Source organism: Microtus oregoni, unplaced genomic scaffold (assembly GCF_018167655.1).
Source record: "Microtus oregoni isolate MIOR12 unplaced genomic scaffold, Mior012 000004F_ref0000308, whole genome shotgun sequence".
Classification (NCBI taxonomy): domain Eukaryota; kingdom Metazoa; phylum Chordata; class Mammalia; order Rodentia; family Cricetidae; genus Microtus; species Microtus oregoni.
Genome location: NW_024543063.1, coordinates 45,680,120 through 45,809,148, shown reverse-complemented (window position 1 = coordinate 45,809,148; position 129,029 = coordinate 45,680,120). Strand labels below are relative to the sequence as shown.

Sequence of the window (129,029 nt, the reverse complement as noted above, 5' to 3'; positions counted from 1 at the left end):
AAACAAACACAAACCCAGCCACATACAGAAAAGCTACATCCTGGTTGGCAGTTGCGGGGAGGGGAGGGGGAGTAAGCAAGCTGTTGTAATTTTAAAAAGCAGCATGAGAGATAGACACCATGCGAAGGGACTCATGTGAAGGGTTGTTTGTTTTTTTTTTAATTGGGGAAAAGGGAATGGAAAAAGGGGGAAGGGGAGGGAGAGACTGGCTTCTGGGGACAGGAGTAGAAAAGGAGAGAGAGAGAAAGGAAGGGAGGGAGGGAGGGAGGGAGGGAGGGAGGGAGGGAGGGAGAAACAGGTAGAGAAGCAGAGAGAGAGGAAAAGGGAGAGAGAGAGATGGGAGGTGGGCAGGGCTCCTTAAAAGGGAACATAGCAACAGGAGGTGTTCTTAGTGGCTGCAGCTGAGGTCGGGATCCTGTCAGGACCCCAAGGTCAAGCCAGTACAGATGCCTGAAGACTACCACAGGTAATTAAACAACAGCCAAGAGAATATGCAGTTAGCTGGGGGCATTCTGACCACCAAGTTCGATATTTTCCCACGGGACTCTTCAAGGAAGGGGGCAGAAACCAAAAATGGCTTCAGCTGAGATAAGATGGAGAAACCTTTGTTCTGCTACACTGTTTCCACCTCCTGAATGCTGGGATTAAGGACTTTATCCATCCGCATGTGTTTTATATCATACTGGGATTGAACCTAGGGTTTCAGACATTCTGGGCAAGCATGCTACCAATGGAGGTCTACATTCCCCTTCATCTCTCAAGCTTTAGTAGCTTCAAGCTATGTTAAAAACCTGTTTCTCCCGCTGCTGGCAAGGTGAGCATGATACTTAAAGCCCTAATTTTATTTATTTACTTATTTGTTTTCGAGATTGCATCTCTCTGGCTGTCTATATAGACCAGGTTGGCTTCAAACTCGGAGAGATCTGCCAGCCTTTGCTTCCTGGAGCGCCGGGATTACAGACAGGCTAAAGCCTAATTTTATTGACGGGCAGCTCAGAAAGTGACTAATGTAACACAAATGCCTTAGCTTCTGTGTGCCACTCTTCTCCTAGCTGTTGAGAGAGAGCAACTCAGCAGGGAAGGAACCAGGGCTGCAGAGATGGCCGGATTTCAGTGGTGTCATTTCATTTTGACAGACCACGGCAGAGCAGAGCAATTCACATCATGGTGGCTTGGAAACAAACAGAAGAGGGACACACGAATGGGCCAGAGCAAGAAACAGTCCCAGGGCATGCCCCTGGTGATAGGCTTCTTCCAGCTAGCTCCTACTTTTGACCGCCTTCCGATAATTCCATCATGTTGGGCATCGTTCAAGTCATTCACCCATTCATTCGGCCAGAACTGTCATGGTCTAATGGCCTCAGATAAAGCCCCCACAGACACACCCAGAGGTGTGCTTTACTAATCCCTTAGGTAATTCTCAGTCTAGTCAAGTTGACCATGAAGGTCCATCAGCACACATTGTGTAATTTATAAACCATAGGTGAGGTGTTGGCATTGTCTAAAGACTAGCTCTTCCATAAAAAGCACCTCTAGTTCTGTGGTCACACCACGGAAAAGGACAGGGCAGCTCTCTCGGGCCTATTTGTTTTTTCAGACCGGGGCTTGTTATGTATTAGAATAACACCCAAGGTAGCCTGGAATTTACTATGTAGCTAAGTAGCCCAGGATGGCCTCAAGCTTGAGACATGTGTCTCCCAAGTGCTGGTACTACAAGCCTGCGCCACCGTCCCAGCCTCAGGCTTGCTTTGGAAGGGGACCCATCCCATTGTGAAGCTTTCAGCCTTTGAGTCTATCCAGTCGTCACAAACGGTGCACCTCCTACCGCCAGCACCTGGGAAGTTAGGATTTATTCTTTCCAGCTCTCTTTCCTTCTCCAGTAGCTCACTGTGTTGTCTGAGCTGGCCTCAAACTCAATCCTCCTGCCGCCACTCCCTGAGCTCTGGGATTAGAGGTGCATGCCACCACACCCAATACAAGTACAAACGCAACATACGCATTTGGGGGTACACAGCAGAAAGACTCGGTCCATATAGCTCAGTATATGAGCTGGGATTCAAATTCACCGCTTTGCCAGGTGGAGATGTTGCATGGTTTTAATCCCAGCACTCAAGAGGCAGAGGCAAGTGGTTCTCTGAGTTCAAGGCCAGCCTGGTCTACAGAGTGAGTTCCAGGACAGCCAGGTCTTATAGAGAAACCCTGTCTCAACCCCCCACCCCCACCCCAAAAACCCCAAAGAACAATAACAACAAAACCTCACAGGTTTGACTTCAACATTAATGATCCCAGCCGGTGTAGGAGGTCCTTCTGTTTATGTGTTGTTTTTATTGGTTAATGAATAAAGAAACTGTCTTGGACTTTTGATGGGGCAGAACTTAGGTAGGCGGGGGTTGGGGGAGAGACAGAGCTGAATGCTGAGGGAAAGAAAGCAGAGTGAGAGAGAGCTGCCATGGAGCCACCAGAGTCAGACATGCTGACTCTTTCCCAGTAGGCCACTGCCATTTGGCAATATACAGATGAATAGAAATGGGTTAAATCAAGATGTGAGAGTTAGCCAATAAGAGGCTAGAGCAAATGGGTCAAGCAGTGATTTAATTAATACAATTTCTGTGTGGTTATTTCAGGGCTAAGCTAGTCGGGCGGCCGGGACAAACAAGAAGCCTCTCCCTGCAACACCCAGCTAGTAAAAAACCACACACTAGGGATAAAAGCAGACCACAGCAAAGGACCACACCCCAGACTCAGAAAGCGATATAATTTGACCTTGACTATGACATAGTCCCTTGAAGTTAGAAAGTCACCCAAGCACTTTTCTTTTTTTTTTTCTCTGTAGCTTTGGAGGCTGTCCTGAAACTAATTCTTTTTTTAATATTTATTTATTATGTATACAATGTTCTGTCTGTGTGTATGCCTGCAGGCCAGAAGAGGGCACCAGATCTCATTTCAGATGGTTGTGAGCCACCATGTGGTTGCTGGGAATTGAACTCAGGACCTTTGGAAGAGCAGGCTATGCTCTTAACCGCTGAGCCATCTCTCCAGCCCCCCAAGCACTTTTCTAAAAATATCTCAAAAACCAAAACTACTGAGCAGTATGGTGGGCAGTTACGGTCCCTCTGCCTGATCTCTTTCCAGCCTGCATATTCTTCCCCAACATGCCTTCCAGCTTTATGCTGGTCTCTGCGGATAAAATAACCAGCTGCAACCTTTCCTAAAGAAGTCCACTGTCAGCCAGGCCGTGGTGGCGCATGCCTTTAATCCCAAATCTCAGCACTCGGGAAGCAGAGGCAGGCAGCTCTCTGTGAGTTCAAGGCCACCTGGTCTACAAGAGCTAGTTCCAGGACAGCTAGGACTGTTACACAGGGAAATCCTATCTCAAAAAATCAAAAAGAAAAAAGAAAGAAAAGAAGTCCATTGTCAAATGAGAGAGTCAGTCTAGGAACAGCCCAGCCCAGTTATTACGGCATGTGCAGGCATAGTAAGATGAAGCATCTGCTTAGGATGCCAGAGCTAAGAACAAAAAGATTCTGGTGTATGGGTTCAGCCCTGAAACAGCAACTCATGAGTTTCCTTTGCTATGCCTCAAGTCACAGGTTTTGGTGTCGGCATGATGAATAGCATCTGCATTCTATGCTTTGCTATATGACTCATTCATTTTTTTTTCTCAGATTCTGGAGGTGTCGGGGCACCCTGACACACATGCCCAACAGTGGCTTAGCCTTCTGCACATAGAGCACCATAGGAAGCCTTGGGGTGAATGCTAGACTGAGTGCACACTGGGCACTCAGAGTGAGTCTCCTGGCACAGCAGGTTCCAAACAAACCTCAGAATCAACCCAGATGGGGTTCAGGACAAAGACAGGAGGTGGCCTGGCTGACTGGGGACAGAAAAAAAAAACAAATCTGGAGACCCAGAAGAGAGATTTGTGTTGCTGGGTACATATGTCTTGTCGCTCTGCCAAAGTGCAATCATCACTGAAGACTGCCCAGCCTTGATTGGCTGTGCCCTGTGAGATGGTTAAGGATACCATAAGCAAGAATCATCATTGACTCTAGTCACACTGCAGCACGACTATAGCTCTTGCTACAAAGCAGACTTGGCTTTCTCCCTCTACCCTACCCTGCCACTCACACCCCAAATCTGAGCTATTGCTTCGGCTTGCTTTGGCTGGTAGAGTATAGCATCAAGGTAAGCATACCAGTTCCCAGGCTAGCCCTTGTAGAGAAGGTATCCCCGGTTTTTCAGTTGGGGACTCTGTAGTAAAAAGATAGATTAAGTGGAGTGTGGTGACGCATGCCTGCAACTCCAGCACTTGGGAGGTGAGCTAGGAGGGTTGTCTCAAGTTCGACGCCAGTCTGGACTGCACAGTGAGTTTAAATCTAGCCTGGGCTACATAGCAAGACCTGTCTAGCAAAGAAACAAAAAGACAGATTAACATGAAGGAAAAAGTTTGTTGACAATTGCCTGGAAAAGCCACACAGGAGAAAAGGAGCCAGTTTCTTGACTTGTAACCCCTAGCTCATTTAAAAAGAATAGCTAGGGGGCTGGAGAGATGGCTCAGAGGTTAAGAGCATTGTCTGCTCTTCCAAAGGTCCTGAGTTCAATTCCCAGCAACCATATGGTGGCTCACAACCATCTGTAATGGGGTCTGGTGCCCTCTTCTGGCCTGCAGGCATACATGGAAGGAATGCTCTGTATACATAATAAATAAATAAATAAATAAATAAATAAATAAATAAATAAATAATTTTTAAAAAAAAGAATAGCTAGGGCTGGGAGGTGGCTTAGTGGTGGAACACTTTCATAGTCTACACAAGGCCCTAGGGTCTCTGCCCAGCATCTCCTCCCCACTTCCCTACCTTCCCCAAAGGAATACATTGGTAGGGCCAGCAAGGTGGGCTCAGCAGGTAAGAGGATGTGCCACCAAAGCCTGATGACCTAAGTCCCATCCCTGGATCCTACAGTGGAAGGGGAAAACCAACTCTGGAAGGTTGTCCTCTGACCTCCACACGCTCCCTGTGGTATGTGGACACCTTCACGCATACACACTGCCACTAGTGATAAATAAAATAGAAATTAGAAACAACAAAGGCATTTGTAGAGAAAGGACAGAACTAAGAAAAACGGTTGCGGCTTACAAGGGTGAGGATCTGTGGAAGACAAACTTGAGAGGAAATTCATGGGGTAGGACTTGCCTGCAGAGTCCCATGGTTCCATTGTGGCTTGTGCCTGTAACCCCAGGATGCTCAAAGCTGAGGCTGGAGGATTGCTACAAGTTCAAGACCTAATAAGGTGTAGGCCAGCCTGAGCTCTGGAGTGAGACCTTGTCTAGAGGCAGAAAAGGGAGAGGGTAAGGAAAGTTTTTCTGGCATTTACTAATTTTTTATTACCACATGTATGTATGTATGTATGTATGTATGTGTGTGTGTGTGTATGCATTTCTGGGGCAGAGAGTGTTTTTTGGGGGGGGCTGCAGAGAGTGTTGAGTAGACAGTTCTTGGGGTACGTTCTCTCCTTTCACCGTGTGGATCCCAGGCCCAGGATTGAACTCAGGTTCTCACACGTGCACAAACGGGCATCTTTATCCACTGAGCCATCTCACTGGCCCAGTGGCAATTACCATTTCTTTTCATTGTTGATTCATTTGTTTGTTTGAAGCAGGGTCTTACCATGTAGCCCTGGATATCCTGGAACTCCCTAAGCAGACCAAGAAGGTGGCCTTGAGCTCACAGAGATTCATCTGCCTTTACCTCCTAAATTCCGAATTACAGGCCTGTGCCACACACTTGGTGGTGTCTGCTATTTCTTATTTGCCTTCAGCTCAAATTTAATTTTTACATAAGAAATGTGTTTATTGTATTTTATGTGCATATGTGTGTATCACCTGTGTGCCTGGTGTGGAAAATCCATTTATTCAGACCACATTTTATGGTAGACCAATTTGCAGACGGGTTACGATTGCTAATGTCCCCAAATCAACGAGCTTCACTCTGCTCCCAGAGTCCCATGTCCAAAGGCTGTCTTGCTTCAGCTGAGGCCATGCTAATTTGGTACTTATTCTGTAGCATGTGTCTAAGAGTTTGACTAGTGGAAGGCTTTAAATTACCTACTAGAGGGCTAGAGAGAGCACTGGCCACTGTAGCCAAGGACCTGGGTTCAGTTCCCAGCACCCCCACGGCAGCTCACAACCGTCTATCACTCCAGTTTCAGGTGATCCGATGCCCTCTGGCCTCCACAGTGACTGCATACACATGGTACACTATACAAGCAAAACACACACAGGTAGAGTAAAAATAAGTACATCTTCAGGAAAAAAAACCAAAAACCACAGGTCAGATGGCTCAGTGGATAAAATTACTTGCTGCCAGGCTGGGTGACCTGAGTTTACTTTTTAGCCCTCACCTTGTGGAAGGGGAAAACTAATCACTGAAAGTTGTCCTCTGACCTTTGACCTAATGCTTGTAGCGTGTGTGTGTGTGTGTGTGTGTGTGTGTGTGTGTGTGTGTGGTGTGTGTGCACACACGCTACAAACAGTAAATAAGTAAATTGCCAGGAGCTGGTGATAGACACCTTTAATCACAGCACTCGGGAGGAAGAGGCAGGTGGATCTCTGTGAGTTTGAGGCCAGCCTGGTTTATAGTGTGAGTTCCAGGACAGCCAGAGCTGTTACAAGTGAATTCTTTCCTTATGGCTTCTGAATTTTGTGTTTTTCTCTGAAATCTTTATCCTGTTCAAGATTGCAAGCATGTATTTATACCTTCTTCCAGTAGTTTTAAATTTAGCATTTTCCATCAGCAGCAATCAGTTATAAGGAAGTGTGAGGCAGGGTGACTTGCATTAACTTTTTCAGGAAGGCCTTTGTCACACTGCCCTCTACTGACCAATCCGTTCCTTACGCTTGGCTTGAACTGGGATCTTCCTAGCCTGCACATTTACTCCATTGAAGTGGATTAACAGAACAATTTGAAGGCAAAAAACTAAAAATAAATTAATACAGAGTATCACTGTATTATCACTGGCTATTCTGGAACTCACCATGTAGACCAAGTTAATTTTGAACTCACAAAGATCTTCCTTCCTTGACCTCCCAAGTGCTAGGATTAAAGGCAAGTGCCACCAAGCCCCACAACATGTATAGCACAGGCTGACATAGAACTTGTGGTCCTCCTGCTTCTGTTTCTTCAGCATAGTGTGTGTCACTGCAACCGGCCCTTTGTGATCTGTATGCCTGAATGAGATGGGCTGTCCTTTCCCTTAGGGGTTATCTGATTTAGCTTTAAGTACTACTTTCTCCCAGTGGACTCTTCCTTCCTTTTTTTTTTTTTTTTTTAAAATTTTGTTTAATTTTGGTTTTTGCTTTTTTTCTGGACAAGGTTTCTCTGTGTAGCCCTGGCTGTCCTGGAACTCCCTCAGTAGATCTGCTTCTGCCTCCTGACTGCTGGGAATAAAGAAATGTATCACCATTCCTGGCTCTCTCTCTCTCTCTCTCTCTCTCTCTCTCTCTCTCTCCTTCCTCTCTTCCTTCCCTCAGCTTTATTTGTAGGATGGAGAGATAACTCAGTGGTTAAGAGCAGGCTGCTCTTCCAGAAGAATGCAGCACCCACATATCAGCTCATAGCTGTCTGTAACTCCAATTCCAAGGGATCTGACATCCTCTTCTGGCTTCCAGGGCATCAGATATACAGACATACAAGCAAAATATTCATATACATTAAATAAAACTATTATTAGCCAGGTGATGGAGACTCGCGCCTGTAATCCCAGGCCACAGGGTAACTTTGCATGGGTCCTAGAAATCAAACCCAGTTGACCGGGCTTATGTGGCAAGAGTCTTTATCCACGGACACATCTCACTGGCACTTCTCTTTAATTTTTGAGACAGTGGCTCACTGATGTAGACCAGGCTAGCCTGGAACTCCCTGTGGAGCCCAGGCTGACCTAGACCTCTTGACTGGCCTCCCTGCCTCAGCCTCCTAAGTTCTATGTGCTTACAGAAGTGAACACCAACAATCAGCTCCCACACATCCCCTTTCTTTCTCTTCCCTTCCTTACTTTCCCGGTCATTAGAGTTTTAGTAATCATGTTGCAGATGGATGGAAACTGACTTCGTGATTCTTCCCAAGGACACTTCTTTCTGGCTGAATCTAGACAGGTGGCTGCTGGGACTTTGACACAGAGGGGGTGGTGACATTCTGGCCGATTCCCCTATTTCTTGCATTGTACCCCTCTCTTCTCTGCTCACTATTCTTTACCTTTGCCCTAGTTCACACAACACTTATTCAAAAAAAAAAACCATAAGAGTACACACTTTCTTTTTTTAAGTTCAAGATAAGGTTTCTCTGTGTAAAAGACCCAGATGTCCTGGAACTCACTTTGTAGACCAAGCTGGCCTTGAACTCAGAGAGATCCACCTGTCTCCACCTCCCAAGTGCTGAGATTAAAGGTGTGTGCATTTGCTGAATCCTTTGGATCTAATATCTTTCTTTGAATCTCTCAGTTCAGGGACTGGAGAGATGGCTCAGCAGTTAAGAGCATTTGTTGCTCTTCCAAAGGACCCCAGTGCAGTTCCAAGCAGCTCACAATCACTTGTAACTCTAGTTCCAGGGGATTTGACACAGTGGTAGACTTACACACATAGACATATGCATACATATACGTGTGTGTGTGTGTGTGTGTGTTAATCTTAAAAGTAAGTTTCCAGTCATAATTTGGTGATAGGATTCTAAATTCAAAATGACTTTTTCTGATTTGATACAGTCAACTGTCATATAACCACAAAATAATGGGTTCTTCCACTTGAAATGGACTCTGGTAATTTTGACAATACACTGAAAAGACGATTCTAGTAAATATTTCATGACTTTTAACACATTTAGTATTTTCGCTTTGGATAAGATTCTTGACGCCGGGCGGTGGTGGCGCACGCCTTTAATCCCAGCACTTGGGAGGCAGAGGCAGGCGGATCTTTGTGAGTTCGAGACCAGCCTGGTCTACAAGAGCTACTTCCAGGACAGGCTCCAAAACCACAGAGAAACCCTGTCTCGAAAAACCAAAAAAAAAAAAAAAAAAAAAAAGATTCTTGGTAGACCAAAACAAAAAACAAACAAACAAACAAAAAAACAATCCAGAGGCCTTGTTAGGGAGCAGGCATTAGAAGCATTCTAAAATTTGGCTTCAGGAGGAATCAAGATGCGAAATCAGCCATCTTTAAGAACATCCCTGGCAGGGCAATGCTGTGCATTTTGCACATGATATGTTCTGATTTAAAGTAAGTTCGGCTTTCACCGCCTACTTACTGATCTGGTATATGATTTTACTATGTCATGAGGAACCACACATTGTTTTGTTCTGCTTGTAGCCCTGGCTGAATTTGAACTCACAGAGATCACTGCCTTCCAGTGCTGTGATTAAAGGCATGGACTACCATGCCCAGCTAGGAACCACGGATTTTCTACAGTGTAACTTCTAAAGTAATTTTACCTATTTGTTTAGGGGGGTTGGATCTGTTTGTTTGTTTTTCGAGCCAGGGTTTCTCCGTGTAACAGTTCTGGCTGTCCTGGAACTCACTGGTCTTGAACTCACAGAGATCTGCCTGCTTCTACCTCTTGACTGCTGGGATTAAAGGCATGTGTCACCACTACTGGCTCATCTATTTCTTTTTGTCTACACTAAGCTCTTGTTTCTTAACTTGATTCATAGTTGATGCGCCATTTTAAAAATCTACTTGTAGCCGGGCGATGGTGGCGCACGCCTTTAATCCCAGCACTCGGGAGGCAGAGGCAGGCGGATCTCTGTGAGTTCGAGACCAGCCTGGTCTACAGAGCTAGTTCCAGGACAGGCTCCAAAGCCACAGAGAAACCCTGTCTCGAAAAACCAAAAAAAAAAAAAAAAATCTACTTGTGTGTGTGGCACAGGCACTCTCAGAGGCCAGGAGAGGGCGCTGGGTCTGCTGGAACAGGAGTTACAGGCTATTGTGAACCCCCTGGCAGGTCTTCTGTCAGAGCAGAAAGCACTCTTAACCTCCACGTCATCTCTCCAGGCCTCTGCACACTCCCACCTCTTGAGACAAAGTCTATGTAGTCCAGGCTGGCTTTGCACTTAAAATAATCTTCTCGTCTCTTCCAAGACCTGGAATTACAGCATGTGCTACCATACCTGGAATTACAGCATGTGCTACCATACCTGGAATTACAGCATGTGCTACCATACCTGGAATTACAGCATGTGCTACCATACCTGGAATTGCAGGCATGTGCTACCTACCATACCTGGAATTACAGCATGTGCTACCATACCTGGAATCACAGGCATGTGCTACCATACCGGAATCGCAGGCATGTGCTACCGTACCTGGAATCGCAGGCATGTGCTACCGTACCTGGAATCGCAGGCATGTGCTACCGTACCTGGAATCGCAGGCATGTGCTACCGTATCTGGAATCGCAGGCATGTGCTACCGTACCTGGAATCGCAGGCATGTGCTACCATACCTGGCCCTCTTATGCTTTCAGAGAGCAGTTTGTCTTCCTTTAAACTCTTTTTCATGCTAATAAGAATATGACCAGGCCGTGGTGGCACACATCTTTAATCCCAGTACTCGGGAGGCAGAGGCGGGTGGATCTCTGTGAGTTCAAGGCCAGACTGGTCTACAAAGGGAGTTCCAGGACAGGCTCCAAAGCTACAGAGAACACTGTCTCAGAAAGAAAAGAAAAAGCAATAGCTAGACATATTCTATACAGTGAGTGAGTTCCAAGTCATCCAAGATAATATAGCAAGACCTTGTCTCAAAAACAAACAAAGAAAGAAAGAAAAAATGGTAGTAGAAATGGAGGCAATTTATTAAGAATGAGGAAGGAGACAGATGGTGGGAAAAGGCATACACTCTGTACAAAACACCATGACCAAAAAGCAAGTTGGGGCCGGGCGGTGGTGGCGCATGCCTTTAATCCCAGCACTTGGGAGGCAGAGGCAGGTGGATCTCTGTGAGTTCGAGACCAGCCTGGTCTACAAGAGCTAGTTCCAGGACAGGCTCCAAAACCACAGAGAAACCCTGTCTCGAAAAAAAAAAAACACACACACACACAACAACAACAACAAAAAAAGCAAGCTGGGGAGGAAAGGGTTTATTTGGTTTACACTTCCAGATCATAATCCATCACTGGAGGAAGTCACAACAAGGAACTGAAGCAGGTCTGGAACCTGGAGGCAGGAGCTGATGCAGAAGCCATGGAGGGGAGGTGCTTCCTGGCTCACTTCCTCAGGCTTGCTCAGTTCACCTCTAGCCCAGGGATGGTGCCATCCACCATGGGTCCTACCCATTGATCACCAATTGAGAAAACTCCTTACGGCTGGATTTCACAGAGGCATTTCCTCAAATGAGACTACTTCTTTTCAGGTGACTCTAACTTGTGTTGAGTTGACACACAAAGCCAGTACACACTCAAAATCCAAAACACATTTCTCTTTATTGGTTTGGGAGGTTCAAGGCAGAGTTTCTTATGTATTCCTGCCTGTCCTGGGACTTGCTCTGTAAACCACAGAGCCTCGAACTCACAGAGATCTGACTGTACTACCATTGCCCTGCTAACATCTTATTTTCATTTATTGGTTGTTTGGGAATTGAACCTACAGCCTTTTACATGCTAAGCAACTGGGGTTGGATCCAGGATATTGTGTAGCTAGGCTGGTTCTCGGCCAATACAGACCCAGCCCTACACAGAAATCTGAGGACACTATCGGTCATTTCATTTATTTTCACCTATGTATTTATTTTTGGTTCTGTATTTTTAAAAATGATTTATTTATTTTTATTTTATGTGTAGTGGTGTTTTGCCTGCAAGTATCTGTGTGAAGGTGTGGGATCCCTGGAGGTAGTTACAGGCAGTTAATGTAGGCTGCCATGTGGGTGCTGGGAATTGAACCCAGGTCCTCTGAAAGTTGCCAGTGCGCTTAACCACTGAATCATCTCTCCAGCCCAACATGGGAGGTGGCTCTCACCTTCCACCGTGTGAGTCCTAGGGGTGGAATTCAGATTTTTCACTCTTGGAGGTAAGAGCTTTTAGAGGCTGAGCAATCTCAGGGACTTTATAGACTTTTTAGACAACACTAAAGCCAAGGGCAGAACCTAACGCACACAGACAGAGTAGGAGCGACTTGACCGCTAGGGAGCGCAGCACACCAGGGGCCTTCAATCGAACGCGGCGCCGGGGGCGGGGACAATCGAAGCCCCGCCCCTCCGTCTGCGGTGCCCTGTGATTGGAAGAGGAAGCCATTATTTAGTAGCGCCGTTTGGGTGGGCGGGAGAAGAGGGCCGGCCGAATGTGACGCGGTGTTGGCGGAGGTGCGGGGCTCCGCGGCACTCCGGGCGGTGGATGGCGGTGGGATGGAGCCCGAGGGGAGCGGCGGCGGCGGGTCGGCCGGGCTCATGCAGCAGATCCTCAGCCTGAAGCTCGTGCCACGAGTGGGCAATGGGACCCTGTGCCCCAACTCCACTTCGCTCTGCTCCTTCCCAGGTACGCCCCGCCCCGCGCCTGCGCATTGCGCACCTGTCGCCGGCCGTCCTCTGGGCGAGGCCGAGGCAGCCTCGGAACCGCCACCCGGGTCCCTTGGGGCGACGCCTCTCCTGTTCTAGGGACTACCCCTAAACTGCCTTCCCGAGCCTGTCTGCTGACCCTGTCCTTTGACTCTGTCCTACCCCCATCTCCGCTCCTGCTTGTCTTTGCAGGAATCACTTGCTCAAACCTGTTGCGGGTTCTCCCACCCACATCTTGAAGAACTTAGACACAACTTCTGAATTGCTCTTACCTCCCACTTCGCCGCCTCCTGACCGGAGAGCTGTCAAAGTTACTTTTACACGGTGGAACTGCCAGAGTTCAGAAAGTTGTAGGGAGGAGAATCACCTCCCCGGGGATCAATAATAAAGGCCTTCAGGGGACGGTATGATTATTTGCTTTGGATTTTTTTTTCGGGGGTACAACAGAGGGGGGATTTGGGCGCCCCAGCAAAGCTGAAACTTGGGTTTTGTAAACCGTGAAGCTGGGCCAGAGACATCGTAAAGAAGACGGGCGGGATTGCATGGCAAGCCAGGCAGGCACCTGTGATTTCTCATCCACTGGGCAGCGACTGCCAGGCGCCTCTCGGAGGACACCTGGGACCTGCCTGTGTAGTAACTGACAGAGTGGTTATCTGTTTTCGCGACAGTTGAAGATGTTAGCTTGTGATCCTGCCTAAAATGAGAGTCCGGAAGCTCAGATTGTTTCCAAAAGTATTAATATCACACCTGACAGTGATTAAAAATAAATAAACAAAATTGCACACGAATCCCTTTCTGGAGACGCTTTCCAAAAGATGTAGAGTTCATACTCCCTGAGGATTAAATCAGTCTGTTTTTTATTCATTTTCTTATTTCTCTTCAACTATTTAGGAATTTTCCAAACCTGAGAAATTGGAACACAATATAACAAATACCCATAAGTTTATGTTCATTGGTAAAAGTCACACATTGCTCATTAGGCAGTTGTGAGACCCATGTAGTTGGGCAAACCTACATGGCAGGCTACTGTAGATTATGGGGCCACAGTTGAATAGTTGGCTTGTGTTGATGAAAACTTCATTATGCAAAGCATGACTATTTTGGTTCTTGCTCTTTCTCTGTCACGCCTATGTCCATGTGTATACACATCACATTTTAACTTCCTGAACTGCAGAAGTCATGACACTTTATAATTCGTCAGCTCAGAACTTCCGAAGCAGACGTGTGTTCTTTCATAGCCCCCAAATCACATTGCTTCTAAAATACTTACCACTGATAAAGGAATGTTAAATAGGCCTTATTTAATTTCTCTTTGGGTGTGTGGTCATGAGGGCAAGTCGTCCCCCCCCCCCAGGTGAGAGGCAGGGTTACAGGTGAACTGGTTGTGTGCTGTCTGACCTGGGAATCGAACTTGGGTCCTCTGGAAGAATGGCAATCACTCTGAACCCCTGAGCCATCTCTCCTTTGTTGTTGTTCATTTTGTTTTTGTTTTCATTTGGTGGGAGAAAGAGGCAATCCTTTCAGAAAGAAAAAGATAAATGGCCTAGTTGGCTGAGCAAAGGGCTATTAAAAGCTTTGCTAAGCCCAGGAGCTAATCTCTGCTGAGTGTGGTGGCTCAGTACTCTAACCCCAGCACTCGAGTCAGGAGCATCAGATGTTTGTGAGTTCAAAGTCAGCCTGGTCTACATAGCATGTTCTAGGCCAGCCAGGGCTACATAGACTTTGTCTTAAAAATAAATAAAAAAGAATCCCACATTGCATTTGATTGTCCCAACTCTTTAGTATTGTTTACACCAGTGTTTATTTCAGCTTTTCGTTTGTTTTTTGTTTTGATACTAACCTGGAACTCCCTGGGAAAAGCAGCAACTGCTCTTTTTTCTTTTCTTTTCTTTCTTTTTTTTCTTTTTTTTTTTTTTTTCCGAGACAGGGTTTCTCTGTGTAACAGCCCTGGCCTTTCTAGAACTTGCTCTGTAGACCAGGCTGGCCGTAAACTCCTCTGCCTGTGCTGGGATTCAAGGCGTGTGCCGCAGCCACCATCTGGAATAGCCACAACTGCTCTTTACTGCTGAGCCGTCCCTCCAGACTCCCTTCTAAAAATGTTAATCTGCAGTATGTATTTGAATTCCCTTCTGTTCTTCAGTGGATATGACACTGGAGAGTAAGTCCACCGAGACTCACTCCTGCATCAGGTGTCCAGTGTGGGCTCCAGGCTGGAGGCAAAAATATGTGTGAGGGTAAAGCCCTCAGTGATCACCATGTGCTGATCCCAGGGGCAATGCAGTACCCGCAGCCCTTGGCCTCAGGTTGGCCAGAGCTCAGCAGTAAACGTATCCGCTCCCTGCGGTGTCTCATTTTTATCTGGAATTCTGGTTATAATGGGCACTTGAAGCTGAACCCTAGTTTGAGACTCAAAAGACCTCACTAGGAATCTTACTCAGGGTCCCGAGGCTGCTTTCCTCTATTTTGGTCACACAGAAGAAAAGATTTCTCGTCATTTATGCCAACTCATGGCAGATCATGCCCTAAAATATCCTGTGGTTTCCCTGTACTAAAAAGCTTTGAATTGATTTTTTTTCTTTTTTAAAAACCCGGCCTTTGCAACTTAGCCATTTAGGATTCTGCCCAATTCTCATCCTGACTTGCTTAAATTTCTTTTGTTGTCTCTTTGTGCTTGTTTGTTTGAGACAAGGTCTCATCATGCAGCTGGGGTTGCCAAGAGAACCTGAGCCTTCCTAGAGCTGAGGTGAGGGCCTGCACCACCATGTCAGCCTTCCTAGAGCTGAGGTGAGGGGCTGCACCACCATGTCAGCCTTCCTAGAGCTGAGGTGAGGGCTGCTCCACCATGTCAGCCTTCCTAGAGCTGAGGTGAGGGGCCGCACCACCATGTCAGCCTTCCTAGAGCTGAGGTGAGGGCTGCTCCACCATGTCAGCCTTCCTAGAGCTGAGGTGAGGGGCCGCACCACCATGTCAGCCTTCCTAGAGCTGAGGTGAGGGGCTGCACCACCATGTCAGCCTTCCTAGAGCTGAGGTGAGGGGCCGCACCACCATGTCAGCCTTCCTAGAGCTGAGGTGAGGGCCTGCTCCACATGTCAGCCTTCCTAGAGCTGAGGTGAGGGGCCGCACCACCATGTCAGCCTTCCTAGAGCTGAGGTGAAGGCCTGCACCACCATGTCAGCCTTCCTAGAGCTGAGGTGAGGGGCTGCACCACCATGTCAGCCTTCCTAGAGCTGAGGTGAAGGCCTGCTCCACCATGTCAGCCTTCCTAGAGCTGAGGTGAAGGCCTGCTCCACCATGTCTGGCTTTTAGTTGTCGTTTGTCCCAATCAGGAATGACATTCGTTCTCTGAGGACAGGGAATTCACTAAAGTGATGTCAAATGGAGCAACACTGTTGTCACAGTTAAGAGTAGAGTCAGCTTGGAAGTCAGTTATTCATTCCCTGAACAAATATTTACTGATTGTTGTGTACCTGTTTATTTTTATTTTTAAGGTTTACTTTTACTTATGTGATTGAAAATATGTGTATGGGGGGGCTGGAGAGATGGCTCAGTGGTTAAGAGCATCGCCTGCTCTTCCAAAGGTCCTGAGTTCAATTCCCAGCAACCACATGGTGGCTCACAACCATCTGTAATGAGGTCTGGTACCCTCTTCTGGCCTGGAGACATACACGCAAACAGAATATTGTATACATATTAAAATAAAATAAATATTAAAAAAAAAAGAAAATATGTGTATGGATATATATATGTGGTCTGTGGGGGCCAGAAGAGGGCACTGAATCTCTGGGAGCTGGAGTTACAGGTGGTTGGTTGCCCAGTGTGGGTTTTGGAATATGAACTCTGGTTCTCTGCAAGAATAGCTATAGGTCATAACCGCTGAGTCATCTCCAGCCTTCCTGTTGTACTGGGGTATCTGTAAGAAAAGGCCTGGACAGACAAAAGCCCCTCCCGTATGGGTCATTGGTTCCAGTGGAGAGACAGAGAAAAATAAGGACACCATACCTGGTGATGAGGATGAGGCAGGATAAGGGGCAGAGTAAGTGGCTGAAGTGTGTCAAGGGATGGAGTGCTTTTTACATAAGGTGATCAGGGCCTGGTATGGTGGCACACACCTGTAAACATAGCTCTTGGATGGCTCGGTAGGACTGTTGTGCATTTGAGGCCAACCGTCCTGAGCTACATCCTAAATTCAAAGCTCTCCATGAGACTCTACTCTTCCATTGTCTGAAAGTGCTGTGTGTATGTATGTATGTAATTATGTACGAATGTATGTATTTTGCTCAAGATTGAACCCAGGGCTTTGATACCACCAGGAGCAGAGTAAATGCGGTGTGGGCATGGTGTCCTACTTGTAAACTTGGCGTCTGGGAGGTGAAGAAGGGGATCTCCAGAACAAGTTGGCTAGCTAGACTATCGGAATTGGTGAGCTTTGCATTCAAGTGAGAGACTCTGCCTCAAAGTATAAGGAGGGAGAGCAATCAAAGACATCCAATGGTAATCTCTGCCTCCACACATGTGCAGACACATGTACACGCACATGCCCCCACGTCCACACAGACAGAGGAACATATAAGGAGAAGGCCCTCCCCGATGTGACCCATCAGTCCTGGAGTCGCCAGCTTACAGAACTTGAGCCAAACAGCTTGTGTTCCAGCAGCAGAAAGCCAGCAATAGAGCTGCCAAGGAAAACACAGCTGATAATGCGCTGGCCTTGAAGTAAAGAAGAAGATGTTCTAAGACAGGGCACCATGTGTTGAGCCAGGGAATGAGAAGGACTCCACATCGATCAATAAATAGCTATTAAACAGTTGGTAAATCGAGGTGCAGTAGATTAAAAAGAAATCACTTAGTTTTTTTTAAGTGTTTTATAGATCTAAGTTTGCTATAGCTTTTAAAATCATGTAATCATCCCATCTGAGAGTGTTTTTATAAACTTCTCATTTAATGCCATAAAGCCTTCCTTCCTCCTCAAAGTGTTTTAAGTAGTAGTATACATGGCCCTACAGCAGCTAACACATAGTCTCAGGCTGTGACGGTTCCACAGACTAGACATTTAAACAGCCAGTTGTTTACTTGGTTCTGGAGGCTGCAGGTCAGATCTGGGTGCCAACCAGTGTCAGGTAAAGGTGAGAACTTCCTTTTTGCCTTTCAGAGAGCTGCCTTGTTACTGTGCCTTGGGGCTGGGGGCGGGAAAGTTGATCTTCTTCTCACAAGACAGTTAAAGGTAATGAACACTTTAATCCCAGGAGTCAGTAGGTAGAGGCTGGCGGATCTGTGGCTTCTATGCCAGCTTGGGCGACATAGTGGGACCCTGTCTCAAGCAGCAAACCATAGTGCTGTCAGAGTTTAGTGTGAATTTGGGGTATTCTCACCTTGCTGGTGTTGGGCTTTCCCCGGGTGGTTCCTTCTGTGTGTTCCTGGAGGCACATCCATGTCCATCCATTTGTCCACCGTGGGGCAGCAGCTGTCCTGCAGCCACCTCCTGCAGGCCCCGTGTTTCAGTGGTTATAGTTTCAGAGTGATGGGAGTCTAGCAGGAAAAAAAAAGCCCCAAAATGGTTTGACCTTTTTTTGTTTTATTTTGCTCTGCTTTGTTTTGGGACAGTATCTGTGGCCCAGGCTGACCTCGGACTCATAGTGATCCTTCTGCCTCGGCTGCCCAAGTGCTGGGGACTACGGGATGAGTTACTGTAAAAGCTTTGACACCCTTTTTAGCTGCAGATGGTCCCCAGACCAAACACTGTCAATTATTAGTTATCGTCAGCGGGCTCTGAACTCAGATGGGGCATTTGTGAGGTTTTCTGAAGAATTATCCAGGGGGCTGGAGAAATGGCTCAGCTGTTAAAAACATTGACTGCTCTTCCAGAGGACCCAAGATCAATTCCCAATACCCAACATGGTAGTTCACAACCATCTGTAATTCCTGTTCCAAGGACTTCTGGCCCCCTTGGGTACCAGGCATGTCAAAGACATACATGTAGGCAAAGCACCCATACACATTAAAGAAATATTTAAAAAAAATCACCTAGCCCCTAAAGTCGCAGGTTCAAGGTTTCAGAGACCACAGTCTGTGGTATGCTGGATGCAGTGTTTGGAGGCCTGTGGTGAGGCACCATGTCCTGATGGAGCAGAGCTGCTCACCCAGTGGCAGCCAAGAAGCAGAAGGAGGAAGGAGTCAGGACAAGGGATAGTCAAGGACCCACCCCTGGTGACCTACCTAGGACCTACCCCCTGCTTTCCACCATCTCCTGGACCAAGCCCTCAGTGTGTGAGCCTGAGGGGGCACTTCATATGCAGGCCTCAGTTCCTCATGAAGTAGTCCCGCCCACCTGAGTTTTTAATACCCTAATTAATAGGACATGGTAAAATTGCTATTTATTAACTTATTTTAAAGCAGTTTCAGTTTGTAGATATTTATTGGCTTGTGCTGACATAGTCAAAATATCATTTAGGACCTAATGGACTAGCTTGCCCTGCTTTCTTTCCCCTCTATTTTGCGAGTAGATGCAGCTTGTTGGGTTGGTCGCCTTTTTCTGTGAAGGGCCTACAGATTTCTCTCTTCTAAGCTCTGTAGACTATCGGTGTCTACCACTGATAACAGCCTTGTTTATGTTGTTGGAGAACTTTCATTGACTGCTCTTAGTGAGCAAGCTTGGCTTCAAAGAGGTCTGTGTCTATTAGCCCTACAGATGAGTTTAAACTAGCCCTCAGTAGAAACAGGAGATGCTGCAAGTGTAGCTTGTGAACCCTTCAAACCCCATCCGTGAAGCCTGGCCTGTAATACCTTCAGAGTTCAAGGCCAGCCTGAAATCCTGTCTCACTAAACCAAGGAACTGGAGAGGTGGCTCAGAGGTTAAGAGCAATTGTTGCTCTTGCAGAGGACCTAGGTTCAACTCCCAGCATCTATATGGTGGCTCACAACCACTCCAGTTCTAGGAGATACAATGCCCTCTTGTGGTCTCCATGGACACAAGCATGTACATGGTGCACATACAGACACATATGGTGGCGCACGCCTTTAATCCCAGCACTCTGGAGGCAGAGGCAGGCAGATCTCTGTGAGTTCAAAGCCAGCCTGGTCTACAAGAGCTGGTTCCAGGATACGCTCCAAAGCTTCAGAGAAAACCTGTCTTGAAAAACAAAAAACAAACACCAACAGCAAAACCACTAGAGAACAACTAAGTGCTGATGAGAATGGGAACAGAGGGCTCGGTGGCGTGGCTGGGCCTCACTGGGACAGTAGGTGACTCAGCTTCGCCTTTCTCTACCCTCACAGAGATGTGGTATGGTGTGTTCCTGTGGGCACTTGTGTCTTCTGTCTTCTTTCATGTCCCTGCTGGATTACTGGCCCTCTTCACCCTCAGACATCACAAATATGGTAGGTTCATGTCTGTAAGCATCCTGTTGATGGGCATCGTGGGACCAATTACTGCTGGAATCTTGACAAGTATGTTAGACATTAAAATACCAGTCAAAAATTTGTAGTGTGTTTGGTCACCTCATTTTAGAAATATGGGAGGGGGCGAGGAGGGGGTGAGAATTTAGCTCAGTGGTAGAATGCTTGCCTACTGAGCACAAAGCCCTGGGTTTGGTCTTTAGCACTGGGAGGGAAAAAGTGTGTGCTATGTGTGTGTTGCATGTGTGCACACACACAGTGAATTCTAGAGAGTTATGTTAGCTTATTAATTATTCCTTTTTGGGTTTTGCTTTGTTTTTTGTTTTGTTTTGTTTTGGTTTTTTTTTTGACTCTCAAGCCCCTTACCTGGCTCTTTGGCTTTTCAGGTCAGATTTGAAACTTTGTGAGGCAGGCCACTAGCAAAATAGAAATATCTGCAGAAGCAAAATATGCAGAAGCTTCAGCATCTTTTTCTTTCAATTTGACTTGACTCTTGCAAAAATGGTTCCCTAATTGCTACACTCTTTTGGGTGTGGTTCCTTTAGGGATGGAGAATAAGTCTATTGATAAGAATTCTTGATTAGAAAGATAAGTTGAGGGCTAGGGATGCAAAGCTGAGTGGCAGAGGTGACTCAGTGTCTGAGGCCCTGGGTTTGGCCCCAGCACCACACACCAAGGAAGGTCTGATTTGTGGTTTTCAATCCTCTATGCTCCCCCATGTGGCAAACTTTTCTTGCTGGACTATCTTTGGGTTTCCAGCCCCCAAATATCGACACATAGGCTTATTATTAATTATGAAAGCTTGGCCATTAGCTTAGGCTTGTCCCACTAGCTCTTATAACTTAAATTAACCTGCTTTTATTAATCTACATTCTGCCACATGGCTTGGTTACCTCTGCTCTGTACCAAATGTCTGACCTCTTCAGTGTCTTCCTGGCTTCTCACTGGCGTCATCAGGTGTGCCTAGGTTCCACCTCCTCTCTTTCCCTGGAAGTCCCACCTATCCTCTCCTGCCTAGCTATTGGCCATTTAGCTATTTATTAAACCAATCAGAAGCCGGGCGGTGGTGGCGCACGCCTTTAATCCCAGCACTCAGGAGGCAGAGGCAGGCGGATCTCTGTGAGTTTGAGGCCAGCCTGGTCTACAAGAGCTAGTTCCAGGACAGGCTCCAAAACCACAGAGAAACCCTGTCTCGAAAAAAAAAAAAAATCAGAAAGCACCTTGACAAAGACATATCTTCACAGTGAACAAAAGGATTATCCCACAACATCCCCCACCCCCAGACTTCCTAATTAGAGACTGGAGTAACATGGAAATTACAATTATTTTTAAACCTTCTTTTTTTGTCTTTATTTTGTCTCATGTCACTAACACAATTAGATAAGCTTAAATCATTTTTAAATTCATACTTACATAGAAACATATAAATTAAACATCATGAATCTAAAAATTATATATTAATAGCCACATGGTGTGGAATATATATATAATCATTTTTTTAAATATTTATTTATTTATTATGTATACAATATTCTGTCTGTGTGTATGCCTGCAGGCCAGAAGAGGGCACCAGACCCCATTACAGATGGTTGTGAGCCACCATGTGGTTGCTGGGAATTGAACTCAGGACCTTTGGAAGAGCAGGCAATGCTCTCAACCTCTGAGCCATCTCTCCAGCCCCTATAATCATAAATGTATTTATAAAACATAGATTTCTAATTGGTCACCTTATTTTATTTTCCCTGTGAATTTAAACGCTGAGCTTTGAGAAGAAATACCTGTTTCTTTCTTTCTTTCCTTTTCTTTTCTTTCCTTCCTCCCATCCATCCATCCATCCTTCCTTTTCTTTCAGGTACCACAGCCGAGTTTCTCTGTGTTCTAACTGTTCACTTAATGCTGCAGTATCCACACCGAATTTCTGGTCCCTAGACGAGTCTCCTATCAGTAAAGCAGGGATGCACTCCCCACCCCACATCCTTGAATGCTGATTAGATGAGATGTCTCCATGCGTAGTCGATAGAGTACCTGGCACAATAGTTGGCACATAGTAACTGAATATGTGCTCATTTCCCTTTTTAGGATTTGGGGTAGTTTTCTTGTTTTTCTTTCCTATCCTCTGTAGTCTTTTCCTTTCTTCCCTCATCATCCATGTCTCCTGTGAAGACCCAGATCAAGTTCCTCAGGCTTCTCTTTTCCTCTTCAAGGAAGCTCAGTAACAGAGGCCCCATGAAAGTTGCGCTCTGAGACATTAGTGGCATTGATTGCCACTGGAGGCAGAGTTAAATATCTCGCCCTGTTTGCTTGTTAAAACACATTTCTAATATCTCATGTCACAGTCTAAGAATGTATAGTCTTCCTTTCTTTTTGGGATGCTGAGAACGGAAGCCATGGCCTTGTGCATGCTAAGCATATGCTTTATCATTGACCCACGCCCCCATCCTACCTGTAGACACTTGACTGAGTCAACTGTGTTCTGTGAGTTCCTGTGAGTCTCAGGTGGATAGCTGGGTCGACACCCGTGTTTGTGCAGAATGTTAGATGGTGGGGGTGTCTGGGTCTACACAGGTGTTTATGCAGAATGTTAGATGGAGGGGGGGGGTCTGGTCTACACAGGTGTTTCTGTGCTCTCACTCTCCAGGACCTTGTAGTGACTGTAATAAGGAAAACAGTGCCCCGGGAGACAGAAGGGACCCTGAGGTCTCTGCCCTGGTGCCCTTTGAATAGCTTTATGGCTCAGAGCCCTATTGCTTTCTCTCTCCTTTCTTTCTTCCTTGAATGGTGGAACCCTCAATATAATAGCAAGTGGAGCTGGGGTTCCCTGTAGCCTGGAAACATTTCTTTTTAAAAAAAATATTTATTTATTTATTATGTATACAATATTCTGTTTGTGTGTATGCCTGTAGGCCAGAAGAGGACACCAGACCTCATTACAGATGGGTGTGAGCCACCATGTGGTTGCTGGGAATTGAACTCAGGACCTTTGGAAGAGCAGGCAATGCTCTTAACCTCTGAGCCATCTCTCCAGCCCTGGAAACATTTCTTGATCTGTCTCAGTAGATTGCTATTTATTGCCAAGAACATAGTTGGTGCCCATTCAGTGATAGGCATGGTGTTAGTTGGCACAGGAATGAAGAGAAATGTTGGCCCACAAGGAAATTGCTGCCTTGTCTTTCCCTCGACTGTCACTTCCAATCACTCAGTAAATATGACAGCCTCAGTCTTAGGGAGTACAAATGTAAATGCTGACTGCAAACCACATAAAGAAAGTTAGTGTGTTCACCAGAAAGGATGGGGAACACAAACTTCTTCCTTAATTAAATGTAAAAAGTTTGTCTCCCAATAGTGAAATTTTAAGTGTTATAGTTTTGTGATGTCATTAATCTCAGGTTTTGTTTTACTAATTAATTTTTTTCTCTTTTTAACACAATTCCATTTGAACTAGGTGCAGCAATTGCTGGGGTTTACCGAGCTGCGGGAAAGGAGATGATCCCCTTCGAAGCCCTCACCCTGGGCACTGGACAGACATTCTGTGTAGTGGTGGTCTCTTTTTTACGGGTTTTAGCCACTCTATAGCATATAGCCTTTCGCTGTGATGGCACAGCTGCCTTTTATAGACTCCTTCAAAGGCAGAGACAGTGTCGTGGTCTCTTCATTCCTCAAGTGGAAACAACTTGGAGGCGCCAGAAGGTAAAGAACACCGCAGCTGTTTCCTCAGTGTGAAGCTCCAGCCACTGAAGACCCCTGTGGACGGACTCCTCTCTTTCTCAGCCAAACCAAGCTCCTTGGCTTTCTCTTCTTGTGGCTGTTTAGGTTTTACATGCACACCTTTACCTAAGCCAACAATGCCTCAAGTTTGCATCTTTTGAACAGGAATTTGCATCATTATTTGCAAATATGCAACATTGCTGTTTCATAGAAACAGTGGACAATGCTGTTTAATTTTAAGGGAGTAGGCTGCACTCTACTAAAAGCGTATCGTCATGACAGTAGGCCGAGTTTCCTGGGCTGAGTATCGCTCTGGGAATGAACTGGCTGAGTGTAACAGGAAGAAGACCTGAAGTCCAGTTCAAAGTAATGGCTTTGCTTCCACTGTCAAAAGTAGGTGACCACTGAGAATGTGACATTTTATGGATAACTATTTTTGACCTCTGATTATTTAATATATTTTAAGAGATGTGAATTTATCATTTGATCAAAATAAGCTAGCTAATTGAGATTTCTTATTTTTTTTAAAGATACAAGGTCTTGCTTTGTTACCCAGGCTGGCCCAAACTCCTGGGCTCAAGTGATCCTCCTGAGTAGCAGGGACAATAGCATCACTGTCACACCTAATTGAAGCTCTTTTTCCAAAGAACTGCCATGATGCCTTTACCTGTCACATTTAATGCTATCCATTTTATTTACTTTCTCTGGAAACATGTTCTTAAGTGGCTTGAGTTGGACTTGAGAACCAGGTTAAGATACTATTTGGACATTCAGGCAAAATAAGACACTTACAGGATTTTGTTACAGTTTTCTTCCTGACTTTAGTTTATTTGATGACTCCAAAACTTGCAGCCGAAATGAGTTAGGGGCCATTGGTTCCTTTCATGTTTACCTAGCACTGGTCCCTCAGCCCACTTTTGCAGTATTGGAGTATCAACTCCCAGAAAGTGCCTAAAACTTCCTCTTCATATACATCCCATCTGGTCTTTTTATTTTTATTCAAGAGAATTTTTATCCTTAAAGAGACATAGTTTTAAACCTAATTTTAGCTGTTTAGTTTTTAACTCTACTGCCTATCCTTGTTTTTCATTAAAAAGGCCTATAAACTGTGACCTTCAGAAGGGAAAGGGGTATAAATGTGTGCACCTTCCATCATTGTAACGGTTTTGTACAAAGTACAATGTTCTTGTTGTTACCCGTTTTCAAAGTAGCTTCTGGTAATTAACTCTGACATTTTTAAAGGCAAATTTTCATTGAGAGATAAAGGCTGTCATCCTATGAGAACATAAATGTATCTTAAAGCAATATGCTTTTGGCTTCTGGTTAAAAATAGCCAGGAGAAGGCTAGCAAGATGGTTCAGCAGGTCAAGGTACTTACCTCTAACCTAAGTTTGATTCTCAGGACCCACATGGTGGAAAGAGAGAACCAACTCCTGCAAGTTGTCCTCTGATCTCTATATGTTGTTCACACACATAAATTGATACATGTAATTTAAAAGAATTTTTTTAATAACTAAGAGGACGTCTGTGGGTACCTGCACTTATGTGCACACTCCCTGTCCCCCACGTGCACAGCATTTTAAAATGAGATAAAGTAGCCAAGAGGGTCAGTTTACCCAGGAATGGCAAGGGGAAAGATGCAGGGATGGCCGCAAAAATAACCGGTTCTTTCCACTTGTTAAAACTGTAGTGACAGATCAGCTTTGGCAGACAATTAAAGTGCAGATAAATGGCTCTTAATATTCCCCAGAAATAAGAGCAAATTTTTCTTCCCAAAAAAGGTTTTCATTTTTGGTCTCAGGGGCTGTGAATTTGGAAAGCGTTCTTTCAGTTGGAGAAACTGAAGCGTGGTACCCTGCATTCTGGGAAATGACAGCATCGTCTATGGAAGGACACCTTAGAGTCCTCACTAAACATTCTTGGGGATATAATTTCACACCCTAAGCACATAGATGAATCAGTGCTGAGCTGTTCCCCCTAAATAAATAATAACTTCTGAGCATATTCACCCATGATTAAAATGTTAGGTTATTTGTATTTACAACCAAGACACAAAAATTAGGGGGTTTTGAAGGGTGTTTTTGCTTCCATCTGTTTCTTGTGTATATTTTATCTGCTCTCTAAAAAAGAAAACCAAAAACTTGAGCTGTAAAATGTATCTTCAAATAACCGAGTGTGTCCTCTAGCCCAGTGTGTATGAAGCACTCTTTGTGAATAAATGCATATAAACTATAGACTGAGCTTTGTGAAGGCTTGAAATGTTCTCAGGAAAGAACCGTTTGGATGATAAAGAATGCTTTCCACTTTGATCCCTTTTTGTCTTCTTCCTCTTGTCTCAAATGCAGATTTATTTGCATGGTTGTGTTAAACACATCTCCTTCTACAGTTTCTTCAGGTCTTGTCTCCCGGTCAGGGCTTTCTCAGACCCTGATTCCTGCAGTTAAATCTCCACTTCTCACCTTCTCCTTTTCAGTCCTGAGATAGCGAGGCAACCCCCAACCAAAAAGCTCATCTTTTGGGGCTAAAAATTAAGTTCATGAACAAAAGTGTATTGATTGTAATGTGAGCAAGATGTACCTCTGAACTGTTAACTTCCTCTGGCGCAGGATGCTCCTCAGGAAATGCCGGGACTAGTGAGAAGCAGTTCGTGCAGATAAAGGCATCCTTCCTGTGTCCTTAAGGTTTTTAAATTGTATGTTGGCTTTTGATTCCAGTGCCCTTCTGACTGCCCTAGTTTTTGTTAAGTTCTTGTGACACCGCAGGACACGCTAACCTTCCTTAAGGAACTGACTGTTTCCTGGAATGTGAAGCCCTGGTGCCGTTAGTGTTCCATGTGCAGAAGGTTTCGGGACCTCGTGTTTCTCTCTTGTACACTATGTAAGGCTGGTTATGACCAAAATCAGCTCAACTTTTTATATTAGGTGATTGCACTTAACTGTTATAGTCCAAGTGATCAAATCTTTGTACATTAGAAACTTATTTAAATTTTATTTTTCTACTGACATTTCTAATGCTAGCATAAATGTTTATCAATAAAGAATTACTTTAAATTCTTTGAGTTGGGATTGTATTTTTTGTTTGTTTTTAGATTTTATCTGAGGCAATGTCTTCCCACATCCAACTCTTCACTATAGGCTAGGCTGGCCTTGAACTTTTGGCAGTCTTCCCCCCACATGCTGGTATTACAGCTGCAACTACCACACTCGCTCTGGAGTTGCCTTTTTCTTTTCTTTTCTTTTTTTTTTAACCTCTTCCCCCACCCCACTTATTTATTTTTGGGCAGGGTCTCACTATGCAGCCATGACTGACCTGAAACTTGTTTAAGGCTATCCTAAAACTCAGATCTGTTTACCTCAGCCTCCCAAGTTCTGGGATTAAAGGCATGTGCCATTGTGACTGGATTCCATCCCCACCCCACCTCCCATTTTAAATTTGTTTATTAGTGGGAGCAAGGGCAGATGCTTGTCGTGGCGTTATTATCAGTAGAGGTTGAGGACAGTGTTCAGAAATCAGGTCTCTCCTTCATCCACGTGGGTCCTTGGGATCAAACTCCAGTCAGACTTGGTCATGGACCATTTTGCCAGCTCCTGGAATTACATTTCTACTGTAATCTTTTATAATAAAATTATGTATGTTTTAACTGTATTTTTCTTATGTTCAACTTTATTTTTTTGATTTTTGGTTTTGTTTGTTTCTCTATGTAGCCCTTGCTGTCCTGGAACTTACTTTGTAAACCAGGCTGGCCTCAAACTCACAGAGATCTGCCTGCCTCTGCTTCTCTAGTGGTGGGATTAAAAGCGTGCGCCACCACACTCAGCTACGATTTTTAAAGCATACAGTAAGTACACAGATCTTGACTGTACAATGCATATGTATGTATGTGTGTATATGTGCATATGTGTGTACTTATGTGACCACTAGTCAGATCAAGAGACATGTTTCTGGATGGGCAGTGGTGGCGCATGCCTTTAATCACAGCACTCGGGAGGCAGAGGCAGGCGGATCTCTCTGAGTTTGAGGTCAGCCTGGTCTTCAAAAGCTAGTTCCAGGACAGGCTCCAAAAGCTACAGAGAAACCCTGTCTCGAAAAACAAAACCAAACAAAAAAACAAAAAGAGAGAGAGAGACATGTTTCTGCCATTCTGGAAGGATACAGAATATCAGGTATGGACAGTCAGGGTTCAACCGGAAGTCCCCATGACTATATGGACCTGAGACATAATGAAAGGAACTTTCAGGGGAGCTAGAGAGATGGCTCAGAGGTTGAAAGCACTGACTGCTCTTCCAGAGGTCCTGAGTTCAGTTCTTGGAAACCGCATGGTGTCTCTCAACCATCTGTAATGAGATCTGGTGCCCTCTTCTGGCAGGCAGGGATACATGCAGACTGAACACTATACATAATAAATAAATAACATCTTTTTTTTTTTTTTAAAGGAAGTTTCAGTTTCCATAAAAGTGACAACCAAGCTTGAATGTGGAAACTGGAAGATGAAGAGCAAAAGGTGCTGAAATTGGCAGGGATGATCCCTTAAATCATTGCCAATCTAAAATAAGGCAGAGTGTGATTGAGGAAAACATCCAGTACCAACCTATAGTTCCACATATGCATGAGCACAGTCACACACACACACAAACACGCATGCACTTCTGTGCACCGGTGAGTATGCGTATACCACACACAGGTATACCTCCTCAGATAGGTATGCGACTCAGGCCAGTGATCTCAGTGCGCAGATGTAAATGGATACTGCCTGTTCGTTTCCGGGCTGCCAAGAACCCAATAATCACACAGAAAACTATATTAATTACAACATTGTTTGGCCTATTAGCTCAAGCTTCTTATTAACTAACGTTTATATCTTAAATTAACCAATTTCTATTAATCTATGTATCACCACAAGGCTGTGGCCTACTGGTAGGTTCCGGTGTTTTTTTTCTCTTGACAGCTACATGGTACCTCTGACTCTGCGCTCCCCTCTCTCTCTCTCTCTCTCTCTCTCTCTCTCTCTCTCTCTCATTCTGTTCTGATTTCCCACCCGGCTTTGCTCTGCTAAGCCATTGGTCAAAACAGCTTTATTCATCAATCAATAAAAGCAACACATACACAGAAGGACACCCCACATCACTCAGAGTCTGAGGCAAGAGTACTGTCACAAGTTTGAGGGTGAGTTTAGGCCATTTTGGGCTACAGAGGCTCTTTCTTTTTTCTTTTTTTCTTTTTTCTTTTTTTTAATATTTATTTATTTATTATGTATACAATATTCTGTCTGTGTGTATGTCTGCAGTCCAGAAGAGGGCACCAGACCTCATTCCAGATGGTTGTGAGCCACCATGTGGTTGCCGGGAATTGAACTCAGGACCTTTGGAAGAGCAGGCAATGCTCTTAACCACAGAGCCATCCCTCCAGCCCCCCAGAGGCTCTTTCTTAAAGAATGGAAAATGAGAATCTCATAACTACTTGACACTATGCAATAGTCTCATACTGGTTGGGAATTTTAGGTGGGAATCAGACCTTCATTCAGTGTTAGGAGAGATGAGGGAGCATTGCTGGTGAACTTTTTTGGAGCCTCCCCTCCATGATAGGCTACACGATTGGTCACAGGGGTGTTTATAATATCCAAGGATAATAAGGCCAAGAATAGTGAAATTCAAAAGACTATGTTTAAGGCTTTCTATTATCCTATTATTTTCAGATACGTCTGTTTTAGGGCCAGCAAGATGTCTCAGTGCATAAAGACACTTGCCACCAAGCCTGACGATTTGAGTTCAATCCCTGGGACCCACAAAGCAGAAGGAAAGAGCAGAGCCCTGTAGATTGACCTCTGATCCCTGCATGTTCATGATGCAAGCACCTGCAAGAGGGCACACACACCAAACAGAAAGTTTTAAAACAAAAGCCTGTTTCAAGGAATCTTAGCCCTAAATGTAAGAACTAAAACTCTCCAGCCTTAGAAGGAATCCAACATAAGAGCCATGATCATGGCTTAGGCAGTTTTCTTAGAATACTCAGAACATTCAAGGAAGACACAATAATAGATAGACTAGACTTCATCAAAACTAAAAATTCATGTTCAAAAGGAATTAGCTGTGGGTTTTTTGCTCCCTCTCACCAGCGGCTGGGTTGGGGAGGGGAGGAGGGAGTCGTGATGAGTTTCCCAGGAAGCAGACTCCAGAGACCAGACGGAGCTGCAGATCTGGTTCAATGTGCATGTTCACTGGTATATATGCAAACATTACCAATCAGTTCAGGTCATATCAAATCGCTGTTCAATCAGTCCAAATAACATGCAATCCGTGGTGTGTGTTGGGGGGCAGTAAGTCCAGGCAGTGTGTCTGCAGACAAAGGGCAGGAAGCAGGCAACGCCCTGAGTTTTGGCGCCAAATTAGAGGGTCTGCAGTTAGTTGGGACTCCATCATGAGTCATCTGGTGTTCCAGACTCAGGTCCTGCTCAAACAGCCGCAGGAGGTGTTGGCGCGGCTCACACCATCTGTCCTTTAATGACACCATCTGAAAAGAGACTGACCCCTCAATTACCAAGAAGTGCAAAGAGGCCTCAGGAAGATTGGAGGAACTGTTCTCTAAACAGAGATATGGAAGACATACCCAGGATACTAAAAGTACTTATGCTGTCACTAAAACCAGTTGTAAAATGGGAGAAAATTCTGAGGAGACTTGGCGTGTGTGTGTGTGTGTGTGAGAGAGAGAGAGAGAGAGAGAGAGGGTTTCACTGTGTATCCCTGGCTGGCCTGTAACTCACTGTGGGAGCCAGGACTGGCTTTCAACTCACAGAAATCTGTCTACCTCTGCTAGGGTTAAAGGCATGTACTACCACACCTGACTGAAAAGGCATTTTTTTTTTCAAAAAACATATACAATGACCAATAAGGACATGATATTTAACATCTTTTGTCATCAAGGAAATATAAATCAAGACTCTAACAAGATGCCATTTCATAGTCTATAAAAAAGACAACATAGGGTGTTGGCAAGGATGTAGACAGAGAAATGAGTTCTCATATGCTGCTGTTGCTGCTGATACAGACAGGGCATCCCCTTGGAAAACAGTCTGGTAGTTCCCCAAAAGGAAAAACATTACATGAGGACCCAATTCCGTTGAAAACACCCTGCTAAGGCAACCACTGTATATTCTGTTTATGTGAAATGTCCAGAAAGGCAAATCCACAGATACTGGGGATTGGGTGGAAAATGGGTGTAAGTACCTGAGTTCAAGGACAGCCAGAGCTACGCGGTGAGACCCTGTCTCAAAAAACAAACAAACAACAAAAAAGCTCCCTTGAATGATGTGCCTTGAAAGCTTTAATTATACCTTGACCAAGGGGCTGGTTGAGAAAGGCTGTGTTTGAGGCATGAAAACGAAGATATCTGTGGCTTTCAGGTTCACATTATGGTTTTCTTTCTTTCTTTCCTTTTTTTCTTTTTTCCTTTTGAGACAGGGTTTCTCTGTGTAGTCCTTGCTGTCCTGGAACTCACTGTAGCCTCCTAGTCTCAGATCAGCTTGCTTTTGTTTCCTCCGGAGTGCTGAGATTAAAGGCGTGCGCCACTGCGGGCACATTACGGTTTTCTGACCGGCACCTCACGAATCTACGAATTTTTCAAATTTTTATTCTTATGTGTACATACCTGCATGTGTGTATGTGTGTCTACCATGTGCCTGGTGCCCACTGAGGTCAGAACTCCAGCGTGGTTGCGAACCATCAGTGTAGTACTGAGAACAGAGCCCAGGTCCTCTGCAAAAGCAGCAAATACTTTCTTAATCTTTGGGCCATCTCTCTAGACCCCACAAATCCACACATTTAATTGCCCTTCCAACTTTCCCATTGCTTCATCATGTACTATAGGTGTCAATTTAGCACTTTGTGCAGTGGCTTCACTCACAGACGAGCAGATTTCTTTTCTCTTTAGTTATTACCCGATTGTTGATTCATTAACAAAGAACTCGCGGCCAACAACACTTATAACACAGGCCAGAACGCAACTAACTTAGGCAGATTTCCTCAGTAAGACACATCGCAGCCTTCTTGCGCTTAGAAAATTAGACAGCGTTTCAGTAGTATTCTTGGGAGCCATTTTAGGCTGTAAGCAAAATCATCCAGAAAAACCCAAAACGAAGAGGAGGCTGAGACGGCATTAAAACTACTAAAAGTCTCTCGCGGGAGAGTTGAACCAAGAAGGCGGAGCCTCAGTCTTGCTCAGAAGTCGCTGGGAACTTAGCACATTGTCGACTCTTAGTTTTTACTTGCTGCGCATGTACGGGAGTAACATTTTAATCACTGATTTGAGAGTTACAAAAAAAATTTACCGAGTAAGTGAATTTGAAAATAAATAGACACGTATAAAGTGAGACAACTGTATTTCCGCAAATAGGTCATGCTCCAGCAAGGATGCAGGGTAGAGCTGAAGACTACAAGCCCCAGCATGCATCGCTCCCGGGAGGGTCCGGAATCCCATAAGGGCCCGTAGAGTTTAGGCCGGCCGACTGCACCAGCCGGAAGTGTCGTATGTGACCACGTGGCACTGTCTGCGCCTGTGCGCACGCCTTTAGGGCTGCCTTAGCTGCTGGTCCAACGCCTCCATGGTCTCGCCCTAGAGCTTTGCTATTTGGGGGCAGTGGCCGCAATCGTGTGGGTAGCAGGCCCCAAGTGACAGCAGCATGGAGGAATTCGACTCCGAAGACTTCTCCACGTCGGACGAGGATGAGGACTACGTGCCGTCGGGTGAGCCATTCGGGTTGAAGCATGAGGAGGGTTGTTCCCACGCTTCACGCCTCACTCGAGGCTCTCCAGGTTCCCCAGGGCGTGGGCCTCGTGGCCTCGAGTTCCCCGGGGTGCGTGAGTCCGGCGTCCCCGTCTCCCAGGACCCTGGCCCACAGGCGACCTGGAACGCGCGTAGGTCGGTTCTGCACAGCTGCTCTCCTGGGCCGCCGCCCCCTCGGAGCGCGGGAACTGGCGCGTGAAGCTGGCAGGCTGTGCGCGTCGTCGCTCTGAAGCGTTCTGGAAGCGGACCCCGACATTGGAGGCTGTTTTTAGGGGGTTGCCAGCTCCCTCCTCGTCCGAGGCTGGGCTGTCTGCTTCTGGGCTCCCACGGGATCGGCTTGTCAGAAACTTCATGTGATAATGGATCTTATCTCTTTGCAGTGATTAATCATTGCACTCTTTTAAGAACTTTTCAAAAGTTTTCTTTTTTTAAGATGAATCGTATATCATGTATACCATGTTTTTCGTGCATGTCTGTTTGTGCACCCTGTGCATGCCTAGGGCTTTTAAAGGTCAGAAGAGGGCGTCCGGATCCTCTGGAAAGCATCAGGAATTACAGGTGGTTGTGAGCTGCCATGTGTGTGCTGGCAACCGCGTACCCTGGCCCCTCTTAGCCGTTGAGCCATCTCGCCAGCCCCTTATTATTATTTTTTGTGTATGTATGTCAGTGTGTTCAGGTGCCAGAGAGGCCAGAAGGCGATGTGGGCGTCCCTGGGGCTGGAATAATCTCAGTTGTAAGCCACTCAACATGGATGCTAGGAACCAAAGTCAGGTCCTCCGGAAATGTAGCACACACTTTTTTGGAGGTGGGGGTGGGGCACGTTAAGAATCTCAACTCGCGCGAGGTCAAGACACATCTTTTTAATTTATTCATTTATTTATGTATATAAGTGTTTTGCCTCCATGGACATCTATCTGTGCTCCACGTGTCTTCAGAGGCTAGAAGAGGGCATTGGATCCCCTGGAAGTAGGGAGATGGACGATTGTGATCCATTGAACAGGTGATAGGACTCGAACTTAGATTCTTTTGAAAAGCAGCCCGTACTTTTAACCACTAAGCCATCTTCCCAGTCCAAGGTATCTTAATACGAAAACATACCCCTTACTGATCTTGTACCTTGTCCTGGCTTAGCCATTTCCTTAAAGGTATTTCTTCCGGTGTAGGTGAAAAGCAGCTATGGGGGTTGTGGATAAGAAGGCCTGCTCTAAGCCGGGCGGTGGTGGCGCATGCCTTTAATCCCAGCACTTGGGAGGCAGAGGCAGGCGGATCTCTGTGAGTTCGAGACCAGCCTGGTCTACAGAGCTAGTTCCAGGACAGGCTCCAAAGCCACAGAGAAACCCTGTCTCAAAAATCAAAAAAAAAAAAAAAAAAAAAAAAAGAAGGCCTGCTCTGCAACACAAGGCCCTGAGTTCAGATCTCCAGTGCCCATGTAAAAGCTGGAGGTAGCTTGTTGGTGCCTCTAACTGTGGCATTTTGAGTATTGACAGACACAATCCTGGGATCTCACTGGCGTAGTGAGCTTCTGGTTCAGTGAAAAACACTGTCTCAAAAAATAAGGTGTGGAAAGCTCCTCGAGAAAGATGCTGCACCTTCCCGCAGCCACAGCACAAACACACACACCTCCGAGTCATTCTTTGTTTGTTGTTTTGTTTTATGAGACAGGGTCTCTCTGTGTAGCTTTGGAGCCTGTTCTGGAACTTGCTCTGTAGACCAGGCTGGCCTTGAACTCACAGAGATCTGCTTGCCTCTGCCTCCTAAGTGCTGGGATTAAAGGCATGCGCCACCATCATCCGGCCCTCCTAGTCATTTTTATTTATCCATGCAGTCACAGTTAAGTTGTGCCAGGTATGGTAGTATAAGCATATAATCCAGAAACTTGGGAGACTCTGAGGCAGGAGGATTGCTATAAGTTTGAAAATAGCCTGGCCAACCTTGTGAATTCCAGGCCAACCCAGATAATATAATAAGACCTTGTCCTGTGAGGAGGGAGGGAGTCTGGAAAAATGCCCCAGTTGGTAAAATGCTTGCCTTGCAAACATAAAGACCTGAATTCAGTTTCCAGAATCCCTGTGGTAAAAATGTCTGGTGTAAATGCTCGACACTTATGATACCACCAGTGCTGGGAAGGACAGGGGATGATGCCCTTCTGCAAGCCAATAACCTAATTTGTGAGCTTCAAAAGAGGTGGGCGGCTTTGTTAAGAGTGATGCATGAGTACCACAGGGGATGGGAGGATGCAGTAAAAATTCTAAGATTTCAGTTTTAAATTTCATGTATATGTCTGCATATATATGTACATGTGTGGGTTCCTGAGGAAGTCAGAAGAGAATGTCAGATCTCCTGGATTTGAGAGTTACAGGTGATTGTTATGGATGCTGGAAATGAAACTCCAGTCCTTTCTGTGAGAGCACCAAAGGCTCCTAACTACTGAGCTGTCTCTTTGGCGCCCTCCCTCCAACAGCTTTTCAATTTATTTTTTAAAATTGTTTTTAGATTTTTGTTTTGAGACAGGGTTTCTCTGTGCAGTTCTGGCTGTCCTGGAACTCGCTCTGTAAACCAAGCTGGCCTCAAACTCACAGACACCTGCCTGCCTCTGCCTCCCTCCAGTGCTGGAATTAAAGGCGCGTGCCACCACTGCCTGGCCCATTTTTTAGATTTTTAGATTATATTTTATGAATGTGAGTTTTATGCCTGCATGATTGCTTGTGTACTGGGAGCTCATAGGGGTCAGGAGGACCTTGAGTTACAGATGGAGGTGATCCACCACGTGAGTACAGAGTAAGAAGTGCTCTTAAGGCTAAGCTATCTCTCCAGACCCCTCCCCCAACTTTAAAATAGAAAGCTTCTGTTGTATCTGAAAAGTTACCCTGGCCAATTTCATGGCTGTCGTTTTATTCTAAACTACCATTTTCTTTCACTAGGATTCTCCTTAATTTTCTGGCTGTTTTCCTCATTTCATCTACCAACATTCTCTCTTTCCACCCTGTCCTCACCCCACCCTCAGAAGCTGAGGAATAAAACCCAGCGTCTCTAACATGCTAGCCAAATGCTATACCTCTGCCGACAGCCAGAGTGGTCATTTTTGGAACTTGTTTTCATCATTTTAATGAAAGTTATGTATACACATACTCAAACATAGTTGGATATCTCAGTCCATTTAAGAAAACTGCTTTCCCCTTTTCTGGCTTGGCTTTGCTGGTTTCCTGTGAATCATACATAGACTCTTTTTGGCACCTGGATCTCATTCTTCTGTCTCCAACATGCATTCTTCAACCTCTCTAATCCCCCATCTGCCACTGTACCTGTTTTGATTAGATAAGTGTTCCAAGTTTACCTTTTTGCTGATTGTGTGGACGTGATGTTCACAGCTGAGCCCTGTGGTATGCTGCGGTTGCTGTAACTAGTCTACCTTTCTCTGGTATTAATGATTATCTGTTTTGTTTTTACGTGTATTTAGAGTGTGTGTGTGTGTGTGTGTGTGTGTGTGTGAGAGAGAGAGAGAGAGAGAGAGAGAGAGAGAGAGAGAGAGAGAGACTGACTACAGTGTGCATGCAGGCAGCAGAGGACAACATGGAGGAGTTGGTGCTCTCCTTCCGCTATGTGGCTTCCAGGTTATTGGGCTTGGTGGCAAGTGCTTTTATCCACTGAGCCATCTTGCTCTTCCTCAGTGTTAGCTGTCCATGTTCTTACCATTAATTCGACTACGAGCTTTCAGAATTGCCAAAATAATCTCCCAAAATAGTGTTTAGATTCCTTGCGTTTTTATCTTCATCTCTTGAAGGTATGTCTTTGTCTTGGCCTTGCTTTGTTTTGGTGTAGTTTCTCTCTCTCTGCCTTCTGGAATTTTAAACCTTTGGTCTTTCACCATCATTACCACAGGTCTCCTTTATTCCTTTTTCTGTATTCCCGTGTTTGGTCTCTCTATCTGCCTGTTTGCCTGCCTGTCTCTTTCTGTCTCTCTCAACAGGGTATCTTGTATCCCTGGCTGGCCTTGAGGTCTGTATGTAACTGGTTTAACTTTGAATTCCTGGTCCTCCTCCCTCCACCTGTGCCAACCTCAGATTCATTCTTTTCTTGGTGCCTGTGGTTTTCTTTTTTGACATGTTCCACCAAAATGAGAAGAGAACATTTAATGGCTTCCTGAAGAAGGCTGCATGGCAGAAACATTGCTCTGGGACCTGGAATGTTACCTCAGGCCTGTTTGATGGTTGGGTGATAACAGAAGCCTGGGTTGGAAGAAGTTTTCCATCAGAATTGTGAAAGTATAGCTTGGCTTGTGGGGGCCCCAGTGTTGCCAGCAAGTCTGTCTTGTGGGCTGGAGATGCAGCTCAGAGATAGAGGCCTTGGCTGGCTTGTACAGTATCTTGGGTTGATCCCCAGTGCTGCAGGGGATAAGAAGCAGTTGATTTTCTGCTCCCCACATAGGCTCTGTTTGTTTCAGGAGGACTTTTGTCTTTACTGCCGTTTTTCTGACGCTGGACTGTCATTATTGACATCAGACACGTTGGCATGATTTTGTTTGCGGTCAGTGAGCCTTCTAGAAACTCCATCCCAGAAGTTTTTTCTATTTTGTTTTTCTGGAATCATCATTGTTATGTTGACCCTGTGTAAGGCCTTCTCCACTGTTGTAGTTACAATGCCCCCTCCCCCTCCATCTGTTTGCCTCTACCAAACAGGTTCTCACGGCCCTTGTGGCTTCAGTCTCCACAGATACTGTGCCTGGATTTTGTTTGGAATTGCACTGACTCTGTAGGTCAGTTTGGGGGGAATTGATAACAGTCTTCTCTACCAGTCTGTGAACATGGTGTCATCTCCATATATTAGTTCTGGAGGTTCCATGATATTTTTCAGGTAGATAATTATGTCAAGGCTGAACAGGAAGCTTTAGTCTTATTCACATACTCTTATATTTCTTTTGCTTGACATTCTGCACTTGATACTTCCCCTGTGATGCTGAGTAGGAGTGATTAGAAGGGTCGTTCTATTCTAGCTCAGCTGTCAGTCTTTAAGGAGCTGAGAGGATGTCATTGTTCACTGTTCAGAAAGAGGTTAACTGTTCCGTTTGAGAATGCCTTTTGTGTGCACATACCTCTAAAATACTTTAATTATAACTCACACTAACTCAGTCACACAGTGCTTCCAGGTGTGTGCTTTTGTACTGTCCATTTTACAGATGAAAAGGCTGAGGATCAGAAAGCATAAACAAATAGTCAGATCACCAATCTGGATAGTAGCTGTGTGCTGGGCATGGTAGCACACACTTCTGATCCTAGCACTTGAGAGGCAGAAGTAGGTTCAGATGAATTTGAGGGTAACCTGGTCTACATAGTGAGTTCCATAACTAGCTAAGGGTACATAGTGAGCTAGCTGAGTGGGATGCGAACCTAGGCAGTCTCCCTGTATTGCTCCTTACTGGCTCCTTTCAAAGACTTGTACTCTGGGAGGAGAGCAGCAACTGAAGAAGACCACCGCATGTGCCCCAAGGCTTCTTTCACGCTGGGCTGGGTGGTGCCTTTAATCCCAGGTCTCTGGTGGCAAAGATTGGCAGGTCTCTGTGAGTTCAAGGCCAGACTGATCTACCTAGTGAGTTCCACAGGCTCCTAAGCAACAGAGAAACCCTGTCTCAGAAAATCAAAAAAAAAAAAGTTTCTTTTACTCGTTGCCTCCTATTCCATACACAGCCTTGGTGTGGGAGACCCTGTTTGCCTGTGAGTCTAGAGAACTTGGAGCTGTCAGCCACCCCCATAGCAGTGTGTACCACAGCAACAAGATGGAAAAGGTGTTGAGAAAGCACGTTTGCCAAAGATGAGCGCAGAGGATCACAGAGGAGAGATACGAAGAGTATATATGGGCTGTGCTTCTCTGAACACCATTCTGTTGTGGAAGGAGGAGATGAGGGAGCTAACCCATGGGCGGTAGAAGTGGGAAGGTGCCATGGGAGAGAGAACCTGAGGACCCTCGCATTATAGAGTAAAATTCTTACATCAGCTTTAAGTCTGTCGGGACCCATTGCCTTCCTGAGATGGTGAAGAAGTTGGGGTGTGCTGTCCATAACACTCTTCCTTAACCTTAGCGTCCGGGAGGTAGAACTGGGAAGATCATGGCCGTCTCAACTGCACTGTGAGTTTGAGGCCAGCCTGAGGTACACATGACTGTCCAGAACAAAACAAAATCTCAAAACAGAAATACTGTTTGAAAGAAGGCAAACGGGGGAAAAATGTGTAGCTAGAAGTGTGCATTTTATTGTCATGGGCTTTTTGTTTCTGCTGCATTCAGTCATCGTCTGAGTGTTCCCAAACATTCATTTGTTCTCTGAGTGACAGCACACCGTCTCAGCTCATCAGTGCTGCTTTGTGGCTGGTTTTGTGTCTCCGTGACACAAGCTAGAGTCATCTGGGAAATGGGACCTCAATTAGGAAATGCCCCCACCAGATTGGCCTGTTGACAAGCCTGTGGTGCATTTTCAGGATTGATGGTTGATGTGGGTAGTGCTACCCCCAGACTGGGGTGCTCTAAGAAAACAGATCGAGCAAGCTATAGGGAGTAAGTCAGTAAAAACCACTTTCCATGACCTCTGCTCAGTTCTTGCCTCCAGGTTCCTGCCCTGACTTCCTTCTTGATGGACTGGAAGCTGTAAGGTGAAATAAACCTTTTTCTCTTTGAGTTGCCTTCTTTAGTCATGCTGTTTTTGTTTTTTTGTGTTTTCGAGACAGGGTTTCTCTCTGTAGTTGGTCATGGTGTTTTATCACAGCAATAAAAACCATAGCTAAGACAGCTTCCAAAGTGAATTAAAACATGTCTGTCAAGCCGAAGAAGCCTCCTCTGGGGTCTGGAGTGATGGATGGCTTAATGATTAAGACAGTGAGGTGCTCTTGGCTGTAGACCCAAGTGTGGTTCCCAGCATCCACACTGGACAGAACCCCAGCTCTGTCCTCTACAAGCACTGCGCACATATACCTCTGCTTACACATAACTTTGGAATTTTTTTTTTTTTTTTTTTTTTTTTTGGTTTTTCGAGACAGGGTTTCTCTGTGGCTTTGGAGCTCGTCCTGGAACTAGCTCTGTAGACCAGGCTGGTCTCGAACTCACAGAGATCCGCCTGCCTCTGCCTCCCGAATGCTGGGATTAAAGGCGTGCGCCACCATCGCCCGGCGGGAAATTATTTTTTTTTTAAAAGCCTTTTTTCTTTTCTTTTTTTCCCCCCAAGACAGAGTTTTTCTGTAGTTTTGGAGCCTGTCCTGGAACTAGCTCTTGTAGACCAGGCTGGTCTCAAATTCACAAAGATATGCCTGCCTCTGCTTCCCAAGTGCTGGGATTAAAGGTGTGCGCCACCACCGCCCCTCTTCTTTTCTGTCTTGTTTTGTTTTTTTGAGACAGGGTTTCTTTGTGTAGCCTTGGCTATCCTAGAACTCACTCTGTAGACCAAGCTGTCCTCCAACTCACAGAGATCCTCCTGCCTCTGCCTCCCAAGTGCTGGAATTAAAGGTGTGCCCCACCATACCCAGCTCCTTGCTATTGTTTTTATATTAAATACTCATAGCCAGAATGAAAGTCCTGTCTGGCCTCCTTGAGTTCCAAACTAGCTTTTGCCACCATGCTTTGGGGGCTCTGGATCTTTGAGCAAAGTCTGTTGCTTCTGAGCTTTGCTGTCTGTAGGTCTAGTGTTCGCCATCCTGCCACCTGCCTTTTTTAATGGGCAGGTGCTGTGGCATTGAGCTACCTACCTAGCTCAGTCCATTAATATGACCCGTTCTTGTTTTGTTTTGAAGCAGGGTCTTACTACAAAGCCCTGGCTGGCCTACATGCTGTATTGGGCTGACCTCAATTCAAATGCATCACCCTACTCAGCTCTTAATATGACCTATCAGCTAAGTCCTGATGTTCTGGTACAGCTGGTGCCCTGATTTCCACCTTTTGTTTTACTTGCCTGGAATAAGTTAGTTTTTTTTTTTCTTTCTTTCTTTTTTTTTTTTTTTTTTTTGGTTTTTCGAGACAGGGTTTCTCTGTGGCTTTGGAGCCTGTCCTGGAACTAGCTCTGTAGACCAGGCTGGTCTCGAACTCACAGAGATCCGCCTGCCTCTGCCTCCCGAGTGCTGGGATTAAAGGCGTGCGCCACCACCGCCCGGCCATAAGCTAGTTTTTTAACCCTTCTAGGAAACCCTTTATATTAAAGTTATATAAAAATACTACTTGAATTTCAGTGATGTTCACTGCTACTGTAGTGACATAGATCCTGCATCTTTCTTTCCTTCCTTCTTTCCTTTCTTTCTCTATTCCCCCCCTGCCCCCCCCCCCCCCCCCCCCCCACCAAGATAGGGTTTCTTTGTGTAGTTCTTACTGGAACTCACTCTATAGTCCTGGCTGGCTTGGAGCTATCTGCTTGCCTCTGCCTCCGGAGTTCTGGGATTAGAGGCATGTGCCACCATGCCCTGCTCAGAAATATTTATCTTAAAAGAGGGCTAAAGCTTTTGATTTGTTTTCCTGTTGCTGCTATTTTGGAGATTTTGTTATTTGTTTGTTTTTGAGACAAGGACTCATGTAGCTCAGGCTGACTTCAACCCCACTGTGTAACTGAGAAAAAGTTAGAACTTCGGAGTCTCCTGCCTCCACCTCCCACGCATGCCTGGTCAGACTTTGTTCCTAATGTTTTATGAAATCTTCGTTCTCGTTCCAGCTGTCTGACCGCCCTATTGTATGGTTCCAGGTGGAGAGTACAGTGAAGATGATGTCAACGAGTTAGTGAAGGAGGATGAAGTGGATGGTGACGAGCAGGCTGAGAAAACCAAAGGGAAAAGAAGGAAGGCGCAGAGCATTCCAGCCAGGTGATGCTGCCCTCAAGGCCCTGACAATAAGAGCTATCTTTATTGCTAAGATTGCTCTCATGATAGATGTCTGTCTGTCTTTTCACATTTATTGTTTGTGTGTGTCTGCTGTAGCACAGGCTGTCCTGGGACTCACTGTGCAGCCTAGGCTAGCCTCCAGCTTCAACTTCCTGGATTGTAGGCATGAACCACCACAGTGTGTGTGTTTGTAGGGGGGTTATTTTTTGTTGGTTTGATCTTTCAAGACAGGGTTTCTCTGTGTAATACTCCTGACTATCTTGGAACTTGCTTTGTAGACCAGGCTGGCCTCGAACTCACAGAGATCCTGCTTGTGCCTCCCGAGCACTGAGATTAAAGGTGTGTGCCACTGCTACCCATCATTTGCCAGTGTTTCTAACACCTTTCTGTATGAGGGAAATATTTACTGATAGTCTAAAATTAAAATCTGGGCCTTCATTTGGGAGGTGGTGATGCACGCTTTTAATTCCAGCCCTTGGGAGGGAAAGGCAGGTATATCTTTATGAGTTCAAGGCTAGCCTCGTCTACAGAATGAGAATTCCAGGATAACCAGTGCTACACAGGTAAAGCCTGTCAACAAAAACAAAATGGGCTGGAGAAATGGCTCAGCGGTTAAGAGCGCTGGTGCTCTACTAGAGTACTGGAATTCAACCCCGAGCACCCACATGGCAGCTCACAGCTGTCTAAAACTCCAGTTCCAAGGGATCTGACACACAGACATACCAGGCAAAACACCAATGCACATAAAATAAAAATAAATAAAATCGTTTAAAAAAATCTTGGCCTTCAACTAGTTTAAAAATAATTTTTTAAAAATAGTTTAAATAGGTAAAATGTGCATGTGGTTAAAGCAATCCTGTGCTACAGGCTGTATCCTTTCTTCCTACCGGAGAAGCTGTTAGCTTAGATACTGTCACACTTGGCATGGGTCTCTATTTCCTGCTCTCTTTATTTAAAAATTAGAATAAAAAGCATAGCACACTGCATACCACGCCACCTCTCACTCTCTTGGACAGGTCTCACTGTGTTGCTCAGGCTGGGCCATTCTTGAGTCTCTTGTCTCAGTCCTCTGAACAGGAGTGTAATTCCAGACAGGCACCGCTGTGACAATTCTCACTGAGTCTGTGATGGTAAAGGGCATCATGGCAGTCCTATACGTATTTCCTTTCAGTGACTGTAGTTCATGTTTTTGAATAGTCCTGACGTGACTTGAGCATCCCCTCATTGAGGAGCAGTGAGATTGCAGGGCCTTTGCTACAGCAAAAGGCTGCAGAAAACATTGGTAGAACATTGGTACTGGCTCAAGGATTTTTGTAAGTCATATTTGAAGGTGTTGAATTCGTTTGACCTAAGGCTATGTAAATTGAGTTATTTCCTGTTGATTGTCCACAGGCCACGTTCTGAAACGCAGTCCTACCCCAGACCAGGAAAGAAGTCAGATGGGGGCCTCTTCTTAGGGCTGTTTCTGTCACTATTGTTTCTGTCTTGCATTGAAGCAAAAAGCAGATTGCAGTTTATGAAAAGAAGAAAATGAACATTGAACTATATGATGTTCTCAAAGTCAAAATAGTAAAAACATGTGCTGATTAAAGTCTTGGGCCCAGTTCTCTTTTTCTGTATTTGAACTTGTGTTGTTTTTGGGGGTGGCATGAAACTGCTGTATTTTTCAGTGTTTGGAAGAAAATGATGCAAGTAAATTTGAGAGTCAGTAGACTTTGTTCTCCGAGCCGAGCCACTTTCAGAAATAAAAAATTACTTCGCACATTTTGTTTATAGAACTTTTTTTCTGAACAGATTAATCTCATGAGGTGATCTTAGGTATTTTTCTTTTTATCTCTTTTTAGTTATTGGGCTTTTTATTTCATTTTTTTGTCTGCCTGTTTGTTTTGTTTTTGAGACATGCTCTCACTGTGTAGCTTGGCTGGTCTGGAACTCACTATGTAGATCAACCTGGCCTCCCATGCATAGAAATATTCAAGCCTACACGTGTTTCCTTGAGTGTTCAGATTGAAGGCGTGCACCACCATACCTGCCTCGAGTGTTTTCTTAGTGAAAATAACAGTTTTGACATACTAACCTTACTAAATTTAAGGTTCTGGTGAGCTCACCAGTTCCCTTTACTCATCATTCATTCATTATGTATACAGTGTTCTGTCGGTACATATGTCTGCTTGCCAGAGGAGGGCGCCAAATCTCTTTACAGATGGTTTGTGAGCCACCATGTGGTTGCTGGGAATTGAACTCAGGACCTCTGAAAGAACAGCCAGTGTTCTTAACCACTGAGCCATCCTTCCAGTCAACGTCTTCTTTATTAGATAGAAATGGGGAGTAATAAAAAGACAGTACTTGCCGGGCGGTGGTGGCGCACGCCTTTAATCCCAGCACTCGGGAGGCAGAGGCAGGCGGATCTCTGTGAGTTCGAGGCCAGCCTGGTCTACAAGAGCTAGTTCCAGGACAGGAACCAAAAGCTACAGAGAAACCCTGTCTCGAAAAATCAAAAAAAAAAAAAGACAGTACTTACTAAAGAGTTCACACACACCGAATGCTTACAGTGTATGTCATGTAAATCCTTCAGGTACAACACATTTGCAACACAAATAAGTCCTTACACGGGCAGTATCCATGTGTGATCCCATATACTGGAGGCCTGAAATTTAAATTTTCATTAAATATTCCTGCAGGATGTAGTTAAACTTTGTAAGCAATACTAAACTCAATGTATTTTATTCTTTAAATAAGAATTCCAGCTATTCAAATTATAGACTGTGAGGATTATTAGAAATATGTTTAAAATATGATTTTAAAACCCTGAGGATATTGGGATATTAATTTATTGTTCCTGAATCTCAAAGAGTAACATGCCAAGAATTTGAAAGCATGGAGAAACTTGTGGGTATCTTTCCACTGTATGATATAATTCTTTTTTTTTTTTTTTTTTTTTTTTTTGGTTTTTCGAGACAGGGTTTCTCTGTGGTTTTGGAGCCTGTCCTGGAACTAGCTCTTGTAGACCAGGCTGGTCTCGAACTCACAGAGATCCGCCTGCCTCTGCCTCCCGAGTGCTGGGATTAAAGGCGTGCGCCACCACCGCCCCTATGATATAATTCTTAATTGTACTATTGTTGATGAATAAATATACTTAAAAAAAAATTAGCCCTGCTGTGGTGGTACATGCCTTTAATCCTAGCACCCCAGAGGCAGGTGGATCTCTGAGTTCAAGGCCAGCCTAGTCTACAGAGCAAGTTCCAGGACAGCCAGGGCTACACAGAGAAAACCCTTTTTGGAAAAATGAACAATGAAAAAACTAAGTCAGGGCTGGAGAGTTGGTTCAGAGGTTAGGAACAGTTACTGCTCTAGCAGAGGAACTGGGTTCAGTTGTCAGCATCTACATGGAGGCTTGCAACTGCCTGTAACCTTAGTCCGAGGTGATTTAACATCTTTCGGCCTCCACAGGCTCTTGTGTGCCATTTGGTGCACATACATACACTCAGGAACACACACATAGACATTAAGTAACTGAATAAATATTTTTAAATAAGTAGTTTTAAATCTGTTTGCCTACTCTGTCTTCTATTATGTTACTAGAAATTTACAGATTTAAACTCTCCAGTGTGTAAGGTGGTCTAAGGATTGATGAAAGAATGAATAATTTTGCATTCTGTTTTGTCTTCCTTTTTCTGGGTGGTTACTGGTGATTAGAAAGAGAAAACAGAGTGGCCTCTTGTTAGAAGACGAAGAGGAGGACGGCAAGGAAGAACCCGGAGGCAGTAGCAGTGAAGAAGATGAAGAGGACCAAGACGGAGGCCTTGGATCTGAGAATGCAAGGAAGAAGAAGGAAGATGAATTATGGGCCAGCTTCCTTAATGATGTGGGACCAAAAGCAAAAGCAGCTCCAAGCTCACAAGTTAAGGTAAGCTGAGAGACTGGCGGGATAAATACCTCTCTAGAAACACCCTCAGTTCCACAGGAGCTTCGTTTTTGTTTTTCGAGACAGGGTTTCTCTGTGTAGCCCTAGCTGTCCTAGAACTTGCTCTGTAGATCAGGCTGGTCTCGAACTCACAGAGATCCACCTGCCTCTGACTCCCAAGTGCTGGGACTAAAGGCATGCACTACCACCACCACCTGAACTCCTTTTTTTTTTTTAATTTATAAACTGACTGAGATTTGAATCTCAAACAGAAAGCCAGCTAAATGCTTTTGATAGTGACCTTACTAAGTGAAAAGCAAAGCATGCCTTAGCAACAGGAAGAATGAGCTGTTCTAATGACATACATTTCTAGCAAACTCTTTTTTTAATATTTATTTATTATGTATACAATATTCTGTCTGTATGCCTGAAGGCCAGAAGAGGGCGCCAGATCTCATTACAGATGGTTGTGAGCCACCATGTGGTTGCTGGGAATTGAACTCAGGACCTTTGGAAGAGCAGACAATGCTCTTAACCACTGAGCCATCTCTCCAGCCCCCTCTAGCAAACTTTTTTAAAGATTTATTTATTGGGCTGGAGAGATGGCTCGGTGGTTAAGAGCGCTTTGCGGTCTTCCAGAGGCCCTGATTTCAGTTCTCAGCACCATAGCAGGTAGTTGACAGATGCCTGTAACTCTGGCTCCAGGGAATTCAATGCCCTCCTTTGGCCTCCCAAAGCATCTGTATGCCTGTGGCTTTTACATGTATATATACCTGGATACATGTATATACCTAAATAAAAATAAATTTTTAAAAAGATTTATTTGTTGTTGTTTTTAATTATGAGTTTATGTCTGTGCCTATGTATGGGTATGTGCATATAAGTTCAGGCGCCCACGTTGGCCAAAGGCTGGAGCTGGGGTTATAGGCAGTTATGAGTTGCCTGACTTGGGTGCTAAGAACTGAGCTGGGTCTTCTGCAAAACGTCTTTTTTTTTTTTTTTTTTTTTTTAGACAGGGTTTATGTGTAGCCCTGGTTGTTCTAGAACTCACTCTTTAGACCAGCTGGCTTTGAACTCACAGAGATCCAACTGCCTCTGCCTCCAGAGTGCTGGGATTAAAGGCGTGCGCCACCACTACCCTACCTTTGCAAAAACTCTTAACTGCTGAGTCATCTTCCCAACCTTTCCAATAAGTCTATGTTATTTCATTTTATGTGTATAGGTGATTTACTTGCATGTATGTCTATGCACCACATGCATGTAGTACCCATAGTTGCCAGAAGAGGGCATCAGGGTTTTTTGGGGAACTGGAGTTATAGGTGATTGTGAGCTACCTTATGGCTTCTGAAAATTTAACCTGGTCCTCTGGAAGAGCATTCAGTGCTCTCAACCATTGAGCCGTCTCTCCAGGCTTTCCAGTTATTTTTAACTGATTGAAAATGAAACATAGGAGAATAACCCTAAACAGCATGTTCAGACAGTTTTTTTAGTCTTAAACCTTGGTAAACCTGAATTGTTTATTTTTGAGACTAGGTCTCACTGTGTAGCCCTAATTGGCCTGGAACTCACTATGTAGACCGGGATGGCTTTAAATTAGTAGTGATCCTCAAGTCCCTGCCTCCTGCGTGCTGGGCTTAAAAGTGTGCATCACCACAGGCCTGATTCTGTTTCTTATTCTTTATTTAGGCAGCAGAGGAGACTGAAGAGACTAGCTCAAATAAGTTGTTGGTCAAAGCAGAAGAGCTGGAGAAACCTAAAGAGTCAGAAAAAGTGAAGATCACCAAGGTGTTTGACTTTGCTGGTGAGGAAGTGAGGTAAGAGGCTTTCCACGGCTTTGAAACTGTATTTTACAAGGGGGCATTTTTTTCTTTTCCTTTTTTTTTCCTCTTTTTGTTTTTTTGAGACAGAGTTTCTCCATGTAGCCCTGGATGTCCTAAAACTCATTCTGTAGACCAGGCTAACCTCATACTCTCAGAGATCCACTTGCCTTTGCTTCTCAAGTGCTGGGGTTAAAGGCGTGCGCCCCCACCTGGCGACTCCTCAGATTCTTAAGTTCCATATATTAAATTACATAGTGTCAGCATATAACCTATGTGCAACCTCTGCTATACATTCAATATCTGATTTGTAATACTTGATACAATGTAAATGCCATGAAGATAGCACAGCGTGGTAGGGACTAGAGACAGGAACAATATGTATACATGTTCTTTACGGATGGATTTCCCCCTAAATGGATTTTGTGTATATTTGGTTAATCTGTGGTATATAACCCACTAACATATAGCATCGCCTGTATTTATCCAGTGAAAATAACATTTTGCAAAGTGAAGTTTTACATTTTCAGGTTTTTTTTTTTTTTTCCTTTTTGAGACAGGGTTTCTCTGTAGCTTTGGAGCCTGTCCCAGAACTAGCTCTTGTAGACCAGGCTGGCCTTGAACTCACAGAGATCTACCTGCCTCTGCCTCCCTAGTGCTGGGATTAAAGGCATATGCCAACACTGCGTGGCCTTTATTTTCAGTTTTTTGGTTTTTTTTTTTTTAATATTTATTTATTTATTATGTATACAATATTCTGTCTGTGGGCTGGAGAGATAGCTCAGAGGTTAAGAGCACTGACTGCTCTTCCAGAGGTCCTGAGTTCAATTCCCAGCAACCACATGATGGCTCACAACCATCTGTAATGAGATCTGGCGCCCTCTTCTGGTGTGTGGGAAGCAGAATGTTGTACACATAATAAATAAATAAATTAAAAAAAAAATTCTGTCTGTGCGTATGCCTGCAGGCCAGAAGAGGGCACCAGACCCCATTACAGATGGTTGTGAGCCACCATGTGGTTGCTGGGAATTGAACTCAGGACCTTTGGAAGAGCAGACAATGCTCTTAACCACTGAGCCATCTCTCCAGCCCCCTATTTTCAGTTTTATAAATAGTTCAGAGCACAACTTCTAAAATTTCTTTAGACTGGGTCTCACTGTAGTTCACGGCTGAAGTGACTATGTTCCCTTTTCCTCAGCCTCCTGAGTGCTGACACATACAGCATAAGCTACTGTGCCCAGCAAACTTACCTTATTTATTCCTCTTTAATTATTTTGTGTGTGGAGGGGTTTCTTTTGCCTGTATGTGTGTCTGTGCACCATGTGCACGCCTGGTGCCTGCAGAGGTCAGAAGAGGGAGTCAGTTCCCCTGGAACTGGAGCTACAGATGGTTGTAAACCACCGTGTGGGTGCCGGCAATAGAGCCCAGGGCTCTGGAAGAGCAGTCTATGCTTTTAACTTCTGAGCCTTCTCTGTAGTACCAAATCCACTCATTTAAAAACCTGTCTTGAGAACATTTTCTTTTGTGAAATGTACTTAGGGCAGTGTTGCAAGAATAGTATTGCAGTGAACAGCCACATGGTTCCCACTCTGTCCCTCAGTCTCTGCTTCCCGTGCTGTCTCATTCATGTCACAGCCCGTGTGGAGGCCAGAGGACACTTGTGGCAGTTGGCTTTCTTCTCACTGTGGGGTTTGCCAGGCTTGGCTGACTTTGGCACAAGTGACTCAGTTTGCTTCTAGCTGGTCTCTGGTCTTCATAATAGATGATTCTAATGGCTAAGTATGAATAATGTGATACGTGCAACAGGCATCTCCGTGCTCACAGTGGCTTTTGGTTTTTAAGATTTTGTCATTTTTCACCAATAACAGGTAGTTTTGCAGCCCATATTTCGAGTAGATATGTGTATGGTGCTTTTAGGCCTCATTTATTCCATTGATACTCTTCCTAATTGTTCTTACACAGTCAAGATTAAATAGTAGGTTTAGTCTTTTAAGAGTTTGGATGTAAGCCAGGTGATTGTATTGTGGCTTACACCCTTAATCCTACCACTTGTGAGGCAGAGGCAGGCGGATCTCTCTGAGTTGGAGGCTAGCCTGGTCTACAGAATAAGTTCCAAGACAGAAAAACTCTGTCTTGAAAATTCAAAAAAAAATTTAAAAAGAGTGCAAACCATTTATATTGGAGAATTTGGAATTTTGCTTTGCCTTATATGCTTAGACCACTGGTTCTCAACCTTCCTTTGCTGTCACTTTAATACAGTTCTTCATGTTGTGGTAACCGCAATTATAAAATTATTTCAGTTGCTACTTCATAACTAATTTTGCTACTGTCATGAAACATAATGTAAATTCTGTGTAGTATCTGTGTTTTTCAATGATCTTAAGTGATCTCCCCCCCTGTAAAAGGGTCATTTGACCCCTATGGGTCGGACCCCACAGGTTGAGAACTGTTCTTTAGACAGACCTATACTGCACTGGCAGTACTAGCTGTCCTTCAGGAACCCCGCATTTTGGTGAGGTAAAGGACGTGGTCAGCATCTGTCAGCATGTTCATTGTAAACACCATAGTTAGTAATTGGTCACTTTGGGGTCTGTCACATAACTGCAGATGGTATAAATTCGTATGTATTTTGCCTTCAGAGACCATACGCAGCTGTTCAATAGGGAGTAGCAGAACACTGATAGTAAAGCCGTCAACATTTAGAAATCTGTAAAATAATTAGAAACAAAGCTTTTTTTTGGACACAGCCGGGGATTGCACATAAGAACTCACAGCAGTTGTGACAGCATGCACACGGCCTGTGTAAGATCAGACACAATTCCAGCATGTGGGGGCAGGTCACAGAGCTGATGCTGAGAGAGGGAGTCGGTTTTCTTTAAGGCTATGGCCCCTCGGTGTGGAATACTATCTGTGTTCCAATAGTTCCCTACACCCAAGCACACACTAGCAGCACTAAGTAGACTCAGTGGGTTTAAAAAAAGAAAAAATAAACACAGGAAGTTGGTATTAGATAATGGTAGAAGGATAAGGAGTGCATTAGAAGAGGGGGAGTGGGAGGTGAACTTAAAACACATTAAACGCCTGTATGAAATTCTCAAACAATTAAAAAGTTAGTGTATTAACAAACAAAACATTTAGAGGCAGAGTTGAGGGACAGTCAGGTCTACAGAGCAAGGTTCAGCTAAGACAACATGGTAAGAATGTGTCTAGGCCAGGCGGTAGTGGCGCACGCCTTCAATCCCAGCACTTGGGAGGCAGAAGCAGGTGGATCTCTGTGAGTTCGAGACCAGCCTGGTCTACAAGAGATAGTTCCAGGACAGGCTCCAAAACCACAGAGAAACCCTGTCTCGAAAAAAAAAAAAAAACAAAAAAAGTGTGTCTCAAAGCCTGTGTTGTCTTGGACCACTTCCCACTTGTAGTGTAGAATATCTATAGAAGGTCTGCATAGAGAACAGAATCAGCCGAATAACCATTGCGTTGAGGAATCAGTAAATTTCTGATCAAAGTATGAATTTCATAAATTTTTTTAAATGATTTATTATATATACAACATTCCTTCCATGTATGCTTGCATGCCAGAAGAGGGCACCAGATCTCATTATAGATGGCTGTGAGCCACCATGTGGTTGCTGGGAATTGAACTCAGGACCTCTGGAAGAGCAGTCAGTGCTCTTAACCTCTGAGCCATCTCTCCAGCCCCCTGAATTTCATAAATTTGTTTATAAACGTTATGTCACAGATTCTTTTCCCTTTTATGAGATGGGAATCTAATTTAGCCCAGGCTGACCTTGAACTCCTGATTCTTCTTCCTGTTGCTTCCAGAGTGCTGAGAGTACAGGTATACACCACTGCTCTTTACTTTTCTTGTTTGTTGTTTTTTGAGACAGGGTTCCTCTGTGCAGCCCTGGCTGTCCTGGAACTCACTCTGTAGACCAGGCTGGCCTTGAACTCAGATCCCACTGTTTGCCTCCCAAGTGCTGGGATCAAAGACTCTTCACTTCTGAAAGCACTTAGATGGCAGTTGTAACTATTGGTAAGTACTCAGGGAGCCTGCCATTCGTACTGTTTGTCAGAAGAGGGCAGCACTGTGTCTCTTGTCAAAAAACAGGATAAGTGCATGTTCTTTTCGTTAATTACACACACTCTCACATTTAGGCATTTTATTTATTTATTACTTTACAGTAATAAATGCTAATTTTTAAAAAATTACACAACAGAGCAAGTGAGTCCTCTCAAACTCCTTTCCCATAAGGATACGGAAGCCTGTTCAAGTCTGCTGTGGTGGTATACTCCTGTAATCCGAGCACTTGGGAACAGAAGCCGGACGATCGGGGCCAGCATGGGATATGTATATATAGTCGTTTATATACAGATGTAATATGTACACATTATATGTTAGATAACGTATTTATTTAAATCTGTTAATAGTTGCTGTGTTGGCAAGACTTTGCTTGTTTGTTTGTTTTGGCTTTGTTTTTTCAAAACAGCTTCTTTGTGTAGCTCTTTGATGTCCTAGAACTCACTTTGTAGACCAGACTGGTCTTGAACTCAGAGATCTGCCTGCTTCTACCTCCCGAGTACTGTATTTAAAGGTGTACACCACCACTGCCAGGCGATTGGCAAGCCTTTAAAAAAAAATTATTTATTTATTATGTATACGTGTTCTGTCTGCATATATGCCTGCAAGCCAGAAGAAGGCACCAGATCTCATTACAGATGGTTGTGAGCCACCATGTGGTTGCTGGGAATTGAACTCAGGACCTCTGGAAGAACAGCCAGTGCTCTTGACTGCTGAGCCATCTCTTTAGCCCCAGCTATACTTTTTTTTTTTTTTTTTAAAAAAAAAAGACATACTGTTTAAAGTACTATAAGGAAGTTTCTTGAAGGATCTTAAGATATTTGAGCGCTGACAACTCAGACACAAGCTTGGTGTTTGGGTTTAAGTACATTTTTTAATCTCTTGATATTATTTTTTTTCCTCTTTTGTCTTTGTATCAAGTTAAAGGCATCACTGCGTCTTTAAGAATGTGAAAAAGTAGCCGGGTGGTGTTAGTTCCAGCACTCGGGAGGCTGATCTGGCAGATCTGAGTTTGAGGCCATTGGTCTACAAAGGGAGTTCTAAGACAGCAAAGGCTACAGAGAGAAACCATGTCTCAAACCCCCCCCACACACACACAAAAAAGAAAAGTAAGAAGCACGAAGAGCTAGTGCAAGAATTCCTAGGTGTAAGAATGAGGTAGTGTTAGCATGAAGTTAGTCTTCTAGTTTCTCTAACTTGGCTGTTCTGCTTGTTTTTCCTCCATGAAAACTATGTAGTTTTTTAAGCCTTGGGGAAGGGAGGAAGATGATCATCCTTGCCCTCCTCTGTGGCATAGCCAGCTGCCCTGTGAGCTCAGACTTTCCTAATGATTCACCTTTTGGAAAAGTCCAGTCATGGAAAAATTATGTCCAAATAAAGACTTTTCAAGAAGATGAGTGAGTGAAAATGAAGTTAAAATGGAATTTCTGCTAAAAACAAATAAATTAATTATTGCTAATAATAGGCCTTTTCCTGTCAGGAGTCCTTTCATGTATGAGATGATTGCAAGTTAACTGTTCTCCTACCTAAAAGTGGTATGGTAGCTAAATCCCTCACTGCTCTTAACAGTGAACGGAGGCTGGGCACAAGTAGAGAGCCAGCTGGACCATACATGGAGACACTGCCTTGTGGGAGACAATGGCAGAGAGTGGCATTGCTTAGGGATGCTTTCAGGAGAGAACAAATGCTGTCACTGTGTCAGCTGTCAAATTCCTTAGAAATACCTCAGTCTATATAATGTGTTTTCTGGTGGGTATGGGTATGCTTTGGCACAAGAGATGAAGACGGGCATTCCCAGGGTTCTGTCTTCTCCACGCCTCCTCTGTGACTCTTGCTCTATGGCAGGAGCTGTCATGTCACTTTTGTAGTTGGCTGGCTTGCCGGACTGAGAGGTTTTTGATGGAAAAAGTCATATTATATTTCTTAATATGTCTAGTATTTAACAGTATCAGCATTTGGGTTGCTTTCCAGAAAATGTTTACTTAAGTGTGTACTAGAGTCTTGCTGTAGTAAAACAAGAACAACAAAACTAGACATAAGTCACATGATTGCCGCTTTCCTCTCCTTATTACTTGGGCCACTTCATATTATAGCATTCTGAAGTTTTAGCTCTGTGCTTTGATGCTGATCCTTTAAAGTTTGCTTTGGCAATCCAGTATTCTGTGGCTCTTTGTTGAAACTCATCCTTCAGTTCTAGACTTTCTTTTGTTGTATTTTCCCCTCTTTCTGAAATTGATTGTTTGAATTCAGATGAGGCTCTATTATGGTTGGGCAACAAGCTGTACTTCAGTAGCACAACACAGTAAAGTGTCTGTTTCTTAGTAGGACCAAGAACATTATGGGTTGCTTAGCACTTAGCTCTGTCACTCAGCCCTCTGGAATATACAGCCTTTAAGGGTGGCTTTTCATTCGATTCCTCTAACTTCAGGATGGGGCATCATTTCATTCCTGGCCTTCTGTGGTTTTCATTTTCTCTAAGTGTTGTGAATCCCTCTGAATTATCAGTGGTCGGGACATAGCCTGTGCTTTGAAGTAAAAAAGACTAGTTGTTCCTAATGCAAGCTATCAGCTGGTTGTGGCAGTCTTTGCCTCTCTTCCACCTTTGAGGGTTCCTGACAGTTGAATGTAATAAGCCTTTCTAGGGCTCTGTAATGCAGAGTGGCTCTCTTGTCATCTGTTTCACATGGCTATAAACTTAGGAGATCAGAGAAAACCAAAGCCAGTTGTTACTTAGATATTTGCTCCTTTTTTTTGAGCCAAAATCTCATGTAGCTGAGGATTACTTTGAACTCCTGATATCCTGCTCAACTGTCCCAGTATGAAGATACCAATAGGCATGTACACCATGGCCAGCTTGTTTGCTACTTTCTGAAAGTTTGATTAATATTTTTTTCTGTTGTATCTCTTCTGCTAATGTGTATAGTTTTAGTTACATTTATTTGCACTATTAGTAGACTTTGGTAGGAAGTCGATAATAAAGAATACATTAGTTCTTCATTAATCACGTTAATCTTCTGTAGAATTATTTAAGACAAGGGACTATTTTGTTTTTTTTTTAATATTTATTTATTTATTTATACAATGTTTTGTCTGTATGCCTGCAGGCCAGAAGAGGGCGCCAGACCTCATTACAGATGGTTGTGAGCCACCATGTGGTTGCTGGGAATTGAACTCAGGACCTTTGGAAGAGCAGGCAGTGCTCTTAACCGCTGAGCCATCTCTCCAGCCCAAGGGACTATTTTGAATCCAGTATTTTGGTATCTCCACTAAGCCCAGTATTTTGATGCAAGATTATTTTGGTTATTGATTTAGCATTGTGACAAATCACCCTAAAATTTATTAACTTGCATAAAACAGCTAATTGTTTTGTTACAATTTCTCATAGTTCCAGAGGCCACAAGGTTCAAGTAGGCAGGCTGTCTTGTGCACTTGTAATCAGACAGTGGTTGGGACCATCTTAAAGATGTTTGCTTCCAGTTCTGATGTTTAAGGACTCATATATCCTGGGGCTAGGAATCCTCAGACATCTGTATTGCAAAGAGGGGGCCCACTTGTTTGTCTCGGCTGCCCGACTAGCTTAGCCCCTAAATAACCACACAGAAAATGTATTAATTAAATCACTGCTTGGCCCATTAACTCGAGTTTCTTATTGGCTAATCCTTACGTCTTTATTTAACCCATTTCTATTAATCTGTGTATCGCCACGTGGCAGTGGCTTACTAGGTAAAATTCCCAGCATCTGGCTCTGGCTCTGCTTTCTTCCTCCCAGAATTCAGTTTTGTCTTCCCTGCCTACTTAAGTTCTGCCCTGTCAGGCCAAGGCAGTTCCTTTATTCATTAGCCAGTACAAGCAACACAGAAGGAAGGACGTCCTACACCACACCTGTGTCTGTGTGGTCTCTGCTGCAGAGTGGCTTTAGGCTAGGAGTGCTAAAGATATATTCTCAAGGGAGAAAGGCCTTAGAATGCCTATAGAGCTGCTTGCACAGAACTCCTTAGTGAGACAGCCATAAATCTATTCAGTTTCAAGAGGTTTGCTTAAGGTTCTGGAAGAGCATGTGGGACGGAAATGTGTGACAGCCAGTTTGGAAAATATCATGTGTTGAAGAATTTTCACTAGCATCATTGTGTAGTCTCTGGATTTCAGTTTTAATACTGAGGAATACAAACGAGCTTCCTGTTGGTGTATTAGTGCTGTAGAGCAAACCTCCCCACCTCAGCTGTGCTAGCAAACGACAGCAGCAGATGCTGCTGTCCCCTTCTGGAGTCTGTTTGCCTCATCTTAACTCCAAGTGCCACTGACATCCATAGCACACAGTATTAAGTGCAGCGGTGAGGGAGCCTTCATTAGAAAGAGTATGCTGGACGGTGGTAGAGACCTGTGTGCTCTCACAGATGGAACTTAGAGGGTTGATTCCCTCATTTGTGGGCTGTCTTCGTTTGAATATTTATCATGTACTGTCTGACTGTAATTTTGGACCTGCTTACTGGTAATTTGGAATTTAAACAAAATTTCCCAAATGTTTTTATTGCCTGGCATGTCAAAGCATGCATTACATATTTCTCTTTCTCTCTTTACCTGGATTATGAGGCATCTTAAGTATCCTTATTTGATCTTTTAGAACTCAGTTTTATCTGATGCAGTTTTTCCAGATTTGAAAACGGATAGGATTGTGTTACATTCTGCTCCTCCCTGAGTAGTTTGGATTTGTCCAGTTTTAGGAAATTGTGTTTTGTCTTTTGTCTGTGGAGTATTTTCTAGTTGTTTGCTCTTGTTTTTGAAATGATGACAATGGTTTTGTCTGTCTCCCATCTCTCCATCTCACCTTTCACTGGCCCTTTGAGTCTTAGTATCGATCTATTAGGTGAGGAATAGTGCAGGGATCTTGTAGCCTTCACGTTAGTAACCAAGTGAGCTGAGACCCAGGAGTGGTTGCTGGAGTCTTTGCGCTGACAGATGTAATGGAGGAGACTTGGATAAAATTTCATGCATTGTTGTTTTACTTGTTAGTATCAGTCTGGGAAAGCGCCTGTTTGTAGAACTCTTAGAGTGAACTTAAATCATGAGACTCAGTGGCCAGAACTTACTGAAAACTCAGTAATGAGTATGTCCCTAGTTTTCATTTATTTCCTTTGCTACAATATTTGCTTCTTATCCCACTTGTAAATTTTTTTTGTCGTCTCTTTCCTTGAAATAGGGTGACTAAAGAAGTAGACGCTGCATCTAAGGAAGCCAAATCTTTCCTCAAGCAAAATGAGAAAGAAAAACCTCAGGCAGTTGTCCCTTCAGCGGCAGCACCAGCGCTCCCTGCTGGATCGGGGTGAGTATTTGCATCAGTCCAGAGTGGACTTGGCGCACTGGGGACTTCTGTGCAAGAGCCTGTTTCCAACTGCAGCTGTCATCGCTCCTTTTCTGAGCTAGGGAATGAAACTTCTGCTCTGCCTTGTTGGAAGTTTTTACCCAGATAGAGTTTGCTAGGAAAAATTAGCTACAGGTTGCTTATTTAATAATCCCAGCTTGGAAAACGGTAACCACAAAGCTGAACATGTAAATTGTATACCTAAAAAATGATAATTTTTTGCATGGCAATATTAGCAGTTCATCAGAACTTTGACTGAATGTTTGAGTTGAGTATTTAGTTCCACTCCCACCCCCATGATTGCAGAGGAACATAAGAAAGTCGAGTAGGGGCCAGGCAGTGGTGGCGCGTGCCTTTAATCCCAGCACTTGGGAGGCAGAAGCAGGCGGATCTCTGTGAGTTCGAGACCAGCCTGGTCTACAAGAGCTAGTTCCAGGACAGGCTCCAAAACCACAGAGAAACCCTGTCTCGAAAAAAAAAAAAAAAAGTCGAGTGGGCACAGGGGTGTACTCTGTAGTCCAGCTACTTGGGAGAGTAAGATAGGTGGAGGTGGATCACTTGAGCCCAGAAGTTCAAGGCCAGCCTAGGTCTCAGAGTGAGCCCTTGTCTCAAAGAAAGCAGTCAGAAATGATTAAAAGACAGGAACTCTGATAGTTTATTCCTTTCGCACTTTCCATATTTTAGTTATTTTTAGCTGAAGGCTTTCTCTTTGAAAAAGCAAGAGTTCCTGTCTTCTTAGCATATGTAAGAAACAACTAAGAGAAACCCAGGGCTGTAGGCCCTAGGAAAGTGACCACTAGCCAGCCAGCACCTGCACTAGGGAGTTCTGGGCAGGCCGAGCTCCTCAGCTGCTCCTCTGACCTTCAGATGGTGGGGTGGGGTGGGCTGGGCTGTCACCTCATTAACATACTCACCTTTGCTGTGAACAGGAAGGTGGTGTTTGAGACAGAGTCTTACTGTGTAGGCCTGGCTTTGCCTGGAGCTAACCCTGTAGACCAGGCTGGTCTCAAATTCACCAAGATCCTTGCCTCTGCCTCCTGAATGCTGGGATTAAAGGTGTGTGTCACTTCATCTGGCAAACAGGAATGTTTTATTTTATGTTTTTTTTTTCCCATTAAAATCCCACCCTATTTTCCTATCAAACTCTACAGGCAAATCTTCATCTTTTTAGCCCTGACTTTGAATAATACTATTACAGTGGTATGTCCCATAGGGTGCACTTACCCAAAGCAAAATCTGAGACCTAGGGTTACATGCAAGTCAGTTATGTGAGAAGTGATTCCTGAGAGACCTAGAAAGGGAGGTAAAAGGAAGAAAGACCCCTCTCAGATACTACTACCCACCTTTTCTATTATACATTAATAGTATTGTTGCTATGGAAGATTCTGGCTAATGAGACTCTTATTAAAGGCACCTGGGGCTATTGTTATCAGCATAGGACAGTCTCTTTAAATTGACTGAGTGGGATTCCTCCTAAACTTGATCTCTACAGTCCTAGCATAGACAAGGCTTAGTTGAGAAAAGGTTGAGAGGGGTCTGACTAAAGTTCATTAAGGAGGAAGTCGTCCTGAAGCTGTGTACAGAGCTCCGGGGTAGAGGGCAGCTGAGAAAAGGAGTTGTTGCTGGCGGCTGTTGTAGTGAAATGTTTTTCAGGAGATTAATGACCCACTGACTCCCTTACAAAAGGGGTAAAATGAAGTCTGTCCAAATCAGTTTCTTTGAGAGCTATAATGGAATATACCAGAGTATAAGAATATGTTCTAAATATCTGAGTAAAAGTGCATGAATATGGGACTTTTAATTATGTATAGTACAGCATTATTTATGCCTTGAATTTCTGATAAATCACGTGGCCTTCGAGGGTGATCTGCTTATTTTTCTGACCTGTGTCTCAGAAAACTTACAGTTATAACTGCTTGCAATGCCAAAGGAAGTCATCTGCTTTGGGATTCGGACTCATTTTATCAGTGAGAACATTAGAATCTGCAAAGATACCACATCCTTAAGTATGCAAGGTCTCTTCAAGGGAGGGGTTTGTAGGGTTATCTAATATATAAAAGAAAAGTAATGGAGTTAAATGTTTTCCATGGCTTTTTTTCCTCCCAACTTTGGGAGCTGCTTCAGTTTATAGAAATTGTGTGTTTTCTTTTCCTCTAAACAGATTTAAGCAATACAGGAAAACCAGTGCAGAAGACTAAAACATCCTGCCCCACATCTCTCAGTAACAAATAAGGACAGATGCGGAGGAGCCAGTGTTTGTAACTGAAGATGTATTTCCTCCACATGTTTAAAATAGCATGCCGTTTAGGCTATAAAAAGCCAGAGTTTGTGTGTCAGGGTTGGAGTAAGCCCTCTTTCAATTAGAGGCCAGAATCATGCTGTTACATTTGGTAGAGGAAAGTACAATGCTTACGTAGTGTGTCCAAATTCCCATGGCTTCACATCACCCAGGCCTCTTGATCTCCTCCTCCACATGGAGTTCTTGCTGCATTGGCTCTACCCGCTGGTAGCTAGCCGGGCTTCAGGCCCTCATTTGCTCTTTTCGTCCATTCCATTAGTCTCATCACAACTTAACGACGCTTGCTGTGGGCACAGAATTCTTGTTACTGAGTTACTATGTTAAGCTATAGCCTTACAGATTAGGAACAAACTAAGACAATAAAATATAAGATTGAAAGGTACTATTTTTCCCAAGTGGTTTTGTCTTGTTCTTGATGTTTGGACATAGAAAAAGATTATTGTTGAACCCTCCTGGGATGTCAGTTTAGGTAGTGTTTGTCCCAAAGACAGAAAAGATAGGATTTGTTCTAGAGCCACATAAAGATTAAGACTTAAATTGGTAGATGGGCATGGTGACTGTAATCCTAGCTTCCGGCAGTGAAGGCATGGGATCCAGGAGTTAAAGGCCGGCCTTGAGTACATAGTGAGTCTGTGGTCCACATGGACAGAATGAGACTTGGTCTCTGAAAACCAACAGAAACACCTGATCTGGTGGCTTGTCAGTTGTTGGTGTCTTTGACTGTCCCAGGAACCTCACGTTGTCAATAGTTCTCTGTCTGAACATTGATAGGTGATCTTTCCCAGAGTCCTCAGCAGTTAGTAATTATGAACTGAGCTTACTTAGTTTTTAAGCAAGCATAATCATTAACTTTTCATGGAGTAATTAGCATTTCACTCAACAGAAATCAGACATAGCTGCAGTATTGGGAGGAGGTGTTTCTAGCATTTGACTAGACTCTCTACATGCCTTGTTTTTGGTTTTGTTGTTTGAATACCTTGATATTTTCTTTGTCCAGTGATAAGTTTACAGTTGAATGTATATTAGAAGCCTGAATACACACCAAGGCCAAGGCCTTTGAGTGGTTTAGTCAAAGAATGAGGCCTCCAGCTGGGCTCCTACAGAAATGTGTAGGATGTCATGAGTGAAAGCCTATTGGCAATTATTATAAGTAAAAATAGAGGAAAACATGACCTGACAGTATGGGAAATCTCGACGTGATAGTCTATAATGAATAGTCTCTTTAGTAATGTATAATTGGATGATTTTTTTGGTTGTTTTGTGGGTTTGTTTGTTTATTTGTTTGGTTTTTGTTTTTTCTTTTCTTTTTTTCTTTTTTCTTTTCTTTTTTTTTTTTTTTTTTGAGAAAGGATTTCTCTGTATAACAGTCCTGGCTGTCCTGGAACTCACTCTGTAGACCAGGCTGGCCTCCTTACAGAGATCTTCCTGCCTCTTCCTTGCTGGGATTAAAGGCATGAGCTTCCGCTGACTGTTTGGTTTTTGGTTTTTTGGAGATAGGTTTTCTCTGTGTGTCTTTGGCTGTCCTGGAACTTACTCTGTAGACCATGCTTGCCTCAAACTGTTTGTTTATAAAACAGGGTCTTAAGTCTATGTAAGCTACGATGGCCTCCAGCCTGTGATCCTCTTGCCTCAACCTTTTGAGTGCAGGGATTATAGGTGTGTGCTACCAAATCTGGTCAAAAACAAAGCAAAAGCAACCAAAAAAAAAAAATACTTTAATGAGACAAAATGTGACACTTGTAAGTAATTATGACTTTGAATTTACCATTCATTGGTTTCTGGCAAGCTCATGGGGTATATTCATAGTAATAGGCAACACAGTTATTCTTTTTGTTTCTAGTTACTCCCATCTTCACCCTCAACTCACTTATGGACTTTCTGGGTCTATATTTGCTTATTTTGGGCATTTCATGGGTGGGATTCCAATATTTGCTTTTTTTTTCTTGAGATTTATTTAGATAATTTCTGTGTACAGTGTTCATCTGTATGTCTGTCTGTATCATGTGTGTGCTTATGGCAGCCAGAGTGTTGGATCCCGTGGAACTGGAGTTACAGGTGGTGGTGAGCTGCCACGTGGGTCTTCTATAAGAGCAGTAAGTCCTCTTAAACACTGAGCTGCCTCCCCAGCCCCTCTGTCTGGCTTTTTTGACTTAACATAATATCTTCAGGGTTCATCCATGTTGTAGCATTTATCTATACTTTTCTTTTTATACCCTTTGTGGATTAATATATTGTAAGACTATAGTACATTTTGTTTATGTGTGTGCTAATTAATAGATTTTACATTTGGCTACTATAATGTTTCTGTGGACATTCATGTACAGACTTTTTTGTTATTGGGTATTTTCATTGTTCTAGGGTATATTCAGACAAAGATTTGTGGATTAGACAGTATCTAGAATAAGCTCTTTAAATTTTTTAAATATTTGCTATATGAGTGGACAGTGGTGGCACACACCTTTAATCCCAGCACTTGGGAGGCAGAGGCAGGCGGATCACTGTGAGTTCGAGACCAGCCTGGTTTATAAGAGCTAGTTCCAGGACTGGCTCCAAAGCTACAGAAAAACCCTCTCTCGAAAAACAAAACAAAACAAAAAATTTTTTACTGTGTGTATATGGATGTTTCACCTGCATGTGTGTCTGTGCACCATGTGTGTGCCTGATGTTCACAGAGGCCAGAAGATGTCAGATTCCTTAGAGCTGGAGTTAGAGATGACTGTGAACCACTATGTAAGTTCTGGGAACTGAACCTGGGTCCTCTACAAGAGTGGCCCATGCTTTCAACCACTGAGTCCTCTCCAGCCTCTTTCAGGTACTTTTAAGCTGTTCTAGAAATAAACCTCTAGCTAGGTAGGTATGGTGACTTGGGAGGCAGAGGCAGGAAGATTGATGCCAGCCTGATCCACATAACAAGTTCTGGGCAAGCCAGGGATATTAGCAAACGCTGTCTCAAAGATTAACAACAAGATCTGTAGGAGAAGTCATCAAAAATTTAAATTAGCGTGCTGGAGAATCTATATTATAAGCCATTTTTATTATATTCTTAGAGTCTCAATTGTGCCACACTTTTGTGTGAAAAATAGTGAAGTACCTTTTGCATGCATAGAACAGGCACTTGAATTTATTATACTGGCAGAGGTTTCACAGTAATGGTGCAAATGGACTTCTGAAGAAGGAGATGAAGCATTATGATGTTCGGGGATGAGTATAGTCTCCTGGTTAGTAACAGCAGCCATCACTGAGCATGCACTAGAGGGCAGATTCGTCCTAGGAAAGCAAGCTCTCAGGTGCTTACAGCACTCCTAAGACTGGAGTCTTAAGTCTAAGTGCTGTACATTTTCTTTTGTCTAATTAGATTTGTCTTTATCTGAGATTTCTTTGTTCTGTGCAGTTCCTAGCTATATTAAACTGCAATTGGTTTTGTTTTCAACTCTACTTTGTTTGGAAAGTGATTTTCCCCTCATTTTTGTGATGCACAGTTTTATTTATGGAAGTTTTTTGTTGTTAAATACAAATAAAGATGTGCTGACAGATGCTACAACCACTAAAGGCGCTTGTTGCCAAACCTGGTGAGAGAACTGACTCCCATAGGTTCTCCAATAGCATCTACATACGGTGTGGTACTCATGACCTCCCTCTCCCCAGACAAAAATAAATAGACGTTCGGGCCAGGCGGTGGTGGTGCATGCCTTTAATCCCAGCACTCTCTGTGAGTTCAAGGCCAGCCTGGTCTACAAGAGCTAGTTCCACGACAGGATCCAAAGCTACAGAGAAGCCCTACCTTGAAAAACCAAAAGAAAAAAAAAAGGTTAAGTTTCAGGTTAAAAACTTTGAATTTTATAAAGACAGGAATTTAGGAGCTGCATTATTAATATTGATTCTTTTAAAATTCTGTATGCTGCAGGTCTTAGGCACTTTTGTGTGAAACTTACTATCTGTTCTGATGTCGGGAAAAATACCGTTCATTGGAACATGACTATCAGTGAGTCCTATGTTCTGACCAAGGTTCTGATAAAAGAATCCTAGTACAGTTTTGTGGATGGTTATAATTATATTGCAAGATTCACATATATTAAATTTTCCATTTTAACTAGGGATTTTTCTTCCAGGAGAGGCTGAGAAGCAGTGTTCTGATTGTTTTAGTTGGGCATTGAAAATCAGGCTGTCCTGAAGTCTGCATTTGCTGTATCCAGTTACATGGTCTTCAGTTCTTGCCGAAGCCCTATTATTCAAGCAAATCTATTGTAAATGTAAAATGAAATAATTTAAAACTTTGAAAATAGATGTGCTAGAAAAACAGAGGTGAGAAAATGACAGATTCTAAGCAAATATCTGTCTTTTGACCTAGTAAGCATGACCATAAAAGCACAATTTGATATTAGCTGTGCTTGAGCATGACACCGTTTCAGCAGCTGCTGACTTGAGGATGGATGGGAAGCCTTGCTTTACCTTCTGTTTTAAATTGAGAGCCCTTCCCTCACTCCAGCTGTCTGGAAAGTGGGGGAAGAAGAAGGGCTTTCCCCACAGCCCGGGGTTGGAGAAAAGTCTCTAGTGTGGTAATTGTTGGGCACAGTGGAGTGCACCTGTCATCCCCAGGATGATTTCAAGTTCAAGGCCTCTCCTTCCCTTCTCCTAGACACTTTGTAGCGATCCCTGAGGTTAAGAAGCTTCTCTCCAATCCAGCAACCCCGCCTGCATAGCCCTGATGTGTTTCAGGGGCAGGAGTGTACTGCACTCTGTGCTCTTACTTGGGCCCAAACCTCAAAGTCATCTCTGCTCCCCAATTTACCAAATCCAGTAAATTCTTTTAACTGTATCTTTGATAAGTCTCTAAATATTCTTAGCCTGTGTACCTTTCCACCCACTCTCTCCTGCCACATAGTGGCCCGTTAAATTTCCACTTCTATAACCTTTTTTCCTGCCCCTTTCTTTTTGAAGCATCTGTCTTTAGGATATTCTAAAATCTTTCCAAAGCCATTTCCTAAGTTTACTTAAAACCCACAGTTTCTCTTCCTGCATCCACCCAACATGTCACTACGGGATAATCGGGCTGCGGTTCACTTCAAATCATATTACTTCCCCCAAAATTTACCCTCATTGCTTCCTGTTAGTTCAGAGTCTTTAGGTTAATGTTAAGGAATTCCATCCTTTATCTCCAGCCAGTTAGTTCTTTTCTTCTAAGTTATTTTATGTGGTAGCCAAAGGGACTCATTCCCTTTAGCTTACATTATTGTCTTTCAGCTTTGGTGTAGGCATAAATAGTTTGTTTTGTTTCTTTTTTTTGTTTTTTTTTTCCAAGATAGGGTTTCTCTGTGAGACAGTCCCTGGCTGTCCTGGAACTTGCTTTGTAGACCAGGCTGGCCTCAAACTTACAGAGGTCCACCTGGCTCTGCCTCCCAAGTACTGGTATTAAAGGCGTGCACTACCACTGCCCAGCATGATGGTATTCTTTTAAGGCCAGGAGTTAACCTGTATTTCTCAAAACTTGGTTTGATTTTATGTTTCTTTAATGCCCTGGTTTGAGCTTTGGCTTAGGCTAATTTTGATTGTAAATGTGTGGTTTGGAATTCCATATAGAACACTGAGGTACTATAGTTAGGATTATAATCTTGAATCCCAAATCCATACGAATTTTCTCAGAAGAACCATGTCTTCCTATCTGCCTCTAACCTGAACAGTGGTGGGCTCTTGATGTTCCCTATAACTGTGAGTGTTCCCCTAGTCCTTCCGTCTGCTCTAGTAAGAGTCTTAGATTCTGGCTCTCTGGCTCTGGAACACCAAGACAAGGTCTGCTTTGATTTGGTTTACAAAACCCAGGCCCGGAAGTTATTAAAACCATCTCCTAGCCCTCTCAGTCATTCTGTCAGGTCATGTGCACTGTTGCGGTTTTTCACTTCCTCCTTCAAGTCTAGCCGTCTGGAGGTTCCCTTTCTTTCTGTGCTACACTTTGTCTAGTATTTCTAGGTCGTGGTGTGGCAAGCGTTTAGTTTATCTTAAACACTTACAGATTCCATGTTGCTTTTTTCATGTTTCTGAGCATCTTAGTTGCGTTTCTGTTGCTGGGATGAATATCATGACCAAGAACACCTTGGGGAAGAAAGGGTTTATTTTGCTTAGACTTCCATAAAACTGTCTGTCCTGGAAGGCAGTTGGGGCAGAAGCTCAAGGCAGGAACCTGGAGCGGGAGCTGAATCAGGGGTCATGGAGAAGTGTTGCCAACTGGCTGGTCCTCCACGGCTTGCCCAGCCTGCTGTCTTGTATACCCAGAGCCACCTACCCTGGGGTGGCTCCACCCTCTCACTTCAGTTCTGTATTGAAAATGCCCTCAGGCTTGCCTACAGCCCGATTTTAGGCATTTTCTCAGTTGCCATTTCTCTCTCTCAGATGACTGTAGCTTGTGTCAAGTTGACATAAAATTAGCCAGCACACTGAGCAGCTAGTACAGAGCTGTGGATTGCATTTGGTTGAGTTTGAAGTGAATATAAAACTCTGTGTGTGTATGTCTGTGCGCGTGTTATAAAAAAGCAGCAGGTAAACTTTGGTCTCAGGAGACTTGTTATCCTTTCTGAGTGTGTATTCTCCTCTCAGTGTTAGTTGTGACATCAGGTTGGTTTCGGTTCCATAGCTTGTGTCCAGCAAGTACTAAGTGTGGAACAGTTGGCGATGTCTCCAGTGGGATGGAATGGCACTTGAGCTTCCTCGCACTGTGGTTCAAGCACAGACACGTAGGGAGTTCCTTACTCATCGCACTGTCCTAGTTTGCAATTCCTGCTCTTTCCCTTCTTTGAAGTCAGCTTGTCTCCTGTTTCCACAGTGACATTTCACAATGCACATCCTTGTTGGAATGCGCAGAAGCCCTGCCACATGCTTGGTTGCTTTGTTTCCTACCAGGAAGCACATGGTTCTCCGTCAGCCTTTCCTGCACTTAGCTTGGGCTGTCTTGTGGACAACAGGAAAAGTCCTCAGGTTGTTTTCTCCCCTGTAACACAGGGGAGATTAAAGTCTGCTAAGGGGATTTTCACATACAGTGCCCCCCCCCTTGCCAAAATATTTAGGCTGTGACTGGTGGCAATAAAAGTTGCTGGGTGGTATAAGGAACATGACCTAAAGCATTTTGCCACTTGGCATGATACTCAATCAAAGTGTACCTGTTTGTAGCTTTGGAGAATCTTATCGCTGCTTCTGGGAAACTGGGGAGGAGGCTAAAAGTGGGGGCATAACTTCTTTTTGTTTGTTTTGTTTTGGGGAACAGGGTCTTACAATGTAACCCTGGCTGTTCTGGAACTTGCTATGTAGCCCAGGCTGGTCCCCAACAAACAGATTCACCTGCCTCTGTCTCCTGAGCAGTGGGATTAAAGGTGTGTGCCAGCATACCCAGGGAGGCATAGCTTCTCCACCTGTGTTTTCCTTCTCACATCAAGCATGCTGAATAGCTTCATGCTCAGTCTCCTTCCACACTTGACTGACTAGACTGTTCCCTAACACTGCAAACATCTTCTGTCTTCTCCTATACTTCATTTCTTCTTGCCTTTCTTCTGTTACCTTTGCCAGCATCCTTCTTTGGACATTGACTGGAGTAAGATCTCAGAGATAAGCATGTTATCTTAGTTGTGTTTGCGTGCCTTCATCTCATTTGTGAGTCACTCATTAGCAAGACCGAAGGATTGTGTGGGCTCCTGTGGCTGTGATGAGAACGATGAGCATCTGAGTGAGCCTCCTCCAGGCTTCATCTGTAAGGTTGCTCACCGCGGACTTAGCGTCTGCTGAGTGTTGCTTTTTTTGGCCCTATAGCCTGCAACTTTCAAGGCAGGAAGTAGGTTAGTTATCACAGGACCTTTAACTGTGCAGCTCAGTGAGTTTGACAGTTGTGTATATCAGTTTATCCCCAAGCCTCAAATAGAACATTTTATGCCATCATTCTGGAAAGTTCCTTCATACCCTTTCCCATTTGGTTCTGCCTACACCTTTGTCGCTGCTAACTCTTAGTTTTATTTTGCTAGGTTAGTTCTCCCTATTTCAGAATTTCATATAAATAAGCTACACATTATTTTGCTTTTTTGTTCTTGGCTTCATTGATTTGCTGTTTTTGAGATTTGTATTAGAAGTCCATTTCTGTCTTATCTCCATTGTATAAATGCAACAGACTGTGTCCGTCCTTTTCTACTGGTTTGATGGCTTATGTTTTGGTTTTTTTGTTGTTGTTGTTGTTGTTGTTGTTGTTTTTTAAGTTTTAAAATTCTCCTTTGTGTGTACTTGGGGAAATCAGAAGAAAACTTCAGGGATTTGTTTCTGCCCCTGTACCTTGTGAGTTCCAGGGATGACTCTCACCCAGATTGTCAGGCTTACTGGAAAGTGTCTTCACCCATTGAACTGTCTCATCAGCCCATGGTTATTTTTAAATCTCTTTTAGGGTAAGGGATGTGGAGGCATGATGGGAGCTTGTCTTGTGTAAACCTGACTGGCCTTGACTAGCTGATGCTGTCCTTAAGCTCTAATCTCCCTGCCTCCACCTGGGGTTACAGGGATGCATCACCGTGCTCAGTCACTCAGTCTTCCATAGTCAAACATTTTTACTTCCTTTCGATGGCTACTTAGGAATGGGCATGCCAAACCAGTGTAGAAGTAGTTTATGTTACAACAAACTGAAAGCAACTCTCCAAGATAGCCGCCCCATTTTACCTTCCTGTCATTGGTCCATGGGAGCTCTACCTGGCCCATGTCCTGTCTACATTTGCTGTGGTCAATATTTTATTTCAGTAGGTATGAAATGGTATTTCCTGTGATTTTAGCTTGTATTGCCTTAAACTTGTACTGATAATGTACTTTCCACATGACTGTTTGGCTTGTGTACATATTTGTAAAGGGTGTCTTCTAGTCTTAGCCTTTTATTTAATTTGTTTTAAAAACATTAAATTTTATTTAATGTTATTTTAATTTCTGTGTATGAGTGTTTTCCTCTATGTACATATGTGCACCATGTGCATGCCTGGTATCCCCAGAGGTCAGAAGAGGTGGTCAGGTCCCTTGGAACTGCAGTTATGGGTAGTTGTGAGCCACCGTCTGTCAGACTTCTGCTGTCTGTTGTAGTGGTCTCTACACTGCTTATGGTTTTGGAGCATTGGAAAGTGGTTAGTCTAAAAGCGGTGCTAGAAGCTAACACACTGAAGTTTGAAGAATTAGTAACGAAAAAAATAAACAAGTCTCAATTTTTTTTTTAAAGATTTATTTATTTTTTATGTACACAGTGTTCAGCCTCCATGTATGCCTGCAGGCCAGAAGAGGGCGCCAGATCTCATTACAGATGGCTGTGAGCCACCATGTGGGTTGATGGGAATTGAACTCAGGACCTCTGGAAGAACAGTCAGTGCTCTTAACCTCTGAGCCATCTCTCCAGCCCACAAGTCTCAATTTTTATAGAAATGATATTATTGATACATTTTAGATATATTAGGTTAAGTAAATGATTAAAAATAAGGTTACTTTAACATGACTACTGTAGAGTTTTAAGCTATATTTCTGTTAGACAGATCTGTTTTAGAACTTCCTATAAGCATTCAGTAATAAAGATATATCTTTATGAGTTATTTTTATTCTGCATATTGAAGAAATTATTTTATGTAGAGACAGACCCATAGGAGAATGAATATGTAAGGATTAGCAAAAATGGATGAGGTGAGGGCAGGCAAGATGGCATTGTGGGTAAAGATGCTTGCCACTAAGCCTGACCACCTGAGTTTTCTGTCTGGGGTCTGCATGGTGGAAGGAGAAAACTGACTCCTGTAGGCTGTCATCTGGCTTTCACATTGGCATCATAGCTTGAGCTCAGACAGACAGACAAACAGACAGACACACACACACACACATATATATATACAAAGGATGAATGAATGAGATCCCTTAAGCATTCCTTGGCCAGTTGAGCATCTGTTTGTGAAGGTGTTAAGTGGGTCCTTGTTATTTTTGTAAATGTGGCTCTGGAAATGTGCTTACTTTTTCTCTAAGCCAGTGAAGCTGAGTAAACCTAGGTTAGAAGGGGCTTTCAGAGCAAGCAGTGTAATGGGATGGTGGAAGCCGCTGCTGTTTAGAGGTGCATCACCGCTTTACCTCTAAGCCAGAATTGTCTGCTTCTGGACGGGGAATTAGCCTGTGATCTGATTTAAAACCACGAGATCACGAGCTGTTTTGTTTCTCCTAAGCTGATAAAGTTAATTTTCTTCTTTAGTGAGCAGTTTGCATGTGGAGCTTTGGAAATAAAATGTTCCTTGCTCGGGCTTTTATTCTTTCTAACATGGGTGTTCTTGTTTATTTAGAATCCAACCAGGTATGTAAAAGGTGTGTTTATGTGTCTGGGGTCAGGGCTTGATTGAGTCTAAATTTGTGTGTGACAAAGATTTTTTCCATGGAACCAAATGTAGAAGGAGAAATTAAGTGTCGTTTGCCGGGAGTTCAGAAAATGGGCTGGCATGCAGATTCTGAGGCAGGAGCAGAGTACCGTATTTAGATTCTTGTTAATTCTTTCGTGAAAAGATAAATGGTGCCTGGATCTTGATCTGCTTTTGTTGTGAGTTTTTGGTTCTTGTTGGATCCTGTGTCCTTCAGTGGGCAGTTGTGCAGTGCTTCCTTAGATAGCTGGAAAGTTCCACTGACCTGATCTATATCTTGAGAATCCAGTTGATCATTTACCAAGGCTGAGCAGCAGCCGTCTTGTAAACATGGGTGTGTTCCCAACACTCAGTGCTGAGTTACTCATGAGCGGATAAAAAGGCCCCATACATGCAGCTTGTGCTGCCCCTAGGTTGAGTTTCTGCTGACTGGGATCTTAGCTCCTTGTCACTCTTTAGACTGAAAAGACTGAAATCTTAGAGCTTTTATTTTGGGGCCTTTGAATTTACAGTAGGGGAAACAGAGCGGTGTTGTGTTAGTCCTGCTTCCTTTGGAAGTAGAAAGAGTATAATTTTTATGCTTTGGACTTGGATAGACTTGCCTAGTTCATCTCTTTGTTTCTTTTAGATGAAAAGATGAAATCATAATTTCTAACTTCATAGAGCTGTTTTAAGAATGAAATGAGATAGGATATCTTAATATACATTCTGGTCCAGAAGAGCTCAATAGAAATTATTTTTCTGGACCAGCAAAATGGCTCATTGGGTAAAGGGGTTTGCTGCCAAGCCTGACAACCTGAGTTCAGTGCCCAGGAAATACCCTGCACTTGAGAGGTCAAGGTAATTCTTGACTACATATAACTTCTAGCCTGGGCTAAAATAAAATGAGCTAGGGAGGTGGCTCAGTGGGTAAGAGCACTTGTTACATAGCATGAGGACCTGAGTTTGAATCCTTAGCCCCCGTATGAAAGCAGGCAATTTCCTTGTTTTCCTACAGATCATGGAAGCGCAACTGACATGGCAACCTTCAGGGTCAGGGAGATGAGACAGAGAGCAATAGAGCAGGACGCTGGACTCCTTCATGGCGCCTGCACACACATCACATACCACACATAACATAATTTTTAAAAAAAAATTTTTCTTTTGTTTCTTTTTATTTTTTTCCTTTGAAATAACAGGTTGACTTCTTTCCTGTTTTTTTTTTTTATATTTATTTATTTAGTATACAATGTTCTGTCTGTATGCCTACAGGCCAGAAGAGGGCGCCAGACCTCATTACAGATGGTTGTGAGCCACCATGTGGTTGCTGGGAATTGAACTCAGGACCTTTGGAAGGGCAGGCAATGCTCTTAACCACTGAGCCATCTCTCCAGCCCGACTTCTTTCCTGTTTAACGTTAGATCACAAAACTAGGGAATAGAGTTAACATGTATGTGAAACTCACACTAAAACCCATGTACTTTTCCTGCTGGACTAAGCCTTGTGCTAGAGAACACTCTGAAACCCTCTGAGGAACTGGCACTGCTTTTCCTTCTTCTTCATGCTCACTTGGAGCCTGTTTGGGTTGCCTTCGGGTCCTTAAGTGTCCATTAGCTAGCATTTATATTTGTTATCTGAGAGAGGGTTAGTCCAGACAAGTCAGAAATCACTGTGTTCTCTTTCCTCTCCCCTCATAGAAATGCATTTGATCTCGCTGTTCAGTCATGTAAGTTACTGCCTTCTGACTTAACGCTCCTTCCGGGGTTAGAGTCACTCCACCTTTATACACTGAAGAGTTAAGAGGGTTGGGAAAACGCAGCAGTCTCCACCTTAAACTTGTATTTGTGGCCAAATAAATGCAGCACTGTGTAGCTCCAGGTAAAGAAGTGGCTTCCTTTCCAGAACCTGTTCGAACACATCATCAACATTTCCAAAATGAGGCAGTAGATGACCACTGGTTAGCAGCTTTAAAAGTAAACAACTGACCTGCTTTAACTTATTGTCTCTGTGAGAGCACACGCCATGGCATGAATGCACACGTGCATGTGTGGAGTCACAGCAACTTGGAGAAGTCTTTTTTTCTTCCACCTTATGTGGGGATTACACTCAGATTGACAGGCTTATGTGGGAAATGTTTTAAATGCACCAGGCACCTGGCTAGCCTTTGTTGGTTTGTTTTTATTTGATGCAGGATCTCACTGCATCAACCAGGCTGTCCTGAAACTCAGATCCACCTGTCTCTGCCTCCCAAGTGCTGGGATTAAAGGTGTGGCTACCATACTCCCATTTTGTCTATTGAGACAAGGTCTCATGTAGCTCTAGATGGCCTAGAACTACTGATCCTCCTGTCTCTATCCTCAAGTGTGTGGTTACAGGAATAATCACTGCTCCCAGCCTTAGCATGCATTTGTAAATGCCTAGGGGTTTGGGAAATGGCTTGGCGGGTAGAGCATTGGGATCACAGAAAAAAAGACTGATACAGTAGCTTGCTTTTGTAGTCCTAACCCATCTATAGCTGGGAGGCAGAGACAATAGAATCCCCAGAAGCTTGACAGCCAACTAACGTGATGTATTCAGCAGTGAAGAGATCCTGCCTCAGAACAAGACTGAAGACAAGGACAGACACCTTAGGTATTCCTCTGACCCTGTCTGTACAGGACCTGCACTCGCTCACTCCACATAGTCGGTGAATGAATGAGTGCCTAAGTGCATACCCAGGCCAGTGGTTCTCAGACTGGTCTTAGGTCTCCTTTGTATTCATATGAATTGTTAAGAATTCCTATTGACATTTATGATAATTAAAACAGGAAAATTTAAAACATTAATATATTTTGAAAATAAATACCTATTTCCTGTTAATGTGACTAGCATAATTTTATGTGTATTTTGTAGAGCTTCTAGACTCTAGTATGAAATGTGGCATTATTTTATATTTTTATGAATCTCCTTCATATCTGTTTGCATATCTGATTGCCAACCCACAGCTGCTTAGCATCTCTACTGGCTGTCAGAGTTATAACACATGCCCTGTGGGAAATGCCACCATAGCTTGTAAGAGAAAAGGGGAAAGACTGTCCTATTACCACAAAAGTGAGAGGTCTCTGAGTCCCTGTGACACTTTGGGAACTGCAGCTTTAGTGTTAGCTCTTGGAGGCCCGTCTCAGACAAAGGGCTGTTGGTTGAGAGGCAGCAGAGAATGGAATGTAGGCTGCCTTTCCAATACCTTTTGAATATTTTGCTGTGTGTATTACCATTTTAAGGTAAATTATTATTAAATAAGTCTTTTATCTTCCTTCTGGCAAAAAGATGTTTAAAGTAATAGATTGATGCTTGTGGGGTAGTTTTGTTTTGTTATGTAGACAGCATCTCTTTAGCCCAAGCTGACCTAGAACTCACTATATAGTTCAGGCTAGCCTCAAACATGTGGTAATCCTCCTGCCTCAGTCTGTCGAATGATGAGATTGCAACATAATACCACCAAGTTGAGCTCCAACCCTTTGTGTGGGTCACATGCTCTCAGCCTTTGCTGTCATTTCTGCATAGGTCCCAGAGGAGCAGTTAGTAGTGGCTTCTCTGTTCACACTTTCTGGTGTGAAAGGTCTTTTGTCTCTTTTAAAGATTGTTTGTTCATGGTGTGTAGGGCAAGGAGTGGTTAATGTGCTTTTTCCTAGATGAACACAGTGAGCATTTCCTTCTTCCATCTGGGTGGGTGGGATAGTGTACACTTGTGATCTTAACACTCAGGGTGAGGCAAGAGAACCATAAATTTTAGGCCAGCCTGGGCTACTTCATGAGATCCTGTCTCAAAAACTTTTTTCTCCTCCTAAAACAGAGTTTCTCTGTATATCCCTGGCTGTCCTAGAACTTGCTGGCCTCGAACTCAGAGATTGCCTGCCTCTGCCCCTCCCAAATGCTGAGATTAAAGGCATATGCCACCACGCCCGGCCCTTCTTATGGTTTTATACTTTGCATTCAAAACAAAGGATACTAGGGAGGCTGAGGCAGGAGTATTTCTGTGAGTTCCAGGCCTGAGTGGGTTACATATCTGAGTTCAAGTCCAGCTCAGGCTATATTGCAAGATTTGATCTCCAAAACAACCCCAAGAAGAAAGAATCTGCAGGGCAGTTGTGGTGCACGCTTTCATGCTTTTGGAGGTAAAGACAAGCAGATCTTTGTGAGTTCAAGGCCAGCCTGGTCTACAGAGCTAGAGAAACCCTGTCTTACAAAACAAAAACAACAACAAAAAAGTCATAAGAAGAAGAGCCAAAAAGTTGGTATGGTAATGGAAATTAACTCATAAACTAGACGGGCATTAGTGGCTCATAGCTCTACTCTCAGGACACGAAGAGCAAAGGCAGAAAGAAGATCACCCATGAATTAGAAGGCCAACTTTGGCTGCATAGTGAGTGTGGGTTAGAGTGAGACCCTATCTCAGAACCCCAAAACAGGGCTGGAGAGATGGCTCAGTGGTTAAGAGCACTGCCTGCTCTTCCAAAGGTCCTGAGTTCAATTCCCAGCAACCACATGGTGGCTCACAACCATCTGTAATGAGGTCTGGTGTCCTCTTCTGGCCTGCAGACATACACACAGACAGAATATTGTATACATAGTAAATAAATAAATATTTTAAAATAAATAAGAACCCCAAAACTAATTCAATTTTTAATTCTTATTTTATGTTTATTTTGCCTTGCCTACATATATGGCTGTGCACCGTGTGTCTGTGGAAGTCAGAAGAGAGTGTAGGATCCCTTAGAACTGGAGTTAACAGATAACTATGGCTGATAAGAATTGAATGCTGGTCCTCTAGAAGAACAGCCAGTGCTCTTAATCACTGTGCCATCTTCCCAGACCTGCAAAACATCTTTTTTTAATGCTCCTAAATGTCTAGATTTGCTGGTGTTGACACCCTTGCAGGAGAGTCTGGTGGAAGGTAAGCACAGTGGTTGGAGAGTGACTACCTACAGGGCGGAACTGCATCGACATTTCAGGGGAGACTGCTTGAATGATTTGCAAAATGCCCATTTTATCCTTTCCCTCGCCTCCCCTCGGTCTTTTTTTTCTTCTGGCGGGTGGGGGGCAATGCCCAGACTAGAATCTAGCACTCAATCAGCAGTAGTTGCCTCTCGGAGCTTTGCTATTTTAGAGCTGTTGGTGTGAATTATTCCTTGTTAATAGGAGGCTGGCTTCCCCTGCTGGCGAGAAGCTAATGCACACATTGCTTATATCAGCAGTTCTGATCTTTTTGTTCTCAGGGCCTCTTTCTACTCTTGAGAATTATTGAGCAGGTTTTATAGATTTTTATTTTATTATTTTAAATTATGTATATGTCTTTGGGTGTGTGCAGGCAGGTTTGTGGAGGACCTCAGATCTCTTGGAGCAGGAGTTTCAGACGGAGTGAGCTGCCTGGGTAATAGGAACTGAACTCGTGTTTTCTGGCAGAGTCGTATGTGCTCTTGACCACTGAACCATCTCCAGCCCTTGACTGAGTTTTAACTGTTGCTATTTATTGTAGGGAAATTAAAATATTTGAAATTTCTTTTTTTGTTTGCTCAGTGACAAGATCTCACTGTGCAGCCCTCACTGTTCTGAAACTTGTTACATAAATCAGGCTGTGCTTGAATTTGCAGCAACCCCCCCCCCCATCTCTACTTTCAAGTGCTGGGATTATAAGAATGTGTTATCATGCTCAGCTTGCAATTTATTTTTTAATAACAATAATGATAAGGCCATTAAATGTTAACATAATTTTTTTTTTATTACAAAACCCAGCATTTTTGTTTTGTGAATCTCTTTAGTGTCTGGCTAACATAGCTGGCCTTACATCTGTGTGAGCATGTGATCTGCTGTGACAGATTGCTCTATGCAAATGGGTAGTTGAGAAAGGAACATTTTAGCAGTTTGGATGGTGTTGACTGCCCTGTGCTGCTGTGCGAACGTGGGAAGAGCGCTGGTTTCCTCTGGTGCAGTTGGTGCAGTCTGGGCGCCATCCGCGCTCTTTGTGCATCTGTAGCACCGCATGGCACTCGCTGGAAAATCCTTACTTGCTGGATTATGCTGCTCTTCTAGTGTTGGCTGACCTCACTGGGTAGTTTCTGTAAATAACGTTGATTACTATTACTGCCAATTTCATCAGAAAACCATTTAAAATACTGGGAGGTCATCCAGCTCGTGGTGGTATGTACAAATTTTCCAAAATTCTAGAGCTCAGAATTTATCATTGGCAGCCAGTGCTGCCAGTTCTCCTTGAAGTGACAGAGAAGACGCCTGTCAAGTCCCCAAGCGTGAACGAGTATCGTTTATCTGCCAGACACTTTAAAATGAACCGGTGCTGCTTCACCCAAGCAGGTAATTCAGCTTGGAGATCAGTTGCATAAATGCTGTCTTTTGGAGACCATTGTTCCCAGCGGAAATGCTTTTTGGTTACTTTCCATTCAACTTGTTAAAAAAGACAATCTACTTAAAAACCAAGGTTCAGGGCCTAGAGAGATGGCTCAGTGTGTGAGTGTTGCTGTTCTTTCAGTGGACCCAAGTTTGGTTCCCAGCACTCATGTCAGGGAGATCAAAACCACCTGTAATCAGTCTGGCTTCAGATGATTCAGGACCCTGCTTCTGGCGTCAACAGACCCTCGCTTATACATGCACGTAAGCATGGACACAAATAAGACTAAAACACACCTTCAAGAAAAGAACCATGGTTGAGCTGGGTGGATCTTTGTGAATTCAAGGCCAGACAGGGCTAAGTGATGAGACCCTCTTTCAAAAACAAACAAAAATAAACTAAAGAAATGAATCAAAGTTTGAGATCTCTTTGAGTTTGAGGCCAGCTTGATCTATATAGTAACTTCCAAGCCAGCCAAGCCTACATATCAAGACCTTGACTCAAAACAAAAAGAGCCATGGTTTGACTGTTATTAGATTTAGGTTTATTTTTATTATAAATATATAGTTTATTTAAACTATTTTATTTCTTATTAAAACAAAATTTCTATATAAATTTCAGAATACTTTTATTTTGAGTAAAATGATGTGTTCACTTAGTTTCCCCATGTAATCACCTAATATGACCATGGCGCTAGATCTGTCTAAGAGATTACTGACTAATAATCAAGCTGCATACTTCATTAGTCCTGCTGCTGTTCAAGCCAAGGGGACTCTGTTGCTGTGGGAAGCTTCTTTAGTTTGTTTGGTTTTGTTTTTTCTAGACCGGGTTTCTCTGTGTAATAAATAGCCTTTGCCATCCCAGAACTCACTCTATAGACCAGGCTGGCCTCAAACTCACAAAGATCTGCCTGCCTCGTCTTCCCAGTGCATATTAAAGGCATGTGCCACCATCACCACACCCAGGTTACTTTAGATTTTTTAAATTAATGTTTATTTACTCATTTACTTTGTGTGTGCATGTGTATATATGTGGACATAATTGTGCCATGTCACCCATGTGGAAGTCAGAAGGTAACTTGTGAGAGTCAGTTTCTCTCCTTCCTCTATTTGGGTCTTAAAGCTCAAACTCACTCAGGTCACTGGGTTTGCAGAGCAAACATCTTTATTTACTAATCCATCTTGCTGGCCCCAAAACAGCAATATTTAAATTTAAAACAATACTTGCTGAGTGGTTAGTGGTGGTTGGTGCCTTTAATCCTACGGAGGCTGAGGCAGGTGGCTGTGAGTTCAAGGCCAGCCTGGTCTACAGACCGAGTTCCAGGACAGTTAGGGCTACACAGAGAAATCCTGTCTTAATCCCTCCCCACACCCCCCAAAACCAACCAACCAGCCAAACAAACAACAACAACAACAACAAAAAAAAAACACCCAATACTTTTCCTGTTACATTAAGAAAATTAATGAAGCCAGGCAGTGGTGGTGCATGCCTTTAATCTCAGCACTTGGGAGGCAAAAGCAGCCACTCTCTGCGAGTTCTGGGCCAGCCTGGTCTACAGAGCAAGTTCCAGCCAGAGCTATACAAAGAAACCCTGTCTCAAAAAAACAAAAAAGAAAAAAGAAGAAAATAAATGAATTGCAAAGTGTGCTCTGTGTATACCTCACCAAACATCTTGTAGAACTAAAAACTGCCAAGTGTGCTCTGTTTATACCTTACCAAACATCTTGTAGAACTAGAATGCACTGTCACAGTTGAGGCTGTGGTGCATCTGTATACGTGCGACTCCTCTAACCCTGCCCGTCTCCTGCTCATGTGACTCTAAGCCTGGCATCAGGCATTAGGACTTCTTCCCCGCCATAATGTCCTTTGTGGGGCAAGTGACAGGCACTCCACAAACTGTTACTTCATTCTTAAGTGAGATTGGCTTCCTTCTGGTCTTGGTCTATCTGTCTCTCTGTCTCTTTGTCTCTCTCTCTCTTCCCTACTTCCCTTTCTTTCTTACTTTGTTTAGCTGCTTAGAATTAAGAAATACTTTTGGTCAAGTGTTTTACTAGGGATGTAGAGAAGAATGAAACAGTTTCTGTCTTCCAGGACTAGAGTCCCAGTGATGAAGGGAAACAATTCTGTGACCATATTTTGTGTGGGGGTATAAGTAGTGGTGTGTGAAGGTCAGAGGACAGTTTTGGGGTGTCAGTTCTCTCCTGCCTGCTGTGAGATTGAACTCAGACTCAGGTTACCAGGCCTATGTGCAAAAGAGCCTCTACCCCCTGAGCCATCTCTCTGGCCCAACAAAAGTGTCTGAAGCCATCAGTACTGTCCTACTTCAGGATTGTCTGACTTCTACATACCTGTTTTCTGTCTCTGTATCACCACAGTTCTCCATGTTACCCTTCACACAGGAGGAAGTCTTAGAGGCAAGTAATTCAGCATCCCTTTGTGGGCCATTCTTTCCGTTCCTCAGCTCCCCTAGACATGTTATCACCCTTCAGATGGCAGTAGTGACTTGGCACTCTGTTCTTTCAGCAGCACTGGATACAAAAGAGAATGGTGGGAATAGTTACTTAATGAGCTTCTACCTTGGCTTTTTAAAAAATACTTATTATTTTTAATTTACATGCATTGGTGTTTTACCTGCATGTATGTCTGAATGACAGTGTTGGATCTGCTGGAACTAGTGTTACAGACAATTGTGAGCTACCATGTGGGTGCTGGGAATTGAACCCGGCTCTTCTGGAAGAACAACCAGTGCTCTTGAGCACTGAGCCATCTCTCCAGCCCCTTTAATATTTAGTTTTATTATTTTTAAATTATGTGTATATATTTGTGTGGGAGGGGGTTATATACACATGAGTGCTGGTTCCTAATTAATCCAGAAGAGGGTGTTGGAGCCTACGAAGCTGAAGTTACAGTAGTTGTGAGCCTCTCTACAGGGATGCTGGTAACTGAACTTGGGTCCTCTGCAAGCACTCAACTCCTGCGCGCGCTCTCTCTCTCTCTCTCTCTCTCTTTTTCTCTTTCTCTCTCTCTCTCTCTCTCTCCAGCCCTTATCGTGGCTTTTTAATGTGTATGATCTCGAAGACTAGATAGAGAACAGCCTTAAAAAAAAAAAAGAAAAAACAAAACAAAAAAACAGGTTCATAGAGTCCTATTAGTTTGCCTAGTATACTCAGAGGTAGAGATTGTCCAGCTTCAAAACTGGGGCTCCTCCCACTGTATAACTGCTTTTCCAAGGAGGTGGGAGCCAGGAAGCAAAGGCAGAGAGAATATGGCAGGCACTATCCTGGCCCCTTATAATTGACCATGGCTGTCATGCTGGGAGAGGAAGAACCGTTGACAAGGAGGTATTGAGCACCCTGACGGGAGTGATGCTTTTATTCGTTTTCTAAATGAAGGGTTTTCTTCCTGTGTGGACTTCATTTATTTAGAGAACTAGGAAGCATGTGAAGGTTATGTCCCCATTTCCCCCGGTGGAAAGCTTGGTTCATCCAAGCGATCCAGCTTATTTTTCTGTTTAATATTGATGTGAGGAGTGCACCTGCTTCATTAGAGGCATGGTTGGTATAATTAAGGTTCGTTAAGAAGAATTTTTATAATCTCTGTGGAAATTCTTTTAAACATAAGAGATAATGACAGTGGAGTGTAGAAGCATTCTATTGTAGCTACAATTAGTCATTTCTGGTCCCAAAAAGGCACAGAGCAGAGATTCAGTAAAATGATAGAAAGCTCTCAGAGAAAAAAAAGAAAAACAAAAGATTTCCTAAGGATCTTTAAAAATCATTATTTCATGGGGCCCATTTGCTTATTTTTACCCAGCTTCAGTAATTAAAAATTAAGTTGGTGCTATGCTACACTTCTATAATTCCAGCACTTGGCAAGTATAGTCAGGAGATTCTTAAGGTGGTTCTCAGCTAGACCGCAGCTGGGCCAGCCTGGGCCACGGGGCTTCATCCTGCTCAGACAGCCAGCTTTTCTCAGGTGTTTACTGGCTCTGTAGTCATTTGTATCCAGTTAGGTCCGCTAGGGGCAGTTGTTGATATATGTCTGCCTTTTGAGCCTTGGTGTATATTTATTTATTCAGACATGAACTGTGTAAGTTGAAGAAACTAGATTGTGTTTATCCCATGGAGTTTACCACATCCTGGATTTTGCTTGACATGTTCTCATAGAAAGGTTATTTTTCTGTTGTGTTTTTGACAGGATCTCGTGTAGCTCAGGCTGCCCTTGAACCTCTGATTGACCTGTCTTCTTTAAGTATCAGTATTACAGGCATGTGCCACCCACCTGACTTGGCCATAGTGTTATTTAATGTGTTTCTCTAGCCTTTGTGTTTCTTACAAACTGGTATTAGAGCTAAAGACTTGCTTAGATTTCACTCACGTATAGTTGAGCAGTTTTTGTTTGTTTTGGGAACAGGGTCTCACTGCATAGCCCTGGCTGGCCTGGACTGACTATGTAGACCAAGATGGCTTTGAATTCATAGATATCTAACTAGCTCTGCTTCCCAAATGCTGGGAATAAAGATGTGTGCCACCATACCCAGCTTTGTTTGTTTTTTATTACAGATCATATCATGCATAGTATTAAAAATGTTGAGTAGCATTTTGTATTAGGAAATACTTAATTTTTTATTTTAAATTAAAAAAGTGATATTAGTAGCTAGTGATGGCTGTAAATCTGGTAATGTGTGGAAAATTGTGACAGGAGGAGGAGAGATTTATGTCTTTATAAGTATTGTTAAGTAATGATCTTTCTTCCCCTTTGGTTCCTAGTTTATATGGGAAACAGAGATTGTTTTCACTTATTTACCTGTCTGCACACTGATCAGTCATTAGCATCTCCCAATAGTGACTACTTAGTGTTTGTATATGAAGCCATGAACTTATTTTTCAGTTTTTGTTTTTCATTTTCTGAATCCATAAATATAAATACTTGGTATTATTTCAGTTTACAATAGTCACCACCCAGACTGATTCTCAAGTTGTATCCTCTTTGGCCATTACTACTTCAAGTAAGTTTGCATGTCCTTTGACACTTATCCCTGTTGTCTTTGATAGCTGACATTTGATCTGGTGTGACCAAATAATCCAGCCTAATTTTGTGCATTTCCTGCCTATGGCCAGTTAGTATTTGCTATATTTATTTTTGCAATTTTGATTGTCCTTGGAATGTATTTCACTAGCGATGCATCAGTGGCTGTGAAAGGACTTTTTTCCTTCTTATCTTTATAAATTAGATTCTTTTGCTGTAGTTTTACTAGTAAAGATGGCTGTGTTTCCATATAAGCTAAGCTTGGCTGTGTTTGCTTCATATGTCTCAGAGCTTTTTTTGTTTTCACTTAATGTACCCTAGAGTCTACTTACAGAGTTTTCTTACCCATTGTTTTGCAAACAAGGTAACTGTGGTATTCAGCTAATTTTCTTTGTTAAAATTGTGTCCCTTTCTCATCTCTATTATGACAAAGGGGAGTCCTGCAGTGAGCAGGCTTATGCTGTCTGTTCTTGTGGTTTCTGGCAAGGATTTTAGTGTGATTTAAGGTTATCTGTTAACTTTAATCATGACTAATTAAATCTATAATAGATTTAAGATAATAATATTTACTTAAAGAGTTTGGTTATATAATTAATTGGGAAAATGCAGATCAAACCACCATAAAATTCCAATTTACTCCTACTGGGGTGGCTATAATAATAATTTGGGGGGCTAGAGAGATGGCTCAGAGATTAAGAGCACTGGCTGCTCTTCCAGAGGGCCTGCGTGGATTCCCAGCACTACACAGCAGCTCACATCTGTAACTCTAGTTTCAGCAATCTGACACCCTCTTCTGGTCTCATCAGGTACCAGTCACTCATGTGATACACAGATGTGCATGCTGGCAAAACACCCATACATGTAAAATAAAAGTTAAAAATTAAATAATTTTTTTAAAACGATGAGTGCCAGGAGTAGAGGTTCAACATGTGTAATCCCAGTATTCAGTAGCCTGAGGCAGGAGGATTATGAATTTCAAGCCAGTGTGCACTACAAAGAGAGGCTGTTTCTCTTTTTTTTTTTTTTTAAGAAAAAAAGAGAGAAAGAGAGAGAGAAAGGTTGAACACAGCAGGTGTAGCCATACTGAGACCATCTGTCTTGCTGATTAGATATAAGTGCTTCACAGGAAAGAAGTTGGCATTTCCTCACAAATACATACATACATGCATAAACAGAGTTACTGTCCTAGTTAGGGTTATTACTGCTGTGATGGAACACTATGACCAAAACAACTTGGGGAGGAAAGGATTTATTTCAGCTTACACTTCCAGGTAACATTCCATTACTGATGGAAGTCAGGGCAGGAATTTTAATGGATAGGAACCTGGAGACAGGAGCTGATACAGTAGCCATGGGGTGCTGCTTTCCATCTTGCTCCTCATGGCTTTGCTCCTACTTTCTTATAGAACCCTGGACCACCAGCCCAGAGATGGCACCACCCACAATAGTCTGGGCCTTCCCTCACTGAGCACTAATTAAGAAAATCTACTGGCTTCTTTACCTACGGCCCAATCTTATGGAAGCATTTTCTCAACTGGGGTTCCCGCTTCTCAGATTGTTCTAGCCTGGGTCAAGCTGACATAAAATTAGCCAACACAGACAGCATGTGGCCCAACAGTTCCACTTACTATACCTGTGAGAAATTAATACAGCCACGCAGAAAGTTGGTGCACAAATGTGCTGGGAAGTAGAACAGCCTAGTAACTACCAAGTGATAAACAAATGAACAAAATGTTGTGTATCTATGAGTGGAATGTTACTCAGCCATAAGAAGGATGAAGTAACTCTCAGCAATCTAGAAACAGAAGGAAGCTTCTTCAACCCGAGGCCTGTGTAGGAAAATCCCATAACCAAACATACATACAAGAATTTGGGTACTTTCCCAGGGAGATAAGAACATGACTAGGATATCCACTCATGCCCTTTCTATTCTCCTTTATTCAGGAGGCCCTAGCCAAGACATTCCCACTAAAATCATTCTGTGTTCCAAGATCCACATGAGTATTCTCTCCTGCAGTAAGGTGTCAGATCTCCCAAGTCTTCACCAATCTGTGACAGGTTCCTGGTTAAGCACCTTTTTTTAAAATTAATCTTCTGTTAATACAGAGGTATTGTTTTGTGTGGCTGTGCATGTTTGTAATCAATATTCACTGTGCCTTTAACAACTGCTGCCAGATGAAAGGGTAGAGGAGACCATGTGCGCTTTCTAAGAGAAGCTTAGTTTTTGTTTTGTGTTTTCGAGACAGGGTTTCTCTGTAGCTTTGGAGCCTGTCCTGGAACTCACTCTGAAGACCAGGCTGGCCTCGAACTCACAGAGATCCGCCTGCCGAGTGCTGGGATTAAAGATGTGCGCCACCACCGCCCTCTGAAGCTGTCGTTTTTTCAGGGTGGGAAATCCTATTGGCTGACAAGACTTATAATTCTTTTTTAAGCAGTGTAACAGAGCAAGGAATTGGAGAGGTTTGTTTCTACAGTTGGAATGAGGTGGCAAAGACTCTTGCAGCATGGTGAGTGGAAGTTTTTGGAGCTATTTTAGAAAATTAAAGTATGACCATTGGAGACGATCTAATTTTTGTTGCTTCCTGCCTCCTATCTGTCATCTGGTGTGCCCTGCAGTTGAGATTTCCCTTAGAGAGGTTTGGCAAGTTTTCTGGTCCTGAGGCTGTTTAGTTTGCATTTTACGTTTGTGTTCACCTGCTTCTTCCTTGTCGAGATCCAGGACACAGTCTCGTGACCTTTCAGCACTGACACCAAGTCTGTACTAGCAAACCTTGAATATTCAACATACTTTAAGCAAGGGAGCACCCTCTCAGGAGATTATTATGAAGGCCACACGTCCACACTGGAGCCATTGTTTCAAGTTCCTTGAGTTCCACTCCTTGCCATCCATTATGTTGCTTTACTTTAAACTGCTCACAATAGGAAAACAAATGATCTTGTTCTCCTGTTACCATATTGTTATGCTTGGGCTTCTGTGCAAACAAATTTAAAGTCTTGAAAGTTCAGGAAAGCAGTCAAAACATTATCAACAAGATAGATGACATCACAATATGCAATTTGTTTTGTCCTAGGATGTACAGAGGCTCCTGACTCCACCCAGCCACCTAGCCTCTAGAATTTCCCTTCTTCCCTCAAGAGCTTGGGGAAAGGAGGTTGTGCTTTGGTGGAGCAGGATTATGTGGTGTACAGGAGTCAGGCAGAAGTCTTAATCCTGTTCTTGGCTTTAGCTCCCAGCGGGCATGGAAAGTGATGACAGCAGTGAGTTCCTTGCTGCCCGCTCTCCTCTTTCTGATCAAGCAAACTTTCGTAATCAGCTGTAGTGAGAACAAACCGCCTCTGCTAAAGCTGTCAGGAGCTGTGTTAGTCTCAGCACAGCAGGTTGTGCACCAAAGTTCCAGCTGTTCTTGGAGGAAGGAGTAGGAAGAAGTATCAGTGAGAAGAAGCGTCAGCAAGGGTGGTCACCCCATGAACAGCAGGTTCTCAAAACGTCCTAACATTTTCCACTGATAATAATTAAGAAAGTACTGTTTTTCTCTATGTTTTTTTTTAATATTTATTTATTTATTATGTATACAATATTCTGTCTGCAGGCCAGAAGAGGGCACCGGACCTCATTACAGATGGTTGTGAGCCACCATGTGGTTGCTGGGATTTGAACTCAGGACCTTTGGAAGAACAAGCAATGCTCTTAACCGCTGAGCCATCTCTCCAGCCCCTCTATGTTTTTTTTTAAACTAAGCATCTGCGCGTGTGAGCATTTGTATGTGTGCTTTTGTGTATGTGTACGTATGCGTGTGTGTATATGGAGATAGATACAAAGTTAACATCGGGTAGCTTCTTCAGTCTCTCTCCACTTAATGAGGGAAGATCTGTCGTTGAACCTGGAGCTTGTTAATTCTATCTAGTCTAGCTAAGCAGCTTCCTCTGGGAACCCATCCTCTGTCTCCCAAGTGTTGAAAAGTACAAGTGGCTGCCACACCTACCAGGCTTTTACATGGGCCCTGAGGATTTGAACCGTAGTCCTCACACTTGCACAGCAAACACTTCTAACGTCTTCTAAGCCTCGGATCTCAACATCTTACAACGAAAAATAAGTTCCAGAATTAGCAAAGGGTTCTAAACCTCTAGCACACAGATACATAGGAAGGGTCCCAGCAGTAGATGTGCAACGTGCTGAGTGGAACCATCACTTACGGCCCGGGACATTCAGGCGTGAGGCCATCATGAAGCACAAGGCTGGAATGTGTGTCAGTTAAATGCGCTGGAACTTTACGTCTGAGACAGACCGTGGGAAATGAACCTTAGCAAGACTTAAGAACCAAAGCAGAGTTGAAAGATTGAAACCTTTGTTTGTTTCTAGTGAGAGCTGTTTTTATGGATCCATGCTGCCTTTTTATTTGGCTACTTGAGGAAAACATAAACCAAGCGTGTAAAGAGAATCTTAGAAATGAGGGTAAATAAAAAGCAGAGAAGGAAAAGAACTCTTTGGCTCCTTCAGAAACACTGAGGCCAAAGCTATGAAAAGTGTCAGCTTTCCCACAAACCACCTGGCCCTCATTTCCTGCTGAAACCTGCTATGTATCTAAAGGTCAAAGGAGCTTTCCTGCCTATGACTGTCAGCACGATGCACAATACACTGTGTCCTGCCCAGCACCAAGACGTTTGTCTCAGAGTTGTGTTTTGGAGCCCTCTGCCAACTCAACCAGAGAGAAGCACCTGTTTTCTCTTGACAGCATGGTAATTGTGTAGTCTTACATGGGTTTCCTCAGCCAGATTCCAAGCTCAGCATTATGAAACAAAGCATTTCTGTATGCTGTTACAAAATCGATTGGGTTTTCATTAGTAGCTTTGAATCTCACTTTGGAGTATGGTTAGTAGGACCAAGAATGGCAGCCAGGGCCGGGCAGTGGTGGCGCACGCCTTCAATCCCAGCACTCGGGAGGCAGAGGCAGGCGAATCCCTGTGAGTTTGAGGCCAGCCTGGTCTATAAGAGCTAGTTCCGGGACAGCTAGGACTGTAACACTGTAAACCCTGTCTCGGGGAAAGAAGAAAAGGATGGCAGCCTGAGAAGTATGGCTGACGCTGTGCTGCACAGGTGCCTGGCAGGCCGTTCCTGCAGAGGCTTTCTAGTTACGGCTGTCAGCATGTACACACAGCTCTTTTTTTTTTTTTTTCGAGACAGGGTTTCTCTGTGGTTTTGGAGCCTGTCCTAGAACTAGCTCTTGTAGACCAGAGCTGGTCTCGAACTCACAGAGATCCACCTGCCTCTGCCTCCCGAGTGCTGGGACTAAAGGCGTGCGCCACCACCGCCCGGCTGTACACACAGCTCTTACAAACTCGCCTTGTCAGTGAGACCTGCTGAGGAAAGCAGCAGCATCAGAACATACGCGACTGGAAAGGGGAACAGTAAGAAGTGCCCTGGGAGAGGAAGCCCTGTGCTTGCCCACAGTACCTTTGAGCCAAATGTGCATCAGCCTAAGAAAAGAGTGGTCATCGTAAAAATATTTTTTTTTTCCCAGTCCGGAAGCAGAGTCACAATGGAGACCACTGCTCTGCTGTGCATTTTGAGTGTGCAGGAAACAACCAGCCATTACCAGCGGAGCTTTTCCTGCTGATGAATGAACCCTGAGGCCAAGGTGACCCGTCTTGTTAATGAATTCGTGAGGAATCTGGTCCTTGCACTGACCCTGTCCTTAAAAGCTTTCTGTCAAGCTGAAACAACATTCCTCTGCTTTATGAGTTGACTCCCACTGAGCAAATGAGAGCCAGAAGTGAGAAGAACCTGTGTGGCAGAGAAGTGAGGTCTGCTGAGGGGCTTCTATGTCTTGTCTTGGGCTTTCTATTCTGACTCCATTTGCAGGGAGGTTTTTCATTCCACCTTTCCTCTTACTGCAGAAACATAAAAACTGAGGGGGTTTTGTTTGCTTTTTACTGTGAGGTGTGTGTGAGAATGTCAGGACAAGCACCTACACTGGGCTTTGCCCCAGTCCAAGCCACCTTCCAATTTTACCCCTTTTCCAAAGGGCAATTATTTTTTTAAATTGTTAACTTTTAAGAGTTTGATACCCTGTGTTTTTATCATATTCACCTCCTCTCTCCCAAGTCTTCCTAGATCTCCCCCCTTTACATACCCACCCAATATCTCACCTTTTTCTTAAACCCATCAAGACCGATTTGTGTCACTCAAATATTCTTGGATGTCATCTACTGGAGTGTGGTTGACTTCCCAGTGACTGCACTGAGAGAAAACTGCCTCTCTCCCAGCAGCTAGCGATTGTCAACAACTCCATGGCTAGGGGAGGTATTTTGTGCCCAGCTACCCACTCGATGCTGGGATTAGGTCTGCCAGGCTGTGTCCGGAAGACACTGTTTGCTGGTGGTCATCTACTGCCTCTGACTCTTACACTCTTTCCTCCCTTCCTCTGGCAATAACTGAGCTTTGGGTGGGAGGGAGGGGCAGGGGAAGAGTGCAGTATTTGTTCCATTTAGGACTGAACATGTTATTCTCTGCACCATGGCCAGTTGTGGGTCTCTGTGTTAATCACCACCTACTGCAAATAGAGGCTTCCCTGATGAGGACTGAGTGATGTGTTGACCTGTGGATACTGATGTTTAATTGAAGGATTTTTCCTACCCATCATTCAGAAAAGAAACTTTTGAATAGAGCAATCTAATTGTTGAGTTTTGTGTGAATGTCTCAGAGTGATAGAGGAGAAGAAGAAAACATTTTTAACCAGGCATCTTATTAAAGCAGGCTGATACCATCCTGACAAGAATTATGGGCTAATATAAGTTATAAGAGTTAATAAGCCAGGTGGTGGTGGCACATGCCTTTAATCCCAGCACTTGGGAGGCAGAGGCAGGTGGATCTCTGTGAGTTTGAGGCCAGCCTAGTCTACAAGAGCTAGTTCCAGGGCAGGCTCCAAAGCTAGAGAAACCCTGTCTTGAAAAAAAAAAGAGTTAATAAGAAGCCTGAGCTAATAGGCCAATCAGTTTATAATTAATGTAGACCTCTGTGTCCTTGACTGAATAACTGCGGGGCCTGGCAAAACAGAAACCTCAGTAAACGCCAGTAGTGTCTTTGCTCTCCCATGCCATCACCTTCTTCTCATCTGTGGTTACCACTTAATAAATTATTGGCCTTCTGTACCATAGAGTGGCATTTGGCTTTAAAGGAGTGGGGATATCCTGTATGTATTGATGAGAAATGAAGTGTAAACGCTTGTGGATGTTTAGAGTCTCTGAGGTGACATAGTCAAAATTCTGGGGCTGGCAAGAAGGCTGAGCTGGTAAATGAACCTGCCGCCAATTCTTACGTCTTAAGTTTGATCTCTCAGGGCTGCATGGTAAAAGAGAGATCTGACTCTGAAAACTAGCTCTGGCCTCCACACAAAAGGCTGGTACATGCAGACATACTCACCCACTGATACACGATAAATAAGTAAATATAGTAAAACATTCAATTTCTTAAAAAGAAATGAGGAAAATTGAGTGAACAGGGTGTGTTGGGAACAGGTAGATTATTTTTTACTGGGTCATCTTTATGCTCATTTTAAATTCTGTCTCGACTTCAGTTTGTTAAACTGAGATTGTGTTTTTCTATTTTTCAAAGATTTATTCTATCTATGTGTGTGTGCTTCTGTGTATGTGTCTAAGCACATACATATATGTGTGGGTGCCTGCCAAAGCCAGAAGAGAACATTAGATCCTTTGGAGCTGGAGTTACAGATGTGTGCTATGATCTAAACTCTGGTTCTCATGATTTAGTGGTGAGGATTCATAACCTGTGAGCCGTGTCTCTAGCCCGTGTTAAACATAAGTGGTAGGAAAGGGTAAGTGGTTTACTGTGCCTTTGCATGGTCCTTCCTTTCTTCTTGTGCTGAACCTACCTCCAGCCGCCAGCTTTGGCTTCTGCTAGTTACCCCAGTCATCTCCACAGACCATGTCTGGGGCTCCTGCCTCAGGGTGCAGGTGTTAGAGAAACAAGTGGGGCTGCAGGATTCTGTACGGGCGGGTGGGGGGGGGGGTTGCTGTGACAGCAGTGTCCTCGGTCTCATCCTCTTCTGGCCCTTGTCCTCTTCGTACGGTTTAAAGGATTTTTTTGAGATTGATTATAAGAGGGGCAAGGCGGGGAGACATTTGTAAGATTCCGTGGATGAGAAGATAAGATTGATTATAAGAGGGGCAAGGCAGGGAGACATTTGTAAGATTCCGTGGATGAGATGCTACAGAGCGGCGACAGGTGCTAGGCACATGAAAATGGGCCAGCATTTCTGGATTTTGCCTGAGGACCAGAGCTCTGACTCAGGCTCTTGTAGGCCTTATTAATTAATGAAGCTCACCATCTCTCCTGAGTTAGGTTGATCCCTCAGCCACCGAAGGGAAACAAATGGGAGTACTTTCTGCAGGTTGGGGAGTGCACACAGCAGATAAATTAGCAGCGCAGCCCAGAGCCTTGGCATGCTCACGCCCTGCTCTAACCACCGTAACTTCCTTCTTTCTGCATAATCAACTTGTGCAGAGTGTGAGAATGCCAATGTGCTTTGCTAATAACCAGAGTGTGGCATAAAGGGTTTTAAGTATTTCCTTCCTTGCCTCTTTTGGTTTTCTTCTCTACAAAAAAAAAAAAAAAATTCCACAACTCTTGTTTGATGGCAGTCTCAACAGCATTTCAGGGCTTTTCTGACAGAGACCTGTTTCCATGTAGCCATATCTTGTGGTTTTTCTTCATCCTGATTTATCTTTTTAGAATTAGCTTGTGCTTAGGCAGCAGGATAAGTATAATGGTTTTAATTTTGCTGAGACACAATTTTCATTTTAGGGGCTGGGTCATGGAGACAGTCTTTACTATATAGTACAGGCTAGCCTGTATCCTCCAGGCCCTCCTGAGTGCTGGGATTTCAGATGGACACCATCACAGCCAACCTTAGAATTTACTTTTAAATATAAACAGGTTGAAAAAGAAATACTATTTTTTTATTTTACTGTATGTGTGTGTGTGTGAGTGCACACGGGCCTCAGTGTGTAGAGGTCAGGACACAGTGTGGTAGCATCTGTTCTCTCCTTCGACCTTCATGTAGGTTCTAGGAATAAAATTGGGGTTGTCAGTGTTGCACAGCGAGCTCCTTTCCCACTGAGCCATCTCATTGGTCCCAGTTTGCTCTTTAGATCTGTAATGTTGTCACTGATTTCCTTTTATGTTGATCTAGTAGCCATGTAGATACCTCTCCTGCTCATAAAGACAAGAAGTGTTTATTGTAGATGTCTTGGTATATGCATACATATCTGTACATCTATATGTAAAACTTGAGTGCAGGAGGCTGGAGAGATGGCTCAGTGGTTATGAGCATTGCCTGCTCTTCCAAAGGTCCTGAGTTCAATTCCCAGCAACCACATGGTGGCTCACAACCATCTGTTATGAGGTCTGGTGCCCTCTTCTGGCCTGCAAACATACACACAGACAGAATATTGTATACATAATAAGTAAATAAATATTTTTTAAAAAAACTTGAATGCATAAAACAACCAAATGTTTTAAGTAAAAGTAAACAGGCTTCATAAAAGAAGATAAATAAGTACATGAAAGTTTGTTCATCATTCAGAGACTTCTAGGAAGGGAAAGAAAGTCATTCCACGTTAGTTGAAATGAGATGAGGAACATCAAATGTTGGCAAGGTTATAGAGCAGCCAACTCCTAGCAGAGTCTCCAACTTGGAGGACTGTTGGGCATTGTTATTACGTTTAATATGCACCTACTCCATACTCAGCAATTTTGCTCTGTTTCTATTAGAAAGAAGTAAAAGTATGTGAATTGTAAAGACCTCATGCAGCTGTATTTTATTACTAATAGTGTAAAACTGCGGATGTCCAGGGATAGGAGGATGGATTAGCAGTAATGAGGACCCACCCACTGGTACATGTAACACCGGTGAGTCTGAAGGGCACTGTGCCACATCAAAGCCACCAGCTACACACGAGTAAATCCAGACTGTCCTATCTGTGTGTAGTTCAGAATGAAGCGAGCCTGGTGAGAGTAATCAGGAGGGTGTTTGCTGGGGACAGGAAATTATGAGAGGATTTTCCAGAATGTAAATGTTCTGGGTGGACTGAGGGCCACAGGACTATGCATTTGCTCAAACTCACGGAAGACAAATAGTACTCTGTCCTTTACAGTGTTTAAGTCTAAGTATGAGGGGGGGTGAGAAAGTACTCAAATGATTTCACCCTCCTGTCCACTCTCAGTTCATGACTCCTAGAATGGCTCAAACTGCTTAGCCTTGCCTTCACTGGAACTCAGCAGGAACAGAGACACACAGTACTGCTCCTTTGATTTTTTTTTTCCTTCTCATTTTAAAAATATACATTTATTTTTGTGTGCATTGGTGTTTTGCCTGCATGTATGTCTGCCTGAGGATGCCAGATCCCCTGGAACTAGAGTTACAGACAGTTCTGAGCTGCCATGTGGGTGCTGTAAGCCATCTTCTCCAGCACCCTTTCCTGTTTTGTTTTGAGGCAGTTTCTTTTCTTTCTTCCTTTCTTTCCTGTAGGAGTGAACCGTCACGTCAGTGCGACTTTCCTTTTCCATCCCGTTTCCACACAGCAGGTTGAGCAGCCGGTGGCAGTTCTATAGCTGCAGAATGAAGCCCCATATTGCTCAGTGATGTAGCCCTGGTGAATAAGGCCCACTTTGTGTTTTAAGAGCTATAATTTACTTCATTTTGTCCTAGAGACTGGATGGCCTGCCTGAGAGCAGCCTTCAAAATAACAGCAAAAGCTGCTTGGATACATTGTGCTTGGGATGGACCTGATTGTAGGGTAAGGGTCATTCTCAAGAGCTATGTAAACACTTCAAGCTCTAGTTATCAGATTGTGAATCTACTAAGGAGCAGGGTTCTGTAAAACCTCTCTGTTGGGCACTATTCTAACTTCTTACCTTTCTTCACTCCAGCAGTGCACTCAACGAGAATTTTCTCATCTGTTTTTCCAGTGGAGAAAGAGCAGTAAATTGATGGCTACCCCATCCTGGCCTCTCCTGGATCTTAAGTCTATATATTCATTGTTTTTTAGATCTGCCTCTTGCTGGCTTAATACCTACACCAATTAGTTCAGCTCATGTCCAAGCTGTAATGTAGAGGTGACTGCTGCTTCAGCCAAAGAAATCGAGAGCTTGCTTAGATGGTGGTCCTCAGCCTTCCTTAGCGGTTCCTAGCAATGTGCGGATGCTGGGGCCTTGCTCCAGAGTTCTTGGGGAACAAGAAAGGGACCCTAGAATTTGCATTTTGTGTGCTTCTGCTTGCATGCACACTTATGAAGGTCAGAGGACAACTTGTGGGGTCGGTTCTCTTGTACACTATCTGGGTTCCAGGAATCAAAACACAGGTGATCAAGCTTGGCAGCCTTCACCCACACAACCATCTTGTGGACCCCAAGTTTGTATTCTTAGGAATTTCAGGGATTCCAGAGCTGACGGTTTTTCACTTCTGAGGAACACTAAACAATATGTGGCGGGTGTTGATGGGAGAAGCAGGCAGTAGATGTTCTTGGTATTCTTTTTATCATGCACTGTCAGGAACCAGAGCTCCCAGGAACAGGAACCTGGGTACACTGTGTCCCTGGCTTCAGCATGGCTGCTGGCACAGAGCAGGGAGGAATACAGGAGATTGTGAATGAGCAGATGAACTAATTAGAGCAAATGGCATGTGCCCAGAGCGCTATCAAAAACATCTCCATTCAGGGACTTTATGTTGTGGAGAGGATTGCAGATCCTTAAGCACAGTATTTATTAATAATAAGTAGGGCACTAAAATACTGCAGCAGTAGAGGTGAAACAGGACAGCTTCCAAATGAGGGCGATGAAGGCACTAGCAGGGGAAGACTGAAGGTTCTCCCGGATTTTCCCCTTTAGGTGGATGCTAGATTAAACTCACATATACCAGGCACATACTATACTATTGAGTTACACCACATCCCCATCTCTGCCCCCCCCCCCAAGAGGGGCATTAAGATTAACCCAAATTGACTGCCAGTGATTATTTATTTATTTTTGGTTTTTCGAGACAGGGTTTCTCTCTGTAACAGCTCTAGCTGTCCTGGAACTTACTTTATAAACCAGTCTAGCCTCAAACACAGAGATCTGCCTACCTCTGCCTCCCAATTGCTGGGGTTAAAGGCATGTCCCACCACTACCTAGTTAGAACTTATATATATAGTTTTAATATAGACAGGGTCTTACTATGTGGTCCTGAATAGCCTGGAACTCTGTAGACCAGGCTGGCCTCATAGAGCTGCACCTGACTCTGCAGTCTGAGCAACAAATCTCTCTCTGTCTCTATCTCCGTCTCTCTCTCTCTGTTCCATATTTTAAAATAATATGCTTCTATAGTACTATTTCTTTTATAGGTTACACATTCTCTATTAATTTCTTCTGTCTTTTAACAAAGACCACGTTGATTGGGTAGCTCACTGGGTAGAGGGCACGGTTGACACGAGAAGCCCTAGATCCTGTTTTCAGGGTAGAGAAAGTAAGCAGCTGGCCTTCCTGTTTGAGACAAGGAGGTTAAATGTTCCTGCACTAGCTTCCGCTCCTCAGCACCTTTTTCATGAGAACGGTCACTCTGTTAGTGTTGCTCAGTACTCAAAGGGTGTGAACTGTATTTCCTCTCATAAATATGCACTTTTTATTGTCTGGTTGGTTTTCTCTATTTCCTTTTTCCCCCCAGACTCCGCCAAAGCTTAAAGTCTGCCTGAATACTATCGTCTACTAATTTCTACTGTATTATATGCTTGCTATAGTCTTATGTTCTACATTGGATATTTTAGTTTTTTATAATTTTTATGGTGGAGCATCAGAGTCAGGTCTGATGCTAGACAAGCATTCTAGCATCAAACCATAATCCCAGCCCCGGCATTCTGCAGTCTGCCCACCTTCCTCTGGTTCCTTCTAGAGCCTGTCCTCCTCTTGCTCAGTTCTTTGGTCTTCATTCTCTCAGCTTTGCTCTGGGACTTCCTTCTGCCCTTTTGTGGACCTCTCTAACTTCCCTAGTCCTGGAACTTCCTCTTTCTGGACTTATTTTCTAGGTTGTGATAGAACTCACCTTTTTTTAAAAAAAAAAATATATGTATTTATTTATTATGCATACAATATTCTTTCTGTGTGTATGCCTGAAGGCCAGAAGAGGGCACCAGACCTCATTACAGATGGTTGTGAGCCACCATGTGGTTGCTGGGAATTGAACTCAGGACCTTTGGAAGAGCAGGCAATGCTCTTAACCGCTGAGCCATCTCTCCAGCCCTAGAACTCATCTTCTAGTGCCTTCCGAAGGAGCAGGTTTGTGAGAGGTAAAGTGTGTGGTAAAGTCTGTTCTGCCTTCACTTCACAGCACAGCACTGCAGGTGAGAAGAGCCTCCCTTCACAATGGCGAGACGATTGTTCTGCTGTCGGGCTTCCAGCTTCCAGGGCTGCTCTGGAGAAGTCCAAAGCAGTTCAGGAGTTTGGGATCCTTGTATTTGACCTCATTTCGACCCCACCCCTTGAAAACTTTTTGTTTGTTTGGTTGGTTCGTTCGTTGAGACAGGGTTTTGCTCTGTAGCTTGCCTCCAAGTCCTCATGATAATTCTCCAAGTTCAGTCTACCTAGGATTGGAATCACAAGTCTGAGCCACCGTGCATGGGTCTTTGGAAGTTTTGCAGTCTTGTTTTTATCCCTGAGATCCTTACTGGGCACCAAGAACCCCACCAGTGAGAAACGCCAGTTCCTTTTTGCACCTCCTCCTAGCTAGTGTCACTGCCTTTCTGGTTCTGCTGTGCACACAGCTCAAGTCTGCCCAGAATGGGAAGCTAGTGTCTGCACAAGTCTCTCACTTTGATATGGCTGGGCACGGCTGAAGGGACTGCTCGCTTTTCTCCAGCTATCCTGTGCCTGTAGCAAATCTGTAAACCTCAGTCAGTCTTTCTGGCAGATTCTGGCAAGAAATTATACAGATGGCTAAGTATTGAGTTAGTTAATTGCTTTAATTATATTCATCAAGTTTTATATAATTTTGAAAATAGCCTTCCTTTCTTCCCCTAGGCTGGAGGATACAGCTTCAGGGGCAGAGGGCTTATCTAGTGTATGTTAGGTCCTGTGTCATATTGCTAGCAACACATATTTGCACACATACCCACATTCAACACTAACCACCAACATGTGTACACAAGCACTAGTGACCCCCACAACACACCCACACACACCCCAAAATAGTAGCCCATCTGTATTGTATCCAGTAAAAGTGGAAAAGAACTGCTACAGTAAAGAAGTCTTTGGTTGATTTCATGAGCTAGTTATTACAGAGTTCCATTTTTGCACAAAATGAATCCACATTTCTTTCCCTTTCTACAAATTCTATCCTATAGGAGGGGAAACACTTGTCAGCATTCCTTTCCATCCTTTCTCTTTAGTTATTGTTACTTAAGAGATTGTAACCAAGTGTCTGCATCAGAGATTGTGACATGAGGGTGGAACCTTCTGCAGAACCTCAGATGTGCAGGCCAGGGTGAATTCCAAGCTGCCCACACTGCAGAAATGTCTGTCATATGCTACAGTGAACAAGTGCTTTGCTGCTGCTGACTTGAAGTTCACAGCTGCCTGGAAATTGCTAAGGATGGATGGCCACAAAGGCCTTAATCAATGCAGAGGTTTACTTAAATGTATTTCACTTATGAGAATTTATGCATGATGTACAAAATTAATATTATTTCTCAAGATTCATACTTTGGGGGGGGTTGTTTGTTTTGTTTGTTTTCGAAACAGGGTCTCTGTAGCTTTGGAGCCTGTCCTGGAACTAGCTCTTGTAGCTGGCCTCGAACTCACAGAGATCCGCCTGTCTCTGCCTCCCGAGTGCTGGGATTAAAGGCATGCACCACCACTGCTCGGCTCTTCATACATTCTTTTTTTTTAAAATAATTTATTTAACTTTATTTTATATGGACTGGTGTGAAGGTATCAGATCCCCAGAAACTGGAGTTATAGACAGTTGTTAGCTGTCATGTGGGTGTTGGAAATTGAACCCGGGTCCTCTGGAAGAAATACCAGTGCTCTTAGCCGCTGAGCCATCTCTCCAGTCCCTTCATACATTGTTTTAACAAATATTTATTGAGTACCTACCAGGGCCAGGCAGTATGCCAAGTGATGTCATCTGGAGGATGTCAGGGAAAAATGTCCAAAAGTTGACCGTTAAAAGGCTCCCAGATACCTTCAAAGAAACTGAAATTAACAATCAGACTAAGTTTAAAAGGCCATTCTTGGGGTTGGGGGGGGGGGCTATTACACAATAGATCAGCATTTCTTGGTTTGAAATTCAAGGGGCTTATTTGGAGGTGGGAGGTAAAATATATTTTGCTGCCAGAGATGACTTACCTTCAAAAAAAAAAAAAAATAGAACAGGCAACTTCTGGATTCCAAGCCCACTGATTTTCCTACCAGTAACAGTTTAAATTTGGGGACTGGAGAGATTTCTCATTGGTTGAGTATACCTGCTGCTCTTGCAGAGAACCAGGGTTCCTAGCATCCACATCAGGTTCACAGCCACCTATAACTCCAGTTCCATGGGGACAAATATACATATACACGTAAAACAAAATATTTAAGGAATTTTAAATTTCTATGTGTGTGGATTTTAGAGTGCATTGCTTGGTTTGGTTTGGTTTGGTTTTTCAAGATGGTTTCTCTGTGTTCCTTGCTGTTTTGGAACCTACTTTGTAGATTAGTCTGGCTTTGAACTCACAGAGTTCTACCTGCCTCTGCCTCCTGAGTGCTGGAATTAAAAGTGTGCACCACTACATCCAGCATAGAGTGCATCTTTGAGGCACGTAAAGACAGAATAGAGCCTGCTGGAAAACTTTAGTGTGATGGGTGCATTCATAGCCATCAGATGCTTCGACCTCCTGGGTCCCTCTGTCCTGGCTGTTCTTGAATAGTTCTTCTTGCCCTTCTAATGAGACTCCACCTCCTACCTCTCATTGCCTCCCCCATCTCTGCTCCCTGTCCTGCTCATCTACACTTCCTGTTCACAACTGGAGGGGGGTTGGTTTTATTTTTTTGAGACAGGGTTTCACTGTGTAGCCCTGATTGTTCTGGAACACACTCTGTAGACCCTAAACTCAGAGATCCACCTGACTGCCTCCTGAGTTCTGGGATCAAAAGCAAGCACTACCACACATGATTCCGTGTGCAGTTTTTTAAGAAAGTAGCTGTTGCTTCTCATATTTATCTCTTTCTTGTGGGTGAATTAAAGGGGAAGAAATCTGTGTCTTTGTCTCTAGTAGCAGCAGGGGCTTGGCTCCCTGAAGGCATTGTACAGATAAGGGTTTAGCAGTGTCTTATCTCTGGTTTAATTACTGCTCTTCAAGGTCGTTATTGTTACCCTTGTTTTACTAATTGGTTACTAAGTTTCAAAGAAGTTAACTTGTACAGAGTACAAATAGATATATAGTAATTAGCTGGTGGGATAGTGAGTCACTTCTTTGGGAGCAAAGCCGTGACGCTTAAAAGTATAGATCCAAGGTAGTGTCAGCAGCAGCCAGAACTTCTCTGCACAGTAGTTCTCGGGCATCCTGCCATCCTGTCCACACTCCTACAGGGGTTTCTGTGGTGATGACAAAGTGTTCTAAAATTAGATTATGGTAATATATCAAAAAACCATTGCTCCTTTAGTTCTAGCACTTTAGTTCTAGCAGAGGCAGGCGGATCTGTGAGTTCAAGGCCAGCTCACTATAGAATAAATTCCAAGACAGCCAAGGGCTACACAGAGAAACCCTGTCTTGAACACCCCCTCAAAAAATTTTTTAGTTATATGCCTTATATAAGTAGGCTCTTTATTGTGTGAATTATGTCTCAATAAATTTATTTTAAAAGTATTCTCGAGAGTAAGAATTACTTGGACAGGGCTGGAGAGATGGCTTAGAGGTTAAAGAACACTCACTGCTCTTCCAGAGGACCCAGGTTTGATTCCAAGCACCCACACGGCAGCTCACAACTGTCTGTAACCCCAGTTACAGGAGATCTGCTACCCCCACATCAATGCACATAAAATAAAATTAAATAAACTGTTTTTTTTTAAAGTGAATTGGCTGAGCCGGGCAGTGGTGGCGCACGCCTTTAATCCCAGCACTCGGGAGGCAGAGGCAGGTGGATCTCTGTGAGTTTTGTGAGTTCGAGGCCAGCCTGGTCTACAAGAGTTAGTTCCGGGACAGGCTCCAAAGCTACAGAGAAACCTTTTCTCGAAAAAACCAAAAATTAAAAATAAAAATAAAAAAAATTAATTGGGTGGTCATCAGATTTCCCAGCATGCTTTTATAGCATATATTTAGTAGCTTATATTTGGGTGGTTTCCATTATCTTCATTCCCAGGGGAACTTCCTTCAAAGTGATTGAGGTTATCGTTTGGGTTTGGTTCTGGTTTTCACATTCGTGCTCCACTTTGAACTATAGCATTCAGGTCATTCAGTGCCTGTGCTCAGTCTCCTTCCTGAGTCTGGACTGTGAGAACATTGATTGCTCATTCAGTCCTTGCAGAGTGACTAGCCCAGCCCCATGGTGACAGGAAGGGCAGGCAACATAAAGCCACTGGTCCCCCAGGAGAGAATAGCAGCCATAGACTCCTTTAAGCTGCACTGAAGCTTTGGGGTGAGAAGCCATGAGAGCCTCACTCAACAGGGATGTGATGCCCATTTCCCAGAGTATAGCAGCCTGTGTTTGTAACAGCTTCAGTAGTGACCTGTACTCACTCTTTTCACTGTGACCTACTGTGGCCATGAGCACAAACACAGGTGCACTGAGGAGCCGAGGTACAAATGAGAGCATCACTCAGCAAGTAAGGATTCCTAACAACCTTGGAGAACTGTCCTTCCTTCTGTTTGAAAAGGCTGCTCTAACAGCCACCGATTGGTAGCTTAAGGAAGGTAGCTGTGCCTAACCATTTCTCTTGCTCTAGCGATGGGAATTCTTTCATTGGTGGTCAATGATTCAATGAGTAAAAACCGTCTATCCATTCAAGAAGCAATGTTGTGGTTTACATATGGCCTGGCTGTGGCCACCATCTATGAAAACCATTTCCTGCCTCCAAGAAAGGGGCGGGTGGAGGGAGAGGGGAGTGAGGGGGAGAAAGAACTTTCTGCTCTAGGTCCCATGCTACACGAGAGCAAATTTTTCTTTGTTGGAACGCATTGCATTTCCTTAGCAGAATGATGTTTTGGGATTCCGGCTGCCTTCCTGAAATCACTTGCATACAGATCTTTGCTTCTCGTGGGTCCCTTAAAGTCTAGATTAGTGGGGGTGGCATGACAAGGAAAAGGCTGCTGATGGAACATCTGCCTTCTGAGGAGAGGTGGGAGCTGCCCGGGAGGTAGAAGGATAGATTGAGGTGAGCATCATTAAATTTTCCAGTCAAGTTTTAGTAGGATTCAGTTTCTATGAGACCAGAGTCATTACTCTGGCAGTTGAGCAAGCAAGCCATGTTGTAGATGCTGACCAGAAAGGGATTTGGGAATTGGGCTCCCACAGGAGGGCCCACTCCAGCCTCATCTAAAAGGACCATATCTCTCTCCCCTCCAGCAGGATGCTGGGTATCAGTAGCCCCAATTGTCCAGTACCCATCTCTGTGTTTGGGGTTTCACATGCTGTTTAGTAGCAGTAAAAGGGTCGGAAGGATTGGGGAAATGTCTGTAAACGTGTATAGGAGCCAGCTCATGTAAGTGGCACGTAGAGCCATGTGATTAGTGTTGCCTACCTGTTCCTAAAAAGGGCCAGATGTGACCCATTTTAAATGAGGTGTCTGTGATGTAAAACTGAAGGAATTGTTTCTGGTCTAAGGGCACCTCCATGTTCTGAAATTTAAACATGGCCTCAACCTTGGAGATGCCTATGAATTTAAATTTTGTTTTTATTGACATCTGGATTTTTTTTTTTTTGTTTCAGTTTTTGAGAAGGGTCACGCGTAGTTCAGATTGGCCTCTTTCCACCTGTACAGATGAATGTGATCTTGAACTTATGCTTCTTTCTTGCCTCAGCATTCAAAGTTCTGGAATTATAAGAATGCGCCACTAAAGCTGACTTATTAAAATATTAGTATCTCAAGGATTGGTTGTTTAATATTTTGTTTTGAGATGGGATTTCATGTATTCTGTGCTGACCTCAAATTCATAATATAGCTGAAGATGACCTTGAACTTCTGATCTTCCTGCTTCCAGTTCCTGAGTGCTAAGATTATAAGCATGCACCATCATGCTTGATGCTGGTAGTTAAACCTAGGGTTTCCTGCATTCTAGGCAAGCACTGTACCAATTGAGCTATATCTTCAGCCTCTTCAGGGTTGGTTTGTTGTAAGGTAACAGAGAATGTTCTCCTTGAGAGAAATCTTGGCCTTGGGTCTGCCTGGACTCCTCTTAGCTTGGTGATTCGGATTGGTTGTGAGCCCATATGGAATTAGAATCTGGAAAATGAGCTGTGTCTTCCTCCACTGAGCTCCCAGGGCTTTGCACAAAGCAAAATGCCATCGTGGTCTTTATTAGAAGCTGTGCTTAATAATTTTTTTTAAAAATTCCATCTCAGAAGTATAAATGGTCTGTGTATTGGTCCAATAAATCATTGTCCTCGGCTGAATCTGATGATACAAATAAAAGCAACAGCAGTCTGTACCTCAGGGACAAAACATCCCCTCTCCGTGCATGGTCCTCTTCCCATTAAACTGAATATTTCGTCTCAAAGAGCTTGCCATTACCTTCCTTTCTTACTGCCAGGAAACAGTGGCATGCCCTTCCCTGTTTGACATGAGGTCCCTGCCCCCACATTGGGAATGGCTCCAGGAAGGAAACTGCTGGAGCAGAGTCAGGAAGGGCTGTGGATTATCTCTTTCCCTGGGAACAAGTGAGACTGGGCAGGGGAAGTTCAGGAGCCAGTTTCCTACATGTCTGAGAGCAGAGGCTCTGTTTGCCACCGGCTCCCATCATTTGCCCTCATGTGCACGTCTAGGGATTTCCCGTCCTTATGCTGGACCGTTCAGACTTGGGCTCTGCTAGTGATCCCATAGTCCTTCACTGTTTATTTAATACTGAGTCACAGCTTATCCTCTGGGGATCTTCTGTGTGTTTGTCCTTCTAGTGGGATTCTTTACTATTCATTGACGCGAGTATTTAGACATGGTTGACATTACAAAATGAGGTACTAGAAATAAGCAACCAAAACTTCCTGGACTTCTAAGAACATTCTCCTCCATAGTACAAATTAATTAGAGGGAGGAAGTGCCTACAGTCATCCCCTTCCCATAGGGACAGTACTTAATGTCTTCAGTGTGAGGCTTTAAAAAAAAAAGTGAAGTGGGTACCTTTCAGCGGGCCCTGCCAATGTATACCACTAACCAAACATGTCACACAGCAGTTAGTACTGGAGGTTTATGGGGGAGGGAAAGGGGAGAGTGAAAGAATGAAAGGCTGTCTAGGAGTGGGGACATTGAAAGAGTCAGACAGGCAAGACAGAACAGGGAAGAAGAGCAAGAGAGGGAGCTTTTAAAGGGTGCGCATGTCACATAGCTGGCAGTGGCAAGGTACTTGGCAACAGGTGATGGTGACTGCCTCGTGGCCGAGATGAAGGGCACAGTAACGTTTAGTATGTGCTGGCCTCACACTGCTGCTGAGAGTGCAGCAGACACATTTAAGCCTTGTCAAGGTAGCATGCTCAGCAAAATTGTTTAACCTGCATCTGTCCACAAGAGACAGATAAACCCAGTGAGCAACAACCTATGAGCCAGCCAGAGTATACTCTAAAAGATTATTACGACACCAAGGCCAGAAGGCAGAAGACAGATTAAAGTTTCAAAGGAGACCAAGACACTTCCAGATGTGCTGTGCTGGGGAGCATATGAAGAATCACTGTCAAGACCATTTTGAACTGTTATTGATAAAATCCAAAGATAGCCTTTTAGAGGTTATTATCAGCATATTAAGTTTTATTATCAGTTATTAAGTTTCTTGAGTATAATATGAGGTGTTAAGATTATGTAGGAGAGGGCTGGAGAGATGGCTCAGAGGTTAAGAGCATTGCCTGCTCTTCCAAAGGTCCTGAGTTCAATTCCCAGCAACCACATGGTGGCTCACAACCATCTGTAATGGGGTCTGGTGCCCTCTTCTGGCCTGCAGGCATACACACAGACAGAATATTGTATACATAATAAATAAATATTTAAAAAAAAAGATTATGTAGGAGAGTGTCTTAGGAGACGTAAGCTGAACTATTGAGGTGCCGTGGTATGTCCACAAATTATTTAAAACTAGCTCCATACTCTCCCCAAAAGTAAATGTACATTAGGGGGGAAGCACATGTGGCAGAGGGTAACTGACGACTAAGTGGGGCTTATCCAGATACTGGCAGTGCTGTGTCTCTCCTTCTGACATTTCCAAACTGGAAAGTTGAAATCTCAGATTGATTTCCCGTGACCTTTCTAAATTGTCTTCTTATTGTTACAAAACAAACAGTGGGGTGGGGACAGAGGGCAGCAACCAAAAACCACTGACTAACCTTGCTTCCCATTTCTTCCTTCCAAGAACTAACCAAGCTCAACCCTGCTTAGTTTCTAAGATCCACGGAGCTCAGGGAAGTGTGACTGTAGACTGGTTCCCATTTCTGCCATTGTTATAAATGGTGTGCCAAAAGGCCTTTTGTTTGTTTGGCTGGTTGATCTGCTAGTTGATTTTTTTGAGACAGGATCTCACTATGTAGCCTTAGCTGAACCAAAACTCACTGTGTAGACCAGGCTAGCCTTGAACTCATTGGAGACCTGCCTGTCTCTGCCTCCTGAGTACTGAAGTTAAAGGCATATGCCACCATGCCTGGCCTGACAGCCTTCTGATCGACCACATGATAGCTCAATTTTAAAGTGCTTTTGTGAATATAAGTAACATTTTTTTTTAAGATAGTTTCCTTGGGCTGGGCAAGGGTGGTTCAAGCCTTTAATCCCAGCACTCCGGAGGCAGAGGAGGGCAGATCTCTGTGAGTTTGAAGCCAGCCTGGTCTACAGAGCCAGTTTGGCTCTGTAGGGCTACAAAGAGGGCTACCCTGTCTCAAAAAAAAAAAAAAATTAGTTTCTTTGAACAATAAAAGATGAATTGATAAGTTCAGCACTTAGAGAAAAGGTGACATTTTCCAAAATAGCTGTATTGAGGTAGAGTTTCTCCATTGAGAGCAGAGTTAGCTGACTTCTAGAATCTTCTCAGGCTGTGCATCTGTCCATATAGTTTGAGAACCAGAATCTGGAAAATGAGTCCTGTCTTCCAGTGGCTCTCACGGAACACTCCAGGGGAGCTTCTGTTAACCCAAAAAGCAACCCTGCAGTCTCCGCTGCTTAGTCTGCTTTCATTGCTGCTCACACCTGAGAAAAAGAACTTCAAGAAGGGAAGGGATTTGGATTGCACTGTTCATTCTTACAGATTTCAGCTAATCTAGGGGAACCCAAAAGAACAGCGGTTCCAAGCCCACAACAGGGAATTCTCAGGTTGATCTTTCCTCACGTTCACACAAGGTGCTAGACCTACACCTGGCTCTGAAAAGTAGTTCCTGTATGAGGAAAACGCAAGTCTCTGCCAGACCATGTTGTTGCAAATGATTTGCATGTTAGTGGCTCTGCCAGTTTTGATGTGAGAGGTGTAGACTTGAGGCCAACTCTGTCTATTGAAGCTCTGAGAAGAGTTACAGAGTTACTAATGCCCATAAGCCCTGTGTTTGCTGATCCACTTTTGAAACTGATTTTCGAGTCTGCCAGTTCAGGCATAGTGTTGAGTCTTCTTGTTACAAGGGGGACTTTCTTTTCTTTTTTTTTTTTTTTTTGAGTAACTCTGCTATCAAATTGAGGACTTGGTCAGTTAAAAGTTTAAAAATTTTATGTCGTGAGTAAGCTTTTGGCTTCACTATGGGTGAGACAGAGTGAGTAAGACAGTAGTGGGTGGCTCACGCCTTTAATCCTAGCACAGGCCTGTAAATCTCTTGAGTTCTAGGTCAGCTGTCTGTACATAGAAAGTTCCAGGCCACTTGGGGTACGTAGTGAGACCTTGTCTCAACAAGGAAAAAGGAATGAGTAACGCATGGATCCTACACAGTGAGCTCCAGGACAACAGGGAAAGTGGATGTTTCTTCCTCTCCCCAACTGAGCAACAGAAATTGGAGTGTGCAGGCAGCTACAGGATTTGTGTCCCAGGACTGTGGGGCAAGCACAGGAAGAAGATACCAGCTGTAAGGAGCGCTGAACTAGTCCGACCTCATTTCCTCTTTGGAGTCTTTTAGTAAATGGTCACAGTTTGCCTATTTGTTACCTTTTTACTAGATTGTGTTTCTCCTTAGGATCAGGCCTTGTAGCTTTTTTCTGTGTTCTTAACTCCAAGCACAGTGGAACTTTAGTCTCTGTTGAATGACTATAACTGATGGATGGCAAGATGACTTTAAATCCCTTTGCAGAGCAAAAACTCTCTTCTGTGGGTGCCTGATTATTGGAGTTGGTGTTAAAGATCATGGGGAATGAATGTATTATGCCTCTTCAGACCCCATGAACACATTTGCCAGCCTCCTCATTAGGGTCCTCTTCCTACCTGAGAGCAGTGAATCAAAGTCCCTGCTAAGGCAGGGCTCAGAGTAAAGTAGACACATGTAATATCTGTTTCCTTAACGGGATGCTGTACCTTTTAGTTGCAGGGAACTTTCTTATGATCACGACAGTACTATCACACAGAAAAGACCAGGGTCCTTTCATATGTGCATACAGTGCATTTTGATTCCATTTAGAATCATCTTAAGCAAAATAAAATAGCTCTCAGAAAACTCTCAAGCAGCTTCTCATCTTGGAGACACTGATCCTCACGTTGTCCCTATCTGCAATTTATGAATAAGTCCAGTATGTAGGGGAATGAACGAGGTAGGGAAGCTGACATCCTATGGACCAGCGTTAATAGAAAAGAATGTTTGTACCACTCCCAAGTTTTGTTTTTGGTGTGGGCACTAACCTGTTGGCCTATCCTAGGGCACAGATAGCCCATGGTCCATGGTTTCTTGTTGGGTTTGAATGATAATAGGTTGGCTCAGAAATGATTCCCTTCAGCAGTAAGCCTGAGGTTATCTGCCGTAGGCCAAATGCCAGTGAGATGGGAAGGAAGCTGAGAGAGCACTGGGAGAGTGAGCACTACAGTGCCCGCGTGCACCAGTCAGCTGGGAAGGAAGCTGAGAGAGCACTGGGAGAGTGAGCACTGCAGTGCCCGCGTGCACCGCTTGTGCATTTCAACCCTTACCTATCTCTGTGACGCAGAAGAAAATTCATTTTAGTTTCATAAAACCAGAAGCACATTGGCAAGATGACTTGGTAGGTACAAGCCATTGGCACCTGACAGTCCAAATCTACAAGCCTGGCCTTGATGCCCAGATAAAGGTGGAGGGAGAGAACCAACGCTACAAAATTGACCTTTGATCTGTGCACCCCTGCCCCCCACCCACAAAATAATAATGTTTTTAAAATCCATGTTCTTTCTATAGTTTCTTCCCCTCATATCACCTTCTTATGAACTCTAGCTGCCTTCTGTTTGCCATATCTCATTCATGTAACATTGACTGGAAACATTCGACCTGCCGAGACTTGAATTTGGCATTTGGGGTTTCTCCCACAGCCCGTGTAGATAGCATCGCCGGCAAGTAGAGCACAGGCTGTACATTCTCTGCTTTGGGATGTTCTCCACCTCCGGGGAAAACCAGGCCCAGTTACAGGAGTTGAAAGGCAGTGCCTTTAAAGGTCCTTTTACAATGCTGTGACTTCTTGCTTGTATGTGTTGGGAACTGGTTCTTATGCTGTAGAATAGTCCCCTGGGGCTTCAGAGCACAAACAGGCAGTGATTGACAGTGGTCAACAGTTAACTGCACCTTGACCCCTATGCCGGATGCTGTCTTGACCCTTTACATGGACAATTCCCCACCACCCGTGATTAAGCATTCAGTGTAGATTGGGAAACCAAGACACTTGTACTTGAAGAACTAGCTTTGAGTCATTGGGACAGAGCTGAACTTGGACTTATGCATGTGACTCCAATATCTGAACCCCACCATTCTCCTCCCTCCCTGCAAGCAGAGACCTGCCACGCCTGAAAGAGGTCTGAAAGGCTAGGGCTTCCTGTCAGCAGTGCAGCTAAGCAGTCGTATGTGTTAGGCGGGAAAGGCGTGTTAAGATTCTGCCTGCGTACAGTTTCCACATAGAAAAGAAAATGCCCCGTGTACAAGCATGGCTTCCACTGAGACGAATGGCTCCAATCCAGGGAACTCTGTGTCACGCACACACACACACACACACACAAACTGTTAATTAAGACACCAGAGTTCTTATGTTAATGTAGAGATCAGAGTTATATTCATTTTTCTTTCCATAGGATAAAAAGATCAAGTGGCATGAGCAGCCTTTTGGGGAAAATTGGAGCCAAAAAACAGAAAATGAGCACCCTTGAGAAGTCCAAATTGGACTGGGAGAACTTCAAGGAGGAAGAAGGGATTGGTGAAGAACTGGCTATCCATAACCGAGGGAAAGAAGGGTAAGGAGTGGCTCTGTTTGTCTGTAGCCTCGGAACTCTGCAGTGATCTGTTTCACACCGCCCTGTTTAGGAAGGAGGAGCTTTTTACTGTGAAATCAAAGTGGAGTGCTTTGGTTATTGGTGAAGCTCTAAGATGAGGCCAGTCCCATCTGTGAGAAGCCACTGGGTGAAGATGGGGGGCAGGGCTGAGGTGCAGTGTTCCCTGAACCAAGTTTGCTGGCTTACAGCTCAGTAAACTGTAAATCGCTTGGTTTATTCACAAGACTGGGTCTGGCTCACGGCAGCTGGCTTGTCCTAATCTGAATCATTTGACCTTCTGAGAATCTGGTTAGTTCAAGTGCTTCAAAAGCAAAGAAAGCCAACCCAGTGCTAGGATACTGTCACATTAGCCATGAATGGTTTGGTATTTTTTTCGACCGTGTTACTGTGGTCAAGGGCATGGTGTGACATTTGCTTCAGCTGTATGATACATGGCGAGGCCATTGCTGTACCATTTCATGGTCACTCTAGAATACGAAGAGAATAGCCATAAACCAAAAGTGACCTATTCCTTGTTAGTGTTTTTGTTTTGTTTTCCCTGTGGGAGTGCTGAGAAAGGATCTCACTCTGTAACCTAGTCTGTCCTCAAAATCATGGCAGTCCTTCTGCCTCAGTCCTCCATGTTTGGGACCACAGGTAAGAGCCACCATGCCCACACAGCTTTCATGTATGTTTTTAGTAAGGAAAAAGAAATGGGGCTCATTTAGTGGTTAGGGAGTACAAGAGAAACTTAAGGAACAGAGGTCCATGACTTCAGGTCAGCATTCCTCACTCCTGAAATATTGAATGGCCGTTTATACAGCCCTGTCACCAGTAAGACCTTCTCTTTGTACAGCCCTGCCTCTCACCAGTAAGAAAGACTCGGGCTGGAGAGATGGCTCAGTGGTTAAGAGCACTGACTGCTCTTCCAGAGGTCCTGAGTTCAATTCCCAGCAACCACATGGTGGCTCACAGTCATCTATAGTGAGACCTCGCGCCCCCTTCTGGCTTGTGGGGCACACATGGAAGGAATGCTGTACACATAATAAATAAAAAAAAAACCAAACCTTTAAAAAAAAAAAAAGAAAGACCTTCTCTATATACAACCCTGCCTCTCACCAGTAAGAAAGACCTTCTCTATATACAGCCCTGCCTCTCACCAGTAAGAAAGACCTTCTCTTTATACAGCCCTGCCTCTCACCAGTAAGACCATCTCTTTCTGCATAGCAATTGCCCAGCTCCTCTGCCAGTAAAATCTGGATGCTATTACACCTTCATTCTGGTTGTGCAGATCCTGAGATAAAGCAGAATGTATGTAATACGTACAGAGATGTAGTGTGTATAAAGCACTTTGAAGACTACTGATGTAAGGGCCAACTTTCAGCAGCTCAGGAATTGATGGGGAGCCATGGAGTCAGCAGTTTGACTCTTCTATCTGAGGCAGTGAGGAGAGCAAAACATATCTGTCTAGGGCTGGCCAAAGAAGGAAGCACACACACCTTCAGGATCTTTCTCCCCCCCCCCCCTCATTATTTCTTTTCTTACCTCTATCCAGATGTGTCCCTTCTGTGTTTTTATTTTTTTCCCTTACAGCTTATTTACCCCAGCAGAATCTTTCAAGCAATATAAAAGTTACAGTGTGATTACATTCTATTTTTTAAGCAAATGATTACAATGAATACAAGTAAAAAACTTGTTTTCCATGTCCCTTACATAATTAACAGTTTTCGTATTACAGGTGAAAAACAAATTATCCCAAGAGCCCACACACATTTATGTCTAAGCAACTTGTTACAGATTAACAGAGTGTAAGCAAGCAAGTTATTTTTCCCAGCCAGTTCTTTTACTGGCAAGCTGCATTTTGTGGTTACAAAGAAAGGTAGCCCTTACTTCATCTGAGACAGGGGAACTACTTTAAACAGTTTAAAAAACTTAAGAGGAAATCTTCATAATAATCCACAGGTAAAAATGCCTAGTAGAGCAGGTTATATCCCTGAGATCACACTACAGTAAAGACAGTGGGGATCCCTCACACCCATTCACACCATACCAGATACCAGAGAAAAATGGCAGTGGCAAACATGTAAAGACTCAGCAGTAGCAATCAACATTCCGGAGCAGAAGCCCTGGGGCCTTGCCTATCCGAGATTCACCCTTCAGTGACTTAGGTTCATTCTGGTGGGCCAATCTCCTGAAGTCAGTTGCTACCTGCTGCTCCTCTGACATGGCCACTCACCACATGGAGGCCTATGTAAGTACATGTCATTCAGGTTATTAATTAACCTAAATTAGCCTTTAATCCCAGTACTTGGGAGGCAGGGTGTCTTAGGGTTTTATTGCTATGAAGAGACACTGTAACCACAGCACCACTTTAAAGGAAAACATCAATTGGGGCCAGACAACCTGCTCTTCTCCACGTTGGTTCTGGTTGGTGTTTGCTCACAGCAGCAGAGAGCTGATGGGGACAGGCACTGGCCCCAGCTTAGCCCCAGCTTAGCCGTCTATGCCCCTCAGGGTGTTAGGGTAAGGGAGCAAATACGCAAAATACTGGCCTTCCCTCGGCCTCTGTTCACATTTCTTTTCTCCTATTTGCCATTAACTGACCACCCCCAGACTCAGACCTTACTGGAAAGCTAGATGCTTTATCCATTTAAGTCCTAGACAACAGTTTAGGAGTATTTTCCTTGGCGATGGGTAGAGTTTGGAGCATTCCCCAAGTCTCCCAGGCTGGCTCTTCTGCCTTCCCCAGCCCTTCAGCCTGGGAGTGTGGGCCCTGGGCAATTGTTTTCTTCTTCCTCCCCAAGCAAACACTAGTTCTAAGACTTAGCCGCCATTTGGGGCCTTTCCTGCCACCCCTGTCCACTTCTCTAGCTGCTTGCTGAAACCCAGCCTCAATGCCCTTCGCTTTGCAGTGTTACCTCCCCAGCAAGTCTCTGTTTTGTCAGCTCGGATGCCACTGTAGAACAGCCGCCCCACCTCGCTCACATCACCACTTCTCTGCTGTGCTGACTGACTGGTGGTGTCATGTTTTCTTAGTGTCCAGTAAGCACCCCAGAGCTGATACCACACCACTCCAGTATCTGAATGCCTGACGCACTGGCTAGCAGATGCTCCTGGCTTTGTCTGTGGCCTAGGATCAAAACTAACCATCCAGAAAAGTCTGGCATAATACATCAGAATAGGTTTTTTGTTTTGGGGTTTTTTTTTGTTGTTGTTGTTGTTGTTTTTTTGTTTTGTTTTGTTTTGTTCTGTTTTTCAAGACAGGGTTTCTCTGTAGCTTTGGAGCCTGTCCTGGAACTAGCTCTTGTAGACCAGGCTGGCCTAGAACTCACAGAGATCTGCCTGTCTCTGCCTCCCGAGTGCTGGGATTAAAGGCGTGCGCCACCACCGCTCGGCTCAGAATAGGTTTTTATGCGGCAACATTTTCCGTCAGCAGAGCGCTTGAAGTGCTAGGCCAGAGACAGTCCAGGTGTTAGCGGACGTCGTTCGGGTGTTGAGCATGACTTCTAGATCACAGATTTCCTGATGGTGGGTATCATCAACACAGCTTTCCAAATATAACCCTAAGGCAGGAGCCCTAGGTGTAGGGGAGAGAATCTGTGTATAAAATGCACACTGAAGAGAAGCTTGGGTTTGGCTACTGCTCTCTGTCCAGTTAAGCTGAAGGTACAGAGCATAGTGATTAGAAACCAGCTATTTGGCGATTTAAAGAACATGATGGAGGGGCTGCTAAATACTTTGCATTTCCCGAAGCATCTATCTCCAGGATTTCCAGGAGTTTGTCTCCCCGGACTATTGCAACCATGAGGAAAGGATTATTGTTGCTGCCTTTGTGGCCATGCCTGGGCTGGCACTTTGCATCTTTAGTTGCCTTCCCAGAGCAGAGAAATCCTGCCCTGCTAGAACTACCCCAGAGACATGCTGCGTCTAAGTGCTTCCGCTGCCCATCAAGAGCTGAAGCTCATCATTGCTGTGCCGTTTGACTGCACCAAATGTGCGCAGGAGCCAGCACTGCAACACTAGTAACACAGTGCCAGCCCCAGAACGTTCTCTTACCTTGTGTCTCCTGTGCATGCCCTTTTCCTTAGCACTGTGAAAGAAGCCTCTCCTGCGGTTTTAGCCGCAGGATAACCACATGACGGAGCTTTTGCAAGCCAGCATCCTCTGACCTCCAGGCTGGGTTCTCTGACAGGTACTGGCTTCTTCCCTGATAGTGCTCCCTACTCCTCCCTACGTGGTGTCCTGAATTTCACAATAATCGAGGCAGAAAAATAATTTGAATTGAAAGATCCCAAAGATATCAGAGCCTATTGTGTAGCTTAAGTTCTGAAGGAGAAACTGGAGAGCCACCTAGGTTCTTGATGCTCTTAGCATGTTTTGTTAATGACAATAAAGATCTGCTACTTTGCCAGGCATAGTGGTGCACACCTTTAATCCCAACACTAGGGAGGCAGAGGCAGGCTGATCTCCATGAGTTTGAGGCCAGCCTGGTCTTCAGAGTGAGTTCCAGGACAGCCAGAGCTACACAGAGAGAGCCTGTCTTTTATAAATGAGTGAATGAATGAATAGAATGAATGAGTAAATAAGTAAATGAATACAGTAAAATCTGCTGCTGCTTAAATGGGCCATAAAAGAGCCCTAGCCTTCCCAGTGTGCCAGGCTCCTTCTGACCTGAAAAGCAACGAGACCAAAGACGAGTAAGAGCCGTAATTCCCATTGCACTTGTCAGCCAGCAGATCTGTTCAGAGCTGTGGCCCAGTTTAAACGCCTAGAAACCCCTGCAACCCAGCTGAAGTAGGTGAACCCTCAGGTGGCCCTCTGAGGCAGCCCTTCCTCGGGAGCATCTCCTGTCTTAGTCTCCATTCCAAATGTCCTGATCTGAGGCCTTGCAGATCATGGCTGTGGTTCAGTCAACGAGGAGCAAGAACCACTGCTTCTCGAGTCTCGTTGTTTCCACAGAGGGGCATTACATTTTTATTACTGTTTCACAGAGAAGGAAAAAACAAACACAAAAAGTCAAAAATTAAATACCAATACAGTTCCCAAAAGTACAGATAGCAGATACCAAAGTCATTCTCATCCCCAGCACCATGTTGGCACAGTCAGCTCGTGGATATAAACCAAGCTGTCACAAGGTTCCTCTTAACAGCTGCCAGTGGCTGTGACAGGGAATAAAATAGCCAGACCTGCCTTGCTGGCCTTTGTCTGGGCTGCCCTTGAGAATTGAGTTGCATCTGTGTGTGCCCTTGTTGCCGTCTGAGACTTCCCTTGGCCTCGGCTTTGCCCCTTTTTAGCATCTGTGTCTGGACACATACAGCTTCCGTGAACCTGCAAGCCCTTATCCGTGCTCAGTGGGCATCCCAGTGTAAAAGCCGCTTCCTTTTCCTTCCTGAAATACCACGTGATTCTTAGACAGTACATCTCTTGCCTGTGTTCACTCTCTTTGCTGGCTCTTCCAAGGGACAGTTAGCATGCCTGTCACCAAGTCCCCAATTCACATGTGTCTGCTTCTCCAGATCCAGGATAGGCAAGGGCTGGAAACGAGTCATTGCAGTGGGTGAGGCCCTCAGCTCATTTTCTAAGCAGCCCTGCCTGAGGCCCTCTGCTGCTGCAGGGAGTTGTGTCCATGCCTCCTCCCCCAGACCCCCATTCTTTGCCTTTATCTGAAGGAGCATACGGTATCTGCCACTGCTCTCTCTGCCAGGGAATCTGAATTTCAGATTTAACTGGGTCTCCTTTATTTTCACCTACTAAATCTGACAACTCTGACCCAGGGGGACTGTGTCAAACCTAAGCACAGCCTTTCCATGTGTTCCAGCTATTCTGGCCTCATTGACAGTTCTGACACCGTAGCCTAATTGCTGATGCAGACAAGGTGATAGTTACTAGTTTCAGACAGCACACACCCCAGCGTGGCCATCTGCTGTCCTCGGGACCCTGACGGAAGTTGGTTACCTAAAATCACAGTTGAATTCTTGCTCCATGCTAAGCATTATTGATATACTATTTATATTTATACTTACATAAATATACATTTACCCCTCGCAGCAGCCCATCAGAGTAAGGAGGGTTGATCTCTCTTTAACTTTTTTGGGGGCTGGTGGAGGGGAGGATATAAGTTTTTTTGGTTTGGGATTTTTTGTTGTTTTTGTTTGTTTCTTATTTTCTGGTTTGTTTGACAATATTCAGGATTCAGGGATATGGTTCAGTTGCTATAGTGTTTGCCTATTGTGTGCAAAGCCCTACATCACACAGGACAAGCCTAGTGGTTCATAGCTGTAATCTTAGGAAGGTAAAGACAGAAGCCTGCAGTCATCCTGGGCTATATATAGCAAGCCATCCTGAAATGCATGAGACCCTGTCTCCAAAACAATAAAACTGCAGGAGTGGTCTCTGGCTTAGGCTAGTACAGAATTCACATCACTCTTTTTATCTCAGCCACAGCAGTACTAGATAGACAGACAGACAGGCAGACAGACAGATCGATAGATATTTTTGTTGCTGCCCCCCCTTTTAATATATTAAGAAACAGATTTGCTAAGTTTATATGACTTGTTCAGAGTCACACAGTCAGTAAGTGACAGGATTCAAATTCAGCTCCCTCTGGCCTCAGAACCTGTGTTTTCTGACTAGTCCTTGGTAGTATGTGGAGGATTAATAGCCACAGGCTCATCTGGCAAGCAAGTAGGATGGGCCTCGATGCTGAAGGGCAGAAAAATAAGACCTGAATTCAGTGAAGAACACAGGTTCCTGGACCTGGTTATGTTCTCGCCATGAATGTAATAACCTTGTAGTGACAGATGCACATTTTCCATGGTGCAACAAAGAAAAATTAGTGCAGAGATGCAATTATGTTTCCTGTTTTTAATGGCAGTTTTGCTCTCTCAATAGATTAATTAGCTGCAAAGAGTTCCTCCCCTCAAGCAAATCACAGCATACTTTACGGCAAGAAAAGGTAGATTAAAATGCAGCTGTGTGCCATTAAGCAGCCAGGCTCCCTCCTGACCAGTGTGCCTGCCAGCGTAGGCTGGCCTCCCTCCACCCTGTCTGGGAAGACTGAGGCAGACCTCGAGGAAGCTCTCTGACCTTGGCTTGAGAGCAGGAGCAGAGCTCCAGGCTTCCAGGGAAACCCTGAGTGTGACAGCAGGTGCAGAGGTGTTTGTCTCATTGCTAGAGGAATTCTTCCTTTATGCCACAGAGGTGGCCTGGCCCCCAAGCTAAGGAGAAAATACCGAGGGAAACAGAGAAGAGGAAATTAGGTTACTTTGCGAGCCTGGGCTAAGGGTTACCTCACAGCAATCCTTGGTGGCTGGTATTGTAACCTTTTTCTTGCATTTTCAGGTATATTGTTTATGTTTTGAGATACACAAAAACATAGTTTTGGCTCCGTGAGATGGCTCAGTGGATCCAATGCACTTGTGCCAAGCTTGCCAACCCTTGTTCAGTCCCCAGGACCCATATGGTGGAAGGAGAGACGCAACCCCTGCAAGTCAGCTGTCCTCTGTGCCACACAAACACATACCCGTACACAAGCACAAAATAAATCTTACCTTGAGATAATATATCTTGGCCTGGCGGTGGTGGCACACACCTTTAATCCCAGCACTTGGGAGCCAGAGGCAGGTGGATCTCAGCCTAGTTTACGTAGTGAAATCCTATCTCAAAACAAACAAAAAAGGGGGTTAGGCATCCTTTTCCGTTTTATCTGAACAGAATTGTCCGGTGTAGATGAAGTGGGAGTGAGTGGTCAGGTGGTCATCCAACCAGCCTGGCCAACCTGCTGGTTACTGCAGCCTGATTTGCCCCTGGGCTTGGGACAGCGCAAGGGAGCGGAGCCCTTTCTGCCAGACTTCACTGACACTGTTTTTGTCTTCTTCCAGGTACATTGAACGGAAGGCTTTTCTGGATCGAGTGGACCACAGGCAGTTTGAAATTGAACGAGACCTCAGGCTGAGCAAAATGAAACCTTGACATTCTGGGGAGAATTAGTAGCAGCTTATTCCTGTTGACAATGTGAGCTCTCTGTGTGTCTGTGAACTGTTTCCAGTGCTCATAATCATATTTCCAGCAAGGCCCTTTACTACGTTGCAGTTTGGTTTATGTATCTTAATCTTAGCTGGTTTCATTCATTTTACTTTTTAAAATTTGTCTTTAAATAAACAAATAGAAGTCCTCTGTGAGGTTGGTAAAAGTGAAGATGCCACTCCCCTTCCCTTTGCTCTTCTTCCAGCCCAGGCCCAGCTAGCACCGCCCAGAGAGGCCATAGGCCATAGGCCTCTCTCTGAAATCAACCTTTCCCAGAAACCCCTAAGGGGGCTCCCTGGGCAGATGCTGAGTCCCTGAGCATTTGTTCTCAATTGATTCAGCTTCTCTTTTGTGTGAAATTCTCATGTTAAGGTGGAACACTGATATAAATTAATACTGAGTGGTCTTTTTGTTTTTTCCTACTTTCCTTTTTCTCTTAAAAAAAAAGTCTACTTCAGATATTTCTACTTCATATATTTCAGATTTTCTACCTCAACGGTTCTTTAGTTTTTTTATATGTCAAGGGATATTCTTGCCAGTAGTGCTGGCACACACCTAGAATCCTAGCACTTGGAAGACTGAGAAAAAATTACTACAGATTTGAGGCCAACCTGGGCCATATATGGTTCCAGATCAGCCTAGGCTATAGAGTGAATCTTGTCTCAGAAATGGGGGTTTGGAGTATTCTAAAGAACAATTGTTCTTTATACTCCTTGGGAAATTCCAAACCCAAACTTCCTGCTTAGGAAGCATGGAAGAAGAGAATAAATAATACACCATCCATGCTAATACAGCATTAAATCCCTACAGTTGCTCCTAGGACATGGAAATGGGGAGAAAGTGGGCTTTAAAGACAACGGTCTGTTTTCTGGCTGGGGATGGTTGAGTCACATCAGGATCTCAGGGGGCTGAAGTGAACTACTGCCATCCTAAGATCAAGGAGCACCAGGTCACAGTGGACTTCCACATCCAGACCTTGGGTATGTTTGTAGCAACCAGACAGCTAGCATCTCATTACCCAGAAGGGAGTTTACAAGCTACATTTGAACCCAGGGTCTGTTGTATCCATCTGCAAAAGACTGTGCAGGTGGCAAGAGAGCATTTGAAGCTGGCATCAGAACAGATGGTCTCTACTGGGACGTGGGATGATAGAGGAAGTCTTTAACCTGAACCAGCCAGCACACCATTAGGGCAGGCCCCCCAGACCTGCAAGAGTGGAGGCTCACTTGTGGTGCTGACTGGCATGTCACCCACTGCACTGGGGTGACTATGTCTCTTGGCTGCTGCAGTTCTGTGTACCCCCAGCATCCCCACTTCACACAGTTTAAAAGCTTTCTCTACTGATAGATGTGGCGTGTTGATGAAGCGCCTCCTTGCCTGACTCTGGCACATGTGCCCAACAAGTGTACAGTGTGTGTCAGCATCAGTTAAGCAGACCTGGGCCATCGCACCACTCTGGCTGCAGGGGAGGCTGCCAATGTGTACGTGGAGCTTTCCAGCCTCTGTGGCAAAGATAGACTGAGAGGGAGGAAACGGGCTAGCTGACCAGTGTGCCCAACACAGCCAGTCTTCGTCATAAGCAGCCTTTCTGTTTATTTTCTAATGCTGCTCCTGGGGAGTAGGGAGGTAGGAGATGAAAACAGATGGCCGTGTGTTGGTAGCTGCTGAGCTGTTCTGAACTTGGATATGGATTTCAGTTTTTCATAATAAAACTTTATTTATTTCTGGGCAGTGGTGGTGCACACCTTTTATTCCAGCATTCAGGGGGAGGCAGAGGCAGGCGGATCTCTGTGAGTTCAAGGTCAGCTTGGTCTACAGAGTGAGCTCTAGGACAAGCTCCAAAGCTACACAGAGAAACCCTGTCTCGAAAAACAAAACAAACAGAAAACATTTTTTTAGCATTACCCAAGAGACACAGGATTGTGTTCTGTATAAGGAAGAATTTTGAAGTACACCAGGCTGAGCCAGAAGAGGGTGACCTGCCTCACAACAGCCAACTCTCAGGCCTGCAAAAGTGTAAGGGAGGGCTGCCTGTTAGGAAGGAGGTCCTCTCTGCTCACCAAGACCTGCATCTATTAACAGCTCAGGAAACACACTCTGTACTTCACTGTGAAGTCAGTCGAGGGACAGGAACCGCCAGCAAGCCAGGCTGCCTGAGCTGGACACAGCTGTTCTCTAAGCGAGTGGCTGTTTCACACAGGCATGATAAACCGGACAGAGCTGCCTGGCCACGCCCTGTGTGCCACATGCAGTGGCTGCAGCATGGAGACAGGGACCACATAGGAAGGTACACATGGGACATCTGAGGCAGACATGGGCCACCCGGGAGCTTTTCCTCCTGGTCAGTATGGACTCCTATGTGAGCCCACCAGAGTTCTTACTGGAATTGCTTTCTCAGCCACATTGTTGGTTGTCCTGATACCTTGTCTCACTTTCAAAGGATTAAGCCACCTTGACCAATGCCTGGCCTTCCTGAGTGGACGACCCTTGGTTCAGTCTCCAGTGCTGCCCCCTACTCAAAAAACAAAAGTACCCTCTTTTCTGACAATTTGTTTGAGCCATGGCAGACACTGTCTAGCCAAGTTGATAAAAATGTGTGCAAAGGTATTTTATCCACATTTAGTGGAACCTAGCTCCCACAAGAGATGGCGCCCTTTATTCAGGAATTCGGGATTGTTAAAGAAGTGTTTGTGGGGCCTGTGAAGAATAAGCCAGTGCTTAGGGACACTTTGGCACTCTCTGTAGTCCAGTGCTCTGCTGGCCCTCACCATGGCCCCACTGACTAAGGAAGTACCTAAGGGCACTCACTGTGGCTGATCCTGTGGAGCAGAGACTGTCTTAGGAACTGAGCTCTCTGTCCCTGCCCTGACCTATCAGTCCTTAGTCTTCGCTGTGTCCCAGATGGGTGTGTCTGAATTCAAGGGTGTCTGGTACCTTTTAATTATGGGGGGAGGTGTACTAATGCCCTAAAGCAGTATGAGGCCAAATAACAAAACGAGCCTCTTTCTGTACTCTGCTCACCTATTTCTTGAGGAACACAGTGCTCTAATTAAGAATTTTGCATAAGGCCTCTGGGGGCTCACAGGGAAATGTTAAGAAGTCACCTTGAGTGTGGTGTGCACTGTTGGAGCTAAGGAGGAAGAAGTACACTGAGGCCCTGGCCAGTATTTACCAGGGTCTGTCTGGGTGTTGTGCGGCTGGCCAGCCGAATGGCCAGCATCACAGGAGGACCAGGGACATCTTTGGAGAGAAGTGGAGCCAGGGTGCTTTTGCACCTGCTCAGGACTGGGAAGACGATGTCCAGATACTGTGCTACCTTGTGGTCAGCATGGCAAGGTGTCTGAATGTGTGTGCCTCGATTGGTCTGGTCTGGCAAGGCAGAGCATGGCAGAAGGGCTTAGCACACTCCAGAGGCTACAGTATTCTGCCTTTTGGTGCCAGCTCCTCATGAGAGCTAGAAGTACGTAGGTATGTCGGTAAGGCATGGCTGATACAGTTCGCAGCACACAGAACTGGGCAGACAGATCCCTCCGACATCTTGGGATATCTATCACTTGCATCAAGCTTTGCCGCACTAAGGTAGGAAGCCGAGCTGCCTTCTTCACTTCGGGATGTTGCCTGGCTCTGGGCAGCTGGGGAGGACGAGGCTGAGAAATCAAGGAGAGCTTTCTCCAGTCAGACACTGCAGTTGCCTCCCTGCTTCCGACCTCCGGGCCAAGAGTATCAACTCTGCTCTGCCCCCTCACAGTGTCGTGCTGAGTGAGATAAAGCATCCAAGCTCTAAGTTCCAGCGATCCAATGTACTTGAACACTTCCACCTTGTACTGTCACGCGGTGATGAGCTTTCTCTGTGTCCCATTGGCGCTGGCAGGCATTCTGGCAGATCCCTTGCCTCAATGGTTCCAGGAACAATTCTCAAAACAGTGGTTCAACATGACCAGTTAAAAAAAAAAAAAAAAAGCTCCCGGGTGGGAGATGGCAATGCCTGCCTTTAATCCCAGCACTTAGGAGGCTGGGGCGGGCAGAACTCTTGAGTTCAAGGCCAGCCTGCTCTACAAAGGACTACACAGAGAAACCTGTTTCAAAAAACCGAAAGGAAAGTGATCTGTCAGGTTGTTTCCTGCGCCCCCCCCCCCAGACAGGGTTTCTCTATAGCTTTGGAGCCTGTCATGGAACTAGCTATTGTAGACCTGACTGACTTCGAACTCACAGAGATCCACCTGTCTCTGCCTGCCTCCCGAGTGCTGGGATTAAAGGCGTGCGCCACCACCACCTGGCTCCCGTTCTACTTTAAAAAAGCAAATTTGAGGGGCTGGAGAGATGGCTTCTCAGCCCTTGCTGCTCTTCAGAAAACCCAGATTCAATTTTCAGCACCCACCTAAAAGCTAACTAACAGCCATCCACAACTCCAGTTCCTGATGATCCTGTACCCCTCCTGGGCTCTGCAGCACCAGCTGGGTATGTAGTGCCTACCTATGCACACAAAACGCCCATACACACAAAATAGAAATAAATGTAAAAGCAGGTCTGGAAAACAGACAGTGGTGGTGTATGCCTTTAATCCCATTACTCGGGAGGCAGAGGCAGGTGGATCTCTGAGTTTGAGACCAACCTGGTCTATAAGAGCTAGTTCTAGGATAGGCTCCAAAGCTACAGAGAAACCCTGTCTTGAAAAGGAAAAAAAAAAAAAAAAAAGCAAGTCTGGTCTCTGTGAGTTCGAGACCAGCCTGGTCTACAGAGCTAGTTCCAGGACAGGCTCCAAAGCCACAGAGAAACCCTGTCTCGAAAAGACAAAAAAAAAAAAAAAAAAAGTCTGAGGGACTGGGGAGATGGCTCAATGGATAAGCACAAGAACCTTTGACTCCCCAGCACTAATGTAAAAACCAAGTAAAGCAGCTCATCTGTGATCCCAAGCTTGGTAGGACACAGTCTCTGGGGCACTAGCCAGTTTAACCAAATTGGCAAAGTCCAAGTTCAGTGAGACTGTTTCAAAAAAATAAGATGGCGAGAAACCGAGGAAGACTCCTGATGTCAACCTCTGACTTTTCACACAGCGTGAGCACACACACACACACACAAAGCAGGTTTTGGGTTGGCTGGGGGAGCTGAGGAGACTGGACCAGGCCATGTGCCCCTTCCCAGAACAGCTGTGTTAGGACTTGTGCTGGTCGATGGTGAGCCGGTCGATGCAGACCTGGCCTCCCCTTACTGACGGCCCTGACAGATGCACAGAGATGGGCCGTGAGTACCCATCTGTTAGATACTGTAGCACGCCCCGACTTGTTAGGTGCGAAATAAATGGTTCCTGACTTGGATGAATGAGTTTTCAATTTGCAGCTACCAACATGAATTACAGTCTGTATGGAATCACAGGTTATGCATGGAATGGTCTATATTCAAACTGCCCAGTATCGTAAGCTGTCCCCAGGCCCTTAGGCCACCAGAACAACTTAAGGCTTCAGTGGGAAGTATAGCTGAGACGATGGAGGGCATGAAGGAACCTCGCTGTCCTTCACTCTAGTCCTGCGTAGGAGGGCGAGAAGCTGTCCTCTCCCCAGTGCCCCCTCGTCTCCCCCGCTGAACACGTTTGCCCTGTGGAACACAGACCAATCAGTGGAAAACACTTTTGTTCTCTTGTGCTTTTGTTTGTTTGGGTTTTGCCATAATTTTGCTTGAGCCGGGGTCTTCTGTAGCCTGGGGTGACCTTGAATTTGCTCTGTAGCTGAGGATGAGCTGGAACTAGCAATCCCCTGACTCCACCTCCCAAAAGCTAGAATTACGGTTCTGTGCCACCATGCCCAGTATATGGTACTGAGGACCAAACCCAGGACTTCATGCACGCTAGGCTTGCAGTCCACCAACTGAGCTACAGCTCCTGCTTTTGTTTCCTGAGGTACAATTCCCTATAGCTCTGGCAGGCGTGGAACTCACTGAAATCAAGGATGACTTTGAATTCCTGCTCCATTGGTATCCACCTACCAAATGGACGTCGTCAGGCTTAATTAGAAGACATTTTTAAACTCTGCTTGCCTGAAGATACCCTCTCAGGCTACCCCCATTTCACTGTCCTTGATAGGACTCGTTCTCTTACCTCCATAGTGGGAGTTCTGAATGTGAGATTCAAGCAATGACTTCCCTTTTTTGTTTTTGTTTCACTGTGTAACAGCCTTGGCTGTCCTGGAACTCGCTCTGTAGATCAGGCTGACCTCAAACTCACAGAGATCCGCCTGCTGTGATTAAAGTGTGACGCCACCACCAACCACATCAGCATGGTCTTCTCTGCCAGAGTCAGCTGCAAACAACTGGCCATTGAATGGGCTTGTTTAGTACTTTCAGTGCAGGTAGTATTGACAGACAGACAGACACGCACACAGAGAGAGAGAGAGAGGGAGAGAGAGAGAGAGGCAAAGAATATCCCCCAGGTGGTAAAAAACAAAACCAGACCAGTATTTGCCTAGTATGTTCCTGTAAAAAAGAATTCGTGGTGCCAGGCAATGGTGGTGCACACCTTTAATCCCAGCACTCAGGAAGTAGAGGCAGTCACATCTCTGTGGGTTCAAGGCCAGCCTGTTCTATAGAATGAGTTCCAGGACAGCCAGGACTATTACACAGAGAAACCCTATCTCGGGGAGGGGGAGGGGAAATAAGTTACTGAAAACCTTAGAATTTGTCCGTGTGATTGGATGGTTAGAACTTTCAGCCCTTCCTTGATCTCCAGGGAAGAGAAAGAACCTCCCTTTAGATTGGGTTCAGTCACCGGTGGCCAGTGATCGATCAGCCCTAACAATGTTCTGAAATCAACATTACGAACTATGAACAAGGTTCTGGAGATTGGTGACAACCCACACACCAAGAGGATGTTGTACTCCTGAGTGTTTGGGGACAGCTCCTGCGCTCAGGACCTACCAACCCCTTACCTACTTCTTGTTAGGCTACTCATTTGCATTCTGTGTAATAACCTCTTGTATGTAGGGAAGTTTCCTGAGTTTATGGGTTCTAGAAAATTATCAAACATTGGAGAAAGTGGTCATGGGAGCCCCCATATTTGTAGTCAGCTGGGTTGAAGGGTGGGTAGCCTGGGCGTCTCACTTGTGCTTGGCATTTGGGACAGGGCTTGTGGAACCGAGCCCTTATCATGTGGGTAGTTATGTCAGACTTGGATTGTTGGATATCCAGTTGATGTTGAGAGAATTGGTTAGTCTGGAGAAAACCCACACATACCTTGCTTTTGTCTAACTCCTCCCCTAAATATTACATCATATTGAGGAAGTCTGTGATGTGTAAAGACACCTAGATTCAAACTTAGCTCTGCTGACAGCCCTCTGCCTTTCCTGATCCCATTTCTACATCTGCAAAATGAAGGGGCACATTGAATAATCTAGGTGGGGTTTTGTTTTGTGGTTTAGGTTTTGTGTTAAGAGATGGGATCTTACTGTGCTGCTCATGCTAACCCTGGATTATTAGGCTCCAATCACGTGTGTACTGTCATTCAGCCCATCTTGGAAATGAATGTATGAGCAACCAGGTGATTTTTTTTTAGGTACATAGTGTTTGAGAACTACTACATGTGGCCTTATTGACTTCCTACCTGTATAAAACATTTCAAAGCCTTCAACTATGTATTTGAGAAAATTATATCTTCCTTTGTCATACCATTTTAAATAATCCACATTCTTAAATTCCTGCCACATCAGCAAAACCACAGTGAGTTGAACCAGCTGGCCCTGGGCCCTCCTGTGTCAGCTGAGACTCACCCGCAAGGTTCGTCCATCTTCCCCAAATCTTCGGAGTCCCAGCAAAGAGCTAAACTGAAGCCTCCTTAGGTCTCAGGAACTTGAAGAAGCAGCTGAAGTCAGACTTGGAAAGTGGGCAGTAAATACAAGCAACAGAACCGAAATTCCCATCAAATGGCTGAGGATGCGGCACTTTGCTGCCAGATCAGCAACAGATGGTAAGACCCAAGTGCATGCACCAGCTAAACTGAGTGTGCGGTGTGTCCTATACGTTGTCCTGCCACTTGGAGAGGACCCAGCCGCCAGATGTCTGCCACTCCTGTCAAACCCATGAAGTGCGTGGGTTCTGCTCCTGGCCAGTGTAGGACCTAACCTGAGCTTGGCTGCCTTCTCTCCTTTTGCTGCCCATGCTGGCATTCCTCTTGCTGCTGTGCTATTCTGATTACAGAAGGAATTGGTTCATTGAAAATCTGAAAGCAAGGGCCTGGGGTGTAGCTCTTGTAAGTCACATGCTTAGCACTCTTGAGGGTCTAGATTCAATCCCCTCCTCTGCCCAAGAAAAACTGAAAACAAAAGTTAAACAGAATATAAATCTCACATTGTGTTTTAACAAAAAAAACCTATATAGACTTTAGAATATGTTCCCTCTGTTTTTCATATCCTGTGATATAATTGGGATTACACTGAATTTATGTGACAGAATACAGACAGCATCAATCACGTGTGGATATTTAAATGTTTAATACATTGGGGCCAACAAAATGGCTCGGAAGGTGAAGAACTTGCTACACAAGCCTGATGACCTAAGTTCAAATCTCAGAGCCCATGGCGGAAAGAGAGAGTGAGTCCTGGAAGTTGTCCTTTAACATCTCCACACACACCACCCCCGGCACGTGGGTGCACAAACACACAGCCACCATAATAACAATACATTAAGATTATGGGCTGGAGAGATGGCTCAGTGGTTAAGAGCACTGGCTGCTCTTCCAGAGGACCCAGGTTCAATTCCCAGTATCCACATGGCAGCTCGAAGCTGTCTGTAACTCCAGTTCTAGGGACTCTGATTCTCACATTACAGACATACATGCAGGCAAAACACCAATGTATATAAAATAAAAATAATTTTTTTTAAAAAATTGACACATTAAAATTATGGGCTGGTGAGATGACTCCGAGGGCAAAGACTTTCCAAGACTGAAGAACTGAGCAGATCCCTGGAACCTGCAGTGATATTTTGTTTTAACAAATAAAGACTTTCCAAGACTGAAGAACTGAGCAGATCCCTGGAACCTGCAGTGATATTTTGTTTTAACAAATAAAGACTTTCCAAGACTGAAGAACTGAGTAGATCCCTGGAACCTGTAGTGATATTTTGTTTTAACAAATAAAGCTTGCTTGAAGATCAGACTACAAAGCTAAGCCACTAGATAGCCATAGAGGCCAGGCAGCGGTGGCACAAACCTTTAATCCCAGCACTCAGAGGCGGAGGGAGCTCTGTGAGTTCAAGGCTACCCTTGGCTACACAAGATTCAGTCTGTCTAAAAGAGAAACAGCTCACACAAAGGTGATCCCAGCATTTGGGATCACACACCTTTAATCCCAGCACTAGGATGGTGGAGACAGGAGTGATTTGGCTGGGTGGAGAGAGGAATATAAGGCAGAAGGAGACAGGAACTCGGGAAGTCTGAGGTTTGTGGAGACAAATGGAATCTGGAGACACAGTCTAAGGGCAGGAACGTCCCTTCAGTCTGAGCATTGGTAGAGGTAAAAGAATTCTAGTGGTGGGACTGGAGAGATGGCTCAGTGGTTAAGAACACTGACTCCTCTTCTTCGAAGACCTGGGTATGATTCCCAGCACCCACATGGCAGCTCACAACTGTCTATAATTCCAAGATCTGACATGCACAAATATATATGCAGGCAAAACACCAATACACATAAACCATTAAAAAAGAACTCTAGTGGCTGACCTTTTTCTCTGCTTCAGCATTAGGCCCCTATATTTGACTCTGGGTTTTATTATTAATACCAGAATTTGTGCTACAAGAGCCAAGATTTTTTTTAATATTTATTTATTTATTATGTATACAATATTCTGTCTGTGTGTATGCCTGCAGGCCAGAAGAGGGCACCAGACCCCATTACAGATGGTTGTGAGCCACCATGTGGTTGCTGGGAATTGAACTCAGGACCTTTGGAAGAGCAGGCAATGCTCTTAACCTCTGAGCCATCTCTCCAGCCCGAGCCAAGATTTTTTTAAACTTAATACATTAAAATGCTGGGAGCCATGCATGGTATAGCATGTATCAGTTTTTTTGGTTTGTTTTGGTTTTGTTTTGTTTTGTTTTGTTTTCTGTAGCTCTAGCTGCCCTGGCTGGTCTTGAACTCACAGAGATCCTCCTGCCTCTGCCTCCCAAGTGCTGAGATTAAAGGCATTTGCCACCAAAACTGGCTGGGTGCATGTTTTTAATTCCAGCACTCGGGAGGCAGATACAGGCTCTATGAGTTTCAGGCCAGCCTGATCTGCACAAGTTCCAGGCAAGCCAGGGCTACATAGTGAGACTCTATTTTGAAATAAAAGTTTGGGCCAGGCAGTGGTGGTGCACATGTTTAATCCCAGCACTTGGGAGGCAGAGACAGACAGATCTCTGTGAGTCCGAGGTCAGGCTGATCTACAGAGTGAGTTCCAGGATAGGCTCCAACGCTACACAAAGAAACCCCGTCTCATAAAACAAACAGGAAAGAAAGGAGGGAGGGAAAGAAAAAGAAGAAATAAAATTCTGACAGGAATGGAGCTCAGTTGTGATGGTGCCTGCGCAGAGCTCTGGTTAAGTCTTCAGCATCACATAAAGCCAGGTCTGGTGATGCATGCCTGTGATCCCAGTACTCGGGCAGGGAGTGGGGAAGGCAGGTAGATTTAAAAAATTAAGGCTGCATAGTGAGTTTAAAGCTGGCATGGGACACTTGAGACTGTATAAATAAAACAAGCCCCATCCCTCCAGCCTATAGTTTTAATGCATTACATTTTTAAAATTAAAAAAAATGCATCATTGGGGGCAGTACCTTAGTGGCATGGCGCTGGTCTAACACTTATTAGTAAAGAAGCTGTGGGTTCAGTCCTCAACACATGCGCGCGCGCGCACACACACACACACACACACACACACACACACACACACGTGTGGAAACCTAAAATGCAGTTCCTCAAAAGCACTTGAAGTCAGAGACTGGAAGCGCTCAGTGGTTGCACGTGCTCAGTGGCTGGAGGTGGGTGGGGCATTGCAGCCACTGCAACATTCTATCAGTCTGCACCTCTGTATGCCCTTTGGACGGTTGCAGCGCACAACGCCTGTCTGCGCTCTATGCGCCACCGTACAGTTCGTGAGCTTCGGGCAAGGGGCTGGAGATTGAAACATACAAAGACACAGAGAGACAGAGGCACGGCCCTCTAGTCACTAGTAATAAGCCCCTTATTCAATAGCACCACGGAGGCTTATATACCCAACAGTCAGGTGGGCCAAGAGGTGAAAACCTCATCCTCTGATCCTCAAGGCCAAGGCAACACGTGCTTGTGAAGCAGAGCTGGTAAACAACTTTGACACAGCTTTCAGTAACTCATCAGAAGGAAAGTAAAGGTCACTAGCAGGAAAGAGCAGCTGGAGGCCAGGACTCCAAATGGTCCCAATAGACAGTCTTGCTTTGCTGTGAGCTGGGGCTCCATCCCACCTCCTCAGGCATGCTAAGCAAGTGTCCACCCCTGTGCTACATCTCCAACGCTGTGGGTTTCATTTTTTGGGTTTTTTGTTTGGTTGTTTGTTTTGTTTTGTGTAGTTTTCCCAGACAGGATTAGCCCTGACTGTCCTGGAACTCACTCTGTAGACCAGCCTGGCCTCGAACTCACAGAGATCCACCTGCCTCTGCCTCCTGAGTACTGGGATTAAAGGCGTGTGCCACCACTACCCAGTGAAAGTGTGTATTTTCAAGACTTTGAAATAGAATGTCATGCTACCCTGAATGTCCCCGATCTCATTAATCTGAAATAGAATGCTTAGTTCTTTCTGAGAAAGACCCCTCCCCTGAGCATACATGGCCCTCAGTGCTTATGTCAACCCTGATACAAAAACCCTTGTCTGTCTGTCTCTGAGTGCACATCCAATAATTTGGGAAAGACCTACGATGACTTAGGAAGATAAAGACCATCCCAGGATCACACTAGACTGTACAGTTTTGAGTTCCAGAAATTTCTGCTGCATAAGGCCCAGGTCTGTGTCTTTACAGAAGGCATCTGAACAGGGTGGGGACCCCTCACCAGCTTGATTGTGTGGCCCATTGCCTATACCCCAGAGCAGTGTCAGGGCACACAGATGTGAGTCCATTCCACCTTGACTGGAGGTCAGAGAGTTCGAGCTTGTTTTGCTCTTTCAAAGATGTTGACAAGTGGCTACAAAACAAGAGGTCCTGACCTAGAGCGGTTAATTAGTATTTTGAATATAGAGGTGCATCAGCTCCATCTTGATCAAAGGTCAGAGATTCTCTGTTTATTCCTTTTATCATATTAATTAAGTCTGTTGTCTCCCCCTCCCCTTTTGGATTGGGGTATAAAAACATAGAAAATAAATGGGGTGGTTCAGTATTCACTGAATTTCCCTCCTGATTCTGTTCTGTGTTTTGTCTCTTATTTCTCTTTTATCTCTGTTGGAGTTTTTTTTTTGTTTTTGTTTTGTTTTTCTTAATAATTCTAATCCTCATGCTCCTACCCTAGAATGTGTGAATCCAGTCGAGGCTGATCCTCGACAGAGCAGGTAGAGGAATAGCTGACCCAACCTTTCCTATATGGCTCAGCTTTTCTGAACCTCACTTTTCTTTTACACACACACACACACACACACACACACACATACACACACACACACACACGGTGGAGGCTCAGGTCACTGGACTCTGGAAAGATAGTCACTTCCTAGGGCAGCCCAGAAAGGACCCCTGAACTCCTGTACACTCTCTGAGCTCCTTTTACAAGGCTGCCTCCTCAGGAAGGCCCTGACGTTCCTAGCAGATCAATGGGAAAGAATGAGCATCTCTGGTTCCTCCAGAAGGGTCTATCTCCTCGTACCTAGACCTCATATTCACAGAGCTGCCACTACTTCTTCTACCAGGCATTCCTTTAATCAAACATTGGGTGTTATTTTAGGAACTTGCTAGATACCAGGCACTCAGGAAGAAGAGGCAGGCAGATCTCTGAATTTGAGATCTACAAGAGTGAGTTCCAGGACAGTCAAAGATACACAAAGAAGCCTTGTCTTGAAAAACAGAAACAACAACAAAAAGAACTTAGTAGGCATCAAGGGTGCCTCTGATGTCCACATTAACCTCCCCTCCAGGCAGCCCATCAGTAAACACAGGGCATCCACCAGGCAGTGTGAAAAGAGAAACTGAGTCAAATATGAGTCTGATAGTGTTGGCATTTAAACTGAGTGCTTCCTGTTGTTACGCATAGCCTGTCCTACAGCCTAGTGCTTCCTAGTGAAGCAGATACTGTATTTATTTGGACCTGGGCCACCATGTCTCCTGTCATCACAGAGTACAATAGGAATGGTACCCCCTGCACTGGCAAGAGGCCCTAGTGACTTATGCAGAGCTCATTTGACAGATGGAGAAGAACATAGCCTTTGAAAGTAAGACACCGTGCAGAAGTTCACACAGGGACCAAAACCCCAGCCAGCCCCAGCCCATCCTGATACTGGAGGTCAAGGCTGACAAGTGCCTTGGATTCTTGCCAAAACACAGACCTTGCTCCCTACATCCAGCTCCTTCCTGTTTTCACCAAGAGGTCTCACTGCTTGGGAGTATCAAGACTTTCCCAGTGCCCTGCCCCCTTCCTGGGGAAGACATCACAGAGCCTCTGAAGGAGGTGCCGGATGATCTGCCCTCACTAAGAATGTCACTGGCTTTGAGGCCTGGCACTGAAGACCCCGATGTGGCAGCTGCTGATTTGGGAGCCTTAATTATTTAGAGAATGCATACTATTCAGCCCGTTGGCTCTGTTTTGAGTTCAGAAGCAAAATGCCCTGGGGATTGTTTCCAGTGAAGAATGAAATTCCACTTGTCACAGCGACTAAAGATGGGAGCTTGGTCCTGGAAGGGACTGTGGTCACATTCTAGAAGAGGAGGAGGCCAGCAGACTGCTCTGGGGGTCGGCCCGGCTCAGCTGTCCCAGGAAAGCCTTGCCTTGTTAGAGGTAAGGAAGGTTGGCGTGTGAGTCCATTGTGGCTCCTTATTCAGCTGCACCCTCTCTTAGAGTGTCAGCCCCTGGGGAAGACCCTTAGCAGAGGCTCCAGATGATTGGTGAGGATTCCAAAGGCTGCTTGTGGTTCTTTTTTTTTTTTTTTAAGTTGCAGGCTTTTTTTTATTTGTTTTTATTTTATGTGCACTTGTGTTTTGCCATGGATGTCGGGTCCCTGGAACTGGAATCATAGACAGTTGTGAGTGGCCATGTGGGTGCTGGGAATTGAACCCAAGTCCTCTGGAAGAATAGTCAGTGTTCTTAACCACTGAGCCATCTCTCCAGCCCCAAGCTTGCAGTTCTTATAAATCAGTAATTATATTCCTCTCAAAACATATTGAAAATTAGCTGGGTGTGATTACACCTCTGTGATTCCAGAACTCCAGAGATGGGGATGAGAGGATTAGGGGTTTAAGATAATCCTCAGCTACATAGCAAATTTGAAACAGTTCCAGGGGATCAGACATCATCTTCTGACCTTCATAGGTACCACCCTCACACATGGTGCACACATACATGCAGGCAAAACACTTGTATGTGTAAAAGAGCTTTTCTGTTTTGTTTATTTTTTTTAAAGATTATTTATTTATTACATATACAGTATTCTGCCTGCATGTGTACCTGCACCCCAGAAGAGGGCACCAGATTTCATTATAGATGGTTGTGAGCCACCATGTGGTTGCTGGGAATTGAACTCAGGACCTCTAGAAGAAGAGTTAGTGCTCTTAACCACTGAGCCATCTCTCCAGCCCTTGTTTATTTTTTTTAAAAAACAGTTATACTTGGAGAGGCTGGAGAGCTAGCTCAGCAAGTAAGAGTACACATGGCTCTTGCAGAGGACCTGAGCTGTGTATGTGTTCAAACATAAGACACACACACACTCGCAGCCATCACCACTGCCCATTTCCAGATATCTTCAT

The 129,029-nt window shown here is 44.3% G+C and overlaps 2 protein-coding genes across 4 annotated transcripts; both read left to right on the top strand.

The window, feature by feature from the left end:
- Positions 1-12,311: 12,311 nt before the first annotated feature.
- Tmem170a (transmembrane protein 170A) lies at positions 12,312-26,670 on the top strand. Of its 3 annotated transcripts, none has more exons than XM_041651027.1 (3): positions 12,312-12,509; positions 19,802-19,903; positions 23,364-26,670. In XM_041651027.1, exons 1-3 carry the CDS (start codon positions 12,380-12,382, stop codon positions 23,492-23,494), a joined length of 363 nt encoding a protein of 120 aa, XP_041506961.1. In that variant the 5' UTR covers positions 12,312-12,379; the 3' UTR covers positions 23,495-26,670. The 3 variants fall into 3 exon arrangements, 2 of the variants coding, with proteins under 2 accessions (XP_041506961.1, XP_041506960.1); XM_041651026.1 differs by having other exon boundaries at positions 19,802-19,972; XR_005974196.1 differs by lacking the exons at positions 19,802-19,903; positions 23,364-26,670 and adding an exon at positions 12,722-12,930 and having other exon boundaries at positions 12,377-12,509.
- Positions 26,671-32,160: 5,490 nt separating this feature from the next.
- On the top strand, positions 32,161-114,241 carry Cfdp1 (craniofacial development protein 1). The gene is made up of 7 exons (XM_041650944.1): positions 32,161-32,361; positions 41,106-41,223; positions 44,938-45,148; positions 46,832-46,959; positions 56,238-56,360; positions 105,892-106,050; positions 113,949-114,241. Exons 1-7 carry the CDS (start codon positions 32,298-32,300, stop codon positions 114,037-114,039), a joined length of 894 nt encoding a protein of 297 aa, XP_041506878.1. The 5' UTR covers positions 32,161-32,297; the 3' UTR covers positions 114,040-114,241.
- The last annotated feature ends 14,788 nt before the right edge of the window (positions 114,242-129,029 follow it).

Coding starts and splice junctions, on each gene's coding strand:
- Tmem170a (XM_041651026.1), top strand. CDS start 12,380: ATGGAGCCCGAGGGGAGCGGCGGCGGCGGGTCGGCCGGGCTCATGCAG. Junction 12,510..19,801: donor TTCGCTCTGCTCCTTCCCAG/GTACGCCCCGCC, acceptor CTACCCTCACAG/AGATGTGGTATGGTGTGTTC. Junction 19,973..23,363: donor TACTGCTGGAATCTTGACAA/GTATGTTAGACA, acceptor CATTTGAACTAG/GTGCAGCAATTGCTGGGGTT.
- Cfdp1 (XM_041650944.1), top strand. CDS start 32,298: ATGGAGGAATTCGACTCCGAAGACTTCTCCACGTCGGACGAGGATGAG. Junction 45,149..46,831: donor CTCCAAGCTCACAAGTTAAG/GTAAGCTGAGAG, acceptor TTCTTTATTTAG/GCAGCAGAGGAGACTGAAGA. Junction 46,960..56,237: donor TTTGCTGGTGAGGAAGTGAG/GTAAGAGGCTTT, acceptor TCCTTGAAATAG/GGTGACTAAAGAAGTAGACG.